At 43.7% G+C, this 142009-nt stretch overlaps 2 protein-coding genes across 2 annotated transcripts; one reads left to right on the top strand and one right to left on the bottom strand.

The window, feature by feature from the left end:
- The first annotated feature begins 59946 nt into the window (after window positions 1-59946).
- Window positions 59947-119406, top strand: LOC100456998 (core histone macro-H2A.2). Its single transcript, XM_002820864.5, has 9 exons — window positions 59947-60113; window positions 82869-83099; window positions 97225-97331; window positions 98917-99114; window positions 100862-100972; window positions 102782-102881; window positions 107361-107450; window positions 116155-116329; window positions 118647-119406. Exons 2-9 carry the CDS (start codon window positions 82928-82930, stop codon window positions 118810-118812), a joined length of 1119 nt encoding a protein of 372 aa, XP_002820910.1. The 5' UTR covers window positions 59947-60113; window positions 82869-82927; the 3' UTR covers window positions 118813-119406.
- Window positions 119400-139987, bottom strand: AIFM2 (apoptosis inducing factor mitochondria associated 2). Its single transcript, NM_001133471.1, is given in 10 exon segments — window positions 119400-121464; window positions 122059-122259; window positions 123761-123913; window positions 124951-125059; window positions 127627-127719; window positions 128212-128331; window positions 128562-128708; window positions 130504-130619; window positions 131006-131196; window positions 139911-139987. Coding segments are annotated over 3 exon segments (330 nt in total). The 5' UTR covers window positions 131184-131196; window positions 139911-139987; the 3' UTR covers window positions 119400-121464; window positions 122059-122259; window positions 123761-123913; window positions 124951-125059; window positions 127627-127719; window positions 128212-128331; window positions 128562-128672.
- Window positions 139988-142009: the final 2022 nt, after the last annotated feature.

Genomic DNA, 142009 nt, shown 5'->3' with positions numbered 1-142009 from the left:
TAAATGGAGAGACATTATGTTTCTGAATGAATTGAATCAATACTGTAAAGCTGTCAATACTGTAAAGCTCCCACAAATTGTTATAAATTTAATGTAATTCAAAGCAAAATTTCTATAGAACTTGTTATGAAATTTGACAGAGTGATTGGAAATAATTTTCTGGCACAGAAAATAATATGCAAGAAGAGCAATGAAATGTTTTTAAAAGAATAATGCAAGGGAGACTTGCCCTGCAAGGTATAAAAGCATCATATGTTGATACAGAAATATTTAAAATAGTATGTTATACCAGAGAAATCTGAACATATGTAGGAACTTCAATAACATTAAGGAGTTACTCTTAATTTTTCAGAGATGATAATGGTATTACAGTTATATAGGAAAATGTCATAATTTTTTATTTCAGAGCTGTATATGGAAGTATTCAGGGGTCAAATGGTATGATGTCTGAGATGTGCTTTAAAACAGTACAGCAACTAGAGAGAAAAGGGATAGAGTAAGCAATTGTAAGGAAATGTTGATAATTTCTGAAACTGAGATAGTGATATGTTGTATTTATGATACTATTTTCTCTATTTTATGTATGCTTGAAATTTGTCATAAGTAATAATATCTAAGTAACAGACTATTGATTGCTCAACCTAAGATAAATAAGTAATGGACTAGAAGAGATATCCAGAAACAGATCCATGTGTAAACGTGAGTGGTTACTATATAAAATGTTTGCATTTCGAATCAGTGAAGGATGAACTATTCAATGTCTAGTGCTACAATAAATATCCGTTTGTAAAAGTAAAATAAAATTAGCCCTTATTTCATCTTTTCCAAAATGAACTCCAAAGGGATTAAGACAATTTTTTGAAAAAAACTACTAGGGGAAAGAAAAAGATTATAATTCTAGAGTAGAATAGTTTTTTCTAAGAACATATAAAATGTAGATGTCATAAAGTATAAGATTTACAGAGTTGGCTTCATTAAAATTTAAAATTTCACTTTCCACAGACCTCCAAGGGCATTTTTTAACTATGAATGCATAGTAAAACATATATTCATGTTGTTGGAACATGTCATGAAGATCAAACAGTCATTGTGGTTGACCAATAACTTGCAGTTTTGGTAAGTTAATTACACTAAGTATTATAGTTAAGAAGCACCAGTTTTTCTTCTAGTACTATATTTGGAAAAATGGGGAAACAAAAATAGTACCAGATAGAGATGCTCAATCTGTAGCTTGTGAGGAAAAGATTCACAAATATACAGTAAGTAATCAGAGATGGAGGTAACCTATCAACCAGAATGTGACAATGTAAGGAACTTTGGAACAGGCAGAAAAGAGGACTTGGTGTCTCTAATAAAAAGCTACGCATTTTTAGTGCACATTCTTACAGGTAATCTAAATCTAACTCTATCATTGCCTTTGAGCTACTTTACAGCTCTGTAAGTTGTCGATAACTGATATTAATGCAAAATAATTCTTGTATAAACATGAAAATAAATTACATTCAGTGAAGGTTCCATTGATTTTCCTCTTCCATTGTGCAGGAAGCCAGTTATTTTTCCATTTGCACTTTCAATATTTCTGATATATAAATATGTCTGTTGGATTATCCTTTCAACTGCTTATAATATCTTTCATTTCCTTCATTTAAAAAATTAATCCACTGTAAGATTTAACACATGCTCATTTAAAAAAAAAAAATTTTTAACTGTTCTCTCTGGAAAGACACCATAAAGTTGAAGACAAAGAGAAAAAAAAAATTATAACATTTTAACAGTGGAGAAATTTACAAAATATTTGAAGAATACCCATTAAAATATGTAAAAAGCAAAACCTAACTGGAAAACAAGCAATTGGTTTGAACAAGCAAGTCATGGAAGAAAAAGTGTAAATATCCAATACATTTGAAAAAATGCATGTATAATTTAGTACAGAATGTAAGCTGCTACAAGAAAATGATCTCACATAAGGACTCAATAAAAATAGACGTTTATAGAGCTGGGCATGGTGGCACACACCTGTAGTCCCAGCTACTTGGAAGACTGAGGTGGGAGGATTGCTTTAGGCCAGGAGTTCAAGGCCAGCCTGGGCAACATGGTAAGACTCCATTCTCTTAGAAAAAAAACAAAGATATTTATTGCTCTCTCATGTAATAGATGGGCTCTGCGCCACAAAACAGTCAGTTGAGCTGGTAAGGAAGCTTTGCCATTCTTAAGATATGGCCTTCAACAATGCTCTGGTCAGCACTTTTCCAGCTGCTGGAAAGAGGAAAAGGGGAAGACCAAGGCAAGCCCATACATCACTTTGCTTTCATCCCATTGGCCTGAACTAAGTCACATGACCATAGCAAGCTGCAAAGGCAGCTGGGAAATGTAGTCTTTAACCACTAAAAGGAAGAAGGTCGATAGTAGAGGACAGTTATAGATATCTACCATAATGCAAAGAAAAGTAAATTAAAACAATAAAAAGCCATTTCCAGTCAGATTGTCAAACATGTTTAAGTTTTATAGTATGAAAACTGACAAGAATAAAAGGAAACAAATATCCCAATATACTATTACAGAGGGTATAAGTTCAAGACAGTTTGGCAACATCGCTCAAACTTAACACATCTGCCACGTGAACCTGAAATTCTCTTTAAACAGACTTACCACATAGGAATCCCTACACTTGTTCTAAAAAAGAATGCACAGGTGTATTCATCGCAGCATTGTCTGTTATAGGAAAAAAAAGGAAAGAAACTTGAATGTCCATCAATAGAGGAAATAATCTTAAATTCTCACATAATTCCTTCTATAGATTACTAAATGGCTGTAAAAAAGAATAATGTAGTACTAACAGGAAACTACCTGTAGGATATACAGCAAACTGGAAGAGCAAGATACACAATAATATACAAATGATCCTATTCATAGGACAATATATAATTGTCCTACGAATATACTAGTATATATGAAACCGCATGGAAATAAAATAGGAATTATGCTCACCAAACAGCAGTAACTTATCCCTAGAGCAGGGAGAAGAGTGTGCTAGAAAGAAGGCAAACTTTATTGTTTTCTATCCACTTAATAACTATTTTAATATTTTACAGTAAGAATGTTTTCATGTATTCCACTTTTTTAAAAAACAAAAGACAGGGAATGAAAAGAAACCAAATTGGGGAAGGAGGGTGTACTAATAAAAAAAAAAGTGAAGAGATATAATACAATGGTAGTATCAATGGTGAAATTAAAACTGATTTTTCTCTCCAAATTTTCTGCAATAGTTTATTTGTTTTTGGAATAAAATTTTTTTTTAACTTGTCTCTGAGCTGGACAGTAAACTGACTGAGCGCCTGGTATTTCTCCAACTCACTTCCTGAAAAGTAGTCTTGCTCTTCTGAATAGAAACCAACAGACCTATGTACCTTTGGGAAAAAGGATGAGGACCTTTCTACTGCATTTTAGGATGGTTTCCACAAAGTGGTTAAGTAAATTTGCTCTTTCGTCTTTTCAGATTATCATTTAATCTTAAAACCATGTGGTGATGATAAAGATGACAATGACAGACTTTGTAGCTACAGGAGGAAATGTTCTTGACGGTTTTAAGTAGAATAAAAAAAGCAAGAAACAAAACTGTAGACTTTAATTACACATGGACAAAGTTAACAAATATAACTCAAAAAAAATGTAGCTCCCTGAATGTTTCTGAGGTAGAGTGATGGGATTATGCATTTTTTTTGGTCAATATATCCTTTAAGATTGCTCTAAGAATAGATAAAAATCAATGATGGAGCAGGGGAAACAGGCAGAAAATAAGTGGGAAACAATTTCTCTGGAATACAATAAAACAGACAAATTCTGATTAATGGTTCAGAATTTTTGTTTGTTTTTGGTTTGAGACGGAGTCTGTCACCCAGGCTGGAGTTAGGTGGCACGCTCATGGCTCACTGCAGCCTCAAATTCCTGGGCTCAAGCAATTCTCCTGTCTCAGCCCCACAAATAGCTGGTACTTCAGGTGCGTAGTCACTACACGTAGCTATGTTTGTATTTTTTGTAGAAACAGGGTTTCACCATATTGCTCAGGCTGGTCTCAAACTCCTGGCCTCAAGTGATCCACCCACTTCAGCTTCCCAAAGTGCTGGGATTACAGGTGTGAGCCATTGCACCTGGCCTGAAATTGTATTGTTTTTAATCATGGAAAATAACATCAATACAACACGCAAACAATAATACCAAAAGTTATTCAAGAAAATAAATGGAACAATTTACACAAAGTAACCCACAAGGATTTGGAACACAGTCAACTCTATTTTATAGGAAAACCTTTCTAAATCCCTACAACACACAGAGTATGAAGCCATCAGCCACCACAAAGAGAATTAATTGCTACAGAGCATCTCTTAGGACCAGGCTGGTTGCCACAGCTGAACATAAAATGTCCGTTTTCATAAAGCACTGTCCACTCCTACCACTTTGTTAAGAAGTCACCTCTCAGCACTTTGAGATTCCCCAGAGGACAGAAATTATTTTGTCTTCTTACAAATATACTGCTTAGAAACTCCTGAAATTCCAAGACATTTTTCTTAAGAATTAGAGATGCTAGTGATAATTTTCAGACTCTACAACCTCTGTTAAGGTTCTCAGCCAACTACTAAACAATACCATTTGCAATTTGCAGTCTTTTAAGCAGATTGCAAACCATGTGACTGTTTCTAATTCCAAGCCATCTTAAATTTCACTAGTAAAATTTCCAAACACTGTTTGAAATGTGTTGCTAACATTTACGCATATAACATCTACTGCATTTCCTCTAATTTAAAAACTATCAAAATAAGCTGCAAAATGTTGCCCAATATAACTTTTTTTTCTGCTAAACACTCTGTGCTTGAAACTCACAGCTTCATTATCTTACTGGTCATCAGCCAGTTCTCTCCATTCCCTTACCATTCATTCAAAAACATCAATGTTAATTTCACATATGAATATTCTCAAGATAACACTCATCTTTATAATGTATCTTCTCCTTAACTTCCTGTGCTATCTTCCGTGATAGCAAATGAAACACAGGTTTCAACAGGTAAGGGGTAGGCTAAGCCCCAATTTTAGAGCTCACCTGCCCTGCATCATCTAGATGGCTATTCTCCTCCAACCCCAGCTCATCACAAGTGGGCCAGGAATAGAACTTAGGGGTGGCCAACATAGTGTAATCAAGGGTCACAGCCCAATAGAGTAAAAAACTGGGAGAGAAGAACTAGGTCAACATTCTGAAAGGGGAAAGTCTTGAGCCTAAGCCAGCAAGAATAGTTACCAAAGTCAATCCCTTTGAGAATAAGAATTGAGAGGTGGATTCAAAGAGTAAGGCCAAAATTGAATTAACTGAATTAAAGCTCCAACAATGTCAAAACAATTAAACAGTTACTAGAATCACCTTAATGGGGGCCTTGGAATTATCTTTGTGAACCAATTGACACCTGGTGCATGACTTAAAAGCATACGCTTTAAAAGATGAATAGATCCAAACTTTAGTATGAAGTAGATCTTCCACAACTGATGACACCTGCTTCACAAACTATAAATTTTCTCTTTCCCTTTTCAAAATTAATTATACAGAGAACCACTTGCCCAATTAGAAGTAGTCCAACATATCCCTCTTGAGGTATTCTCTCTCTACCTCCTCCACCTCCACTACCTACGGACCTCTTGGAAGCTTACCCAGGTTAAAGTGCTGCAGGCTCTTTCTCATGCCAAGCTGAGAGAAGGCTACAACAGCTCCCATGGCACTGGCAAGGACTCAGGGAAATGGGCATTCTCATACATAGCTAAGGAAAGTTTGACATTCTACAGCATTTTAAAAAAGTTATCGGGCAATAGCTCTTGACTTTCAAAATGCACATACATTTCACACAACAGTCCAACTTATAGGACTCCACCTTATAAGAACTAAAAGAATTAGCCCATAAGAACATATGTACAAGAATGTGGCCGGGCACAGTGGCTCACACCTGAATCCCAGCATTTCAGGAGGCCAAGGCGGGTGGATCACTTGAGGTCAGGAGTTCGAGACCGGCCTGACCAACATGGTGAAACCCATCTCTACTAAAAATACAAAAATTAGCTGGGCATGGTGGCAGGCACCTGTAAGCCCAGCTACTTGGGAGGCTGAGGCACAAGAATTGCTTGAACCCGGGAGGCGGAGGTGGCAGTGAGCGAAGATTGCACCACTGCGCTCTAGCCTGGGGAACAGAGCAAAACTCTGTCTCAAAAAAAAAAAAAAAAAAAAAAAAAAAAAACAGAATATTTAAGGAGATTTTTTTCTTGCCGGGCACAGTGGCTCATGCCTGAATCCCAGCACTTTGGGAGACTGAGGCGGGTGGATCACTTGAGGTCAGGAGTTCAAGACTGGCCTGACCAACGTGGTGAAACCCATCTTTACTAAAAATACAAAAATTAGGTCAGGAGCAGTGGCTCACATCTGTAATCCCAGCACTCTGGGAGGCCGAGGCGGGTGGATAACGAGGTCAGGAAATCGAGACCATCCTGGCTAACATGGTGAAACTCCGTCTCTACTAAAAATACAAAAAATTAGCCGGGCATGATGGCGGGCGCCTGTAGTCCCAGCTACTCGGAAGGCTGAGGCAGGAGAATGGCGTGAACCTGGGAGGCGGAGGTTGCAGTGAACCGAGATTGCGCCACTGCACTCCAGCCTGGGCGACAGAGCAAGACTCTGTCTCAAAAAAAAAAAAAAAAAAAAAAATACAAAAATTAGCCGGGCATGGTGGCAGGCACCTGTAGTCCCAGCTACTTGGGAGGTTGAGGCAGGAGAATCGCTTGAACCCAGGAGGTGGAGGTTGCAGTAAGTCGAGATCAAGCCACTGCACTCCAACCTGGGTGACAGAACGAGACCCTGTCTCAAAAAATAAAAAAATTTAAAAAATAAAGAGAGAGGTTTTTTTTACTGTAGAAACTATACAAAGTGGACAAGACACTATGAAAAATAAAAGATTGGGCAATTTTTTTTAAGGAAACAATTTTAAACCTGGCAAAAGAAAAAGCTAGGTGTAGTGGTGTGCCTATAGTTCTGGCTACTCAGGACACTGAGATGGGAAGATTGCTTGAGCTTAGGAGGTCAGGGGTGCAGTAAGCTGTGATTGCACCAGTGCATTCCAGCCTGGGGAACAGAGCAAAATTCTGTCTAAAAAAGAAAGAAAGAAAAAAGAAAAAATTCTGGAAAGTATTTAAATATTCATTAAAATTAAAACTCAGAGATGAAATAAGTGGGTTGGCTGGTTTTGTTCTACTGAGAACAGCTATAAAAGCTAGACTAAATATTATTAACCTGTTTGAAGGCATTGGAGAGCTATCAAAATAGTTAGGATTTATAGAACAAAAGACCCAAAATAAAGGAAATCCCAGAAAGGGGACTATAACATAACTTCCTCCCTTAAAGTATTTGCCAATTTGAAAACAATAGCTGAGGAGCTGAACAATCTTTCAGTTGACTTACTCGCTTCAAGTTGACTAGGAGCCTAAAATTCAGAGTTAGGCCCACCAAGGAGGTAAGACATTTCAAATGAGACCCTGAAGGGTTATACCCTAAAAGAAAGAGTGAGCCAAAATAGACCAGCCCTTCTAAGGATTGAAGCCTACTGTATTAATGTTCTCCAGAGAAGCAGAACTAAGGCTGGGCATGGTGGCTTACACCTATAATCTTAGCAATTTGCGAGGCCGAGGTGGGAGGGTTACTTGAGGCCAGGAGTTCAAGACGAGCCTGGGCAACATGATGAGACCCTGTCTCTACAAAAAAAAACTTTTTAAATTAGTGAGGCTTGAGGGTGTGTATCTGTGGTCCCAGCTACTAGGGAGGCTGAGGCAGGCAGATCACTTGAGCCCAGGAAGTCAAGGCTGCAGTGAGCTGTGTTTACACCACTATACTCCAGCCTGAGTATAAGATCAAGACCCTGTCTCAAAAAAATAAAATAAAACAAAATAACCACAGAAGTAATAGGAGATAAGATAGATACACAGACAGACAGATAGATGGAGATTTATTATAGGAATTGACTCACACAATTATAGAGGCTGATTCCCATAATCTGTCATCCGCAAGACAAAGAACTAGGAGATCTAATGGTGTAATTCAGGGCAAGTCCAAAGGCCTGAGAAACGGGAGGTCAATGGTGCAAGTTGCAATTTGAGTCTGGAAACACCCTCACAAACATACCTAGAAATAATGTTTTGCCAGCTATGTGGTCATCTCTTAGCCCAGTCAAGTTAACATATGCAATTAATCATCACAACTACCTTTATATCACATCAATCTCTAATTTTTTTAATTTTTTTAAAATTTATTTATTTATTTATTTACTTATTTTGAGGCAGAGTCTTACTCTGTTGCCCATGCTGGAGTGCTGTGGTGTGATCTCCACTCACTACAACTTCTGTCTCCCAGGTTCAAGCGATTCTCCTGCCTCAGCCTCCCCAGTAGGTGGGATTACAGGTACCTACCACCACACCTGGCTAATTTTTGTATTTTAAGTAGAGACAGAGTTTCACCATGTTGGCCAGGCTGGTCTTGAACACCTGACCTCAAATGATCCACCCACCTCAGCCTCCCAAAACGCTAGGATTACAGGCGTGAGCCACCATGTCTGGCCTTCAATTTCTAATTGAACTAAGGTTATCTGCCCCTAGTCTGCTTGCCAGAAGCAAAAGTAAATTCTCTTTGGAAGGAAATTAAATCATCTAGAGACACAATTTATCTCTAAAATTTTTGTGTGTGATCTTTGGCATTTCTCCAAAGATAACCAAGCAGATAAAAGTATAAATATTGATTAAAAATCAAGACAAAAGCAAAAACAACAGAAACAAACAAACAGGAAATTCAAATATTTTAGTTGTTAGACACCAACTTTAACTCAAACTAGTGATTCCACTTCTAAATGAAAATGGTATTGTGAGGAGCTTCGCAGACCTGCCCCACAGTGAAACCACCACATAATTTATTATGATTGGTGAAAATTATAAGGAAAAAAACAATCATTTAAATTATCTGGAAATGTTCTTCATGGAATATATCAAGTAGAGATCTTTATTCAAGAAATTCTACTAAATCATAGCAGAAATAGCAAGTCTGTGGCACTTCAGCCATGACCCACACTCTATCCACCCTTCCCCCACAGGTCAGGGTAATAGAAGCTCCACTATGAGTGGGTGTGGCCTAGAAGACAGGCTCCCCCTTCCCTCAGCTCCCACTCAAGGGCCACAGTATATACCTAGGGAAGGCAAGTGGACAACACTTCCCATCCCCGCAGCTCCATGTTGCAAAGGCTAAATTCTGGGCAAGTACAGCTGACAAGCTGGAGGCTCCCTTCCTTCATCCAGACCCTAAATGTAAAGCAGAGGTTCGACATCAGGAACAGCAGGCTGAGAACACCAGGCTCCAGATCATTCAAAGGGTCCATGCCAGGAAAGCCATCATTCAGAGGGTCCATGCCAGGAAAGGGAAGCCAAGAAGACCAGAGGCTACCATTGCCCTGGCCCAGTGCCCTACTCTTCAACCAAACTGTGACTGCAAGAGAAGTGGGCTACTATCACTGCTTCCAGCTCCAGAATAGTGGCTCAGAGATTCTGCCCAGCAGACAAGGCAGATTACAAGAACAGAGAGCTCCAAAGCACTTTCCAAAGGAACTGACCTTTTGGAAAAGAATATAGGGAAGTTCAACCTAACGGCTCTCTCAAAAACAGTGGAAGTTTTGGTGGGAAGCAATTAAGGAAAGGTTGGCAGCTCCATGAGAGCAGCAAGCTAAACTATAGTCCAGCTAATTTACCAGAAAGTGTCATGAATGGAGACAGCTAAGAGTCCTCCTGAGATCAAAGCAAACCTCAGAGATTGGCCTCAAAAACTACTCCTGCAAAGAAGTTTAATTTTTTTTTTTTTTTTGGAGGCAGAGTCTCACTCTGTCGCCCAGGCTGGAGTCCAGTGGCACCATCTTGGCTCACTGCAACCTCCACCTCATAGGTTCAACCAATTCTCCTGTCTCAACTTCCAAATAGCTGGGATTACAGGCCCACGCCACCATGCCCAGCTAATTTTTGTATTTTTAGTAGAGACAGGGTTTCACCATGTTGGTCGGGCTGGTCTGAAACTATTGACCTCAAGTGATCCACATGCCTTGGCCTCCCAAAGTGTTGGGATTACAGGCATGAGGTACCGTGCCTGGCCAAGGAGTTTAAATTTAATTGAATAAAACTGTGGAGCAATTTATGCCCTAGGACATTGTCAAAAACTAAATAGAGGAATTAGCTAACAGTGGAGCCCAACATCTGGGTGTGATACCAACAGAGGCAGACAGCATAACAAAGAAATGAGGAAAAGAGACAGAGATAGTCCTGCTAAAACTACTTATTCCAGGGCCAGGTGCGGTGGCTCACGCCTATAATCCCAGCACTTTGGGAGGCCGAGGCGGGTGGATCACGAGGTCAGGAGATGAGACCATCCTGGCTAACGTGGTGAAACCCCGTCTCTACTAAAAATACAAAAAAAAAATTAACTGGGCGTGGTGGTGGGTGCCTGTAGTCCCAGCTACTGGGGAGGCTGAGGCAGGAGAATGGTGTGAACCCAGGAGGCGGAGCTTGCAGTGAGCGAGATCGTGCCACTGCACTCCAGCTTGGGCAACTGAGCAAGACTCTGTCTCAAAAAAAAAACTACTTATTCCAAGGTGACCATGAGCATGGCTAAGCCTGCAGCCTCTGAGGAAAGACACCAAAGGCTTCAGCTGTGGGAAAAGAGACTTTACTAAAATAGTCCAGCCAAATGAGTAACAAATAATAAGAAAAATACAACAACAAACTCAAGAAGAAGGATCTGTATGCAGAATTACTGCAAAATAAAATATAAAATGCCCAGCTTTTAACAAGAAATTATGAGACAGGCAAAGAAACTGGAAGTTGTGACCCATACCTGAGGGGAAAAATCAAGCAACAGAAACTGCCTGTGGGAGGGCCCTGAGGCTACACTTAACACACAAAGACTGAAATGCAGCCATTATAAATATGTTCAGAGAACTAAAGAAAGCACGCTAAAGAAGTAAAGTATGATGACAATGTCTCATCAAATAGAAAATACCAATGAAGAGATACAAAGTACAAAAAAGAACCAAAGGGAAATTTGTGAGTTGAAAAGTACAATCACTGAAATTTAAAATTCACAGAAAAGGCATAACAGTAGATTTAACCTAGCAGAATAAAGAATCAGAGAACTTTAAGTAGATGAATAGAGCTTGTGCAATCTCAAGAACAGAGAAAACTTATGAAGAAAAATGAACAAAGCCTCAAAGAATTTGGAACTCCTTTAATTACATCAACATATGATAAATAAGAGTACCAAGAGAAGAAAGAGAAAAATGGTATAAAAAAATTCTTTAAAAAACGGCAAAAACTTCCCAAATTTGATGAAAGCCAGTATTACTCTATATTTCCAAGAAGTTCAAAGAACTCCAAATAGTACAAATGCAGAGATCCACACCCAGACATCTCATAGCACAATTGGCTACCATAAAATAATGCTGCTATGGAAACTTGTACACAAATTTTTCTGTGGATTCTATTTCATTTCTCTTAGGTATACCTAGTAGTGGAGTTACTAGGTATATGGTAACTTTATGTTTATCCTCTTGAGAAATTATCAGATTGTTTTCTAAAGTGGTTGTACCACTTTACATTCCAATCAGCGGTGTGCGAAGGTACCAATTTTTCCTTATCTCATGAGCTCTTGTATTAATAATTATCCATCTTTTAAATTACAGCCATTCTAGTGGTATGAAACAGAGTTTCATTGTGATTTTCATTTGCATTTCCCTGATGGCTAATGATGTTGAGCATCTTGTCATGCACTTACTGGCATTTGTATGTGTTTTTTGAAAAAATGTGTATTGAGATCCTTTGACCTCCTTTTAATAGTTTATGTGTCTTTTTTTTAATCATTGAGTTGTAAGAGTTCTTCATATATTCTAGATAAAAGTCTCTGATTAGACATACAATTTGCAAATATTTTCTTTCACTCACTGGTTTGTCTTTTTCACTTTCTTGATGGTATCCTTTGAGGCATAAAAGTATTTAAATTTACAAAAAGGACAGCAAATTCAAATTCATATGCAAATTCAAAGAATCTAGAATAGCCAAAATTATCTTTAAAAAGAAAAACAAAGTTGGAAGACTCACACTTCCCAATTTCAAAACTTACTACAGTAATTAAGGTACTTTGGTACTAGCACAAGGATATGCCTATAGATCAGTGGAATAGAATTGAGAGTCCAAAAATAAAACCTCACGCCAACTTGATTTTAGACAAGGGTGCAAAGACAGTTCAAGGGGGAAAGAATGGTCTTCAAAAACGGGTGCTCCAACAACCGCATATCCACATGCAAAAGAATAAATGTGGACCCCTCCCACATAAAATACACATACAAAAAACATGCAAAATGGACCATAAAACAAAATGTGCGAACTAAAGCTATAAAATCTTAGAAGAAAATATAGGGAAAAATATTCATGACCTTCATTTAAGCAAAGCCTTCTTAGATATAACATTAAAAGCACAAGCAACAAAAGAAGAATAAATTGAATTTTATCACAATTTAAAACTTTTATCCTTCAAAGGATATCAAACTTTGTGCTTCAAAAGATACCATCAAGAAAGTGAAAAAGACAGCTGGGCATGGTGGCTCACGCCTGTAATCTCAGCACTTGGGAAGCCAAGGAAGGCAGATCACTTGAGGTCAGGAGTTCGAGACCAGCCTGGCCAACATGGTGAAACCCTGTCTCTACTAAAAATACAAAAATTAGCTGGGTATGGTCTGGGATTACATGTCTGTAATCCCAGCTACCTGGGAGGCTGAGGCAGGAGAATTCCTTGAACCCAGGAGGTGGAGGTTGCAGTGAGCCAAGATGGTACCACTATACTTCAGCCTGGGCAACAGAGTGAGACAAGAAAGGAAAGGAAAGGAAAGGAAAGGGAAAGGGAGAAAGAGAGACAGAAACAAAAGAGAGAGAGACAGAGACAGAGAGAGGAAGGAAAGGAAGAAAGGGAGGGAGGGAGGAAGAAGGGAGGGAGGGAGGAAGGGAGGGAGAAAGGGAGGGAGGGAAGGGGGAAGGAGGGAAGGAAGGAAGTAAGGAAGGGAGGGAGGGAGAGGAAGGGAGGGAGGGAGGCAGGAAGGAAGGAAGGAAGGAAAAAAGACAAACCAGAGAGTGAAAGAAAATATTTGCAAATTGTATGTCTAATCAGAGACTTTTATCTAGTATATATGAAGAACTCTTACAACTCAATGATTAAAAAAAGACATGTAAACCAAATAGAAGGTAGCGAAAGGATCTCAATACACATTTTTCCAAAAAAGGCATACAAATGCCAGTAAGCACATGGCAAGATGCCCAACATCATTAGCCATCAGGGAAATGCAAATTAAAGCCACAATGATATTCTGTTTCATACCACTAGAATGGCTCTAATTTAAAAGATCAATAATTACAAGGGTTGGCATGATGAGGAGAAACTGGAACCTTCATATCCTGCTGATTGGAATGTAAAGTAGTGCCACCAGTTTAGAAAACAGTCTGATAGTTTCTCAAGAGGATATAGTTACCATATACCTAGTAATTCCACTCCTAGGTATATACCCAAGAGAGATGAAATATACATTCCCACAAAAATGTGTACACAAATGTTCATAGTAGCATTATTTATAACAGCCCAAAAGTGAGGGGGCGGGGGCACAAATGTCCATCAACTGATGAATGGATAAATAAAATGTGGTATATGTTTACAATGGAATATTATTCAACCAAGTAAAGGAATGTAGTGCTGATACATGCCACAACATGGATGAGTTTTTAAAACATTATGCTAAGTGAAAGAAGCCAGACACAGAAGGCCACATATTGTGTGATTCCATTTACATGAAATGTCCTCATTAGGCAAATCCATAGAGACAGAAAGCAGATTAGTGGTTGCCAGGGGCTGGGGGGCAATAGGGAGTATGGGTTTTCTCTTTGGGATGATAGAAATGCTCTGGATTTAAATAGTTGTAATGATTGCACACATTTGTGAATATACTAATAACCACAGAATTATACACTTTTAAATGGTTAACATGGTGAATTTTGCTATGTGAATTTTATCTCTATTTAAAAAAAAAAACTGTGAACAATATTTATCTCAAAATCAGGTGACAAGGTGAGTGCACACATTGCCAAAACTCACTCAACATAACACCTAAGATTTGTGCATTTTGTTGTTTGTAGATTATACCTCAATTGGAAAAAAACATTGGGTGTTAAGCTAGCCCCACAATATCAACATACATACACTTGGGGACAAAACTTTAGTAGCCACAAGACCTGCACTAGCATTGGTGCAGAGGAGAGCAGAGAAAAACAATGGGACACATAATAAACCTGAAAACAGGAGACCCCCAAAATATCCAGTAGGCATTGGTTGGAAAGTATATGAGTCAGTTTTAATTTAGCAGCTGAAAGAGAGTGCTTTACGCGATCCAATGGCTAGTGAGTGCAAGGGGTCCCCAGTAAGATATGAAGGACCAGAGGCAGTCAACTCTTCATGAATTCTCAAAATTGACCTGCCTCCCTCTAAGGACAGGGCCCCCCCTTGCAGGACAATGGAGGTGAAGAAAAGAGAAGATCCACATGAAAATAGAGGAGATGAACAGAGCCACAAAATCTCAGCAAGGACATCACTATATTTTTTAACACTTCACAAAACAACAGAAGAGGGAGCTCTAGCAAGTTAGCAAAGCCACTCTGCATCACACCTTCTTCCAAAAGTTTAGGAAATTAATTTTGCATGAAATCGAATAACAGAAAAGCATGCACATCAAAGTCCATATAAAGTTATTATAAGAAAAAAGATCAGGAACAAAATAACATTCCTACAGATCATGAAAATATGCCACTAAAATAGGCCCCAGAATTAATCAAAATGTAATCTTCCATTTCAAAATGAGCTAAGTGGCATTTTTAAATGATATAACACATGCAATAACATAAGTAAGAACTAGAGCAACTCAGAAATGCAGCGACAGCTCATCATTAAAAACCACATACTGGTGACAGGTGTTTCAACAACTGTTCGGCTGAGTCTGCTGCAAAGCCGTGTGGTCCGTAAGGCTGCTGGGAGTTTTTCTTTGTTCTCCTGTTCTTTGTTCCCAACAGCAGACCCAGGTTGTTGGACAGAGGGACCTGAGCTGAGCAGCAGGTATTATCTCACTCACCTTTACAGACAGCAGCGGCAGGGTCCAAGGTGAGGGTGGGTTGCAGGGCTGACTGTAGTTCCAAAGCAAGCTGGGATCTTCTGAAAAATGACAGTGTCTTAAGTCTACAGAGCTGCCTCTAGCAAAAGGTTTGTGTGAGTCAGTGTATGCTGGGCTTTTTGTTGTTTTTCAGATAAGAAACAGAAGAAAACCATCCCAGATTCTGTCATTCCCTGGAAAGAGAAGAGGAATTCCAAGTTTCTCAGAGGCTCTTTGGGGTCACTAGCCAACCACTCACATGTAGGAGTTAACATCTGCCATCACTGGCAGTTTCAAAGACCTGGCTTGGAGAACATGCAGTGAGGAGGGCCGGGATGTGCCCATGCAGAGTCCCCTTGGTGTCACCATGGGCGCATCACAGCCAGTCAGGCTCTGGATTCTACACCGTGTCTAGCATAGAGAAGTAACTTCTTGTTGTCATTCATTAGTACCTTAAAGAACTGGAGGAATCATCTCCTAGGAAACAGTGCCATGTTTGTGCCCAGCAAACAGTGCCCAGGTGCCATCTGGGAAGGGGCAGTTTTATTGAAAGATGTCTTACTGTTTATTCTAGAGTTTTCAGCAACTCCCCTTCTTGCCTCCACCCCCCAGACCTTACTTTTTACCAGCTTGTCTTTTTTTCTTCTTCTTTATCCCAAAGGTTTTAACCTCCAGTCCCTTCTTGATGCCCACTTGATGGAATTCTCCAGCACCATCTGCCCCTGTTCACTCATCTGCTTTTCCTTCTCTTCTCCCTGCAAGCACCTGATCACCATCCTATGATGACTTCTCTCCACTCCCACCCTGCCTCCATGGTCGTTATCCCTGGATGAGTGTGGGTCTGCTAAAGCCACGCACATTCATCTCTACCTGTACACTTTGGACATACAGTCAGACCCCCACTCACACTTAATTTGGGTGCACGTTATCTGTCAATAGACGAAAAAGAGTTTTCTCATTTTGAAATTTAACAGAACAGTCCTGGATACTATTACAAAGTCAAGGTGTACCCTTTGGGTGAACCTGCTGTCAGAATGACAGTAATTCCTATTTGAGAAAAAAGAAAAACAAAAAGATTTAAAAAAATGAAGTGACACAATTCAGCAAAGAATTCAAATTTTAAAATACATTATTCAAGAATAAATATTATACTATAAGGAACACAAGAGCAAGTAATCACAATGTATAATGCCTTGAGAGAAAATTAGAAAAGCCTTTGAAATAAAAAGAAGTTTGCCCCATCTAGCACATAAGGACCTTAGGAGTCATCACTCTGTCCTAACAAGTTAAAACTTGACAAAACAAAAATCAGTAACTCTTCTTAGATTTGTTAGAAAATTAAATTTGCAGAGCAAACCAGTAGTCCTAGACAGGAGGATACAGAGAATCAATTTACAGGAGCAGAAACTCATAAAAAGAAATCTGTACAGGAACAAACACCAGGCTAGAAAAACCTGAACTGTAGTTGATGAATTGCTGGAGGCTCCGTGTGGACAAGTCTGGGAGTTAAAGCTCCAGGAGGGCCCACTTGCAAGGGGGATGCCTACACTTTACCTCCAGGAGTTCCTCCGAGTTCTCACAGTGAACATCAGAGAAAAATCTCCTTGGGCTTCCAGCAGGAAGAGGGAAAAGTAATGGTAAGAGGGAGAGGAATAGTAAAGTAAAGGTGTAATTTTGAAATACTCCAGAACATTCTGTTCTTCTTAACAAGGCCTGTCCTCAAGAGAAACTATTTTACCAAAGCCTAACCCTACTAGGATTTTATCAGAGCCTAACAAACCTGGGGGAAGGCAAATACCCAAATCCAGGCCCCTGTAGCCATCCTGTCCCACCTAAAGGGGTAAAAAAAAAAAAACCTGAGACTTGGCTGGGCACGGTGGCTCACGCCTGTAATCCCAGCACTTTGGGAGGCCGAGGTGGGTGGATCACAAGGTCAGGAGATCGAGACCATCCTGGCTAACACAGTGAAACCCCGTCTCTACTAAAAATACAAAAATAAAATTAGCCGGGCATAGTGGTGGGCGCCTGTAGTCCCAGCTACTTGGGAGGCTGAAGTGGGAGAATGGTGTGAACCCAGGAGGTGGAGCTTGCAGTGAGCCAAGATCATGCCACTGTACTCCAGCCTGGGCAACAGAGCAAGACTCCATCTCAAAAAACCAAAAAAAAAAAAAGAAACTGAGACTTAATCACAGGACTATACAACACTTCCCCTCCCCAACACCTTACCACCACATCACTGAAGGCCTGTTTACCTCAGTTCCTTTTACCCAACACATTATGTCTGACTTTCAACAAAAAATTACAAGGCATACTAAAAGAATAACTACACAGTTTGAAGAAACAAAGTAAACACCAGAATCAAACCCCCCAGGAGTGTCAAGAATGTTGGAATTATCGGACAATTAATTAAAATAGTTATGATTAATATGTTAAAGGAACAAATGGCAAAAGTAGACAACATGCAAGAACAGATGGGTAATGTAAGCAGAGATATAGAACTTCTGAGAAACAGCAAAAAAGAAATGCTAGCAATCAAAAAGAGAAATGAAGAGTGCCTTTGATGGGTTCATTAGTAGACTGGAAAAGAAATTCTCTGCACCTGAGAATATATCAATAGAAGCTTTCGAAACTGAAAAGCAAAGAGATAAAAGACTGGGAGAAAAATGGAACAGAGTTTACAAGAACTGTGGGACAACTGCAAAAGGTATAACATGCAGAATAGGAATTCCAGAAGGAGAAGAAAATGAGAAAGGAACAGAAAAATTATTTAAAACAATAATTTTTGAGGATTTCCCTCAAATTAATTTCAGACACCAAACCACAAATCCAGGAAGTTCAGAAAACACCAAGCAGAATAAAAGCCTCCAAAAATGACATGTAGGTATATTATATTCAAACTGCAAGAAGAAGTTGGGAGGGTTGCAGGGAGAACATTTTATCTATAAAGAAGCAAAGATAAGAATTGTATTCAACTTTGCGAAAGAATGCAGCCAAAAAGACAGTAGAGTAGTAGAGTGAAATATTTAAAGAGTTGAGGAAATGAAAGCCAACAGCCTAGAATTCTGTCTTCTACAAAATTATCTTTAAAAAGTGAAGGAGAAATACTTTCTCAGACAAACAAAATTGAAGGAATTTGTTAGCAGTAGAGCTGCCTTGTGAGAAATGTTAAAAGAAGTACTTCAAAGAAAAGAAAAATTATGTAGGTGAGAAACTCAGATGTTTCTCACAGAAAGGAAGAGCATTAGAGAATAGATAAGTGTGAAGATAAAATTAAAAACTTTTTTATTAATTTATTTAACATGAAACAGTTTGTTCAATATAGTAATAGTAACAATGCATTTGATGATTATAGCTTATGTATAAGTGAAATGAATGACAGCAATAATACAGGAGGAGAAAATAAGAATACTCAGTTATTATAAAATACTTGTAGTATCCATGAAATGGTATAGAGTTATTTAAAAGTGAACTTGGCTTGGTTGTAAATGTATATGACAAACTCTAGGGCAACCACTGAAAAAGTTTTAAAAAAGGTATAATTGATCTGCTGAGAAAGAAAAACATGGAATCATATAAAATGCTCTATTAAAAACACAAAAGGCAGGAACAGAGTGGAAAACAAAAATAAGGACAAAGAACAAAGGCAACAAATAGCACACAGTAACAAATATGGTAGATATGAGCCCGACTATATCAATAATCACATTAAATTTTAATGGTCTAAATACACCAATTAAAAGACAAAGATTGTCAGAGTGGATCAAAAACCAAGACACAACTATATGCTGTCTACAAGAAACCTGCTTTAAATGTAAAGATACATATCAATTAAAAGTAAAGGCATATAAGGGTTTGGCAAGGATTTCTTTGATATGACACCCAGAGCACATTCAACAAAGGCAAAAATAGATAAATGGTGCTACATCCAGCTTGAAAATATCATATTTCAAAGGACACAATCTAGAGAATGGTAGAAAATATCTGCAAATTACATATGGATAAGAGGTTGATACCTACAGTGTATAAAGAGCTACTACTCAACAACAACAACAAGAAGAACTGATCTTAAAATGGTCAAATGATGTGAATAGACATTGCTCCAAAAATGATATTCAAATGTCCAAGAAGCATATAAAAAAGATCATATTTTTATATGGTATTCAAATGTTCATATTTTTATATGCTTCTTGGACATTTGAATATCATCTTTGTAAATTATTACAGTAATGAAAATCACAGCCACAATGAGATACCACCTCATATTCATTAGGATGGCTACTTTTAAAAAAGAAACAGAAAATAATCAATGTTCATGAGGATGTGGAAAAACTAGAACCCTTGTGCACTGTTGGTGGGAATGTAAATGGCACAGCCACTATTGAAAACAGTGTGATGGGTCTTCAAAAAATTAGAAATAGAATTACCATATGATCCACTTCTGGGATTGCCCAAATCCAAAAGAATTAAAAGCAAGATTCTGAAGAGATATTTATGCATCCATGTTCATAGCAGCATTATTTATAGCAGCCAAGAGGTGGAAGCAATTAAAATGTCCATCAATGGGTGAATGGATAAATAAATAAACTGTAAACTTAAAAGTGGTTAAGGTGGTAAATTTTATGTTGTGTGGATAATTTAATACATTTATTTATTTATTTATTTATTTACTTATTTATTTAAAGACAGGGTCTCACTATGTTGCCCAGGCTGGTCTCAAACTCCTGAGCTCAAGCTTCCACTTAGCTGAGATTATAGGTACACACAACCATGCTGGGCAATGTGTATTCTTTATCAAATTTAACAACATTTTTTTAAAGTAAAGGAATGGAGAGAGATATACAATGCTAACATTAACAGAAGAAAGCTGAAGTAGTTATATTTTCAGACAGAGGAGACTTCAGAGCAAGAAAAATGGTCAGGGATAAAGAGGGGCATGATAAAGGGGTCAATTCTCCAAGAATACATAACAATTCTTAATGCATAAGAGCCTAACTACACAATATCAAAGTACATAAAACAAAAACTGATAGAACTGCAAGGAGAAATAGATGGATCCACTATTACAGTTAGAGAATTTAACACTCCTCTACCAGTAATGAACAGATCCAGCAGGCAGAAAATCATAAGGACATAGTTGAACTCAACAACACCATTGATAAACTGGACATAATTGACATCTATAGAATACTTTATCCAACAATACCAGAATATGCACTATTCTCAAGTTCACATGGAACATCCACTTAGACCCACATTCTGAACCATAAAATATACCTTAACAGATTTAAAGGAATAAAAATCATACAGTGTATACTCCCAATTAACTTGAACTAGAAATCAATAACAGAAATATTTGTACATTAAACAACACACTTTTTTTTTTTTTTTTTTTTTGGCCAGGGTCTCACTCTGTTACCCAGGCTGGAGTGCAGTGGTGCAATCACAACTCACTGCAACCTCAACCTCCTGGGCTCAAGCAATCCTCCCACCTCACCCTCCTAAGTAGCTGGGACCACAGGTGTGTGCCACCACACGCAGCTAATTTTTTTTTTTTTTTTAGAAATGTAGTCTCCACATGTTGCCCAAGCTGGTCTTGAACTTCTGGGCTCAAGTGGTCCTCACCCCTTGGCCTTCCAAAGTGCTGGGATTACAGGTGTGAGCTACTGTGCCCAGCAAACAACACATTTCTAAATAAATACATGGGTCAAAGAAGAAATGTCAAGAGAAATTTAAAAATATTTTGAACTAAATGAAAATACAACTTATCAAAATTTGTGTTATGCAGCAAAAGTAGTGTATAAAGAGAAATTTATAGCATTTGATGCATATATTAGAAAAAAGAGATAACTAAAATCAATAATCTAAGCTTACATCTTAGGAAACTAGAAAAATAAGAGCAAATTAAATCCATTGTAGGCAGAAGAAAAGAAATAATAAAAATTAGAGCAAAAATAAATGAAATTGAAAATAAGAAATCAATAGAGAAAAATTAATAAAACCTGGTTCTCTGAAATGGCCAATAAAATTGATAAACCTCTAACTAAGAAAAATAGAGATAAGACATAAATTACCAATAAAAGCTAGTTCTCTGAAATGGTCAATAAAATTAATAAACCTCTAAGAAAAATAGAGATAAGACATAAATTACTAATATCAGAAATGAAGGATGGGAAATCACTACAGAGCCCATAGACATTAAAAGACAATAAAGGAATACTATGAAAAAAAAAATCTATGCCTACAAATGCTAACCTAGATGAAACAGACCAATAATTCCCTGAAAGACATAATCTGCCAAAACTCACACAAAAAGAAATAGACAATTTGAATAGGGCTATATCTATTAAAGAAATTGAAAGCTAAGCAGGGTGGCTCATGCCTGTAATCCCAGCACATTGGGAGGCTTAGATGGGAGCATTGTTTGAGCCCATGAGTTTGAGACCAGCTTGGGCAACATGGCAAAATCTTATCTTTACAAAAAAAAAATTATTTTAATTAGCTGGGTATATTGGTATGCATCTGTGGTCCCAGCTACTCAGGAGGCTGAGGCAAGAGAGTCAGTTGAGCCTGAGAGGTGATGCTGCAGTCAGCCATGCTCATGCCACTGCACTCCAGGCAATAAGACAAGAAAAGGAAATAAAAGATATAAAGATTGGGAAGGAATAAATAAAAGCTTCTTTGTTAACAAATGGCATGGTTGTCTATGTAGAAAATCCAAAAGAATTGACCAAAAAAAACTCTTAGAACTAATAAGTGGTTAGAGAGAGAATGCAGGATACAAGGCTAAATTTTAAAAGTCAATTGTTTTCTTACATATCATCAACGCATAAGTAGAATTTGAAATTAAAAACACAATACCATTTACACTAGCAACACCCTGAAAGAAATACTTACGTATAACTCTTATAAAGTAAGTATAAGATCAATATGAGAAAAACTACAAAACTGTGATGAGAGAAATCAAAGAACTAAATAAATTAAGATATATTCCATGTTCATGGATAGAAAGACTCAATATTGTCAAGATGTCAGTTCTTCCAAATTTGATCTTTAGGTTCAACGAATCTTAATCAAAATCCCAGCAAGTTATTTTGTGGTTTTGACAAACTGATTCTAAAGTTTACATGGAGAAGCAAAAGACTCAGAATGTTGAAAGCAAATAGAGTTGAAGAACTGACACTACCAAAGTTCAAGACTTATTATAAATCCACAGTAATCAGGACAGTGTGATATTGGCAAAAGAACAGATACATAGATGAATGGAATGGAATGGAATATAGAGCCCAGAAATTGACCCACACAAGTATAGTCAACTGATCCTTGACAAAGAAACAAAGGCAATACACTGGAGAAAAGATTGTCTTCTTAACAAATGGTGCTGGAACAACTGAACATCCAAGTGCAAAAAAAAAAAAAAAGGAATCTAGACACAGACTTTACATTCTTCAAAAAAGTTAACTCAAAATGGATCATAGACCTAAATGTAAAATGCAAAACAATAAAATGCTTACAAGATAAACTGGAAAAATCTAGATGACCTTGAGTTTCATAATTTTTAGATACAATACGAAAGCCCCAATCTGTGAAAGAAATAACTGATAATCTGTACTTTATTAAAATTAAAATCTTCTGCTTTGCAAGACACTGTTGAGAGAATGAGAAGACAAGCCACAGACTGGGGAGAAAACATTTGCAAAAGACATGTCTGATAAAGAACTGTTATCCAAAATTTACAAAAACCTTTTAAAACACAACAATAATTTATAATAGCATCAAAAAGAAAAAAATACTTAGGCATTAACTTATCCAAAGACGTGAAAGACTTGTACAATAAAAACTATAAAACATCGCTGAAAAAAAATTTTTTTTTTTTGAGACAGAGTCTCGCTCTTTTGCCCAGGCTGTAGTGCCTCCTAGGTTCATGCTATTCTCCTGCCTCAGCCTCCCGAGTAGCTGGGACTACAGGTGCCTGCCACCACGCCCAGCTAATTTTTTGTATTTTTAGTAGAGATGGGGTTTCACTGTGTTAGCCAGGATGGTCTTAATCTCCTGACCTCGTGATCCACCCGCCTCGGCCTCCGAAAGTGCTGGGATTACAGGCATGAGCCACCACGCCCAGCCTGAAAAAATTTTTAAAACATAAATAAATGGAAATGCATTCTATATTCTTGGGTTGGAAGACTCGATATTGTTAAGATGTCAGTGCTGCCCAAAGTGATCTATAGATTCAATGTAATCAAAATTCCAGGCCGGATGCGGTGGCTCATGCCTGTAATCCCAGCACTTTGGGAGGCCAAGACGGGCGGATCACTTGAAGTCTGGAATTCAAGACCAGCCTGGCCAACATGGCAAAACCCTGTCTCTACTAAAAATACAAAAATTAGCCAGGCATGGTGGCACAAGCCTGTAATCCCAGCTACTCAGAAGACTGAGGCAGAAAAATCACTTGAACCCAGGAGGCAGAGGTTGAAGTGAGCTGAGATTGTGCCACTGCACTCCAGCCTGGGTGACAGAGCAAGACTCCATCTCAAAAAAAAAAAAAAAAAAATTGGTGATTTGGTTTTTGTGGAAATAGAAATCTCACCCTAAAATGTGTATGGAATATTAATGGCCCCCAAATAGCCAAAACAATCTTGAAAAAGAAGAACAAAGTTAAAAAACTCACACTTCCTGATTTCAAAACTTACTATCAAGCTACAATAATCAAAATCATGTGGTATTAACATAAAAACATATATATATATATATATATATAAAATAGAATAGAGAACCCAGAAATAAACCCTCATATATATGGTCAAATGATTTTTGACAAGGATGTCAAGATCTTTCAATTGGGAAGGCAACAATCTTTTCAACAAATAGTTCTGGGAAAACTGGCTATCCACTTGCAAAAGAATGAAGTTTAACATTTACTTAACACCATTTAAAAGATTAACTCAAGATGAATCTAAGATCTAAACATAACATATAAAACTATAAAACTTTTAGAAAAAAACATAGGGCAAAACCTTCATGACATCAGATTTGGCAGTGATTTCTTGGATATGACACCAAAGGCACAGGAAACAAAAGAAAAAAATAGACAAATTAGACTTTATCGAAATGTTTTAATGTTATGTATCTAAACACATTATCAAAAAAGTAAGAAGGCACCCCACAAAGTGGGAGACAATATTTGCAAACCATATATCTGATAAAGGATTAATATCCAGAATACCTAGAGAACTCCTAAAACTTAACAACAAAAAAACAAACATCCCAATTCACAAATGGACAAAGGAGTTGAATAGACATTTCTCCAAAGAAAGTATAGAATGGCTAATAACCACATGGAAAGATATTCAACATCATGAATCATTAAGGAAAGGCAAATCAAAACTAAAACGAGATACCACCTCATACCCATTAGGATGGCTACTATTTAGAAAACCTGAAAATAATAAGTGTTAGTGAAATTGGAACGCTTGTGGACTATTGGTGGAAATGTAAATGTAAATGTATATGGTACAGCCACCATAGAAAATGGTATGGCAGTTCCTCAAAAAATTAAAAATAGAATTACCATATGATCCCGCAATTCCACTCCTGGGTATATACCTAAAAGAACTAACGTCACAAAAAGACTAATATTCTATGATTCCACTTATATAAGATATCTAGAGTAGCCAAATTCATAGAGACAGAAAGTAGAACAGTGGTTTTCAGAAACTGAGGAGTGGGGGGAATAGGGAGTTATTGTTTAATGGATATAGAGTTTTCGTTTTGCAAGATGGAAAAGCTCTAGAATGGATGGTGCTGGTGGTTGCACAACAATATGAATATATTTAATACCACTGAACTATGCACTTAAAATGGCTCAGATGGCAAATTTTATCTTCTGTGTATTTTAACACAATTTTGAAATTGAGAAAAACTCAACAATAAGAAAATTAACAATTGGGCAAGACATGGTGGTTCATGCCTGTAATTCCAGCTCTTTGGGAAGCTGAGGTGAAAGGATTGCTTGAGCCCAAGAATTCAAAACGAGTCTGGGCAACATAGCAAGACCTCATCTCAGAAAGGAAAGGAAAGGAAAGAAAAGGAAAGGAAAGGAAAGGAGAGGGGAGGGGAGGAGAGGGGAGGGGAGGGGAGAGGAGGGCGAGGGGGAGGAAGAAAGGAAAGAAAGAGAGAAAGGAAGGAAAGAAGGAAGGAAGGGAGGGAGGAAGGAAGGAAGGAACTCAATTTAAAAATTGGCAAAAGACCTGAAGATGCCTCACCAAAGAAGATATACAGATGGCAAATAAGCATATGAAAAGATACTCCATATCATATGTCACTAGAGAATTGCAAATTAAAACAACAAAGAGATACCACTACACATCTACTGGAATGGCAAAAAAACAAGACACAACACCAAATGCTGGCGAGGATATGGAGCAACAGGAAAATTCATTGCTGTTTGGAACACAAAATGGTACAGCTATTTTGGAAGACAGTGTGGCAGTTTTTTACAAAACTAAACGTACTCTTACCATACAATCCAGCAATCACACTCCTTGGTTACTTACTCAAATGAGTTTAAAACATATGTCTACACAAAAACCTACACACCAATGTTTAGAGCAGCTTTGTGCATAATTGTCAAAACTGGGAAGCAACCAAGATGTCTTTCAGTAGACGAATAGATAAATAAACTGTGGCACATCCTTACAAGGGAATATTATTCAGCAATAAAAATAAATGAACTATCAAGCCACGGAAAGACATGAAAGAATCTTAAATGTATCTTATTAACTGAATGAAGCCAATCTGAAATGGCTACATAGTATATGATTCCAACTATAGGACATTCTGGAAAAGACAGCACTATGAATACAGTAAAATGATCAGTGGTCACCAGGAGTTAGAGGGGAGGGAGGAAGGGAAGGATGAATAGGCATAGTACAGATTTTGGGGACAGTGAAATGTTCTGCATGATGCTATAATAGTGGATATATGTAATTATACATTTGTTAGGACCCATAAATGGACAACATCAAAAGTGAACCCTACTATAGACTACAGGTGATGACAAAGTGTCGGTGTAGCTTCATCAAGTCTAACAAATGTACCACTCTGGTGCTGATATTCCTAGTGAGGAAGGATACCTGGGGTAAGAAGGGGCATATGTGAGAACTCTCTACTTTCCTCTCCATTTTTCTGTGACCCTAAAATTGCTCTAAAAAAAAAAAGTTTGAAAATGGCAGATAAGAGGCAGGACTAACTTGCCGCTCCCACTCGGACAGACAAAGCAGCATACGGAGACCAACATCATGAACTTTTGCTCCAAGAACTACTGCAGGAATGTACCAGGAAAGCTGAGAGAATCCACAGACCCTTTGAAGGAAGCAGCTTGCCACTGCAGGCTCCATGAGACAGCCAATAAACTGTGAGTGCCAAAGTGTGAGAGGGTGAATGTCTGCCCCCAAACACACCCCTTCACTGGGAAACCTGAAGGCCCAGATCATAAGAGAAGGATTTGACCTTACCTGGAGCTGAGACAAATACTGAGAGCCACACAAAATATAGGGGTAGAGAAAGCAGCAGCAAGAGCCCTGTGGGCACTGTCAGTCCTCAGGGAAGCCTTTTCTGTCTTTATCTTGCAGGAGTCCTTGGGGAGGGCTGCCAGTGGAATTGAGGAAAAACCAGAGAGAGAAGAAAACTTCTGGTTGAATTTTGTAACAATTTCTACTGAACATGAAGTTTCCTGGACAGAATCTGGGGAAAGGGTCAAACAAGGAGTGCAGATACAAGCACAGAAGCTGTGGCAGGCAGGGAGGCATAAAACCTGAAAGCCCTGCTTGTGTTCTCAGCAGGGAGGCTTGTAGCCGGGGACAAGTTCTCAGCCCTGCTCGCCTGCTGCCTGGAAATAAACTTGATGCTGTTTGGGGAGCATGCTGACAGTGAGACCAGCCTTTCCAGCTGCGTGGGAGCTAGGTAACACCTGTCACTGTTGGCTTTCCCCCACTTCCCTGGTGACCTGTATGACACAGCAGAGGCAGCCATAATCCCCCTGGGAACATAACTCCATTGGCCTGAGAACCACACCCTTATCCCCCACAGCAGTCACAGCAAGCCCCACCCAACAAGAGTCTGAGCTCTGATACAACTAACCCTGCCCCCACCTGATGGTCTTTCTCTACCTGCCCTGGTAGCAGAAGACAAAGGACATAATCTCTTGGGAGCTCTATGGCCCTGCCCATCACCTGAGAAACCCGAGTACCTATCCAGGCAACCCTAGGGCAAACTTGTATCCTCTCTATAGTACCACAGCTGATGCTCTCTTGAAAGCACCACCTCCTGGCTAGAGGTCAACCAACACAAAACCAGCACACCAAACAAAAACGCAACCAAGGACCCTCACACAGTCCACTTCACTCCCCTGCTACCTCCACCAGAGCAGGTGCTGGTATCCACAGCTGAGAGACCTGAAGACACATCACAGGACTCTTTGCAGACACTCCCCAGTACCAGCCTGGAGCCAAGCAGCTCCGCTGGATGGCTAGACCCAGAAGAGAAATAACGATCACCACAGTTCAGCTCTCAGAAAGCCCCATGCCTTCCCTAGGGGAAGGGGGAGAGTACCACATCAAGGGAGCACCCTGTGGGACAAAAGAACCTGAACAGCAGCCCCTGAGCCCCAAGTCTTCCCTATGACATAGTCTCCCCAAATGAGAAGAAACCATAAAACAATTCTGGTAGTATGACAAAACAAGGTTCCTTAACACCCCCAAAAGATCACACTAAGCTCACCAACAATGGATCCAAAAGAAAAAGAAATATTTAAATTGCCAGAAAAAGAATTCAGAAGGTCAATTATTAAGCTACTCAAGGAGGCACCAGAGAAAGGTGAATACCAACTTAAAGAAATTTTTAAAATGTTAAATCATATGGACAGAAAAATCTCCAGGGAAATAGATGGCATAAATAAAAAACAATCACAACTTCTGGAAATGAAGGACATACTTAGAGAAATGCAAAATACACTGGAAAGTCTCAAACAATAGATTCAAACAAATAGCAGAAAGAATTTCAGAGCTCAAAGATAAGGCTTTCAAATTAACCCAATCTGACAAACACAAAGAAAAAAGAATTTTAACAATGAACAAAGCCTCCAAGAAGTTTGGGATTATGTTAAATGACCAAACCTAAGAACAAGTGGTGTTTCCAAGGAAGAAGAGAAATCTAAAAGTTTGGAAGACATAGTTCAGGGAATAATCAAGGAAAACTTCCCTGGCCTTGCTAGAGATCTAGACATCCAAATACAAGAAGCTCAAAGAACACCAGGGAAATTCATCGCAAAAAGATGATCATCTAGGCACATAGTCATCAGGTTATCTAAAGCCAAGACAAACAAAAGAATCTTAAGAGCTGTGAGGCAAAAGCATCAGGTAACCTATAAAGGAAAACCTATCAGATTAACAGCAGATTTTTCAGCAGAAATGCTACAAGCTAGAAGGGATTGGGGTCCTATCTTTAGCCTCCTTAAACAAAATAATTATCGGCCAAGAATTTTGTATTCAGCAAAACTAAGCTTCATAAATGAAGGAAAGATACAGTCTTTTTCAGACAAACAAATGCTGAGAGAATTCGTCACTACCAAGCCAGCACTACAAGAACTGCTAAAAGGAACTCTAAATCTTGAAACAAATCCTTGAAATACACCAAAATAGAAACTCTTTAAAGCATGAATTTCACAGAACCTATAAGAAAATAACACGATGAAAAAAAAAACACACAAGGTATTCAGGTAACAAACAGTACAATGAATAGACTAAAATAGTACCTCATATCTCAATACTACTTTTGAATATAAATGGCCTAAATGGTCACTTAAAAGACACAGAATGGCAGAATGGATAAGAATTCACCAACCAAGTATCTGCTGTCTTCAAGAGACTCACCTAACACATAAGGCCTCACATAAACTTAAGCTGAAGGGGTGGAAAAAGATATTCCATGCAAATGGACACCAAAAGCAAGCAAGAGTAGCTATTTTTATATTAGACGAAACAGACTTTAAAACAACAATGGTTAAAAAAGATAAAGAGTGACATTATATAATGATAAAAGGACTAGTCCAAAAGGAAAATTCCACTATCCTAAATATATATGCACCTAACACTGGAGCTCCCAAACTTATAAAACAATTACTACTAGACCTAAGAAATGAGATAGACAGCAACATAATAATAGGGGGGACTTCAACACTCCACAGACAGCACTAGACAGGTCATCAAGACAAAAAGTCAACAAAGAGGCCAGGCTCAGTGGCTCACACCTGTAATCCCAGCACTATGGGAGGCGGAGGTGGGTGGATCACCTGAGGTCAGGAGTTCGAGACCAGCCTGACCAAACCCCGTCTCTACTAAAAAAAAAAATACAAAATTAGCTGGGCGTGGTGGCTCATGCCTGTAATCCCAGATACTCAGGAAGCTGAGGCAGGAGAATCACTTGAACCCAGGAGGCAGAGGTTGGTTGCAGTGAGCCAAGATTATGCCATGGCACTCCAGCCTGGGCAACAAGAGTGAAACTCCGTCTCAAAAAAAAAAAAGTCAACAAAGAAAAAATGGACTTAAATTATACCCTAAAACAAATGTACTTAACAGTTATTTACAGAACATTCTACCCAACAACTGCAGAATATACATACTATTCACCAGCACATGAAACAGTCTCCAAGATAGACCATATGATGGGCCACAAAACAAGTCTCAATAAATTTAAGAAAATCAAAATTATATCAAGTATTCTCTTAAACCACAGTGGAAAAAAATTGGAAATCAACTCCAAAAGGAACCGTCAAAATCATGCAAATACATGAAAATTAAATAACCTGCTCCTGAATGATCATTGGGTCAACAATGAAATCAGGATGGAAATTTAAAAATTCTTTGGACTGAACAATAATAGTGACACAACCTATCAAAACCTCTGAAATACAGCAAAAGCAGTGCTAAAAGGAAAGTTCATAGCATTGCACGCCTACATCAAAAAGTCTGAAAGAGCACAAATAGATAATCTAAGGTCACACCTCAAGGAACTAGAGAAACAAGAACAAACCAAACCCAAACCCAGCAGAAGAAAAGAAATAGCAAAGATCAGAGCAGAACCAAATGAAATTGAAACAAAATAAACAATACAAAAGATAAATAAAACAAAAAGTTGGTTATTTGAAAAGATAAATAAAATTGATAGACCATTAGCGAGATTAGCCAAGAAAAGAAGAAAGAAGAATCAAATAACTTCAACTAGAAATTAAACAGGAGACCAGACGCGGTGGCTCATGCCTGTAATCCCAGCACTTTGGGAGGCCGAGGCAGGTGGATCACGAGGTCAGGAGATTGAGACCATCCTGGCTAACATGGTGAAACCCCATCTCTCTAAAAATACAAAACATTAGCCAGGTATGGTGGCAGGCACCTGTAGTCCCAGCTACTTGGGAGGCTGAGGCAGGAGAATGAGGTGAACCCAGGAGGCGGAACTTGCAGTGAGCCGAGATTGCGCCACTGCACTCCAGCCTGGGCAACAGAGCAAGACTCTGTCTCAAAAAAAAAGAAAAAGAAAAAGAAATGAAACAGGAAATATTACAACCCATACCACAGAAATACAAAAGATCATTCAAGGCTACTATGAAAACCTTTACACACACAAACTAGAAAATCTAGACGAGACTGATAAATTCCTGGAGATGTACAATCATCCTAAATTAAACCAGGAGAGAATAGAAACGGAACAGACCAATAATAAGCTGCAAGATTGAAGTGGTAATTTCAAAAATTGCCAACAAAAAAGTCCAGGATCAGATAGATTCACAGATGAATTCTATCAGATATTCAAAGAAGAATTGGTACCAATCTTATTGACACTGTTCCAAAAGACAGAGAAAGAGGGAATCCTCCCTAAATCATTCTATGAAGCCAGTATCACCCTAATATGAAAACCAGGAAAGGACATAACAACAACAACAAAAAACTACAGACCAATATCCCTGATGAACACAGATGCAAAAATCCTCAACAAAATACTAGCTAACCAACATATCATATCAAACATATCAACAGCATATCAAAAAGATTATCCACCATGATCCAGTGGGTTTAATACCAGGGATGCAGGGATGGTTTAACATATGCAAGTTGATAAATGTAATACACCATATAAACAGAATTAAAAACAAAAATCACATGATCATCTCCATAGACACAGAAAAAGCTTTTGACAAAATCTAGCATATCCTTTATGACTAAAATCCTCAGCAAAATGGACACAGAAGGGATGTACTTTAAGGTAATAAAAGCCATCTATGACAAACCCACAGCCAACATTATACTGAATGGGGAAAAGTTAAAAGCATTCCCCCTGAGAACTGGAACAAGACAAGGATGCCAACTTTCACCACTTCTGTTCAACATAGTACTGGAAGTCCTAGCCAGAGCAATCAGAAAGAGAAAGAAATAAAGGGCAACCAAATCAGTAAAGAGGAAGTCAAACTGTTGCTGTTCATCGATGATATGATTACATATCTAGAAAACCCTAAAGACTCATTCAAAAAGCTCCTGGAATGGATAAATGAATTTAGTAAAGTGTCAGGATACAAAATTAATGTACGCAAATCAATAGCACAGCTATACACCAACAGCGATCAAGGTGAGAATCAAATCAAGGACTCAAAAAGATAAAATACTTAGGAATATACCTAACCAAGGAGGTGAAAGACATCTACAAAGAAAACTACAAAACACTACTGAAAGAAATTGTAGATAACACAAATGGAAACACATCCCATGCTCATGCATGGGTAGAATCAATATTGTGAAAATGACCATACTGCCTACTGAATCTACAAATTCAATGCAATCGTTATCGAAATACCACCATCATTCTTCACAGAACCAGAAAAAATGATCCTAAAATTCATATGGAACCAAAAAAGAGCCCCCACAGTCAAAGAAAGACTTGGCAAAAAGAACAAATCAGGAGGCATCACAATACCCAACTTCAAACTATATTATGAGGCCATAGTCACCAAAACAGCATGGTACTGGTATAAAAATAGGCACAGAGACCAGCGGAACATCATAGAGAACCCAGGAATAAAGCCAAATACTTACAACCAACTGATCTTTGACAAAGCAAACAATAACATAAAGTGGGTAAAGGACACCCTATTCAACAAACAGTGCTGGGATAATTGGCAAGACACATTTAGAAGAATAAAACTGGATCTCATCTCTCACCTTTACACAAAATCATCAAGATGGAGCAAAGACTTAAATCTAAGATATGAAACCATAAAAAGTCTAGAAGATAACATCGAAAAAACCCTTCTAGACGCTGGCTTAGGCAACGATTTCATGACCAAGAACCCAAAAGCAAACACAACAAAAAGAAAGGTAAATAGATGGAACTTAATTAAACAAAAACCTTCACACAGCAAAAGAAATAATCAGCAGGGTAAACAGACAACCCACAGAGCGGGAGAAAAATCTTCACAATCTATACATCTGACAAAGGGCTAAATTTTTACAACTGACAAAGGACAGATGTAGATTCAGAATCTACAAGGAACTCAAACAAATCAGCAAGAAAAAAAGAACCTCATCAAAAAATGGGCTAAGGATATGAATAGATAATCCTCAAAAGAAGATATACAAATGGCCAACAAACATATGAAAAAAATGTTCAGTACCACTAATGATCAGGGAAATGCAAATCAAAACCACAATGAAATACTACTTTACTCCTGCAATAATGGCCATAATCAAAAAATCAAAAAATAATAGATGTTGGCATGGATGTGGTAAAAAGGGAAGACAAGGGTGGGAATGTAAACTAGTATAACCACTGTGGAAAACAGTGTGGAGATTTCTTAAAGAACTAAAAGTAGATCTACCATTTGATCCAGCAATCCCACCCAAAGGAAAAGAAGTCATTATACGAAAAAGATACTTGCACACACATGTTTGTAGCAGCACAATTCACAATTGCAAAAATATGGAACCAGCCCAAATGTCTATCAATCAATGAGTGGATGAAGAAAATGTTGTGTGTGTGTGTGTGTGTATGTGTGTGTGTGTGTGTGTGTGTACACACAACATGGACTACTCAGCCATGAGAAGGAATGAAATAATGGCATTTGCAGCAACCTGGATGGAATTAGAGACCATTATTCTAAGTGAAGTAACTCAGGAATGGAAAACCAAGCATCATATGTTCTCACTCATAAGTGGGAGCTAAGCTATGAAGACTCAAAGGCATAAGAATGATACAATGGACTTTGGGTTCTTGTGGGGAAGGGTGGGAGGAGGGTGAGGGATAAACATAAATGACTACACACTGGGTACAGTGTACACTGCTCAGGTGATAAGTGCACCAAAATCTCAGATCAGAATCTCAGAAATCACCACTAAAGAACTTATTCATGTAACCAAATACCACTTGTCCCCGAAAAACCTATTGAAATTTAAAAATAATAGTAAAATTTTTAAATAAAGTCTATTTTAAAAAGAAATTTTCAAATGATTTAAATGATGAGAGAGAAACTAACAAATATTGAAGACAGTCAAAGAAGATTCAAAATATGGGTAATAGGAGTCTCCAAAGAAGAAAACTAAAACAAGAGAACAAAACAAATGCCAAAAAACTGTAATTTAAGAAAACTTTCTTCAAATTAAAAATAAAAGCTCTGAAACTGTATTTTAAAAGAACACACCATGTTGGATTGCAAAAATATAGTTAGATAAAATGAACAAGATCTAGCTGTTGATAGTACAACAGGGTGACTATAGTCAATAATAATTTATTGTGTATTTAAAAATAACTAAAAGAGTGGAATTGCTATGTTCCTAACACAAAGAAACAATAAATGCTAAGGTAATGGATACCCCAACTACTCTGATGTGATTACTACACAATGTATGCCTGTATCAGAATATCATGTGTGCCCCATGAACATATACACCTATTATGCACCATGATATTAAAAAAAATTTTTTTTGAGATGGAGTTTCACTCTTGTTGCCCAGGCTGGAGTACAATGGCACAATCTTGGCTCACCGCAATCCCCACCTCCTAGGTTCAAGCAATTCTCCTGCCTCAGCCTCCCGAATAGCTAGGATTACAGGCATGCGCCACCACGCCTGGCTAATTTTGTATTTTTAGTAGATATGGGGTTTCTCCATGTTGGTCAGGCTGGTCTCGAACTCCCAACCTCAAGTGATCTGCCTGCCTCGGCCTCCCAAAGTGCTGGGATTACAGGCATGAGCCACTGTGCCTGGCCTTAAAAATTAAAAAAATAATAATAACATGCCATGTAGGCCAGGCATGGTGGCTGACACCTGCAATTCCAGCACTTTGGGAGGCTGAGATGGGAGGATCACTTGAGTACAGGAGTTGAAGACCAGCCTGGGCAACATGGTGAAACCCCATCTCTACAAAAAATACAAAAATTAGCCACATATAGTGGTGCATGCCTGTGGTCCCAGCTACTCAGGAGGCTGAGGTGGAAGGATTGCTTGAGCCTGGATGCAGAGGTTGCAGAGAGCCAAGACCGTGCCACCATACTTCAGCCTGGGTGACAGAGCAAGACCCTGTCTCAAAAACAACAACAAAAATACCCAAAAAACAAAACATACAAAACATCATGTACCTGAGAATATTGACCCAGAATGACCAATATCACAAAATATTCAAATAAAATTACTAGACTTTAAAGAAAAAAAGAAAAATCCTTTGACATCTAATCAAACAGTGAATAAGTTATAAGAGAAAGAAAATTAGATTATCCTGAAGCATTTCTATACCAGTGTTTCTCCAGAAGCAAATGGAGCACATATTTAAGATACTCAAATAAAGAAAATGCAAGCCAAGGATTGTATATGCAGCAAAACTGACATTCAAGTGCAAAGGGCATAAACTGTTATCAACATATGCAAAAAAAAGTAGGGAACATTGGTCCCATGAACCCTTTTTGAGAAATATACTACAGAATGAGCTTCAGCCATGCAAAATGACTAAGGAAACATTTAACATAATGACTGGTGACAAGTAATAAACATGCAGTTACAGTATTAGTTATATAACAAATACTAAATGAGAGCTAAAAGGGGAAGATTATAGTATACAATGGCTGATGTTCAAACAATGTAGATAATTATTCTTAAATGGGTAGAATGAGCATACAATATGCAGCAATGTTTTGTTTGTTTGTTTGCTTTGGTTTTTTGGGGTTTTTTATTGTTTTGTTTTGTTTTGTTTTTTGAGACGGAGTCTCACTCTGTCACCCAGGCTGGAGTGCAATGGAGCAGTCTCAGCTCACTGCAACCTCCGCCTCCTGGGTTCAAATGATTCTCCTGCCTCAGCCTCCCGAGTAGCTGGGACTACAGGCATGCGCCACCATGCCCAGCTAATTTTTTTGTATTTTTAGTAGAGACAGGGTTTTACTATATTGGACAGGCTGGTCTCTAACTCCCGACCTCATGATCTGCCCACGTTGGCCTCCCAAAGTGCTGGGATTACAGGCGTGAGCCACCGTGCCTGGCTGCAAAAATGTATTTTAACTGCTGTCAGTAATAACATTGGTGGCAGTGGTATTACTATTATTCTGAGGGTATTTTGTGTAAACATGGGATGAAGTAAATGATTATGGCATATTCTTTTTTTTTTTTTTTTTTTGATTGTCTAAAATACTTTAATGTTTAATTCAATTGTTTTTTTTTTATTTTTTTTATTTTTTTCTTTTTTTTTCTTTTATTGTAATTATTATTATTATTATTATTATACTTTAGGTTTTATGGTACATGTGCCCAATGTGCAGGTAAGTTACATATGTATACATGTGCCATGCTGGTGCACTGCACCCACCAACTTGTCATCTAGCATTAGGTATATCGGCATATTCTAACTCTATCATGTCTTGTGTCCTTGAGAAACAAGATTCTTGGTGTAAAAGAAAGGAGGTACAAATGTGATATAGAAGAGGTTGAATTTTATAACTCTGTGGTTATGAATTAGATGTATCAATCTGAACTCAGAAGATACAGTCATGCACTACATAACAATGTTTTGGTCAACAACAGACCACGTGTATAACGATTGTCCCAGGAGATTATAATGGAGCTTTCATATCATATTTCTACTGTACTTTTTCTATGTTTGGATACACCAAAACTTACCACTCTGGTACAACTAACTACAGTACTGAGTATAGTATCATGCTGTATAGGTTTATAGCTCAGGAGTATTAGGACATATCACACAACCTAGACATGTGTCCATTTCACATAGCCTAGGTATGTGATATGTCCAAACCTAGGCTATACCATTTAGGTTTGTGTAAGTACACTCTGTGATGTTCACACAGTGATGAAATAGCCTAACAACTTATTTCTCAGAATGTATCCCCATTGTTTAAGAGATGAGTAATTGTATTTTATCTCTTTTTTGGTTTGGATTTTGTTTGTTTGTTTGTCTTTTGAGATGGAGTCTTGCTCTGTAGCCCAGGCTGGAATACAGTGGCACGATCTTGGCTCACTGAAACCTCCACCTCCCAGGTCCCAGTGATTCTCCCACCTCAGCCTCCTGAGTAGCTGGGATTACAAGTGCGCACTACCATGCCCGGCTAAGTTTTTGTATTTTTAGAAGAGACGGGGTTTCACCACGTTGCCCAGGCTGGTCTGGAACTCCTAAGCTCAGGCAATCCACCTACCTTGGCCTCCCAAATGTATTTTATCTTTTAAAAGGAGAAAAAATGTACACATACATATAATATCTTAGCTCTGTTCACTAAAGAAGCCTGAAGATGATGACCAACCTAATAGCATTGATTATCCCTAGCACCCAGATTGGTTGAAATACTATTTTCCACTAAATAAAACTAAGACTTCTTGGGGAAATTGTTGATTCCTGATCTGGGGCAGAAAATGTGGAAGATGGGCCTGGAGCATTTTCTTACACTGGAAAAGAGGGAGTTACCAAGCTACTAAGGTGTAAAAAGGATTCAGTGCCAACTTGAAGGGGCTCCCATCAGCCAGAGATAGGAAAATTTGAGCTTCTAAAGGATAATAATTGCAATTGATTAAAACCCATCGATCAGTGAGTTAATAATGATATTTAAAATGATTTTTTAAAAACTAATGGGTAACCTTGAGAGAATGATATGAAACCAATTCATTATCTTAAATGAAGCATTTATTCTGCCTTCCTGTATAAACCATACCATGGGTAATCAAATACTAATGACGATATATGTCTCTTTATAAAGGTATGCTATCTAATAAATGAAAAAATTAAAGAATTCAAATACCACCATTTTTCCATCCCTGATGAATTAATAAATGTAGGCATGTAGAATTAATGGCTGCTAGTATTACAAAAAGAAAGATAATCAGAAATTATGTGCCTCCTGATGAAAGAGCACAGCAGCCCTGTAGTCCTGTCAAAGGTATTGAACCCCAGTCTAACCAAACCTCTGGATTCAGCTGCTCATTTTCAAGAAATACAAAAGACTAGAACAATGTGTTGAACTGCACTGCAAATGTGCATCAGCAAATTCCAGACAGTGAGAAACTATAGGTCAAATGGTACAGGTCTTCAACAGATAAAATGAAAGAAAAAGAAAGGGATGGAGAAGGATTCTGTATATTAAGAGATTTAAAAGATAAATAATAATTTTTAGTAGGCGAAACTAAACTACAGTGTCTAGAAATGTACACTGATGTAATAAAACTACAAAGTAACATAAGGAAGTGATCACTGTAAAAAGTCAGGATAAGGGCTTCTGCTTCTGGTTAGGATGAAATACAGGGACCAGATTACCTTCCTGCTCAAAAGAACTAAAATACTAGACCAAATACATGGAAAGAAACAAATCTCTGTTTTCACACATTGGATATCTGGCTTCAAATAATAGTGATCCCTGAGAGAGGGGTAAAATTGCCCCAGCTTACTCCCTGGAGAGAATATTCAGACCAGAACACAGAGAAGGGGGACCCAACAGTCTCCTTGAGTTGAGAAGGCAAAGCTGGGAGTTCATGGAAGTCATGTGGCTAGGGTCCACCGAGCAAAGTACTGGTAAGGAGAGAGGTGCCCAGAGAGAGCTCCAGAGATGTGCATGCGACACTCCTTGTGTATTCATCAGCACATGTGTGTGAGGCAACTACCCAAAGCTTGGAAAAGAACCACTCAAAACAAGTAAGATAAACATCTCTGGAGCTTGCATAGAACCAGAAAAAGTCCATAGTCTCATCTATCAGAGTGGACAACCTCAAAATTCATGAGGCATTGAGTAGTGAGGCAAAATCAGCCCTAGAACAAAAGCTGCTCTGATCTCACCTAACAAAACTTAAAAACAAGCATCAAAATAATTAAACTGTTTCCATAATGAGTAGATAGAGAAATGACACAAAAAATGATAGAATTAGTAGATAAGGACATAAAACAGTTATAATTATAATCCATATATTCAATGATGCAGAAGGAAGATTGAGCATATAGAGATATGAAAGACAGATTTTTTTATAAAGATCCAAATGAATTTCTAGAGATGAAAACTACATCATAAGAGATTTTTAAAACACATTGGACCAAATGAACAGCATATTAGACACTGTAAAAGAGTAATGAACTTCAGGATATAGCAATTGAAATTATGCAAAATGAAACACACAGGAAAAAGAAACTGAAACAAATGAAGCATCACTGAGCAGTGGGATAACTTCCAGCAGCCTAAAAATGGAGTCCCTAAAGGAGAGAAAACAGGAGGAAGTAGGGCCAAAAAAATTTTTTTTAAGAAATAATGGCTGAAAATTTTTCAAGTTTGGTTAAAATTACTGAACCCACAGATCCAAGAAGCTCAATGAACCCAAAGCACAAGAACCTCTACCAAGGCATATCACAGTCACATTGCTTAACACTGGTGAAAAAGATAGTCTTATAAACAGAAGAGGAACAAAGATAAGAATACAGCTGACTTCTTGATAATAAATATATCTTGAAAATAATACATTCCAGAATACAATGAAACAACAATTTTTAAGTACTAGAGGAAGAAAAAAAGCTGTCATCCTATAGTTTTATACCCAGCAAAAATATCTTAAAAAACAAAAATGAAATAAAGACTTTTTCAGGCATAGAAAACTGAAAGAATTTACTAGCTGTAGACCTGCACTTCAGGAAATGTTAAAGTCCTTCTGGGACAAAGACAATTATAACAGACAGAAATCTGGTCAGTACAAAGAAATGAAGAGCACCAGAAGCAGTTAATATGTGGGTAAATATAAAAGTGGTTTTTAAAAAATATCTTTAAGAGATCATTGACAGTTTAAAGAAAAAAAATAACAATGTATGATGGGGCCTATAACATATATGTAGAAGTTATAAATGATAAAACATTAACCTATGATAAAAGCCAAGGCAGTGACTACTCATGTGGGAAGCCAGGTGGTTTGAGCTGGTGATAGGGCAGATTCAGGAATTCCTGGAATGGCTGACAAGGTTCTATTTCTTTATGTGGGTATTGGTTACAAATGTGTTCACCTTGTGATAACTCATGTTAAGCCATACATTTGTGTTGTTTCATAACACAAAATCTTTAAGAGCAATTGAAAGTGAATCATTTCATTTTTGTGAACTATATAGATGTGTAGAAGAAAATACAGAAAGGATATGAAATAAGATTAATAGTAGTTATTACATGGGTATCGAGATTAAGGATGAGGACTACTTTTCTATTTTTTCCAAAATGCCTATATAAATATTATTTACTTTTGTAATGAGGAAAAATAAGTAAAAACAAATATTCTCAATGGAAATACTTTCATTGTATATGTTTCCTCGGGAACAAAATTTATACCTTTGCACTTACTTCACTACCTTGGCTTCTTTGCTTTCATTTTTACATCAGTCCTGTCCATCCCTATCTGCATTGCTCTGTGGTATGTACTAGCAACCAGAATTAAGGAACTGGCAGGCATTTTTAAAATTTTGTGTACAGTCTATGCACAGTAGCTCATGCCTCTAATTCCAGCACTTTAGGAAGCCAAGGTGGGAGGATCATTTGAAGCCAGAATTTTGAGACCAGCCTGGACAACAAAGTGAGACCCTACCTCTACAAAAAATAAAATTATTGGCTGGGTATGGTGGCTCACGTCTGTAATCCTAGCACTCTGAGAGGCGTATCACTTGAAGTCAGGAGTTCAACACCAGCCTGGCCAACATGGTAAAACCCCGTCTCCACTAAAAAATAACAACAACAACAAATTAGCTGGGCGTGGTGGCGTGCGTCTGTAATCCCAGCTACTTGGGAGGCTGAGGCAGAAGAATTGCTTGAACCCAGGAGATGGAGATTGCAGTGAGCCAAGATTGCGCCACTGCACTCCAACATGGGTGACAGAGCGAGACTCCATCTCAAAAAATAAAAATAAAAATATAAAAATATTAGCCAGACGCAGTAATGCATTCCTGTAATAGCTACTCAGGAGGCTGAGGCAGGAACATCACTGGATCCCAGGAGCTCAAGGTTGCAGTGAGCTATGATTGCACCACTGCACTCCAGCCTGGGAAACAGAGCAAGACCTTATCTCTAAAAAAATAAAAAAATTAAATAATTAAACTTTTATGTACAGAATCAAAATAAAAACAGCTACAATTACACTTTTAAAGAACTTCTTGTTCTAGCTGATAATAATGTTTGGCTGAGAGACGGGAGGTGAAGAACAGTTATCTCGAAGCCAGTTTGCAATCTGCTACCCTGGAGATTTCTTTGGGAGACTTTGCATGGTTCAGAGGATCTTGTGATTGTTTTGTAAGCAAGGAGGTGCTGCATTTACAAACGCTGTAGAAACAGCTCTGTGTTTTTAATATTCTGAACAGAAATATAGAGTGCCTCTAAATTTCATCTGACAGAAACCTTATGCCTATATTAGCTGTATCCAAAAATAAGAACAAGCCTAAATGAAGACTGCCACAAACCTTTAGCATCAGCAAAAGGCTGTATCTCAAGGGAGAGAATATCAGCACAAGGAAAATACCAGGTTTAACTAGAAATCAGAGGACCTGATAAAGACATATCCTACTGCACAGTCAGTTGCTCAGAGAGCAAGCAGGAAAGTGAAAACTATACCATTGATGTCCATTGTTTGTGAATGGCTAGGGTTGGGTCAAGTAAGGCTAGCCATATAGAATATCAGCCCTATTATAGTTCCCAAGAAAACACCACACACATTCTAAAGATTAAGGCAAAGGGACTACAGCACACTAAAAAGGGAGGTGGGGGGTGAGAATGCCTCGTTTGATTATTGATTTTCTTTTAATTTACAAATGTGAAAAGGAGTATCGTATGGTAATGGGATGTCACGTATTGTAAGTATATATAATGCAAGGTCTGTTTCATGGTAACAGAATTCAAAAATTAGGATTTTATCTAACCTTTGAGCAATATAAGAAAATTTTAGGCCTGGTGCAGTGGCTCACACCTGTAATCCCAGCACTTTGGGAGGCTGAGGCAGGAGGCTCTCTTGAAGCCAGGAGTTTGAGACTAGCCTGGGCAACAAAGCAAGACCCCATCTCTACAAATAAAGAAAGAAATGATAAATAAAAAAAATAAAATTGAAACTAGTTCCACAAGAGGCATTGGGGGCTATTAATTTAATTGAATCATTCATAGATACAACCATTTTAAGGGTATATCAGTGTGAGCTAAAGGTTATCTGGACACTCATTCTGTTTGGAAAACAGAAACATGTACACGTGAGAGTTACTCTAAGGGTTTATTCTAAAAATAAAAAATCTGATGGGTGAACATTTGCTTCCTTGGGTTATGTGTCATAATGTCCTCAACATAATTTTCCTGAAAAATGACTATATGGGTTACCAAAACAAACATATACATCACTGCAACACTTTGTAGTAACATATGCAGTGCTTTAAGCCAACTCAAAGATGTATAACGTAGAACTGGAATCATTTCCTAGACAGAGGACCACTAGCAATAACCCTTAATAGCCCAGCGTCTCCAGGGGCACATTTAAAGCAGGATTCCTAGAGGCTGCATTTCGGCAGCCACTGTGGAATGAAATAAACACTTTGGAGCAGAGCAGGAAGTCCCGCTGTTCAGCACTAGCTGGTTTCAAGCCAATGGTTCCTAATCTCAATGAGCAGCAGCTGTCATAGCCATTCTGCAGGGATGTCTTTTTGAAAGTTCTTAAAGATCTTAATTGTGACCTTCCCCTCTGGCTCTAAGTAAGGTTCTTCTTGCTCACCTGCCATATAATTGGGAGCACTCAATTTCATGATCAGCAACACAAAATGAAGTGGAGAATACTCTTATCAAATAAGCTGGAAGAAAGGGACAATCAGAGAGACAGGCAGCATGATGTACTAGAAAGAGAAGTGGGCCTCCTGACAAAACCTGACGCAAGGGACAGGCTGCTGCGACCTTGTACAGATAACTCATCCGTAAATCTACTTAACACGCCTCTTTGAAGAGTATTGTCTTAGTCCTTTTGGGCAGCTATAATAAAATGCACTCGTCCCTTGATATCCGTGGGGGACTGGTTCCAGAACCTCCTGTGGATACCAAAACTCAATGATGCTCAAGTCCCTGTTAAAAAATGGTGTAGTATTTGCATATAATCTAGGTACATCCTTTCATATAATTAAAATCATCTGTAGATTACTTATAAAACTTAAAACAATTTAAATGCTAGGTAAATGATCATCATACTGTGTTGTTTAAGGAATAATGACGAGAAAATTCTGTACATTTTTAGTACAGATGTAATAATTTTTCCAAATATTTTTGATCCATGGTTACTTGAATCCACAGATGCAGAATCCACAGATATGGGGGGATGACTGTACCTTAGACTAGGTAATTTATAAACAATAGAAATTTATTGTTCACAGTTCTGGAGGCTGAGACGCCTAAGATCAAGGTGCCAGCAACTTCAGCGTCTGGTGAGGGCTTGCTCATCAGAGATGGCACCTTCTTGCTGCATTCTCACATGGCAGAAGAGAAGACAAGCTTCCTCCAGCCTCTCAAAAGGACACTAATCCCATTCATGAGGTCTCCATCCTCAAGATCTAATCACCTCCTAAAGACCCCACCTCTTTTAGTACTATTGCATTGGAGGTGAGGTTTCAACATATGAATTCTGGGGGATACAAACATTCAGACACAGCAAGTGTCTTTTTATGAAAATAAGCATGTGTAAATAAGGCAATTGGGCTGTGTTAACTTCTCAACATAAAGCACACTTGCAAAAATTCTTAGTTGAATCACTTTGGAGTCTATTCAAGATAATTTCTCATATTAAGGCTTCAGCCTGCCATTCCAAAGATACCTTCCTGTGAACCTGCTCTCAGGCACTGAATGAACTGCTAGGCTGGCACACCAGCCACACCCCCACCTGGCCAACTTCCAGTCTCTGCCTCTAATCCTGCCTTCTCCCATCTCCACCTACTGAAATCCCATGCAGCCTTCCACATTCAGCTCGAAAGTCATCTTCTTTATGAAATTTTCTATCAAAGGGGCTGGGAGACAGAAAAGGGAGAGTGATGAGAGCCAGGGAGAGATTTGCTGCCACTTGATGGCTTTAGCTTTGCAAAGGCAGCAAGAAACACAGGCGCTTGAGTCTGAAAACCAACATTGTTGAGATTTCCCAACAGTGGCACAGGCACTAAAAAAGCAGTGGAAGCTCAGCCAGTGAGGTGTTAAAACACAGGCAGGGTGACCATCTGTCCAGGCTATCACAGACAGAATTTTCATGCTGGGTGGGGGTTACAAGGGATGACCCTACATCCCTTCCATGATTCTAAGTTGTGTCATGGCCATGGGTTCAAAACAGTAAGTTTCAAGTTAGAGGCAAATCTTATTGAAGGTTCAGTTTATGATTCTCTAATCTTACCTGCCCATTTTCTTGATAAATTTTTTATTTAAAAAGAAATACAGGCTGCAGCCTAGCTACTTGGGAGGCTGAGGTGGGAGGATTGCTTGAGCCCAGGAGTTCAAGGCTGCAGTGAGCCATGATTGCACCACTATACTCCATCATGGGGCAACAGAACAAGACTCTGTCTCTTAAAAAAAAAAAAGAGAAAGCAACATAGCAGCATAAGAGCAAAGGCTTTAAAGTCAGCCTGCACATGGATATGAATCCTTGTCTTAGACAAGTTACATAACCACTGCCGGTCTCACTTTCCTCACCTGTAAAGTGGGCTTAATAACAGAACATCATAAGGGGTTGATGTAAGCAGTACATGAGCTAATTACATAAAGCAGTTAGTGTAGTATATAGCATATAGCAAGCATGCAATAACAGTTCATTACTAACATCACTACCATTATTAAAGTGCTTTGCAGGTCCTGACACATGGTAAATGTATAATAAATAACAGCTATCAATATTTTTAAGTTTATTTTTCTTTTTTTTATAGAGATGGGGTTTCCCTATGTTGCCCAGGCTTATCTCGAACTCCTGAGTTCAAGTGATCTGTTCACCTCAGCTTCCCAAAGCCCTGGGATTACAGGCATGAGCCACTGCCCCCAGCCCATCAATAATATTATAATACATGTAAGTTTATATATTAAATACCATTCATTTTAAGTAAAATAAATAATCATTCATTTTAAAGATTAATTTTAGATTCATTGTAAATAAATGAATTTGTAAAGCAAATATTTAAAGACATCATTACAAAAGTAGAATTTGGTATACAGCCCCCCTCTGGTTAAGCGATAATAGTGGTTAGCTCTGATGATAAAACTCAGAGATTCCATTAATTGCCCAAGGTCACGCAGTGGAGAAACTAAAACTAGAACTGAGTCTTTAGTTTCTAAGTTCCTTCTTCCTTCCACGAACCATGCAAATAAAAATAAAATAAATTGGAAGTATGGTAGCATGCTAAGAGTTCATCTATTCATCCAGCTGAGAGATATGTTTCTTCCTCCACTGTTTAACATTTTTGAGGCTTTTATTTCCTTTATGTGAAAAAGACAAGAAATCTTTATTCTACATGTAATGAAGGATCTCCTCCAGTACAACTTGGCAGATTAAACACATGTAATGGATTAGTCAGGATGCAGATTCTACTGATAATGAATGAAATAAAATGGAGTTGTACTTCTCTTCCATATTATGAGAAGCATTAGAAGGCCTAGATGGCCAGGCACGGTGGTCCACACTTGTAATCCCAGCACTTTGGGAGGCCAAGGTGGGAGAATTGCTTGAGGCCAGGAGATCTAGGCCAGCCTCGACAACATAGCAATACCCTACCTCTTAAAAAAAAAAAAAAAGGCCAAGGCTAATAGGGTACCCTACAATGTTGGAAACTCATATCCTTCCCTTTTGGTGCTCAGCCTTTCCAGGATGCCACTCTCTTCTGCATGGTTGAGGCTAGCTCACCACTATAGCCATGTTCCTTCCAGGCAACAAGAAAAGACATGCCTCTTGCCTTTAAGAGCATGATTTAGGGCCAGGCGCAGTGGCTCATGCCTGTAATCACATCACTTTGGAAGGCCAAGGCAGGCAGATTGCTTGAATCCAGGAGACCAAGGTTGCAGTGAGCTGAGATCTCACCACTGCACTCCAGCCTTGGTGACAGAGTGAGACTCTGTCAAAAAAAAAAAAACACCTAATACAAACAGTATTTCACTGTAGCAAGCTAAAAAGATATGCTGCCAGGAATGAAGGAAAGAAAGATGTCAGCTGTTTGGGGTAGGGGATGAGGGTGGCTCCTCAAATTTCCAGGTCCTCACAGGAGGCATGCTCAAGGTGGTGAAGACCTTCTACTTGCCTACAGTAACATCCTGAAGGAAGCCTAAAGGGGCATTTGCAAAGTCTCTGCTGCTTCCAGTCTGGTCATCCTGAAACTTCAACATCATTACTATACATGATTGCAAAACCACCTTGCATAAGTTGCAGAATCTAACATCTAGGTCAAGGGTACCACTTCATACCATACCACAGCTCCATCTTGCTACACTGTTACCAGTTATACTGAAAATGACAGGCATCACACATGCATAGTTGTATGGCAGCATTGTAGCAATATTACTAGGCTTAGTTATCTCCAGCATTACATGGCCTGGGAGGTTGTGAACAGGATCTGCCAAAAAGCACAAAGATAGTTAAGCCAAAGTGGGTAAAAGGCAATTATTATTTTCAGGAAAAACAAATATTGGACAAGATAGGAAGTATAGTATACTATATGGCTCTGCTGTAATAACTATGTGATCACAATCATATTAATTTAACCAAAAACTATGATATAACTGCATCAAGGGGATAGGAAAAAAGGAAGTGGGAAGAAAAGAAAGAGTGTAAGAGAATTAATCCTCATTTCTCCGTAATAAATCACTAGGAATAGTGTCTTAAACTGATAAGTCAAGAAACAGTGTCACTTTCCTTTTTCTTTTCTCTTCTTTGTTTCTTCCCTTCCTTCCTTCCTTTATTTCCTTCTAGATGTATGTAGATAAATATCAGAAAAAACAGCTAAGAATTTACAGTGCTTACCTTTGGAGACGAGCAGTGGAACAGGAAAAAAGTAGAGCAGGAAAATGCTGTTTTTTGCTAAAAGCCATTTAGGATTATTTGATATTTAAAGCAAGAGGAAGAGGAGAAAACAAATGAGTATAGCATAAGTTGTGGTGAGTACTACAAAGCAAAGGTTGGCAAACGATGGCCCTGAGAACAAAGTTAGCCCACAGACTATTTTTGTGCAGTCCATAAGCTAAGAACGATTTTTACATTTTTAAATGTTTCAATAAAAATAAAACAAAGAGGCCAGGTGTGGTGGCTCCCACCTATAATCTGGGCACTTTGGGAGGCAGAGGCAGGCAGATTGCTTGAGCTCAGAAGTTCAAGGTCAGCCTGGGCAACATGGCAAAACCCTGTCTCTACAAACAATGCTAAAAAATTCACCAGGCATGGTGGTGCAAGCCTGTGGTCCCAGCTACTCGGGAGGTGGAGATGGGAGGATCACTTGAGCCCAGGAGGTTATATCTGCAGTGAGCCATGATCATGCCACTGAACTCTAGTCTGGGTGACAAAGCAAGACCCTGTCTCCAAAAACACTTAAAAATAAATAAAAAATAAAAAAATAAACAAAGAATATTTGATGACACATAAAAATTAGGTAATATTCACATTTTATTTTTAAAATTTTAATATATAAAATTCATTACTGTCCAACATTAATAGATGAACATTTATGACCAGTTTTGATTACAGCAAACACTAAATTTGACTTCCAATTAAGAGAAATATTATAACCCCTAAAACAGAACTCCATTATTCTCATTGGTAGGCCTGTACTACAAAAAAAATTGTACTCCCTTATTATTATTATTATATTTCGAATTTTATTAATAAAAATGGTGGAAATTTGTTATCTCTTGTAATGTAAGTACTTACATAATTTTGCCTCTTGCCTCACAGATCTAAAATATTCACAATCTGGCCCTTTACGTAAAAAGTCTGTCTATCTCTGCTGTAAAGGGAGGAAGGAAGTTTCTCAGAGCACATAACAAGGAACTAGGGCTCGGCTGGTAAGAATGGGAGCCTGGGAAGGTCAGGCATGATGGCTCATGCCTGTAATCCCAGCACTTTCGGAGGCCGAGGCGGGCAGATCACCTCATGTCAGGAGTTCGAGACCAGCCTGGCCAATATGGCAAAACCCCATCTCTACTAAAAATACAAAAATTAGCCAGGCATGGTGGTATGCACCTGTCGTCCCAGCTACTTGGGAGGCTGAGGCAAGAGAATCACTTGAACCCAGGAGGAAGTTGCAGTGAGCACCACTGCACTCCAGCCTGGACGACAGAGTGAGACTCTGTCTCAAAGAAAAAAAAAAAACACAGAAAGGGAGCCTAGGGAAAGGCAAGAAGATGAAATGATTAGCTACCTTAAGTAGCGGAAATCCCTTTGAGAACCTGCCGAAAAAAAGCATAAGATGGATCTTTTCAACAGAAATGCACATACATTCAACATTTCAGACCCTTAGTATCTTCCAAGAGCCCTAACACATCTCAGTGGACCTTTAAGTGTCCAAGAGCCCTAGTAAGGGGGGGGAGGGAAGGAAGGAAGGAAGGAAGGAAGGAAGGAAGGAAGGAAGGAAGGAAGGAAGGAAGGAAGGAAGGAAGGAAGGAAGGAAGGAAGGAAGGAAGGAAGGAAGGAAGGAAGGAAGGAAGGAAGGAAGGAAGGAGATGGAGGCATAAACCTATGTGATAGGAAAGAATAACTGAGCTTCCTTTGTTGTGGGAAGTCAGGGACCCCAAACAGAGGGACCGGCTGAAGCCATGGCAGAAGAACGTGGATTGTGAAGATTTTATGGACATTTATTAGTTCCCCAAATTAATACTTTTGTAATTTCTTATGCCTGTCTTTACTGCAATCTCTAAACATAAATTGTAAAGATTTCATGGACACTTATCACTTCTCCAATCAATACCCTTGTGATTTCCTATGCCTGTCTTGTCTTTAATCTCTTAATCCTGTCAGCCGAGGAGGATGTATATCGCCTCGGGACACTGTAATAATTGCATTAACTGCACAAATTGTACAGCATGTGTGTTTAAACAATATGAAATCTGGGCGCTTTGAAAAAAGAAAAGGATAACAGCAATTGTTCAGGGAATAAGACAGATAACCTTAAACTCTGACCGCCAGTAAGCCAGGCAGAACAGAGCCATATTTCTCTTCTTTCAAAAGCAAATGGGAGAAATATCGCTGAATTGTTTTTCTCAGCATGGAACATCCCTGAGAAAGAGAATGCTCACCTGGGGGTGGGTCTCTAAACTTCCCCCCCCCCAGGGGTGTGGTCGTCTCTTATGGTTGAGGCTGCAGGGGCGAAATAGACTCCAGTCTCCCATAGTGCTCCCAGGCTTATTAGGAAGAGGAAATTCCCACCTAATAAATTTTGGTCAGGCCGGTTGATCTCAAAACCCTGTCTCCTGATAAGATGTTATCAATGACAATGGTGACCGAAACTTCATTTGCAACTTTAATTTCACCTCCGTCCTGTGGTCCTGTGATCTCGCCCTGCCTCCACTTGCCTTGTGATATTCTATTACCCTGTTAAGTACTTGATGTCTGTCACCCACACCTATTCGCACACTCCCTCCCCTTTTGAAAATCTGTAATAAAAACTTGCTGGTATTTGTGGCTTGTGGGGCATCACGGATCCTACCAACGTGTGATGTTTCCCCCGGACACCCAGCTTTAAAATTTCTCTCTTTTGTACTCTGTCCCTTTATTTCTCAAGCCGGCTGACACTTAGGAAAAATAGAAAAGAACCTACGTGATTATTGGGGCAGGTCCCCCAATATCCTTTGATGTGCACTCTCTCCCCCCATCTGAGTATCTCTTCCCCAACCCAAATAAAACCAAAAGACCAATTCGGTAAGGTGGGCAGTGGTGTGTAGAGGCCCAGGAGCAGAGATAGAAATTCCTGTATAAAAGGTAGGAACAGGGTGCAGGTAGAGAAGTTACTGAGACCCATACCTGCAACAAATATGGAGAAGGCCACAGCTGAGTGGCTGCAGGAAGCCATGGGCTGCCTCCCATCCCCATTATTTCTGAAACCCATGCTCCCAGGGTGCCTTTGCCACATCAGTCTCCTATCCATGCAGCCCCCAGGACAGTGTATGCCCTGGCCCACTACTCTCAGATCCCCCCAAGGGCTGAGCTGAGGCCCAGACCCCAGATGGAAATGTTGGCAGCCCAAACTAGAGAGCAGCACTCCAGATGCAGGCGACCCTGCCTGTGGACCCCATGTTTCAGAGGTCCCAGGTAGACATGACTTTGGATGTGATCCCAGCCAGGATCCATCACATCATTTCTGATGCTTTTTGCAGCAGGGAGCCTGGGGGCCCACAGGCTTAGTCCAACTGTCCTGAGACTTGTCCATATAATGGGCATCCTGGACAGTGCCACTTCATCTCTGGCACCACTGCTAGGAGGCATTTTTGGGAAATAAAGCAGAATGGCATCTGGGCATCCACAAGGATGTATCAGGAAGAAAGGAAGGGTCCTCTTATCTTCAGAGCTATAAGCCTGAGACCTAAAACATATTTCAGTATCAGCTGTGTCCCTGGGTTGCCCCTCATATGAGCTTCGATTTATGCCATGGGTGGGGGGGAATTGGCAGGATTTCTAGATCTGGACATGGAGATTTTTCACTTTGCAGCCCCGGCAGGAGATCCCACAACCATACCTTCACCAAAGTCTCACTCTGAGCCTCTGCATCCACTCTTCTGCCTGAGACCTCACAGACAAGAAGTAAATATGCTGTCTTAAAAATCTGTCTCTTGAGGGATTCAAATCTAAGACTCCCCCAAAATCCCCCAGAGAAGAAAAATAAGACCTCTGTCCACAGGGAGAAACATGGGAGAAAAATATGCACTTAGAAGAACATAGAAGAAACTGTGAACTTTGGTCACCTTAAAAAGGACAACTCGTTGCCTGGGAGACTGATATAGTTTGGATATTTGTCCCTGCCCAAATCTCATGTTGAACTCTAATCCCCAGTGCTAGAGGTGGGACCTGGTGAGAGGCGTTTGGGCCATTGGGGCAGGTCTTTCATGGCCTGGTGTTGTCTTCAAAACAGTGAGTGAGTTCTCACGAGTTCAGGTCGTTTACAAGTGTGTGGCACCTCCCCACCCTCTCTTGTTCCTGCTTTTGCCATGTGATGCATAAGCTCCTGCTTCACCTTCTGCCAGGAGTGAAAGCTCCCTGAGGCCTCCCCAGAAGCAAAGAGATGTGGGCTCCATGCTTGCACAGCCTGCAGAACCATGAGCCAGTTAAATTATTATTTTTTTTTTTAGTTTTTATATTTTACTTTAAGTTCTGGGATACATGTGCAGAACATGCAGGTTTGTTACATAGGTATACATGTGCCATGGTGGTTTGCTGCACCTGTCAACCTGTCATCTAGGTTTTAAGCCCAACGTGCATTAGGTATGTGTCCTAATGCGCTCCCTCCCCTCGCCCCCCATCCCCCAACGGGCCCTAGTGTGTGATGTTCCCCTCCCTGGGTTATCGTTGTTCAACTCCCACTTACGAGTGAGAACATGTGGTGTTTGGTTTTCTGTTCCTGTGTTAGTTTGCCGAGAATGATGGCTTCCAGCTTCATCCATGTCACTGCAAAGGACATGAACTCATTTTTTGATGGCTGCATAGTATTCCACGGTGTATATGTGCCACATTTTCTTTATCCAGTCTCTCACTGATGGATATTTGGATTGGTTCCAAGTCGTTGCTATTGTAAATAGTGCAGTCTCTTTTCTTTATAAATTACCCAGTCTCAGATATTTCTTAATAGCAATGCAAGAATGACCTAATACAGAGACATAAGAGAAAGGGTCCCTTGGACTGTCTACCTTTGTACCATGTTCAAGTATTACTTATGTTTTTAAATATTTGAAAAGCAAAAATAAATAAAAAGCAAATAAAGTAAGACATCTGAGGAAGAAACCTGGTTTAGCTGATCTTAAGAATGGTTCAGAAAACTTAAGAAAGATATTAACTTAAGATGTTTGGAGATAACTACTGACTCTTGTTAACCACTTTTCATGGACAATTTCAAGGGGATTTGTCTACCTATCACCAAGCCCTGAGTTATCAGGTAGACTGCAAGTTTCCAGAGAGAAGAAGGCATGGGTTTTTGTACCTCTCCTGTGACCTAGCCAAGCCTCTGGAAGAGAATATGTACTTGAGAAATATTAGGTCCCATTCAAAAATAAATATTCCAAAGTAAGTAAATATTTAATACAGTAAACTGATCTTTGACAAAGGTGCCAAGAACACACAATGGGGGAAGGACAGCCTCTTCAACAAATGGCATAGGAAAAACTGGATATCCACATGCAAAAGAATGAAATTGAGCTTCCATCTTACACTACTCACAAAAAATAACTTGAAATAGATTAAAGACTTCTATGTAAGACCTGAAACTGTAAACATGTAGAATAAAACCTAGGAGAAAGCTCCTTGACATTGGTCTAGGAAATGATTTTTTTTGGATATGACCTCAAAAGCAGAGGCAACAACAACAACAAAAATAAACAAATGGGATGGCATCAAACTAAAAATTTTCACAGCAAAGAAACAATCAACAAAATGAAAAGGTAACTTATGAAATGGGGAAAATATTTGCAAACCATACGTCCCATTAGGATTTAATATCCAAAATACATCAGGAACTCCTCATACAACTCAATAGCAAAAAAAAAAAAAAAAAAAAAAACCCTCATTTAAAACGGGGCAAATGACCTGAATAGACATTGTTCCAAAGGCAGATAAATGGCCAACAGGTACATGAAGGGTGCTTAGCATCATTAGTCTTCAAGGAAATGCAGATCAAAACCACAAGGAGATATCACCTCACCTCTGTTAGGTTAAGCTGTTATCAAAAAGACAAGATTAAAAGCATTGACAAGGATGTGGAGAAAAGGGACCATTGTAAGCTACTGGTGAAAATGAAATTTGATAGGGCCAGTATAGAAAACAGTATGCAGGTTCCTCAAAATATTGAAAATAGAACTATCTTATGATCCAGCAACCCATCCTCTGGGTATATATCCTAAGGAAATAAAAACAGTAGCTTCAGATATATCTGCATTCCTATGGTCATTGCACCATTATTCACTATAGCCAGGACATGGAAACAACTTAAATGTCCATTGATGAATTAATGGATAAAGAAACTGTGTGTGTGTGTGTGTGTGTGTGTGTGTGTGTGTGTATTGGTTGGTGCAAAAGTAATTGCAGTTTTTGCCATTATATACAGTCATTAAAAAGAAGGAAAGAAGGAAATCCTACCATTGGTGACGACATGGATGGACCTTGAGAGCATCATGCTAATAAGTGAAACAAGTCAGACAAGGAAGGAGAAATGTATAAGCTCACTTATACGTGGAATCTAAAGAAGTCAAACTCGGCCAGGTGCGGTGACTCACGTCTGTAATCCCAGCACTTTGGGAGGCTGAGGCGGGAGGATCACTTGAGGTCATGTGTTTGAAACCAGCCTAGCCAGCATGGTGAAACCCCATCTCTACTAAAAATACAAAAAAAATTAGCTGGGCATGGTGGTGCATGCCTATAGTCCCAGCTACCTGGGAGGCTGAGGCAGGAGAATGGCTTGAATCTGGGAGGCAGAGGTTGAAGTGAGCCGAGATCGCACCACTGCACTCCAGCCTGGGCGACAGAGAAAGACTCTGACTCGAAAAAAAAAAAAGTCTAACTCAAAGAAACAGAGTAGAATGGCGGTTGCCAGGGGCTGGGAACTGAGGGAAATGAAAAGATGTTGGCCAAAGAGTGCAAACTTTCAGTTATAAGGAACACATTCTGGGGATCTAATGTGCAACATGGTGACTAGAGTTAATTATACTGTATTGTTTACCTGAAGTTTGCTAAGAGAGTAGGTCTTAAATGTCCTCAGTGCACACACACAAAGGTAACTACGTAAGGTGACTGATGTGTTAACGATTGTGACAATAATTTCACAATATATATGTATATGAAAGCATCACATTGTATCCCTTAAATACATACAATTGTCCCTCAGTATCCATAGAGTATTGGTTCTAGAAACTTCTGCAGATACCAAATCCGAGGATGCTCAAGTCCCTTATATAAAATGGTCCATATTTGCATGTAACCTATGCCCATTATCTCTAGATTACTTATAATACCTAACACAATGCAAATTCTATGTAAATAGTTGTAATACTGTATTGTTTAGGGAATAATGATGAGGAAAAAAGTCCCTACAAGTTCAGCACAGATGCAACTATTACAGGCCTAACTACATTTTCAAACCGTGGTTGGTTGAATCCATGGATGCAAAACCCATAGAAATAAAGGGTCAACTGCAGCCATCCCATTACTGGGCATATACCCAAAGGGTTATAAATCATGCTGCTATAAAGACACATGCACACGTATGTTTATTGCAGCACTATTCACAATAGCAAAGACTTGGAACCAACCCAAATGTCCATCAATGATAGACTGGATTAAGAAAATGTGGCACATATACACCATGGAATACTATGCAGCCATAAAAAAGGATGAGTTCATGTCCTTCACAGGGACATGGATGAAGCTAGAAACCATCATTCTGAGCAAACTATCGCAAGGACAGAAAACCAAACACCGCATGTTCTCACTCATAGGTGAGAATTGAACAATGAGAACACTTGGACCCCGGGGGCGGGGGGGGACATCACACACTGGGGCCTGTCGTGGGATTGGAGGAGGGGGGAGGGATAGCATTAGGAGATATACCTAACGTAAATGACGAGTTAACAGGTGCAGCACACCAACATGGCACATGTATACATATGTAACAAACCTGCATGTTGTACACATGTACGCTAGAACTTAAAGTATCATAATAATAATAAAAAGAAATAAAGGGTCAACTGTACAATTTTTTCTGTCAATTATACCTCAGTAAAGCTGGGGGTGGGAGTCCAGGAATAAATAGATAAACAGATAAATAGTTTGAGTATCTCTTTTCTGGCAGGGGTCAGGGGCTGGGGAGAAGTGGAGATAGGGCAGAGAGCCTTCCCTTCTTTTCCATTTCGATTTCTCCTAGCCTAGAATCTTCTTTTCTTTTAGTATTAATAGAAAGTTCTCATTTTTAATGAGGGCCATCCATGGTGCCTAGAGATAAAGTAGCCATAGTCATTCAAGAGTGATTCGTCCCCTTGTCCTCCAGAAAACAATCAAAGGCTTGAGATCAACCCCATGGGCCTATATTTACCCAATCAGAACAGTGAGTTATCACAGAGCCACAGCTCTATGAATGCTTTACTTGGATTTTTTTTTCCAGAAGGAACATGTTTCTCATGCAGCAATCTTAATAAATGCAAGTGAGCTCCATTTCTTGGCTTTGAGGTAATGAAAAATTAATTACCATACTTTACAAGTAATAGTTTCCACTCACAGCACTCCTTTAGAAGTAAATATATCATAAATAGTTACTATTATACCAATGGTTGGTGGATTGGGCAGCCTGTCGTCCATAAATCTTTTTTCAACAGACATGTTATTTCTTCTGGGGGAACAAACAGATTTGTTTTAGATCAGAGAGTCAACTGACAGATGGCCTTTGTAAAAACACACCATTTGTATAAATAAATTATAGTTTCACTATGGTATTCTGCATTTGTGGATTTGGAAAATCAATGCCCCCATTCTCCAGACTGGGCCTAAACTGTAAAGAGCAATTTTGTTTAGGTGTGAGGTTCACATTGCACAGATCTGCCAACACAGATGCTAAAGTCCAGACTCTCTGGATGCTTGCTGCCACTTCTCATCACAATTGTCACAAAGAACTCTGCCTGGAGGTAACAGGATGATCTCCCAGAGAGCTCCGTAACCGATCAGAGCAAGTTACCAACTGGCACACTCCCCTTAGCTCTGGGCTCTGTTTCCATTAAACGTAATGATACCACGTGCCTTATTTTCCTAACCACAACTTTGCATAATTGGGACTGACAGTGTATTTGTCTTAAAAACCAGAAACACTTCATTTTCTTTTACAATATAGTTCATCAGTTAAATGCTAAACATTCGGTAGATTTCTTTAAAATCCAAACCAGCCCTAACTCTGAGCACACTGGAATCTCAGTCATTACTCATCTTACAAGGTATACACATGTAACATATGCATCAAATATTTCTCGATTCATACATAAATGTACATATCTAAATATGCATCTATACACACACATACCTACTCATGCAAATCCCCTTTCCCAGAACCAAAGGGTCAAGACTTAGTATCAAAAAAGACATAGTTTGTCACTGTTTTTAAGAACCAGGACTAGTAAAATGTTTCTTTTGTTAGGAGACCAAGACATTCATTTTAGCCAGAAATTCTAAGCACAGTCTTTGTTGGCCTAATGACTGCCTGCATGTCCTTTTTTTTAAGGATATTACTCCCCCTCCACACATGATTAAGATCCTAAAGTCATCAGTCGTGATCAAGGAAATAAAAGTTTAACACCAATCATGTTCACTATTCAAAATATAACAACAGGAAAGACTTTGTAAGTTTCCAGCTTAAAAAAAATTTTGTGTCAAATTGCCTAGTATTTTCCTAGCTATAAGGTACTTTTGGACGCTGTGTTTATTCTTTCACAGGGTGGGATACTGTTAGCCTGGTGCTTTGTCTGCATTCATAACGTCAAGCTCCCACATTGCTATTTAGAGTTATACCAGTTGGTGCCTTGATAAAATTAATACAGTGTCTAGAGTTCCTAACTTACATTCAAAGAAGTGCATAAACCAATGATTTCCATCTGTTTCTATGACACTCCCAAGGAATCTCAGGTTACTTCAAAGGAGATCAGAATTTCCCAAATAAAATTAATTTAGATCCACAAATCTTACACATATACTTACATATGCCAGATATAAATATATACCTACATGCACATAGTACTTCTGGAAGATGCAAATTCAGGAAATTACTAAGGTAATTGCATACTAAGATCCTAGGAGGGTGAAATGATCACAAATTATAATATGTATCGTAAACTAGATTAGAACTAATCATGAAAAATAAAAGTCCACTCAATTTACACAAAATCACAAATTTGTATCAACAAAAAGGGTTTGAGGGGTAAATCAGTGAAGCTACTTTTGAAGTAGATGATTTTGTGGATGAATTACTAGCAACCCAATAGGATACAAATCTGGTTGGATGACTGATTCATTTGATTCTTTTTTTTTCATCTCTAAATTATGCTACATGCCTCTCTCTAAATGGAGAAGTGCTTCATCCTGCATCTCAATAAAATTATTAAAGACATCTTTGCTGTAATGGAGTCAACTCACAATCAATACCTGTATTCATAATATTATGCACACATACAGGTCAAGGGTTAAGAAAATGTTTTCAGTGCAACTGTAATCAACCAACCCTCCTGTAATTAGGCTGTTTGCTGACTCCTTAGGGACATTTATTGGGAGGGGCCCAAGGGCCCCTCTTAGACTCAGATCATGTGACTGAGTGCAAAATTCCTTTGCTTAAAAAAAATGCACTTCTCCACCTTCAGATTAAGATAGTGATTAAGAGCATGGATCTGCCACTTCCTAACTCTATAACTGTGGGAAAGTTTCTCATCCACTCCCTGCCTCAGTCTGTAAAAAGGAGAAAATAGTGCTTGCCCCATACAAGTGTTGAAAGGATTAAATAAGTTAGGATAAAGTGCTTAGTACAGTGCACATAGTAAACATTCAATAAGTGTAAGCTCTTATCATTCTTTATTATTCAACTTGTCAGAGGTTCCCTGAGCTAGAGACCACTGCAGAACTCTAGATTACTTATCCACTTATGATCATGTTGACTTTTTAAAATGTATTTTAATTTTATATAATATTATATGATACTATCTCAGTGTTAAATTTTTATGTGTTAAATGTTCGGTATTAAACATACATAATTCAACCAGATCTGCATATTAAGTGGCATATTTGTCCCCTATACATCCTGAAAAGTTTGGAATTGGCGGAAACTGCATTGACTGGGTATCTGGACATGCACTGGAGGATCTCCCACTAACGTCCTACGAGGCCATGGCTGAGTCATTTCACCCATCCAAATACCAGATTTCTTCCTATAACAAAGGTTTGGACTAGGTGAACTCTAAGAACTCTTTTATCCTAAGAATCAGAGTATTTTGAAGCTGACCTCCTCCTTGATTTTCTGAGTTGTGACAGCATCATCTGTCTGAAGAAACCAACCAGTAAGAAATGGGAGAATCCTAACCAGTAAATTTACTAGATCCAGCCTCTCTCAGGATAGCACATAACAAAATGCTAGAATGAACTCTTCTACAAAATTCACATTAAAATGACCACATATGCCACTTTTATTGGGAAATTACAAGGAGAATGTGAATCTAATATCTACTGATGAATTATTCAACTATATTTCAGTCAGCCTGGCTGACTGGATGACAGAGTATGAGTATTTTTCAAGCACTCATAGAAAACTCCTGAACTCTCTTGAATGTTGGCCTGATGGTTATTTCTGGTGAAGAATGGACACCTGAATGTATAAGAAGAGAGACCCTTTCTTTAGGAATGGGAAAGGATATTATTATGGGATGCCCCAGGGGATCATTTGAAACCCTTTAAATATACATCTTGGGGAAGGAAGACTTTATCCTGACTGGATATCTGACCTGGAAAATACCTTCCAAGACAAAGAACAGTGAGGTCATACACAGAGGGCGTGAAAGGCTTAGGAAAAGAGTAAAGGAAGCCCCAAGAAACAGAGACTGTTGAGTCCAGGGGAGTTTGAGAAGCCATAGGAGACTGAAATAGAGGTTTATGCATATGTTGATGATATATGCGTGATTTGGAGGAAGTCAGAGAGAAAGATGGCTGATTTCTTAGCAAACACACTTTAAAATGCACATGTTCTAAACCTAACCCGCTATCTATAAACGCCAGCAATAGCCATGATTAACTAGTAGAGACGCAGAGGGTGGTAGGCATGAGTTCTTCCCACTCAGGCACTGGGAGGCTTTCAGTCACTCCAAAGTCCCCACTGCCTAAGTAGTTACAAGTTTGTAGTAGCAAATATACACAATATTACCAAATGTAACAGCTTTAAAAATCATGCATTTGGCCAAGTCTGGAGAATTCTGTTTGCATCGGTTTCTCTTTTTGGAAGAGATCAAAATGTTGCCTCTCACAGTCCTTTGACTGAAGGAGAAATCAGAGGAAACCTGGATGGTCCACAGCAAGTTAGCATTTCCCACTGAAATAAACACATTCTTTTGACTCCCCTCCAGCCGTGGAGCCCTGGCCAACATCCCACAATACAAAGCCGAGACTGGCTTCCAGTAGGAACACAGCAACTGCTAATCCCCATTATCACACCCGACAGTGTCCACCACACCCCCATAAAGATGCATTTTCTAGTAACTAATAAAAACTGGTCCTGAAGACAATAGCCTCGCGCTCATCTAAATACCCGTTGGGATATTGCAAATTAACACCTTGTAAAGCAACCCAATTAAAAATTATGCCCATACACACAGTCTCACCCACCAAAACATACATCTGCCTCTCCAAATATTATGCAACGCTGGATTCTAAATCGGTCTTAATTTCTAAAAAGCCTACAGGCACGGATATAAATTCTCAGTTCTTGCGGCTGTGGCCGCCCTATGCACTCTTCCCAGTGGTGGACACAAACGTTAATGTACTTGTTATTATTTAAGGACACAAAAATATAGAAGGTGGCATTTTTCGCTTTCCCCTTCGAAGACTCTCCCCAGAGCTGCCAGATGAACGCCCACGCCACCTTCTCCCACCAAAGGTGGATCCGGCTAACAGGAGACTGGATCGCGACCATAGCGCGTTTGTGCCCAGCTCTGGGAAAAGCCTCATCTTAGCGAGTGGCCCTCGGCTCGTCTCGCAGATCGGCCAAGTACGCCGAGGCCGCGCGGTTTCACCATTAATGCTCCTGAAGGACAATAGCTCATCAAGCCCCACCGAAAGCCCCAGACCCGTCGCGGAGCCTGGGCTGGCGGGGGATGAGGCTGAGCGACTCCTCCTAGAGGTGGTTATGTGGAGAAGGAGCAATCCCTTCTCCCTCCTCCTCCTCCCCCCGCTACTATCCGCGGCCCAGAGAACTGCCGCTTGCCGCCATTGACACGCACAGATAGAACCCAAAGAAAGGCAAAGAGTCCTGCCCGGCACCGGCGCCGCGTGGGCCGAACCTGCGCCCGGGGAGGGGAGCGCAGAGGGCACCGGGCGCCCGGAGCAGGCGGCGCAGCACCAGGTGAGCCCGCCATGGCGATGGCATTATTGTTTAGGGTGCTCCGGGGTCTGGAAACAAAACGCGCCGCCGGGGCAGTGCAGGGGCCGGAGAGAACCACCTCTGCCTCTCCCCGGAGCCCCTGAGGGCGCACCCTCGATAGCCGACCCACCCCCTGCAAAAACAAATTCTTAAATCCAGCTGCCCAACTTGCTTCCTTGGGCGATAAAGGGGGGGCTGCTAAAGAAGTGGTCAAATTCCTGCGGCCAGCGAGGGGCCGGGGGCGTCGAGGGTACTGAGGGGGGAAGGAGGAGGGATGCGAGGTTCAGCAGCGGGCCCCAGGCGAGGCTGGACCCGGAGGAAGCGGAGGTCTCCTGGGAATGCGGAGTTTCAGGCGCAGGAGCGGGAGGAGGGAGGCGCCCGGCCGCCGAGGGGCACGGGGCGATGGGTGGGGGGCTGCGCAGGGCCCGAGGGAGCCCGGGGAGGGCCGCTCGGGGGCCTCGGAAGGTGCCCGGGCAGGGCGCCGGCGGCTCCAGGCTGACAATGGAGGGGGCGCGGAGCAGCCGGGCGGAGGTTAGGGACCCGAGTCCGGGGGCGGGCCGCGCCGGGGAAGGTCAGGCCGGGGACGCCGGGCGCCGGGGCCAGGGCTGGGGGTTGCTGCGCGGACACCCAGGCGCCGCGGGCGGGCGTGCGCCCCGGGGCCGGCGCGGAAGAGGGCGCGGGGCCGGGCACTCCCCTTCGGTTCCCTTTCCGGGGCGCCCGGTGCCGACGCGCGCTGCGCTTTCACCGGGAAATGGCGGCCCCGCCGTGGCTCGCCTGGGTAGTCTGGCTCCCGCTTTGCGCGGGAAAAAAGAATAATCATAAAAATATCGAAAAAGGGAATAAAAGTAAACTGGCTGCGGCGCAGGAAAGGGCTCTGCCGGGCGCCGGACGCCGTGCGTATCGCTCGCGGGGCGCGGCGGTTGGGGACCAGCCCTGCCTCCCCCGGCTCCCAGCCTGCAGCCCCAGCCCGGCCAGCCCCCCGGATCGCCCGTGGGTGTCCTCCCCCGCCTTTCCTCGGGGGGGCGCCCTCAGTTCTTGCCCTCTTTGTTCCTTACAACAATGGCCAAAGGGGCATTGGTTCCCCAAGGGCCAAAGGAGCCTCCTCCAGGAGTGTCCCGTCGCGTGCAGTGGACCACCGTGCGCCTGACTGAGGCCTGGTCCCTGCCAGGGTTTTTTGGCAACGGCCCTGGATGAGTGAAGGGATGAAAGGCGCGAGAGGAAATGGGCTGAGAAACCAAAATGCGGGGCCCTGAGTGTTTGAGGGGACGCGATGGGAACCGTGGCTCCGCTGCCCTGATTTTAAGGGCAGTTCCACTATCACATCCACGCTGGAACTGAGGTGTCCGTCCAGCCTCTGTCCACCTCAGAGGAATTCAAAACAAGGGCCCAGTTCTAAGCCCCACAGACCCCAGGATCCGCTAGGGGCCATCAGTCCACCACGGCAAATGGTTTCCTCACTTTGCTCATTTGTGTTTGTTTTGAAATCCAATTGTCACCTCACTGGGCTGCACAGTTGCTACTGAAACGGTTCAATAGGTGAGAGAAAAAGAAAACATTATTAGGAGCGAGAACGTGTCTTCGTGTGTGTTGTTTTGAACCACAAACTAAGCTACACATAATTCTCAATCCATTTTAACACACTTCTTATTTTCAGACTAAATGTTCAGAGCTCCAAGATTTGGAAACATACTGGTGATTTTTAGAATTGTTTTAGCCTAAAATTACATATAAATAAATAGAGGCACTGCCCGGCGGAAAAGTTTATCTTAAGTCGCATAATTCACATCTTCATAACCCCTCTTTCCTGTAGCCAAATTTCCTTTTAAAACATGCCCAGTTCTCTTCTCTGGTTTTTCCTACCCTACCACAGTTACACCTCACCTGGATCCATTAATTGTCAGACTTTACACATTGTTAGTGGTTTCCTCTATATCAAAACTCCGTAAAAGAATTTACCTCGTTGAATCCGGAGTGTCCTGATGATTCTGACCCTACTCCCTCACCATTCCATCTTCTGTCTGGTTCCCAGGATTTTTAAGGCGCCTCTGGTCTGCCATTTCCCAGTGGGCGGGACACCCTGCTAGCTATTGTCTAAGACAACCACATCTGTTTTCACTGCCTCCTGCCAGCAGAACAGGAGGTGAGTCCTGTCTTAGGCAACTTTAAATGAAAGGTATCTGTAACTTGTTACCAGGGAGGGATGTGCAAAAATTCAGCCAACTTTCTTAAGAATGTTTTTCAACCTTAAGAAATAACCTCCAAGTTAGATGGAGTCTTGGTAAATGGAAAGTATATTGCACAGAGATTAACAAAGAACTTGTGGTTAGAGATCATTCAACAAACACTTATTGAGCACCAATTCTTTTGTTGTTTGTTTTGTTGTTGTTTTGAGATAGGGGGTCTCGCTATATTGCTCATACTGGTCTCGAAATCCTGGATTCAAGGGGTCCTCCCGTCTCAGCCTCCTGAGTATACACCAATTCTTAAACACCTCTAGATAGGGAAAGAAATGAAATAAAATATAAGGAAGTCATTGGGCCCTTCTCTCATAAAGCTTACAACCCCAAGCCTAGGAGATAAAATATACATGCAGGTAAAACAAGGTAAAAAGTGATTTTGGCAAGCTAGTGGGAAAACAGGTACTTTCATATACTGCTGACTGGTGTGTAAATTGATATAACCAATTGGAAGAGCAGTTTGGCACTATAAAATTAATAATGTGCACATTCTGTGACTCACCATTCCATTTCTCAGTATGTCACCCAAAGAAGCAGGCATCCATGAGCTCAGCATGTATAAGGATGTTCATTGCAATTTTGGTCATTCTGAAGTAGAAAACAGCCTAACAGCCATCAACAGGGAATGGCTAAATAAACTGTGGTGCATCTGTCTTCTGGAATATTAGGCAGCAGTTCAAAAGAATGAAGCAGATCTATATATACTGAGACAGAAAAAGATCACCAAGATATACTATTAATTAAAAAAGCAAATTGCAGAACAGTACATACTATATGGTACTATTGATATTAAAACAATATAAAGTTATACATCTCTATAAGTAAAAATGCATACAAAATAGACAGAAAAAGTATAGAAGATGCCCAGTAAGAGAGACAAGAACTAGAGGGATTGTCAAGAAGGGCTTTAGCCATATCATTATTGATACCCATCCATAACCTTGTTATAATATTTGAAGTTCTGTAATTTGTTTTTTTTGTTTGTTTTGTTTTGTTTTGTTTTGTTGAGATGGAGTCTCACTCTGTTGTCCAGGCTGGAGTGCATTGGCACAATCTCAGCTCACTGCAGCCTCCATCTCCTAGGCTCAAGTGGTCCTCCTGCCTCAGCCTCCCTAGTAGCTGGGACTACAAGCTTGTACCTCCCAAAGTGCTGGGATTACAGGCATGTGCCGCTGTGCCCAGCCAAGTTCTGTAGTTTGAATTAATGTATGTCTTTTTTGGGTAACTAAATACAAGTAATAATTTTAAAGTGATGGATAATACATAATGATAATATGTAATTAATACATAACGATATACACAAAAAATTTACTACAACAGTTTGTAAAGGGAGAAGAGAGTTTTGGACTTGAAGGGAGGGTGTTGGGCTAGGCTTCGTACAGAACGTGGCAGGATTTGGATGAAGAAGGGTAAGGGAGCGAGGCAGGTAGAAGGAAGCTGGATGCAGATGCTGTGTTCCAGCTAGTCCTCGTTCTTCAACGTGATTATGAGATTCCCTTGCAAGGCTGAGAGTCCTGGCCTGGCCTACCCTGCCAAGGTTCAGGTTGAAGGGTGAACTAAAAGAACCCTCACAATTTTTTTCATTGCCATTTAAGTCTGTGACTACCTTAAATTCTATATATAGAAGAAAGAGAAAAACGAACCAGTAGAGAAGTATATGAGTTCCAATATGGTATTGGAAGATCATGTTTTTAAAAGGAATGTAGTGAAATCTTGAAGATAGAATTTTTTTCCCCAATATACACTAGGATGTATATTGGGAATTAGGTTGGAGGGAAAGATAAGTGTTTGGGAGGATAATTCATTTCCCCCAAAAAATCACAAAAGAGACCTTTTGAAACAAAATATTTAAGGCTGGTTTCATTTATTCAAACACTAGTTGAAGGAATATTTATTGAATATCAACTGTGATCTAACACTATGCTAGGTGGGATCTGCATATAGCGTGTTGGAAGAACAGCCCAATTGCAGCAGTTGAGGTAAGGGGCTGGTTCTAGTTTGGTCTCACAGGCCATGGACAAGTCATGCAATGAGCATGTTCCCTTCCAAGCCATTCCTTTCATTGTAGCTACATTTGGGTGGGGGCGGGGGTGGGAGAATGCTAAATGATTGATCACTCAAGTCCCTTTCAGTCTTAGATTATGATTTTGTGAAATCCTGTGATTTCCAACATTGCAATGACTATGAATTCATGCAGATGGAATTTGGAGACTACAGGATTAGACCGAGGGGATCTGAAAGTGCCCAGCCTTGGGAAAAACAAAACTATTTGCTGTCATGAGGGTTCTCAGCAGATGATGTGGCTCTCAGGGTTTTCCTAGAGTTAAACTTTCATTATTACCCCTTAACACACATACAACCTCAAGTACCGTAATAATTGTAGCGGTTGGTTTTGAAATAGAGTGGACAAAGAGGCAGAAATATGCCCAAGAAAATGTCAGACTGCATTTCATGAAAATAGTTCTCTATAATGATTTCTTTTGTGGAAATAAATCACAGTAGTTAATGTTTATTAAATGTCTGCTACCTGCCAGGTACTGTTCAAGCACCTTACATGTATTAGCCCATTTAATTCTGACAGCAGCCCTATAAGTAGGTACTATTACTACACCCATCACAGGAAAACGAAATGGTGGGGGGATGGTGAAGAACATGCCCCAAAGTCACCACACAAGGGACTCCAGGCCAGGCAGCCTGACCCCAGAGCCCTACATCCTTATGCCCACGTGGTAAGAGCAAGGAGCTGCTAGCTTTCCAATGATTCTCAGATGATGCTCGGCTTAATGTTTGTGTAAGCAAATTTTTATTTTCAAAACATTTGTCTCACTACTTTATCCAACTATGACAAATGAAAGAAAGAATATGAGACTGAGCCACAGAACTCTGTACTTCAAACTGTCTTGTCACAAAGTATTAAATAAGATAAATTTGGTGGTTTCTCTGAAGCCCTTACTGTTCATTTATCCATCTCACCATCCATCATACTTTGCCCAATTTATTTGACTAGCATTGCCAATTTGGACTTGGAATGGAGTAAGTAATTCAAGTCAAAATTCTCATGCTTTGATAGAAATGTGTGTGGAAATATGCATAGACCACCAGTGTACAGACATTTACTCCAACTGATTCTGAGATGTCAGAAGGGTTAGATACACTGACCACATTTATTCATTCAAAGTTACAACACATGATCTGGCCAAAGATTTAGGGGTTGTTTCTGGATATGAAAGGCAGTCCTGATGATAAGAGTTTAGATGCCCAAATTTGGGATATTTCTATGACAACAGGATAAAAGCAGCACAAGATAAAATCAAACTTACCCTGGAACCCAGGCCCCATGCTGACTGGACTGGCACTGCCAATGACATATATATATATATATATATATATATATATATATACACACACACAGACAGAATTTTGTAACTTGTGTTTTGTGCTCCTGCCTTCACTGCTCAATAAGACCATTAAAATTAAATAGTGGTGGTGGACCACAAAGAGGCAAACCTCAATAGCTTATACAATATGCAACATAAACTTTTAGGTCAGGTGGTAATTCACTGGGTTGCTCATCCGAGTGGTAAACTTCCAAATTGAGCTTTCTTGCAGAATTTCAATGAAGTGATCATTGACTTAAGTCCCCCGTCCCCCCACCACCCCGCCAACAACCCTGTCACCACTAAACTGAATTTTCACCTCAGCTGTTCCGTAGTAAACAATGTAGATTATTGTTTTGGGGTGAAGAAAAGGCAGTCCTAGATATAAAATCAAGCAGATTTTTTCAGGTCCAGTTTTTCTTTTCTGTGGTTATCCTGGGTGAAGAAATAGCAACTTCAAAGGAAAGATCCTGTGAATGTGACTTACTTATCCTGGTTGCTCCATCTCTGTGAATGTAAGTGACAGGTGGGGCTCAGAGGGAGTCTGTTTTGAGCATCTTATAGGTTGGAGAGGACCTCAGAGGTGAGCTGGTGCAATGGTTCTCAGTTGGGGCTCCACAGAACCCAGTGCTCCTTGGAGGCCCAAGGCAGGAAAGGCGGGGACCAAGCTGTTGAAGTTCCCAGGCACTTGCCCACTCCAGCCGGGACAGCTCCCCTTGCATCTGTTTTATATATTAGAGCATAATTTCATTTTTTTTTTTTTTTTTTTTTGAGACAGAGTCTTTGTCACCCAGGCTGGAGTGCAATGGCGTGGTCTTGGCTCACTGCAACCTCTGCCTCCTGGGTTCATGATTTTCCTGCTTCAGCCTCCTGAGTAGCTGAGATTACAGACGTGTGCCACCACACCTGGCTAATTTTTGTATTTTTTGTAGAGACAGAGTTTCACCATGTTGGCCAGGCTGGTCTCCAACTCATGACCTCAAGTGATCCTCCCACCTCGGCCTCCCAAAGCGCTGGGATTACAGGGGTGAGCCACTGTGCCTGGCCTCCTACAAATTTTTGTTCAAGCAAAAGGGGAGCCCTAAAAGGTCTACTGATTTGCCTACAGGCCACAGCTAGTCACAGCCAAACTGGAGGCTCCCTCCCCGTGGTCCATCGCACCTTCCGTTCTACCACCTTGATGCCCCCTTGAGCTTCAGCAGGTTTCACCCACAGAGGGGATGCTGTGGCGTGGCCAGTGGCAGGTTTCACCCACAGAGGGGATGCTGTGGCGTGGCCAGTGGCAGGTTTCACCCACAGAGGGGATGCTGTGGCGTGGCCAGTGGCAGGTTTCACCCACAGAGGAGATGCTGTGGCGTGGCCAGTGGCAGGTTTCACCCACAGAGGAGATGCTGTGGCGTGGCCAGTGGCAGGTTTCACCCATAGAGGGGATGCTGTGGCGTGGCCAGTGGCTGGTTACACCCACAGAGGGGATGCTGTGGCGTGGCCAGTGGCTGGTTACACCCACAGAGAGGATGGTGTGGTGTGGTGTGGCCAGTGGTAGCCCTTAGCTGTAGCAGCTGATACAATGTGCCAGGGCCCAGGAGCTACAGGGGACCCACACATGCACAACCAGGGAGCAACAGTGCCTGTCAACAGCACAGAACACAGAACTGCAGCAAAAGACCCAAGCCACTTTTCCCCACAGTGCAGCCACTGCCTGAGAACTGACAGCAGGGCCAGGTGCGGTGGTTCACAGCTGTAATCCCAGCAGTTTGGGAGGCTGAGGTGGGCGGATCACTTGAGGTCAGGAGTTGGAGACCAGTCTGGCCAACATGCCAAAAACCCATCTCTACTAAAAATACAAAAATTAGTGGGGCACAGTGGTGGGCGCCTGTAATCCCAGCTATTTGGGAGGCTGAGGCAGGAGAATCGCTTGAACCAGGGAGGCAGAAGTTGCAGTGAGCCAAGATCGCACCACTGCACTCCAGCCTGGGTGACAGAGCCAGACTCTCTTAAAAAAAAAGAAAAAAAAGGAAAGAAAGAAAAGAAAAAAGGACAGACAGCAAGAAAAAATGGGTAGGGAGGTGCAGGCAGAGGAAGGGATGGAGGAAGAGGGGTTCCAGAGCAGTCTGTTGTTCTAGCTTTGAGAGCAGACAACTGGCCCCACCGATGTACTCAGTTGCTCAGCAAACATGGATGTCTCTGGAAGCCCCTGGTGGATCAGGCACACCAAGGCATACAGCCCACCTGCTGTCTGGTACTGAAACATTCACCCTAGCCCTTAAGGGTGCTCCTACACACCTCTACTCCCATTTGGGAATCTCATCTTGGCTCAGACAAAGCCAGTGCCTTGCTCAGAGAAGTAAAGAAGGTGCTGCTTATAACAATAAACTGCATTACTAATTTGAATCTGTTAGATTTGCAGAAAACAAGATAGTTTACCCACTGTTATACTTGATAAATAACTTATTTAAATTAAAAGAAAATCTTGGTCAAGCTGGTCTCAGTGGCTCATGCCTATAATCTCAGCACTTTGGGAGGCTAAGGTGGGAGGACTATTTGAACTTAGGATGTCAAGGCCGCAGTGAGCTATGATTGGGCCACTGCACTCCAGCCTGGCTGACAGAGACTCTGTCTAAAAAGAAAAAAGAAAAAAGAAAAAAAAAAGAAAATATTGGTTTAAAGAAACCAGACTACTTTGTCTTTTTGTAAAGGCCATCAGCATGTTAAATAAAGTTTATCCTTTCTCCCCAAAAGCAATTCATTCAATAAGGGCACGTGCTAAGGGGTTTTTCTTTCTTTCCTCTCCTCCCTTCTGAGATCCCAGTATAATTTTAAATATCGTTTATGGAAATCCCACTGTTCCTATTTGTCAAGCCTCAAAGAACAAAAAGACAAGAAGAGACCAGGCTGGACCCAGTGAGGGTGTTTTTGTTTTGTTTTCTGTGAATGAGTAGATTCAGGAAGGCAAACTGGTTCATTTTCTGGTTGGCTTTCTTTAGGAATGCATTGCTAACTCAGATTCAAAGAAAACTAAAATAATTTTTATTCATTTCTCATCCAGGTACCACAGGTGGCCAAATGTATTTATATTAGAAAATAGCATAAGGCTAATAATAAAGAAACAAGCTACATTATAGATCAACAACTTCTGCTTTTCTCTTTTTTAAAACAACCATAGCTCAGGTTCAACAGAGACAACAAAACGTGTTAAAATGTCTTAGTATCCTGCAGTAGCAGCAGATATGCTAAATCTACCCCTTAAACGCCCCTACCCCTTGTCCCCAGCTCCTCTAGAGTGACCACACATGCTCTGCCTCTGAATGACAAAGAATGTGCCGGCAGTTGAACTTCCCGCTCCACGACGTGACTTGAAATACTTTTTAAAAAGGGAATGATTTGTTATCCAATAGTATAATTTAAATAAATTGGATTAATGCTTGGTTCTAACATTCATGGTTGGTTAATTTGGTTAATTTGATCTGCGTGTCATTTTGATGAAATTGCATTTGATATAGCCCTTTACGTTATAAATTGTTAATGTGCTTTAACATATATGACGATAAAATTATTGACTATTCTCATTCACTTAAAGGTGGCCTTGAAAGAAAATGGTTTGGAAAGTATTATACTATAATGATTTGCCCTTGGAGTTCATAAATGGAAGTGTAATAGAGCCAGTGATTTAGCTTGTATTACTGAAAATGGTTTTTACAGCTACAAAATAATGCTAACAAACTATTATCATTTTAATACAGTTCTTAGGGTAACACACCAAAATACAGTCAAACTCTATTAGATGGGAAGCTAAGATTTTTTTCATACCCTTTAAAATATATTTCAGTGTATAGTTAATATATTTATATTGAATCCCCTCATTTCCTACCTAGTTTTGTTTTATTTCATCTCAATGTATTCTCCCAAAGGATTATTCTGAACTGACAAAGATGCTTCATTGCAGTGTCTCCATCACTTTTCATAAATATTTACAATATAAAATATTCTGAAGCACAATACCACAGATTAGGGAAATATCATAGGGGATAAAAATGAATAAATTGAATAAATTTCAGCAATTTTAAAACAGTACACGAGTCCATTAGGGATGACACTGTGAATTTCATGTTCATGAAAACAATGTTTAAAGTTTTTTTAAATTTCAATTCCATCATTAAAAGCTCTAAGATCTCTTATTTCTAGATTTAAAATAATGTATGATGAAAGCATTTTGATTTGCATACTTCTGAAGAGAATGATCTCGAAAGAGTGCTTTAAAATAAGCCGTCTTGTGAGTCTAGATCCTTTGTCAAGGTGATTCATCGGTGTGACCGAACCCCACCTGTGACACCCTGGCCTATAATTATAGCTCCCAATCCTCAAATTACTGACTGCTGTCTCTTTTTCAAAGCCTCGTTGTAGAAGCTTGACTGTAGAAAAAAATGGTCATTTAAGTCAGGATGCTGTTGGTGTTCTCATCCATAAGTGGAAGCTAAACTATGAGGGTACAAAGGCATCAGAATGACATAATAGACTTTGGGTACTCAGGGGAAAGGTGGGAAGGGGGTGAGGGATAAAAGACTACAAATCAGGTTCAGTGCACCAAAATCTCACAAATCACCACTAAAGAACTTACTTATGTAACCAAATACCACCAATAAAAAATTTAACAAAAACAAAATAAATAAATAAATAAATAAATCAGGATGCTGGAGGTGTCTAATGGCCCACCTTGCTGGCTGGCAGAGGGTTCGTTGCAGCCCTCTACAGTTTACAAAAAAAAAATAAAAATGTGGAGAAGTTGAGGTGTAAAATATGGCTCACTGTATATCAGCTCCTTATACTTGATAAAGAAATTATTTGAATAAAAAGAAAATATTGGTCTAAAGAAACCAGACTATTTTGTCTTTTGATGAAGGCCATCAGGGTGTTAAATAAGGTTTCCTGTTTCTCACCAAAAGCAACTCATTCAATAAGGGCACATGCTAAGGGGTTTCCTTTCTTTCCTCTCCTCCCATCTGGGATCACAGTATAATTTTAAATATTGTTTATGGGAACCTCATATGCTGCAATTGTGCAAATACAGACACACTGAGTTGGATTCTATTCTATTAAGGAGTCTTTATCGTCTCTTGATGCAAAATTTTATATTCTTCAATTATCTCAAGACCGGTTAGTTTTCGGTGACTCACCTGGTGATGAATGTGATCTTAATTTTTTAACATGACATTATTACTCAATTATAAAACAGTTGAGCTGTTTCTCCTCAGCAGCATACTCATTTCTAGGCTGAGGTTTGTTAAATGAGGTTTGTTAAAATGTTAAAGTAAAATGACATTTTCAGTTTCCAGTTCAAAATGATGGACTGAGCCCCTGTGCTTTCCTTCAAACCCCTCCTCTCCAGAGCCACAGCAATGATGGCAAAGAAGTACAAATAAAATAAACAATAACAAAGGGGTAGGGGCTGGTGTGGTTAGTCAACAGCAGATGGGAGATTTCAAGAAATTTCCAGAAGACTGAAAGTGCATAAGAACATATGCACGTCACAGGGGAAGCCACAACTGAGAGTAAAAGCAAGAGGGAACTTCGGCGAAGGTGGGGAGGGTGATAAGTGGGGACTCATTGAAGGCCTGTTTCCAGGACAGCTTGGTGAATTGTCCTTTCTCCCTCCTTTACTACTAGAAGAGTTTCCAGCAATTTGGTGTTTAGCCCTTAAGCTAACAATCTGAGAGTTCTTCTCTAAAGCAATCGAACAACTACAAGAGGCTGGGCATGGTGGTTTATGCCTGTAATCCCAGTATTTTGGGAGGCCAAGGCAGGCAGATCACCTGAAGTCAGGAGTTCGAGACCAGCCTGTCTAACATGGTGAAACCCTGTCTCTACTCAGGCGTGGTGGCAGGCTTCTGTAATCCCAGCTACTCAGGAGGCTGAGGCAGGGAGAATTGTTTGAACCCGGGGGACAGAGGTTGCAATGAGCCAAGATTGCGTCACTGCACTCCAACCTGGGTGACAGAACAAGACTCCATCTCAAAAAGTTAAAAAACTACAAGGCACACATAGAATTTCTAGGATAAATATCACACCACAAAATAAACCTCCCCGCTCATTCTGGCATTTGGGGGTTCTCAGTTCCTAACTGGACACACTAAAGCCATGCCTGCTGATGTGGTTTGGCTGTGTCTTCATCCACATCTCAACTTGAATTATGTCTCCCAGAATTCCCACATGTTGTGGGAGGGACCCAGGGGAAAGTAATTGAATCATGGGGGCTGGACTTTGCTGTGCTATTCTCCTGATAGTGAATAAGTCTCACGAGATCTGATGGGTTTATCAGGGGTTTCTGCTTTTCCTTCTTCTTCATTTTTCTCTTGCCGCTGCCATGTAAGAAGTGCCTTTTGCCTCCCGCCCTGATTCTGAGGTCTCCCCAGCTATGTGGAACTGTAAGTCTAATGAAACCTCTTTTTGTTTCCAGTTTTGCGTGTGTCTTTATCAGCAGTGTGAAAATGAACTAATACAACTAGTTCCTAACTGGACACCTAAAGCCTTGCCTGCTAATTGGCATGCCCTGCACACACACCCAGAGATCCCAAACAGGAAGCATACCCACCAAACAATGGTTGAAGAATTGGAGAAAGCTCTTCTGTCTGCCTATAATCATCAACCTTGTCCTTCATTCTTTTTTTTCTTTTTTTTTTTTTTTTGAGACAGTCTCACTTTCTCGCCCAGGCTGGAGTGCTTGAAAAAGGATCGTTGCAGTGGCAGGACCTTGGCTCACTGCAACCTCTACCTCCCAGGTTCAAGTGATTCTCCTGCCTCAGCCTCCCGAGTAGCTGGGATTACAGGCACGCACCACCACGCTCAGCTAATTTTTGTATTTTTAGTAGAGGCAGGGTTTCGCCATGTTGGCCAGGCTGGTCTCAAACTCCTGACCTTAAGTGATCTGCCCACCTCAGCCTCCCAAAGTGCTGGGATTACAGGCGTAAGCCACCGCGCCCAGCCTTGTCCTTCATTCTTAAATACAAACGCATAGCCAAAGATCACCAGACATTTAAGAAAAGCCTACATGAAAGTAAAAGATGAAAATCAATCAATCAATCAATAGAACAACTGCCTGATAAAATAATTTAGAGGACAGAAGATAAATTTAACACATTCTAATTAGTTTCAGAGAGATTTGAAGACATGGTGCATTCATAAAAGTACAGGATGCTATAAAAAAGGAATAATCTGAGAACAAAAAGAGCTCTTGGAAATTAAAAATATGATTACCAAAATTAGATAAAGACTGAAGAAAAAATAGAAGAAAAAAGATAAGAGACTTGGACTATTAATCCAGGAGATCCAATACCTGGTTTACAGGAATCTCAGTAAGAGACAAAGAAAGGGGGTATTGGGAGAAATAAAGAAATTGGCGGTGGGTTGAGGGGGGAGAGATAATCAAAGACATAATAGAAAAAAAAATCCATGTTATAAAAGTCTAAGTTTTCAGGTTGAACCAACTTATTGCCAAATGCTGAGCAGGGTTCAATGACTTCAAAATATTGAAGCAAAATGATTTTGACACTGAAAATGATAATACTCTAATAAATGATAACCTAAAGATCATTCAAGTAAGATAGTTCTGTTTCTGTAAGAAAACAAAGTTTAGGCCAGATGTGGTGGCTTATGCCTTTAATGCCAGCACTTTGGGAGGCTGAGGTGGGAGGATCACTTGAAGCCAAAAGTTCACAGACGGGAGGATCACTTGAGGCCAGGAGTTCAAGACCAGCCTGGGCAACATAGTGAGACCCCATCTATACAAAAAAATTAGCTGGGTGTGGTGCATACCTATAGTCCTAGCTATTCAGGAGGCTGAGGTAGAGGATTGTTTGAGCCCAGGAGGTCAAAGCTGCAGTGAGCCGTGATTATACCACTGCACTCCAGCCTGGGTGACAGAGCAAGACTCTGTCTCAAAAAAAGAAAGAAAGAAAACAAAGTTTACTTCCCTGTCCTGTTTCTGAAGAGTTACATCAGGTGGATACCAACAAAACAAGGGAGAAAACCAAGAAAGAGGAAGTCATAGGACTAAGGATGAACAGAGAAGATAGGTCCCAGAAAGACCAGTCCCAGGAAGACTGCTGACTAAAACAACTCCTATTCCAAACTGGAGCTGGAGGTCAGAGGGCTTTGAGAATAACCCCTCTGCAAAGGGTTCTCTGGGAAAAACAGGGTCTCTGCAAAGAACAATGTGATTGAGAAGCTGAGTGATTTTGAGGACATGGTAAAGCAACATCTTTTGTCAACACAGAAAAATACGGTCCACATTCCTATTTGTGGATCTTATATTTGTGAATTTGCCTACATGCTAAAATGTATTTGGAGCCCCCAAATCAATACTTGCGGCACTTTCATGGTCATTCTAAGACATGCACGTACACAGAGCAGCAAAACATCTTAGTTGCCACAAGCACACCTTCCCAGCTGTGGTTGCACCAGGTGACTGCCTTCTTGTTTCAGCTCACACTGCAGTCAAGTGCCCTTTGCATGCCCTATTTAGTGCCATGTTTTTCACGTTTGTGCTTTTTGTTGGTGATTTTGCTGTTTAGAATGGACCCCAGGTGTAGTGCTGAAATGATGTCTAGCATTCCTAAGTGCAAGAAGGCCATGATGTGCAAGCTTCCTTCAGGCACGTGTTACAGTGCTGTTGGCCGGAAGCTCAATGTTAATGAGTTGTCAATATCTATTAAACAAGGTGTCTTTGAACACAAACACACATAAAACAAGGTTAAGTATTGATTAGTTGATGAAATGTTGTGACCAGAGGCTTGTAGGAGCCTAACCCTGTATTTCCCCTACGCGCAGTTTTTCAGTTTTTGCTAATTCTGTGTTTCTGACTACTTTATAGAGAACATAACTACCCCACATATTGAGAATCAACTATAGTTAATAACTTCAGGGTTAGAGAGGAGCTATACAAGAAAGACATGGTCCAAATGTGAAGCCACGGAAAATGTGGAATTCTTCTGCACATCAGGTTTTCAGAAAAAAAAAAAAAATTCATCTTGACATGAGGACTCAAGGATTCCGATGCTGGACCACAGAGAAGAAACTGTGATGCTATCATCACACTTGATTCTGCAGAAAATATTTACAAATGTGATGAGCACTATACTCAGTTCTGCAGGGAACAATGTTTAGAAAGTCTTAACCATGTAAATGGAGTTTAACTTTCAAAATAAATCTAGAGTCAAAATGTGAATGATTTTATTGTGATTATAGAATAAAATATATATGTTATGAACTAGGACAATAGCAAGTATAGAAGACAGAAGTAGAGCTTAGGGAGGTGATGTAGGGAGGAGAGGACCAGGGAAAGATTAGGGCGCTCATATCCTCATCTCATTTGATGATGACATGAGAGATAATCCCCAAAGTTGAAGTCAGAAACAGAGATTGGAGTGTACAGTATTACTTCAAGTTTCCAAGGCGATCAGTGGAGGAAATAAAACTGAAAAAATAACTGTCAACAATTGAAAAGGGAGGAGGAAGGTGGGTTAAGGTCTCATCCTTCGGCACAGATAGAGACTGTCTAAAAATGAAAATAGATCAAGAAGTGGAGGTATAAGCATGAGAGTTTTGGAGGTAGCCACCAGAACTGAAATTAACCCTTGTCACCTGTATTTGTCTCTCTCAATGAGACCAATGAGTGAGAAACTGTTGCTCTTCATTTTATACATTTTGGTTCCTTTTTGCTTTTTTTTTTTTTTTTTTTTTTTTTACTATGTGCAAATATTCCTCAGATTTAAAGATAAACTCAAAATATTTAAATAATTTCTTTAACTTTCTTATTTTCCTTGCTTTAGGGTAACCTTGAGCAAGTCAGAAGTATAGGTTTAAGCTTGTTGGTGCTGGGCCCTAGCATAGAAATTCCCTCACTTTCTCAGAGTTCTTAATGTCTCCAGCATGTTCTCGATACCACTAGGGCAGAAGAAATACCTGCCTGTTCCATTTATGAAGTGTTGAGGCCCAAACAACTTAATAAGTATTCATGTTCTAACATTGTACTAGCCATTTGGGAAAATAATACACATGAATTAAAAGGAAAAAGTATTCTTATTCTGTTCTTAAATAACCACAATGAATTACAAATAGGATGTGTACAACTGTTGGGCACTGCACAGGTACCCAGACCTTGGAGTCAGACTGGACACTGCCACCCTCATTTTCTGTTCTGTATTGACTTTCACCCAACACTTGCTTTTAATCACAGCAACAGCCAAAAACCCAGCCTTGCAAGAAAAAAATGGCATCATCTAAAGGAACATAGTGCACCCTACTGTTGAAATTGAACCATCGGGAGCTGGTAGTGGTGGGGTCCCACAGAGGCCAACTATGGCTGTATTCAAGGGAAAGCCTAAACCTTCCTGCGGTGCTTCTGTGGGTTTGTTGATTGCCCCAGTGTACCCTGGTGCACAGTTTAGGAACCATGGCTCTGACATCTATTTGAAACTTCATTTTGGTCTGTCAGGCAACTTCATTGGAAAATATTGGAGGACAAGGGTCATATAAATTTAACAACATCTAATGTAGTTTCTTGTTCAATAATAAATGCTCCATAAATACTGTCTTACATTGAATCTATGATGGTATCGATTGCAAGATGCATACCAACTTCTAGAGACAGTAAAATGTTAAAAAATAAAAGTGCATCATAAAGTCAGTGAAATACGGTAGTTATTTGAATAGTCTGGTGTGAGTTTATTGCCCGTGTCTGAGTCAATGCTGCAACTTCATATTTACCTGGTGTTATATATAAAATCTAACCTGTCGTTGTTGTTATGGGCTTAAAAGCCAAACCTAGAAATAAATCCTGAAACAATGGAGTCTGAATACGCCCTCTTCCCCAGCACACACAAGACCAACGATGTGCTTCCAGTTGCTGTGCTCCTGTGGGTTGGGGGGAACGAGCCAGGAGCCCTACATTCTCCCTGTTCTTCTCTGAGTCTGGAGTTTTACCTCCCTGTTTCTCACTGTTAACATGCTTGAAATGCTCTGATCCACTCTACGGATAATTATAAGACTGTATACCTTGGTCTTTCTGCTATGAAAGGACAGGTACATCGCAGATCCAGGGTTTGTCTGGTTTCCTCTGTATCCCACGTGCATCTGGGAAGATGGGGCCACCTGAACAGAGCTGCGTGGTCTCCAGGGATTGCCCACACGGTGTCTCTGAGGACACCAAGAGCTGTGTCCAGCCATATTCACTCTCCAAACACATAAACTTAGTGTATCATAGTCCTTAAGCTTTGCCTAATCAGAGCGAAATTGTCTTAGAGCAGAAATTGTTTCCTTCAGGAAACAAATTTTCACTTGCAATGGTTCTTTTTAGACAGTAGGCCTACACTGAGACTCCAATTACCAGGATGTGGATAAAAACCCTTCACATTTTTGACTCCTGACTTCCCAAGATGGAATAGAGTTGGAGGAAAGGGTGGCCTGGGAAAGAAGGAAGTTCAGGGTTATAATTTATCATAACTCCAGGCATAATCCAGCACAGGCTTTGGGGAGAGGTGGTCTTTAGAAAGCAGGGTCTTCTCTGGAGTGGCCCCAGAGGCTCAGCACTTCCTGCCTTCAGTGGGCTCTGATAGATGTGACATGTCAGCTCCATCAGCCCCTCCTTGCTTCCCCTAGGGATTCCTGGATGTGCTCTAATTCTTACTGTCCATGTGCGGGGACCTCACAGCCCTGAGTCCCCAGGAGGGCCTGGGAGATAGGTGCCTGGCTGCTTAAATTCCGCACAAGACCTGAAAAGATGGGTTTGGCAGGCATAGAGAACTCTCCCGTCCTGCTTAAAATACATGCGTAAGTCAATCTGTCTCACACTTAGACTTCAGATAGAGCTGCATCCCCCACCCAGGGGGATTTCCTCTAAGGCCCTCACTTAGAGGGAAGTCTGGAAGCCACAGAGAGAAAGCCTTGTTATAAAGTACCATGTTTGGGATGATTCTTACATTTAGGTACTTTTTTACAATGTGCAGGTGGTATGTTTCTTTACTTGTTCCTACTTTGATTTTCCTTACTTGGCTATTTTATCTTCATGAGTGTTGGGTTTTGTTTGTTTGTTTGTTTTTGAGACAGAGTTTCGCTGTTGTTGCCCAGGCAGAAGTGCAGTGGTACAATCTTGGCTCACTGCAACCTCCACCTCCCGGGTTCAAGTGATTCTTTTGCCTCAGCCTCCAGAGTAGCTGGGATTACAGGCACCCGCCACCACGCCCAGCTAATATTTTGTATTTTTAGTAGAGTCGGGGTTTCATCATGTTGGCCAGGCTCAAACTCCTGACCTCAGGTGATCCACTCACCTTAGCCTCCCAAAATGTAGGGATTACAGGCATGAGCCACCATGCCTGGCCTCTTCATGAGTGTTTTAGGCATCCATGCCCTAAAGTCACTTGCTTTTCTTACACTCCTAGTCCTAAGTTCCAATTTTTAGGGCAATTTGTGACTTCTCTTGGCGGCTAATAGGAGGAAAGTCCCTAAATGGCTTTATCCTGCACACCTGTCATTCTCTGGCTGTTTTTGAGGAGCGTGTGTGTGTGTGGGTGTGTCTGTGTGCACGTGCATGTGTGCATGTGTGTGTGTGTGCGCGCGTGCGTGTATGCGTGTGTGTGCACGTACGTGTGTGTGTGTGCGCGTGCGCACAGGGGGTGTCCCTGCCCTTGTGGTGTTTGTACTTCATGCAGCGTTCTCTGGTGGAAGCATGGTAGGGAGAGATTAAGACCAGCCAGCACACACCATATTCACAGAGCACGTCCACCCTGTGATGGGCTTTTCAGGTGGTTTTCTTGACAACCAGACTTACTAATCATCCTCCAATCCCACTTACCATTAACTGAGAAAAGCACATAATTGGCTTAGGAGAGTCACTAATGCACCTTTATGAGCCTGCGTAGGCTCTTAAGTCTTTAGAACCGACTGCTTAAAGAGCCTAAGCTTCTCTACCAAAATCATTGAAAAGTGCCTTTCAGAAAAATCAGGATGTTTAAGAGCAGAACAACTGTAAGGATGTTAGCCACCTGCCCTGTTTTACAGATGAGGCCACTGAGTTCCAAACAAATAACATATGAAGCTCACATAACTACAGTCATGCATCTCTTAACGAAAGGGGTACATTCTGAGAAATGCATCGTTAGGTGATTTTGTCATTGTGCAAACAGCATAGAGTGGACTTCACAAACCTAGATGGTACAGCCTCCTGCACACCTAGGCTATAATCCTATAATCTGTTGCTTCTGGGCTACAAACCTGCTCAACATGTTACCATACTGAATACTGCAGGCAATGGTAACACAATGGTAAGTTTTTGTGTCTCTAAACTTAGAAAAGGACAGTAAAATACAGTATAAAATGTAAACAGCAGTACACATGTATAGGGCACCTGCCATGAATAGAGCTTGCAGGACTAGAAGTACCCTGGGTGAGTGAGTGAGTGAGTGAGTGAGTGGTGAGTGAATGTGAAGGCCCAGGACATTATTGTACACTACTGTAGACATTCTACCGTACATGTAAGCTACACTACATTTAAAAGAGAATATTTTCCTTAATAATAAATTAACCTTATCCAATAATAAATTTTCCAATAAATTATCCAATAATAAATTAACCTTAGCTTATTGTAATTTTTTTTACTTTATAAACTTTTTAACCTTTTTAAACTTTTTGACTCTTTTGTAATAACACTTAGTTTAAAACACAAATACATTGTACAGCTACACATATTTTCCTTCTTTATAGCCTTACTCTATAAGCATTTTTCTATTAAAATTTTTTTTAACTTTTTAAACTTTTGTTAAAAAAAATAAGACACATACACATTAGCCTAGGCCTACACAGAGTCAAGGTCATCAATAACACTGTCTTCCACCTTCACATCTTGTCCACTGGAAAGTTTTTAGGGACAATAACACGCACGGAGCTGTCATCTCCTGTAATAATAATGCCTCCTTCTGGAATACCTCCTGAAGGACCCGTTTAAGGCTGGTTTACAGTTAACTTTGTTTTAATAAGTAGAAGGCATACCAGTAACATAGTCATTTGTTATCAAGTATTATATACTATACATAATTATATGTGCTAGACTTTTATATGACTGGCAGCACAGTAGGTTTGTTTACATCAGCGTCACCACGAACACATGAGTAAGGCATTGTGCTACGCCGTTAGGATGTCACTAGGTTGGCTGGGTGCAGTGGCTCACACCTGTAATCCCACCACTTTGGGAGGCTGAGGAGGATGGATCACTTGTGGTCAGGAGTTTGAGACCAGCCTGGCCAACATGGTGAAACCTCGTCTCTACTAAAAATACAAAAATTAGCCAGGCATGGTGGTGCACACCGATAGTCCCAGCTACTTGGGAGGCTGAGGCAGGAGAATCGTTTGAACCCCAGAGGCAGAAGTTGCGATGAGCCGAGATTGCACCACTGCACTCCAGCCTAGGGGACAGAGCAAGACTCCTTCCCAAACAACAACAACAACAACAAAAGATGTCACTAGGTCATAGGAATTTTTCAGCTCCGTTATGATCTTACAGGACCACCATCATATGCAGTCATTGTGGGGTGTATGACTGTAGTTATGTAGAAGCAGCGCTATGCCCAGGACTTACTGTTCCGCAGTCCTGGGCTCCTTCCACTATAGCAAGAGCCACCTCCATTTAGAGCACCACAACCCAGCTAGCAAACACGTGCTATGTGAGGACAGGGACCACTTAGCAATGCTGTCTGTTTCCCCTCTTTCCTGCGACAGGGCTGACTAACAGCAGGCCCTCCATACATTTACCTAACACATAGTTGCTTGCTTCCTCAAAGAGAAAACCCCTACAAGTGGATTTATGAGAGTGAGCAGCCACACACAGCAGCAGCACAGCAAATGTGGGAGATCTTGTTTCTTCTAGATGAAGAAACAACGTGATAAAACAACATGGCAACATTGCCTGATCTCTGGGCCTTGCGGTCAAAGAGATAATAGTCTAAGGTATTTCTCTCATCTTTGCGTGTACCTAACTGATGAATAGCTACATCCTTTGGTGGCAAAACGACATATAAAGTATAAAATAGGGGAGTAGTGAGTACCTATGAGCATTTTAAATAATGTATATGAAGTATATACTAAAATGCCCCAAACTTGAATCATTCACCTCGGGGACAGGTGAGAGTTGAGAAAGGGCTGTGTTGCTAATTTCAGAGCTTTTAATATAGTCTCCTTGGTCATAATGGAGTTATCAGATGCTTTAGAAAATTGAAATCTGTTCACTCTTTCACCTAGATTAAGTAAATCCTGGTTTTGTATCTATTTCATATTAGCCAAGCATTCATTTAGTATCTTCTTCTGTCATATATTTAGCAACTTTCTTGGACCCTCCTTTCCTTTGCCATCTTGCCTGTTGGTATGATGACCTAACCAGGATCAACGGATAGAACCAATTTCAATTTGTTCCTGACTTTCTCATTTTTCATCTCCAGAGGAAACGGCCCCTGAGAACGCCATTGACCTTGGGGAAGAGAGCTTTGATGTATTAACACATTTCCTAGAAAAAGTCATTTTCCTTTTCTTTGCTCCTGACCGTTTGTTCCTTGTAATTTGCTTTTACTTACTGAAGATTATATTCCATTTGTCGGTTACAATACTCTGTCAACCAGCAGACCAAGCCTACCCAAGATCTACTACAATTTTCTAGATTGTGGGTGGACTTACAAAGACTCTGTCCAGGAATATGTGATTATTTTATCTTCACACAAAAGATAGCTTCCTTAAGCAACAGTGAATGTTTCTCTCTTAGTTCCTGGTGCTGAATTCACCTCTTTGTGCTGACTGTGAAGTTTCTCCCCAAAATCAACCTGGATTCCTCATTCCAAGGAACAGACGCTCAGGCTGCATTATGGCTTTTCATTTGCTATGTTTGCATACCACACATATTCAGTAAAACTGCCTCTTTTGGCCTGTTTCCATTTCTAAGAGTGCTACATTATTGCAGGATTTAGAAAAGTGTCTAAAAAATACACATCAGCTCTCAGTTATGTCTGTCAAACCTAACGGATATGGTTTGGCTGTGTCCCCACCCAAATCTCATCTTGAATTGTAGCTCCCATAATTCCCACATGTTGTGGGAGGGACCCAGTGGGAGATAATTGAATCATGGGGGTGGTTTCCCCCATACCATTCTCGTGGTAGTGAATAAGTCTTACGAGATCTGATGGTTTTATAAGAGGAAACCCCTTTCGCTTGGTTCTCATTCTTTCTTGTCTACTGCCATATAAGATGTGCCTTTCACCTTCCACTATGATTGTGAGGCCTCCCCAGCCACGTGGAACTGTGAGTGCATTAAACCTCTGTTTCTTTATAAATTACCCAGTCTTGGATACATCTTTATTAGCAGTGTGAGAACAGACTAATACACTAACCATTATAATGGGCAAAGTCATATAAGCCAAGAGGAGTTGTATTAGTTTTCTTGTTGTTGCTGGAACAAATTACCCCAAACTTAGTGTTTAAAACAATACAAATTTATTCTCTTATAGTTCAGGGGTTGGAAGTTCAAAATGGCCTTACTGGGCTGAAGTCAAGATATCAGCAGGACTAATTCCTTCTGATGGCTTTGAGGGGAAAATCCTTTTCCTTCTGTTCTCACATCTCTTACTGCCCACTCTGACCCCCTGCCTCCGTCTTCTAAGGCAATTACGTTAGCCCCACCCAGATAATCCAAGATAAACCTCCCCATCTCAAGACCCTTAGCTTCATCCCATCTGCAAAGTCTCTGTCATATAAGATAACAGTCACAGGTTCTGGGGATGAGGAAATGGACATCTTTGGGGATCATTGTTCAGCTGACCACAGGACCGAGAACTCCCTATTCCGTGACAGTTTTCTGTGGCCTTTCCTCTTGAGGTCAGGCTGCCTTGGTGGGGGAGGGATGTTTGTGGGTGGGCTTGCCCATGCTCTTCAGAGACCCCATGCCTGACTCCGTGCCTCCTGCACCTGCAGTAGCAGCGAGGTTTCAGCTGCCTCCCCAGGGCAGTCAGAGGTGTCACAGTGGTGCCCAAGGGCCATGCCACTGTGCCCAAGATGTTTGCCAACTACCCTTCCTCAACTCTGTCTTCTTTCCTTTTTAGCATTGTGTTAGTGCCGGGAAGCCACTGTGTCAGCAAGCTGAGAGGGAAACTGAAGCAAGATGTCGGGCCGGAGCGGGAAGAAGAAAATGTCCAAGCTGTCCCGTTCAGCTAGGGCAGGTGTCATCTTTCCAGTGGGGAGGCTGATGCGTTATCTGAAGAAAGGGACGTTCAAGTACCGGATCAGCGTGGGCGCCCCTGTCTACATGGCGGCAGTCATTGAGTACCTGGCAGGTAATGAGGACACGCAAAGGACACTGCCTGCTCCCAGGTCCCCACCCTCCCCTGGGTCCCCCTCGCAGGCTGGGGAGGGATGCTCCAAATTGCCTTTTGGCTGGCTCAAGGCTACTGTGGGTGGTGACAGGGTTGCAATTGGCCTGCTTGGCTAAAATCAACTTCTGCAGACTTTAGGGGAGAGAAGAGGGTATAGGAAGAACAGGTGATCCGCATGGAAGGCAGAGAACCCACAATCAAGTAAGTGGCCCTCCTAGACCAGTCCTGCAAAAGATGTGTCTTGCTTTAAGTGAATGCAATATATAAATATCTAAGCTCCTGAAGAAAATAAACTGCAGGGAGAATCAGGGATTTGATATTCATTTTGTAAAAGGGAGTCTTTTTACATCAAATTGCTCATTAAACATTAGTTTTCCTGGTATATTTAAACTGGGACTCAGTGTCCATAAATAACATTTATCTGATCATTAAAAGCATCTTTCGGGTGCTGCCACGAAGCCGATGTAATGTTCTAATTTTGCTCTCCTTCACTGAGGTGATTCTCGTCTAACAGGGGTGCACAGAAAATAGTTTCCCATATTTGTTGTTAAAGTTAATTTTTTTACTGAAAGATGAGATTTTGCTGTGTGTGTTCTTTATCTTAGTAACTTTCTCTTTAGCTTTTTTTGTTGTTGTCCTCTTATGTCATAGTTAAATAGAAACCAAACTTTACAATATCAGGGGTGCTTTTCAGAAATATTTACAAATAAAATATATAAATATATATATATACAATAAGTGTGATTTAGTCCCTTGTTGGGTAATAGCCACGAGCAACAATGTCTCTGACTTTGCCCAAGGTTAACAAATTCCCTAGACACCAAGGTTAAGTTCCTTGGAAATTCTGCCAGGTTAAAAAGCAAACCTCCCCAGACGGTCTAACACTGGGGAGGCAAGCCTCACTGCATGAAATCCTCTGGGCTGTGGCAGGGCTGGTCCTCTCTTCTGTCCCCAGATTCCTCTTTTCTGCTGGTTTTTCCTCTTTAGATGCTCAGTCCTGCCCTGCCCTCTTAGTCCCCATCGCTCACCAACCAACATTTATTGGTGAAAGGTTTTCCTTCATCCGTGCATGGAAATGTCCTCCCCCCAGAGCTTCCACCAGGCAGATCTCTGCATCATGAGCCTTCCTCTTATGAAATGAAAACCTTGCTCCCGAGCTAAAAGTCCTTCCCTCCTTTAGGAGGTTGGGGAGAGCTGGAGGGCTCTGAAAAGCAGTGCTTTTCAAAGTGGGGTCCCGCAGGGATCTTGTTGACAAGGGCAGGGTGGCACCTGAGACTCCATTCCTCAAACTCCCAGGTGATACTGATGCTGCTGGTCCAGGGACCACACGTTGAATAGCAAGATTGTAGCCAGTCTTTTAACCTCAAGCCAAAAGATGTCAGGAATGGTTGTTTAAAATGCAAGTTCCCGCCAGGCACGGTGTCTCACACCTGTAATCCCAGCACTTTGGGAAGCTGAGGTGGGTGGATCACCTAAGGTCAGGAGTTCGAGACCAGCCTGGCCAATATGGTGACACCCCATCTCTACTAAAAATACAAAAATTAGCCAGGCGTGGTGGCAGCTACTGGGATTACAGGCTGGTAATCCCAGCTACTTGGGAGGCTGACGCAGGAGAATCACTTGAACCCAGGAGTTGGAGGTTGCAGTGAGCTGAGATCACACCACTGCACTCCAGCCTAGGTGACAGAGCAAGACTCCGTCTCAAAAAATAAAGGCCGGGCGCGGTGGCTCACGCCTGTAATCCCAGCACTTGGGAGGCTGAGGCGGGTGGATCACAAGGTCAGGAGATTGAGACCATCCTAGCTAACACGGTGAAACCCCGTCTCTACTAAAAAAAAAAATAATACAAAAATAAAAATAAAAAATAAAATGCAAGTTCCTGGATACACTCTCAAAGGGTCTGATTCACTGGATCTGGAGTGAGGCCAAGGAATCTGATGGGAAAACCTCCCAGCTGAGGCAGGGAGAGAACAGACTTTGAGAAGAGTTTATGAAGCTTTAAAACAACCTGTTAGGTGTGTGTCACCCACTGGGACTGGAAGACACTGAGTAACTCCAAGATCCCACAGCTTCCAGATGGGGAACTAGGACTCCCCCACGCCCTCGACCTCGAGCCACGCAGTTTTGCTGCCCTACACTGCCCCAATATTTGTGTGATGCAAATAACTAAGTACTTCCTGTGCCTCCATTTGGCAAAAGTCTAATCCAGTGCATATACAAAATTTGGCCTTTGGAATCCCTGGCATCTCTGTTAGTCTTTGGTTCAGATGTGTGAGATAAACGAAGCTTACCTCTTCCTGTTGGTTCATCCATTCAAAGAGCATTTGTTGAGCATCTCCACGTCAGCGCACACAGTAAGTCCTTAGGCAGAGTTCCTGCAATAGAATTGAGCCATTTATACAGTGGGTTGAACATGGAGAGGATGAGCACCTGCAAGGGTGCCATTGCCAAAGTCCTCCTGCCCCTGGCCAGTCCCAGTGTCCAGGCCATCCTGGGCCACGTGGAGGAGGAGAAGGTGACATTTGTCTCCTGAGGCCCAGGCCTGTCCTCTGTGTCCTTTCCCTCCCTTCTTTGTGCCCTTTCTCTCCCCCAAAGGCAGGCAGGCAGGCACTGAGAGAGTGCAGGCTCAGATGTCGGTTCCAATCGAGATGACTCATTGACCAGCTCTGTTACCCTAACCTCTCTGAGCTCCAGGTGTTTCCAGAACTAGCTCTTTTAACCTCATTCAATGAGCTAATATGTGTAAAACACCTGGCGTATAGGATGCACTCAGTAAATGGTAATTCGTCTCCTCCCTCCTCTATTAAGAGCTGACAAAATCATTCAGGACAAAGTATAAATGACTAATTCCATTAAGGTGGTGTATTTTCAGGCTGAATTTGCATTTTAATGAGACAAGGTGTTTTAATCCAAAGGAATGAATCATATTAGTGGAATTGCAAGCTATTGTTGAGTAAGTGACATGGGGGATTTTAGTCTGTTTTTTGGTTGGTTTGTTTTTTAAAGAGGCATCCATTGATTCTGTTTAGGAAAGGGGGGTCAAAGTGTGGAAGCCTCCTGTCACCCTTGAAATGACTTCCACATTCATGAAACAAATCTAGACTGAGTGCCTCATTTGAATCAGGTCTTGAAGATACAGCAGAAAACCAGCTAACTTGGTCCTTCCCATTGCTGGACTTAGAGCCTAGTGAGGAGCACAAGAAGGAAACGCCTCAATAAGATCAGGTGCTGTCGGGCAGGGAATGAGAGGAACTTCGGGAAATGCGGGTTGGGGGAAGGGCTGCCTAATCTAACATAAGTGTTGTTAAGACCTAAACCAGGTTGTCAACCCTGCATTTTCTCGTATCGATTGATTTCAAATCCTGGTGCCTGGGTCCCACCCCCGAGATTCTGGGGTATTCTCTGTGCATCAGGATTCTTAAAAGCTCCCCCAAATGATTCTGATGGGCAGCCAGGTGGGGAAGGCAGTCAGCCAGATTCAGATGGGGGGGCGGGTGAACTAGGGGAAGATAGTAAGGGAGGTGGGGAGTAAGGGAGAAGACTCCAAGTTTAAAAGAGTGTGTGGCCCTTTCTAATGTGCCGAGAGCAGAGCTTGGAAATGGGAGGAGTGAGAGATGAAATGGGGGCAGGGCAGCAGGCGCTAGACTGTGACGGCCCTTGGAGGCCACGTTGAGGGTTCGCATGCACACACACACACAAACACACACACACACACACACATATGGCAGAGGAGGCATCAAAGAGAGGTGGCAGCATCTGCGAGGCATCACTCTGGCTTTAGATAGAGATCAGTTGTCAAGGAGCAAGATCAGATTCCAGGAGACCAGTGGAGTTGTTTTAGTGTCACTTTGTAAAGAACTGACAGTGGCCAGGACCAAGGGTGCACAGTGGGGATGGTGAGAAGAAATGGAAAATCTGGGAGCTTTCTGGAGGGTGGAGTCAGCTCCACTCCATAATGGATTGGATCCGCAGGGAGGGGCATCAAGGATGACATGAATCTTGTAGGTGTGGACTAGCTACTTTCTCTCAGGCCACACTGCCATGGGGTGAGAAGTAGATTGAGGTGTGGACTTGGAGACAAAAGGAGTAGGGAATGGGTAAAAGAAGTCTGACCAGCTGGACATGGTGGCTCACGCCTGTAATCCCAGCACTTTGGGACACGGAGGCGGGCAGATCACCTGAGGTCAGGAGTTCGAGACCAGCCTGACCAACATGGAGAAACCCCATCTCTAATAAAAATACAAAATTAGCCAGACGTGGTGGTGCATGCCTGTTATCCCAGCTACTCGTGAGGCTGAGGCAGGAGAATCACTTGAACCCAGGAGGCGGAGGTTGCGGTGAGCCGAGATCGCGCCATTGCACTCCAGCCTGGGCATCAAGAGCAAAACTCCATCTCAAAAAAAAAAAAAAAAAAAAAAAAAAAGAGTCTGGCCGAGAGGAAGGAGAAGAGAGAGCAAAGCAGCTCTCTGGAGAATGGTGCCTGTAACTGAAGTAGGGAGCAATGGATGAGATCCAGGCTGCAGCAGGAGGGGCTCAGTTTGGGACCTGTTGAGCTTTGGTGTCTATAAGATGTCCAAGAGGGCTGGGCAGAGTGGCTCATGCTTGTAATCCCAACGCTTTGGGAGGCCAAAGTAGGAGGACTACTTGAGTCCAGGAATTCCAGACCAGCTTGGGCAAGATGGTGAGACCTCGTCTCTACAAGAAATTAAAAAATTAACCAGGTATGTGCTGGACACGGTGGCTCACACCTGTAATCCCAGCACTTTGGGAGATCGAGGCGAGTGGATCACCTGAAGTCAGGAGTTCAAGACTAGCCTGACCAACATGATGAAACCCCATCTCTACTAAAAATACAAAAATAAGCCGGGCATGGTGGTGCCTGCCTGTAATCATCCCAGCTACTTGGGAAGCTGAGGCAGAAGAATCACTTTAACCTGGGAGGCAGAGGTTGCAGTGAGCCAAGATCACACCATTACACTCCAGCCTGGGCAACAACAGTGAAACTCCATCTCAAAAAAACAAAAAAAAAACCTAACTGGGTGTGGTGGCATGTTCTGAATAGTCCCAGTTGCTAGGGAGGCTGAGGTGGGAGGATTCCTTGAGCCCAGGAATTTGAGGCAGCAGTGAGCTATGATTCCACCACTGCACCACTGCACTCCTCAGCCTGGGTGACCAAGCAAGGCCCTGTCTCTCAAAAAAAAAAAGATGTCCAGAAGATCAGAGTCGATAGAAACGCTGGATCCAGCCAGGCCTGAACCTAGATTCTGGTTCTGCCACATATCAGCTATGAACCCTCAGGCTCATTGCTTTACCACTCATGATGTTACTGTGAGGATTACATAAAATAATGCATGAAAAGTGCTTAGCACCGCTCAGCACACATGCGCAACTCCATCCATGTGGCTATTGTTCTTATTGAGTGAAGACCCCCTAGGTGTGTCGGGAGCTCAGGAGGGAGCTGTGAGCAGGAGGTTCATATCAGTGTGTTAAGGCAGTGGAAGTGAAGGAGGTCACCCAGAGAGAGCACAGGACCCAGCATGAGCGACACCAGTTTGCCCAGTGGGCCAGGGAGAGGGGGAAAGGATGGCAAAGGAGGCTGAGGAAAGCCAGAGTGTAAGGAGGAAAGATGTGAGCATGTGACGCGTCAGAGGCCAAGGGAAGGGAGGGAAGGCCAGGAGCCCCTAAGGGTCATGCTGATAAAAACCAGACAAGGACAACAGATCTAGCCACCTCAGGGTCATGGTGACCTTGGCAGGGACGGCGTGGGAGGTCAGAACCAAACCACAGTGAGTTGAGAAGTGGGAGGTGTGGACTGGGAGACAAAGGGGGTGGGGACTCTTCACACTCAAAGTAGTTATTAGAGCTGCCACCAGATCTTATGAATGAATGAAATGTAAAATGGTGCAGCCTATAGTAAAAATAATTTAATTGTACATTTCTAAATAGCTAAAAGAGTATAACTGGATGGTTTGTAACATCAAGGATAAATGCTTGAGAAGGAAACCCCATTTTCCATGATGTAATTATTACACATTTAATGCCTGTATCAAAATATCTATGTACCCCATACATATATACACCTACTATGTACTCACAAAGATTAAAAATAAAAATGTATTTTTAAAAAAGAGTGCAGCCACTGTGGATAACAGTCTGATGGTTCCTAAAAAAGTTAAACATAGAATTACCAATACAACCAAGCAATTCCACTCCTAGCTATATACCCAAGAGAACTGAAAGTAGGGACTCGGCCGGGCGCAGTGGCTCACGCCTGTAATCCCAGCACTTTGGGGGGCCGAGGCGGGCGGATCACCTGAGATCGGGAGTTTGAGACCAGCCTGACCAACATGGAGAACCGCTGTCTCTACTAAAAATACAAAATTAGCCGGCTGTGGTGGTGCATGCCTGTAATCCAGCTGCTGGGGAGGCTGAGGCAGAGGAATCACTTGAACCTGGGAGGCGGAGGTTGCAGTGAGCCGAGATTGCGCCATTGCACTCCAGCCTGGGCAACAAGAGTGAAACTCCATCAAAAAAAAAAAAAAAAAGAAAAGAAAAGAAAGAGAGAAAGGACGCAAACAGATATTTGTGCAACCATGTTCTTAGCAGCATTTTTCACAGCAGCCGAAAAGTGGAAGCAACCAAGTGTTGATCAACAGACGAACGGATAAGCAGAATGTGGTATATTCATACAATGGGCTATTATTCAGCCACAATATTTCAAAAAGGAATAAAATTCTGATACATGCTACAACCTGAATGAATCTTGAAAACATTATGCATATGAAGGATGGCAGACACAATAGGGCAATATTGTATGGTTCCATTTATATGAGATACCCAGAGTAGGTGATACCTAGAAGTGGTGAATTCATAGAGACAGAAAGTAGAATAGAGGTTACCAGGGGCTGGGGAGAGGGAGGGAGAAATGATGAGTTATTGTTTAATGGGTACAGAGTTTCCCTTTGGGATGATGAAAAAGTTCTAGAAATGGATAGTTATGGTTGTGCAACATTGTGAATATACTTAATGCCATTGAATTGTATCCTTTAAAATGGTTAAATGGTAGATGTATGTTATGTATGTTTTCCTTTTTTTTTTTTTAATCAAGCACCTTGTTCTGAGAAGAGTTGTTGGGCCTCACCAGACTACCAAAGGGATTCCCAGCACCAACAGGGTGTAGCCCCCCTGCAGGAGGGGGAGAGCTGGAAACACAGAGACAAGGAGCCCGGTGGGAAAGCTGGGCCCCCGGGGTCTCCAGAGCTGGCTGGAGGCCTTGGTCCCAGGTGGAGAGGCACCTCCTCCAGCTCCCAGAAGAAGGGCTGCTGGGGACTGATGCAGACACTGCAGTATGCCCCTAGAGACAAGCACCCCCCAGATACCTTCTTCCCACACACAGGCACAGCCTCTCTTAAGTGACCCTCATTACACAACTCTTAAGTGGCAGTATTCCACTCCTCTCCCACCCAAATCTCTGTGGCAAGCAGTGCTCTTCACCCCCACATGAACTGGATTCTCCTGCTGATGTCCTGGGGGTCAACGAGCCACCATCAGTGGGCTTCCCCTGGCCAGTCTACCGCTCCTGTCAGATTTATGTCTGTGGTTTCTGAAGGCCCTCTCTCCCACACACTGCGTCTGGAAGGCAACCTGCGGCCACAGGCATGGCCAGGAAGAGAAGGCTGGGGACAACACAGTCAAAAAAGGAGGGCACAAATTCTCAGCAACACTGGGTGAGAGACAGCAGCCTGCCTCGCCTGATTCTATGGACTGACTGTCTGGCTAGCCCCAGGTTCACATGTGATTATGATGCTAGAGCCACAGTGTCTCTAGCCCCAACCTGGTGAAGGAGGGTGCACAGTCCTGCAAAGAGTGCATGCTCAGCTGCTCATCTAGAATGCCCCATTGACCTGAACATGCTTGCCTCCCAGAACAGTTATCACGTTCCTACTTCAGTTTCTTGATCTGTGGAATTGTGATAATGTTGGCCCAGTTCACATCTCCAATGTAAGTGAGGAAAAATGGACTGAAAAAACAAGCCCCAAATTCTGCAGTAGTGTTTTGTATGTGCTGACAATAGATATTGATAGTAGATATTGAGAAGGAATTGTTTATAATCATTTTGATGATGAGAAAATGTTCTGTCATATAATACATTTTCAACTGACCAAAACAAGTAGGTCTTAAAATAGGGCTGAATTTCAGGACATCCCATGAAATCATTGTGTAACATAGACACTTGTCATTTACATGTCATTTCCAGATAATTGGGTTTCACCACTTAATACCAAAACATTTCTTATCTAATGATTCTCATTTATTACATTTGTGTTTTTAAAAGATTACTTTGACCACCAGCACATGTGGCCGTGCAGGTTGTACACGGCACAAGAACACACATTTAAGGGAATATCATTCAAATCCTAGACTACAAAGATTTGTGTATTTATTATGAGAATTTCCAGCAGATGGTAGTAAAGAGTTTTGTTCTAACAAAATCCAGAAAGTAAAGCATCTTGCTGGGCATGGTGGCTCACCTTTGTAATCCCAGCTACTCGAGAGGCTCAAGCAGGAGAATCACTTGAGCCCAGAAGGTTGAAGCTGCAGTGAGCCTTGATAGCACCACTGCACTCCAGCCTTGGCAACAGAGCAAGACTCCGTCTCTAAATATAAAAAGTGTCTTGAGGCAGGATTGTCTTTTCTTTCTTTTTTTTAGAGGCAGGGTAAGTTTTTGTTGCTCAGGCTGGAGTGCAGTGGTGTGATCATGGCTCACTGCAGCCTAGACCTCCTGAGCTCAAGCAATCCTCCTGCCTTAGCCCCCTAAGTAGCTGGAACTACAGGCACATACCACCAAGCCTGCCTAATTTTTGTATTTTTTGTAAAGACGGGGTTTCGCCGTGTTGCCCAGGCTGGTCTTGAACTCCTGAGCTCAAGCGATCTGCCTGCCTCTGCCTCCCAAAGTGCTGGGACCACACCCAGCTAGGAGCATCTTTTTCTAATTTGCACAAAGGTACCTATTGGGTCACCAGTGGCCTTGCTGGCATGGATCTGGAGAACAACAAAACTAGGGATGGGGAAACCATCTAGACACCCAGTACAATTATCTGGGCTGGAAGAGAAGAGAGCTTTAACTCAGGCGATGGCAACAAGAAGGCCAAAAGTATGTGAGACTGATGAGGCTGGATGGACCCCATGTGGTGACTGGAAGGAGATGGGGAGTGGGAGAGGGAAGGATAGGGAATCACTCCCAGGTCTCTGGTAGGAGCCATGTGTGGATGGAGCTACCAGTTCTAAGGGCGACGAGAAACGCAGGTTTGGGGAAATGATTTTGATTTGGGGACTGTGATTTTGCTTTACCTGTGAAGCCCCCAGGTGAGGCTGTCTGGGTGATATCATGAGAGGGCTGGAGGTGCAGATTCAGTAGTACGATGGGTGGGTAGAAGCTGGAGCCATGAGTCCGATGGGGTTTTCCCCAGAAGATTGCATGGCCCTAGCAGAGCAGAAGGCACAGACAGAACCCCAGGGACACCGCCAAGCAGTGGGCAAGTGGACAAGGAAGAAAGGGCCTGGGAAGGAGACAGAGTCTTGCTCACTCCACCTCACCTGTCCCAACCCTATAATTAATGTGCTATTTCCCATCTTCTGTGGGCTGGAATATCCACTGTTGGTTTAAATTGTATACAAAATGAAAGGACACAGACTCTTCCAAAATAATGCGTATGAGCTTTACAGCATCGCTTTTGGCTAAAGAAATTCTTTTTACTGCTAGATACTCAGCTGTATTCCAGATTGTTACTATTGCTAGAAGTGTGACTTGTGAGAAGTGAGGGGTTTGCCATAGAAGTCCCCACCACTTAACAGAATTATGATCTTCCCACAACATTTGCAGTAGAGTAAATTTAGTGCTGTATAAATCCAATTTTCCTATTGATTGCCAATATAAGGATTTGGCAGGATTAATAAAATCCCCAAGATCAATAAAGTCACTCAAGAATGTAGCAAACTTTTATAGTTCATGGGACTATATTTGCCATAATAACATTTGAAACTATTAATGATGATTAATGTTTTTCTTGTTTCATTTGCTTTGAATTTTGTTTTTTTAGAGGCAGGGTCTCCTCTGTCACCCAGGCTGGAGTGCAGTGGCACTATCATAGCTCACTGCAGCCTTGAACTCCTGAGCTCAAACGATCCTCCCACCCCAGCCTCCCAAAGTGCTGGGGTTATAGGCATGAGCCCTGTGCCTGGCTAATGATTAATGTTATTACAAACATTTAAATGGTGAAGTCCATGTCTCAAGGATGTCCAGACTAAACATCCGAAAGAGATAGGAACTATTTGATGTAGATTTTCTGTGATGTATTATCTTTTTCTCTCTAAGGAAAAAAAAAAAAGTCCTACCACTGCTTTTGCACTAGAACACATAATCAAGGTTTTCTTTCTTATAAATTATTTCAAAAGAGTTTGTTTAAGAGCCCAGTTGCATGATCCCCAAGCATCGTCTGCATTCCCTGAATTGTGCTGCATGCTGAGTCTCTGCCTTCAGTCTCCTCCTATGCTACGTTTGATGCCGGCAGATTTTTTTGTCTATGAATGTCTGTGCATCTGTCAAGCTGAAAATAACCTGACCTTCATGGGCTTCCTGAAGACTCCAAATATGTAGTGCTTCCCATGAGCCCTGCCTCTTATGCTGACAGTTAATTTGATGAACTTGGGGAGGGCGCTTAATTTCTCCCTCTAAATGCAGGTAACAGGAGGCAGGAAAGCAATGATCCAGGATGCTGAATTCAATTCAGTTGCTCAGAAGCTTAAAATTGGGAGACTCATTAACCCCCAAACCCATCTAGAAAAAGGGATGAGTGGAGTGCTTCTTCCTCCCATGTGTACCCCAGAAATGAGAGTCCCTTGAGATGAGCAGGGGCAGCACACTTCCCTTCACTGTGCACAATGGAGAGCTGCACATTTTAACCCAGAGCCATAAAGCAAGCCTGCCAGGAACAGCGGCTCACGCCTGGAAATCCCAACACTTTGGGAAGCTGAGGTGGGAGGACCACTTAAGCCCAGAAGTTTGAGACCAGCCTGGACAACAAAGTAAAACCCTGTCTCTACAAAAAAATTAAAAATTAGCCTGGCGTGGTGGCACAAGCCTGTAGTCCCAGCTACTGAGGAGGCTGATAGGGGAGGATCACTTGAGTCCAGGAGGTTAAGGCTGCAGTGAGCCATCACTGCACTCCAGCCTGGGTGACAGAGGTGAGATCCTGTCTCCAAAAATAACGTCTATTTGAAAGCTTTATAATTCCATTTTCTTTTCTTTCTTTCTTTTTTTTTTTTAAACAGAATCTCACTATGTCACCCAGGCTGGAGTGTGGTGGCCCAGTCTCGGCTCACTGCAGCCTCCACTCCCAGGTTCAAGTGATTCTTCTGCCTCAGCCTCCCAAGTAGCTGGGATAATAGGTGCATGCCACCAAGCCTGGCTAATTTTTGTATTTTTAGTAGAGACGGGGTTTCACCATGTTGGCCAGTCTGGTCTCGAACTCCTGACCTCAAGGGATCCACCCGTCTCTGCCTCCCAAATTGCAGGGATTACAGGCATCAGCCACCATGTCTGGCCACTCCATTTCCTTTTAATGGGCATCCTTTTGAAGAGAAAGCAAGGATTGGGCAACAGCCTGAAAGCAGCAAGCCTGCTTATCTAATACAGCATTGATTTCATTTTTCCAATATAATCCATGGGTTCACAGACACCATTAATTTCAAATACCCTATCCCACTGTCCCAGCAAGCATGCTCACACTTCTCAAATTTTAGTGCCCCAATCTTTGATTCAGAAAACATGGTCACTGCATAAATGAATTGTTGGCAAACACAATATTCATTGCTTAATAATCTGGAAAAGATGTGAGAATGAATTTACGGTGATTTAGCACTTTTCTTTATGGAAATGCCTATGAATATTTAACTGTAATGTTTATTTTATTCTAATTTTTTTGTTAATCACATGTGCTTAGTTAATACGGCATACTTATGTCAAGTTTTTGTGACTGCCATAGATTTTATGAATGATGGCGATTTCATATGCTCTTTTATTTGAAATTAGATTGATTGCAAAGACTCATACAAAGTCATCTGTTAATTTTAGGGCTTAGTATTTGTGCCATTGTATCAGCATATCCTCCTAGCACATACCCACATGCACATGCACACATATGCCTGCCTGCACACTCACACACACAATACATTCATGCACACGCACACACACACACACATATGCCTGCCTGCACACTCACACAATACATTCATGCACACGCAAACACGCACACATGCACATTTTCCCCCCCTCATTATCAGTGAGACAACACGTTGGCACATTCCCTCTAGCTTTCTAAGGGAAGGAATTTTTCCTTAAAGGCTCATTCATACTTTTGAAGGCAAATTTGATTTAGCAGAACATCCTTCTAAAATTGAGGAAGAAAGAAAAATAACAAAATAAAACAGAAGAGGAAGGGGGAAAGCATATAGATAGTAGAAACCAATTCTACAGATTTCTTTTTTTACCCCAAGGTTTTAATAGCATGTGAAATAGCTTTAGGAAAATTTCTTCTTATCAATTGTTTCATATTGGCCAAGTGGCGTGTTTGTTACAGTCAGCCATGCTAAAGTTTTGGGAAGTATGTGGAAGACCCCCAGGCTCTACATGCTTTCCTACGCAGGTCTCCTGGCATTCCCTTTAGGAATTCACTTTTTGGGTTAACCATTTCCTCATCCCAGAGTATAAGTCAGTCCTTCCATCCACTTTTCTTTTAGGACAGGAAGGACCTAGGGCATTGAGCAAAGAGGAAAAGGAGAGTCAACCAGGCGCAGTGGCTCAGGCCTGTAATCCCAGCACTTTGGGAGGCCAAGGCAGGTGGATCACCTGAGGTCAGGAGTTCGAGCCCAGGCGGGCCAACATGGTGAAACCTCGTCTCTACTAAAAATACAAAAATTAGCCAGGTGTGGTGGTGTGCGCCTGTAATCCCAGCTACTCAGGAGGCTGAGGCAGGAGAATTGCTTGAACCCAGGAGGCGGAGGTTGCAGTGAGCCAAGATCATGCCACTGTACTCCAGCCTGGGCAACAGAACGAGCAAGACTCCATCTCAACAAAAAAGAAAAAAAAAAGGAGAGTCTAAGAGAAGTCCAAGTGGGCACCCAGAACAGACTTTACCTACATCACTATTCTCCTCAGAGATGGCCCTGCTCCCCACAGACTGGGAGGAATTTAGGTTCCATAGCAGGATTCTGTATTGGTCAGGATTCACTTCTGTAGACAGTGGCTTCAACAAGAGAGTTTATTTCACTCTCATACAAAAGAAGTCTAGAAAAGACAGTCTAGATTGGTAGAGACTCAGTTTCCTTCTGTGCTCTTGCTCTAGCGTGCACAACATCGTCTTCTTGGTCAAAGATGGCTGCCCAAATTCCAGCCATCGTGTCCTCAGCCCACCATTAGAAAGGAAAGAAGGGCACAGCCCCTTCATTGATGGACACTTCCCAGAAGGACCAGACAACACAACGGCTTGCCTTCGTTGGCGAAATATTGGTCACAGAACCACACTTATCAAGGGAAAAATAATTTTCCTGCAGTTATGGGCTTGGCAAAAAAAATCAGAAGTCCTGTACCAAGGAAGAAGAGGAAGAGGGAGAACTGATGCTGAGGGACAACCAGGAGGCTTTGCCACAGGATCGGATGACATCTTGCTAAAATAGCTTACTTCTCTGTGACCTGACTTATTTTTTCTTTTTTTAAATTTTTTAATTTTTTTAAATTTTTTTTTAGAGACAGGGTCTCACTCTGTTGCCCATGCTGGGGTGCAGTGGCACAATCATAGCTCACTGCAGCCTTGAACTCCTGGCTGGGCTCAAGCGATCCTCCTGCCTCGGCCTCCTGAGTAGCTGGGACTAACTTGAGTTCTCTTATGCTTCCTGGATTTCTTTCCAGGCCGAGACATAGAAATCACAAATGAATGAATGTGATCAAACTTGAAGGCCATTTCTAAAGAAAAGCTTTAGCTCAGACCCCATTCTGTGATTGCCTGTTAATGCCTCCTTGTAATTTCAGCGGAAATTCTAGAATTGGCCGGGAATGCCGCGAGGGACAACAAGAAGGCCCGGATAGCCCCGAGACACATCTTGCTGGCAGTTGCCAATGACGAGGAGCTCAACCAGGTACGTCTGAAGCATTGAGGGAAGCCATAGAATGGGTTTGCCAAACATGCTAATGTGTGGGCCTGGCTGGCCATGAGTCACTCCCGCTACAGTTCCCAATTACATTTATACAAAAAAAACTCAGGCCATATAAAAGAACAAATTCTGCTAGCTCTATCATTCAGATTCAAAATAAAATTGCCTCTGGCATAGATCTCATTATATATTCTAGGTCTTATCAGACCTTTCTTTTCTCTTTGAAGACAAGTTCTGTGTGTTGCTGAGGAAGGTGTGGCACAAATGTTATTCTCTTCACTTTCTTCACCCAAACTTAGTTGACAGTTTTTTCTGATGAAGGCAGAAGACTCTTTATATTTTAGAACTGACCCTTTATATTCTGAAACTGACTCCAAAGTCAAGCGAATACTCCCTCTTCACCTACAGTATATGTAAGGTGGTAGGTAAATAGTATAAGAATTTTTATTTCTGTTTCTTTTCATTTATCTTTATTCTCTAATCTCATTCTTCTCAAACTGTAGTGAAGAAGCCGTTTTTATGGCCAATCCATCATGGACTGATAATTTCCAAAAATGTAATAAAAATTACTAGAAAAATTAAAAAGCAAACTACAAGCCATAATTTTTTGTTATCAGATTCAACAGATATACAATAACTGTCAGTTTGCTGTGAAAGTTTCTAGATGCTTATTATACTTCTCTTGTCACTGATGAGTAACTACCAGTTCATGGGTGAGCCGTGGTTGCAGACCACGCTTGGGGTCGTGTTGGTTTCGAATCTGCAGAATATATTAGTGGAGTAGTACGTGTCTCTTCTTTACGGATAAATTAACTTATATTGATTGGGAGGAGCATGGCCAGACATACTTTACTGATGGAATGTATGTGCAAGCTTGTGGAGACCACTGGTTCGTCATTAACTGGGTCTAGTCTTTGCAATGACTTTGAACCTCATTTTCTCAAGCTGCGCTCCCCAAATGGGAAGCTCTTTATCCTGTGTTGTGTCTGGAATTCCAGAGCCCTGGGCAACATCCCTGGTTTCAACTTCTATGTCCCTTCTATTTTGCTTTGCTTTATTTTGCTTTCTGTACAACATCACAGGATGCCTTGTTAACCTACGGAGAAATGCTCTACAACTGAAAGTGGGAAAAGCCAATTAAATGGTGTATTATGCAGTTTCTTTAGGAAAGCGGAGGCCACATTTAACAGTTAGAACTGTATTAAATCCAGGCCAGGCGCAGTGGCCCACGCCTGTAATCCCAGCACTTTGGGAGGCCAAGGCAGGTGGATCACCTAAGGTCAGGAGTTCGAGACCAGCCTGGCCAACATGGTGAAACCCCATCTCTACTAAAAATACAAAAATTAGCCGGGGATGGGGGCAGGTGCCTGTAATCCCAGCTGCTCAGGAGGCTGTGGCAGGAGAATCGCTTGAACCTGGAGGCAGAGGCTGCAGTGAGCCAAGATTGTGCCACTGCACTCCAGCCTGGGTGACAGAGTAAGATTCTGTCTCAAAAAAAAAAAAAAGAACTGTATGAAATTGGGAACTAGCAAGCTGTTTGCTACATGAGTGCATGCATTTCTCTCTTCAGCTGCTAAAAGGAGTGACCATCGCCAGTGGAGGCGTCCTGCCCAGAATTCACCCCGAACTGCTGGCCAAAAAGCGAGGGACCAAAGGCAAGTCGGAAACGATCCTCTCCCCGCCCCCAGAGAAAAGAGGCAGGAAGGCCACGTCAGGCAAGAAGGGGGGGAAGAAATCCAAGGCTGCCAAACCACGGACGTCCAAAAAGGTAAGCCGAGGCTGCGTGTCCTGAGCCAGGCACTCCCAGTGCAATGGTCTGAATGTCTATGTTCCCCCACAATTCATATGTTGAAACCTAACCCCAGAGGCACAGGATTACAAGGTGAGGCCTTTGAGAGGTAACTAGATCATGAGGGCGGAGTCCTCACGAATGGGAACAGTCCCCTTATAAAAGAGGCCTGAGGGAGGCAGAGGGACCCTTCTGCCATGTGAGGACACAGCTAGAAAGTGTCATCTACCAGGAAGCGAGCCCTTGCCAGACACAGAACCTGCCTGCGCCAAGGACTTCCTGCCTCCAGAACTATGGGAAACAAGTTTCTGGGCCAGGCACAGTGGCTCATGCCTGTAATCCCAACACTTTGGGAGGCCAAGGCAGGAAGATGGCTTGAGCCCAGCAGTTCGAGGCTGCAGTGAGCCATGATGGCGCCACTGCACTCGAGCCTGGGTGACAGCGCAAGACCCTGTCTCGAAAAAAAAAAAAAAAAGAAAGTGGTTTCTGTTGTTTGTGAGCCAGCCAGTCTATGGCATTTTGTTAGAGCAGCCCAGACAGACACTAAGACACTCACAGAACAGGAGGGAAGTTTAAAGATGAAACAATGACTTCGTAGCAGACACCTCTGAAGGACCGAGGACTCTTGCAGCTTGGCGCCAGAAGAAAATGACAAGAATGTACAGGTAAAAAAATAAAGGGCCTTTGAGGTTAGAGCTGAAATGGGTCTTCTCTAGGTTTCCAAATCCTAAGCAGGGATAGTTTTCAGATCCCTTTTACTACCCCCAGCAAAATCTGAAGTGAGCGATGATAGCCGGGAACCTGCGTTTTATTTCTCTGCAGAGCTCTGTGTTGCCTTCCAAGCAGGCATTCCCTGAGTTCCGCCAGTGGAATTTCAGGTGTTTGGGATAGCTTGATATACTAGGTAGCTTAGCTCAGAGATGCCACTGATAGAATAATGTTTTCTTATGTTGCCCAGTACAGTAACCACTGGTTACATGTGGCTTTTTTTTTTTTTTTTTTTTTTTTAAGAGACAGGGGTCTCACTCTGTCACCCAGGCTGGAGTGCAGAAATGCAGTGGCGAGATCGTAGCTCACTGTAGCCTCAAACTCCTGGGCTCAAGCGACCCTCCTGCCTCAGCCTCCCAAAGCATTGGAATTATAAGTGTGAGCTAAGGCACCCAGCCAAGGCTGTTTGGATTTGAATTAAAACTAAATCAAATTTAAAATTCAGCTCCTTGATTGTACCAGCCACATTTCAAGCACTCAGCAACATTATTGAGGATCAAGACAGAGTATTTCCATGATCACAGAAAGTTCTATTGGACAACCCTACTGTAGAAGTTGTGGATGTTTCATTCCACACTGCCTCTGTGCCCCGAGAAATCCTGGGGAGAAAGAAGGCTAAGCAATGGGCTATCAACAGCCCCACCCAGCTCCGATGCTTGTCGTCGTGAGCTGCAGGCATTGAAATGAGCAAGGACAATGTGCTGGTGTACAGGGGTAGGTGAGGACTGCAGGTACGTGTGAGCCCTTTAACACACTTTCTATTTTGCTATTTTGTGGTACCCTTTTCTTTCCTTATATTGCTGACTTTTGCTTCCCTCCTTCAAGAAACAGCAGAACATGTCACCTAACCACTTCCTTTCATATTCAACTTGGTGGCAGCCGTGAGAAGAGCTTAATAAAGGCACCTCAGGCTTTTTCTGGATTGGTTCTCATCTTGCCTTTTGATTTTTACCGACAGTCCAAACCAAAGGACAGCGATAAAGAAGGAACTTCAAATTCCACCTCTGAAGACGGGCCAGGGGATGGATTCACCATTCTGTCTTCTAAGAGCCTTGTTCTGGGACAGAAGGTAACAGAATTGCATTGTGCTATATTAAAACACTACTGTATTTTTATAACCTACTGTTTACAAGCAATGATGCCTCCCTTGCTCCCCTAATAATGATTTTCACTGCAGTCTTGAATTATTCATTTTTAAACTAAAGAGCTGTGGCAGTGTCAGCATTGTGAGAGTGAGAATTATTCTTTTTTGCTGAGAATTGTTAATGCTAATGTTGGTCAGACAAGGGTAAGCATGGAAGCTCTTTCTGGTCAGTAGATAAGATGGCATTACTGGTTTTGCTGGGAATTCCCCACACCCCAGTTATTTCTACATCTGCCAAAAAAAAAAAATCCATAGCTAACTTTCTCAGACAGCTTCTGAGAGGCCCATCTTACATGGTTCAATGTAATTTATCAAAGAAAGAAAATAGAAATATATGTTTCCCAAATATCCTTGGTATTAGAAATGAATTATTTGCCAATAATTCAGTCTGCCTGCCTTCCTAGGCTTTAGAAAGAAAACAAACAGGGCTATACATTGAACAGTCTTCAGCAACACAACAGCATCCCAGCCAGACATGCAAATAATTCATTCCTACAAGTGTAAAGTTTACTGAGCAGACAATTTATCTACCAAGTCAACTGAGGCTGAAATAAGACACCCAAGGAAAGAGTCAGTTAATCATATCTCTGGTAGCTGAATGTTTCCATCCTGACAACACAGTAAGCCTCCATTCAAAGAATCGGAAAGAACATGTTCTAAGAAGAGCATCGGTGTGGCTGGTTGCTAATTCATCACTGATGAAAGCAGGGAAACAAAGAGGTGGAATTTATGTCCCCTCTCCGGCCTGTTCACTGTTACATGATGATTAGCTGTCTCTCACTTAGCTAAGGGAACATAAAGGTCTTGCTCACATGGGCCAACAATAGAGAATGCCCTCCATTCCACTCTACTATGAACACATAGGGTAGCAACTCCCAATGGTAGCCCCAAGACTGTGGTCTCCAAAGGGCAAGGGAGCCAGACACCCCCAGGTCAGAATCCCAGAGCCCATTACTGCTCTCCAGCAAGGTTATTGGCTTCAGAGCCCTGCCCCACAAATTTTGTGCTCTTCTAGGGAGAATGCAGGATGCTGAGGGGAGAAGAGAGAGCAAGCCCTAGGCTTCCTTGCAGGAGCTGCTCAGAAGATGTATCACTGAAAACTAAGACCACCAGGGTTGGAAACCAAAGGCATGAGCTGTAAGGGAAAGAAAGAAAGGAGAGGGGGCCGGGCGCGGTGGCTCACGCCTGTAATCCCAGCACTTTGGGAGGCCGAGGCGGGCAGATCACGAGGTCGGGAGATCAAGATCATCCTGGCTAACACGGTGAAACTCCGTCTCTACTAAAAATACAAAAAATTAGCCAGGCATGGTGGCGGGCGCCTGTAGTCCCAGCTACTCAGGAGGCTGAGGCAGGAGAATGGCGTGAACCCGGGAGGCAGAGCTTGCAGTGAGCCGAGATCACACCACTGCACTCCAGCCTGGGAGACAGAGCGAGACTCCGTCTCAAACAAAAAAAAAAAAGAAAGAAGAGGGGAGGTCCTGTTCCTGTTCCAGGGAAGAGGAAATGGATTTGTTGCATGCTGCCAGCCCCAGAGTGGAAAGCAAATCCACTGAGCTCAAAGAGCTTATTGCAAGCCAAACACCTGGGAAACTGGAGGTTGTCACTCTCTTTGCAGCCCCTGTGTTGACATTGGGTATGAATAATTAAAGAGAATTAATGAATGCAAGTAAAATATGAGATTTTTCAACAGAATTTTATCTTTTCCACATTCTCCACCTTTTCTTCCTAATGCAGCTGTCCTTAACCCAGAGTGACATCAGCCATATTGGCTCCATGAGAGTGGAGGGCATTGTCCACCCAACCACAGCCGAAATTGACCTCAAAGAAGATATAGGTAAGGTCCTGAGACTTCAGTAGAAGTGCCATAGAATAGGCCACTGTTCAGGCAAGTTCTTGTGAAGCTGATCATTGTCAACTGGCTATCCCATCGCTGGGGTCCCATGTCAAACTCTGTCTTTATGTGTAGTTGAACAGTTTCACTAGAGAGAAGCTAACTTTGTTTTAATTCTGCATATATTTTTGAAATTTTTATTGGGATATTGTGTAAAAGCAAATCATTAGCGTAGAGCTTGATGAATTTTTCTCAAAGTGAACCCCACTTTGCAACCAGCACCAAGATCCTGAAGTAGACCCTTACCAGCACCCCAGAAGTCTCCCTCAGCCCCACTCCTAGTCAGTATGTCCTCCAAGGGTAACCACTGTCCTTTCTTATCAAAGCAGAGATGGGTTTCATCTGTCTTGAATTTTGTAAAAATGAAATCTTGTCCTCTTCTGGGTCTGACTCCTTTTGCTCAACTTAGTATTGTGAAATCTATCCATGTTGTTGAGTATGCTTGTATTCATTCATTTTCCTTGCTCTGTAGTATTACGATCTATAAATATATGACAGTTTATTGATCTGTTCTACCACTGATGACATTTGGGGTAGTTTCCAGTTTGGGCTATAGTGAATAGTGCTACTATAAATATTGTTGTACATGTTTACATATATCGTAAGCTTAAATATTGAGAGTGCTATTGATAAAAGGGAAATGGATATCTAGAAAAAAATTAGGTTGTCCATTAAGCTATGAGCACTGAGTTATTTTTGCCTGTGGTTTGCCATCTGTCCCACGAGTGGCAAAGGGAGCTGTTACTAGCCAGGGTGGAGGAGCTTGGGAGGGTAAGCTGTTAGGGGCGCTGGAAATAACAGCATGCTAACAGTCCCCATCCCGTCCATTTTTACCAAGCAGAACTGCCTTAAACTCTCCACGGAAAGGGTAAAGTGAGCAAAGAAGGGGCTTTGTCTCTAGGGTACAGGGCTTGCCTGTGAGGGAGGCAATTTGAGGTAAATGCTAGTAGTTCAGCCCTGGGTGGTAGCACCAGGGGCCCCAGGCAGCTGGACTCACTCACGGCTTCCTCCTGGCATCAGAGGCCACTTGCTGTGCTGAAAAGGAGATAGGACAGCCCTGGGAAAAGTCAGCATTACAGAGAAACAGGTCTCCTTCCACTCTCCATGGAAGGACGCCCTCTAGTAGCCTTCATCTGGAGCTCTTTTAATAGGTGTCCTGCCTCTCACTGACACATTGCAGTGTTCATACTTTACACATTTCTATAGTAATGAAATTTTTATGTAAGAAAAACAATATGCTTCCTTTTTTTAGTTGGCATGGTGGCAGAGTAGAAAGAGCACTGGTCTGGGAGCAAAAATTCACACTCAGATCCCAGCAGTGGATTCTAAGGCCAACCTCTTCAGGGTCTTGGGAGGAGAAATGGGCTAAAGGCAGTCAGGTGGTTAAGAGGACAGGTTCCAGGTCGGCCTGCCTGGACTGTCCCGGCTTTTCTGAATTGCTTCCCAGCTGTGTCACCTTTGGCAGGTTTCTAAACCTCCCTGAACCTCCATTTCCTCCTCTGTAAGGGAGGATAGCAATAGTACCTGTCCCATAGGGGTGCTGTGATGGGGCCTAGCACAGTGCTGGGCTCCTAGGCAGTTAGTAATTGACAGTTGTTTTATTGCTGCTGTGTTAGGAGGAGTCCCTCCCATTATGATTCCATTCTCCACCACCATCACCCAAACTAATCATCCCAGCATCCAAGGCCTTGCCTTACTCTTTTCAAAACATTATGTTATTATGGGAAAAGTCAAGCATACACAAAAAATAACAGAAAAGTATAATGAAACCCTATGCAATCAGATGCAATAATCACCACCCATGGCCACCTTTGTTTCAGCTCTTACCCCCTCCACATACTTCCAGCATCATTTTATCTATGAATATTTCACAATGACTTCTAACAGATAAGGGCTGTTTACTAACAACACAGCCACAATACCATTATTGTACCTTTAAAAAGATAGCAATATCAACAAATTACCAGTGTTCCAATTCCAGTTACATCATAAATGTCAAGTTTCTTAAACATTTGTTTAAACCAGGCACAGTGGCACACTCCTGTAGTCCCAGCTACTTGGGAAGCTGAGGCAGGAGGATCGTTTGAGCCCAGGAGTTTGAGACCAGCCTGGACAATATAGTGGGACCCCCATCTCTTATAAAAAAAGGGGGCCCAAGTACGGTGGCTCACACCTGTAATCCCAGCACTTTGGGAGGCTGAGGTGGGCGGACCACTTGAGCTCAGAAGTTCCAGACCAACCTGGGCACATGGTGAAACCCCATCTCTACAAAAAATACAAAAATTTGTCAGGCGTGGTAGCACATGCCTGTGCTCCCAGCTAAGGTGGGAGGCTGGGGTGGGAGGATCGCTGAAGCCCAGGAGTTCTAGGCTGCAGTGAACTGTGATCACGCCACTACACTCCAGCCTGGCCACAGAGTGCACACAGTGAGACCCTGTCAAGAAATTAAGACAGGAAAGAAAGAAAAAGAGAGAGAGAAAGAGAGAAAAAGAGAGAAAGAGAAAGAGGAAGAGAGGGAGGGAAAGAAAAAGAAAGAGAGAGACAGAGGGAGAGAGTCAGAAAGAGAAAGAAAGGAAGGGAAGGTAGAGAAGGAAGGAGGGAGGGAAGGAGGGGGAGAGGGAGAGAGAAAGGAAGAAAGGAAAGAAAGAAAACTTGTTTATTTGATTTCGGATCCAAATCAGTCCACACACTGCAGTTGGTTGATGAGTCTCTTATACCATAGGTTCCTCCTTCATCTCTTTCTTTCTTATTTCTTTGCAATTCATTTGTTGAGGAAGCTGGGCCATTTGTCCTACAGGGTTTCATGCAGTCCGGATTTTGTTGATTACATTCCCCTGGCATCATGAAACATGTTTCTTTGCTTTTTTATAACTTGGTGGTTGGATCTAGAGGTTTCATGAGGCGTAGGTTCGAAAACTTTGCCAAGACTCCTTGGTCAGGCGAGCGCTCGTGCCTGAGGAGGCGCGTCATGCCTGGTTGTCTGTCTTGGTGTGATGCTGGCAGCCATTGATGCCTCTTCTCTAGATTCCGCCACTCGTTAGGAGTTGCAAAGCTGTGGTATTCTCATTCTAGCATTGCTCCTTTCCTTCTTGGGAATGCTTCTGTAGAGAGAAACTACCTCTCTCCAGGATGCTTTTTTCTTAAAAGCCTTCAGTGAGGAGGGTGGATTCCCCTTGCCTTCTGCACATTCCCATTTGGCCCTTGACCTGAATGCAGAGGGCACCAGTGTAGACCTAGTCCTCTGCTTCTCAACGTGAACTGGCTACCAGCTTCGGTTACCCGGCCTTCTCCAGGCTTCTGGACCCAATAGATCAACAGTGTCCAGGAATCTGGGGGCCAAAAAGGAACCTCAGAGGTACTGGGTATAATGCACAATCACCATTTCTCTGTTGCATCATGGAAACCCAAGCACATTAACAAAGAAAACCCCTCTGAACGCCCTCCCCCAGTGGACAGTGACCACTGGAATAGACACTTGTCCTAAACCAGCTGCACAGTGTACTGTGGCTGTCCACATATACTTGAGGCTCGAGTGTGGAGTGGGGAAGCATCAGCACCCAGGCCCTGGGGAAGACCATGAACTGAACCATAATAATAATGATTCATAAAGAGAGAGCTGAGACTTGCCACAGACATCCAGATCACCAAGTTTATTCGAAGATGAAAACATCTGAAAAAAGCCTCCTCTGCTGCCCCAAAGCCGCCGTCATCCCAGTCTGGACAAAACACCCATGTCATCTCAGAGACATGAGAGCTGGATGCGCTGGTGCACACTGACAGGGTTCCTGTGGGGTCAGAGGTGGCGTCCTGTCATCTCCCAGGGGTTCCACTTGGCCTGTGTAGAAGTAAGAGCTGAGGTAGGAAAAAAAAGAAAGAGTGGGGCATTCCCCTAACATCAAAAGCTCAGGGCATCTCCCGGCAGGAAAGTCCTTAGAGATTAGCCTCTCTGCATTTCTCCATTGCAAACTGAGCACCGGGTTGGGAGAAAAACATGCCAGGCTGCCCTAGGCCTCTGTCTGTCCTTTGACTCAAGCACGTACAGTATGTGGATGGCACTGTGATGGGACCAGGACTTCAGAGCTCTCCACATGAGTACTAAACCTGTGGGACGCAACACTAGAATCTCCATTTTTGTTGTTTTGTTTTTAAATCATCTACATGACTCAAGCCATGAGACCGCTTTATGACCAAATCACCCCTTAAAAGATCCTTGATAAAAGCTTGCCAATCTAAGTCTGCTAGACTGAGGCCCAGAGACCCCTGCCTCCCCTGACCACTGGCAAACCAGGATAACAATTGGGAAGTTCAATTCCTAGTTTCTAACAGTGCTTTTGTTTTTTCCTGGCTTACTACAAATATGTCAAACAGTGTAATTAGATTGAAAGAACAACCACAGTGGCTTCCCATTGCTCTCATTTGCAGGTAAAGCCTTGGAAAAGGCTGGGGGAAAAGAGTTCTTGGAAACGGTAAAGGAGCTTCGCAAATCCCAAGGCCCTTTGGAAGTCGCCGAAGGTAAGTGTGGAACTAGGCTCCTGTCACCAGCATGGCCTCACCCTCCTCTGTGGAGTCTCCAGCCTCACATGCCTCATGCCTATTCAGCTTATGAGACAAAGTATGCCATAACTAATCAGAAAGCTGTTTTAGCATCTCAGGTAATTTGGGCAGGCCCATAGAGATCCTTTTAGATGTCCTGGGGACTCCAATATGTCTGAATAATTCAAGTCAGTTTGCATCAGATCCCCCAAAATGGTCTAGAGCCATTGGGTGAACTTCGCATGTGTGTGATAAAATACATATACCATAGGACTTACCACTGGAACTATGTTTTTTTCTTTTTGAGAAAGAGTCTCACTCTGTCGCCCAGGCTGGAGTATAGTGGCGTGATCTCAGCTCACTGCAACCTCTGCCTCCCAAGTTCAAACGATTCTTGTGCCTTAGCCTCCCGAGTTGCTGGAATTACAGGCGCATGCCACCATGCCTGGCTAGTGTTTGTATTTTTAGTAGAGATGGGGTTTCGCCATGTTGGCCAGGCTGGTCTCAAAGTCCTAACCTCAAGTGATCCACCCGCCTTGGCCTCCCAAAGTGCTGGGATTACAGACATGAGCCACTGCACCCGGCCACTGGAACTATTTTAAAGCATATAATTCAGTGGCATTAAGTACTTTTACAGTGTTGTGCAGCCAACCATCACCACTACCTAGTCCAGAGCTTTGATATCACCTCACACAGAAACCCTGTTGGGTTGATTGGACTCAACACCAGGTCATGAGGGTGACAAAGTCCAGCAGAGTCAAATGAATGAGAAAAGATAGTTTGAGAGAGAAAGTGGGTCCAGGGGGCTGTCGCTAGTGTGTGGAGGCTGTGAAGGCCCCGAGCTCTGGAAGCCCAGGCTATTTATTGGTGATCAAACAAAGAAACAGGTGGTGAGGATGTTGGGGTCGAAAGGGCAAGCGCATGATCTACAGCTGTGACAGTTTAGCATTTCCTTTGAAGCATTTGGAACATATTCTGCTACTTGAGATAATGGAGAGCAGGTTCTTTTAACTCAAGATACAATCAATCCTGGGAGAGCAAGGAGCAAGAAGCCAGCAAGTCTAGACACATTCCAGAGCCACGAGCCCTGGATTCTATCCAAGCCACGAGGGGTTTTATGCCCTGGGCTTAGATTATAGTGCGTCAGGGTAGACTTCCACCCTTTGGCACAGAGCTTGGTGTTCCAAAGGCCACAAGGGGTTTTAGAATCTGGACCCCGGACATGTTCCAAGACTCTTTTACATGATGTCAGACATGCAAGCCCTGCCTCAGCTTCTCTCAACACTTAGCTTTTCTCCCAACAAACCCCCTAACCATTAAGCAGTCATGCCCAGTGCCCCCTCAGGCCCTGGCAAGCACTAATCTACTTTCTGTCTCTATGGATTTGCCTATTCTGGACATTTCATATAAATGGGATCATGCAATATATGACTTTTCTGTCTGGCTTCTCTCACTTAACATTTTTTTCAAAGTTCATCCATACTGTAGCATGGGTCAGTACTTATTCCTTTTCATGGCTGAATAATATTCCATTTTGTTTAACCATTCATTTACTGATGGACATTTGGGCTGTTTCCACCTTTGGTGATTGTGAATAGAGCTGCAGTAGTGAACATCTGTGTACAAGTTTTTGTTTGAACATCTGTTGTCCAGGATATTGGGCAACTTTTTGACAGGTGGATTCAACCTCAGATCCGTGTTCCCACCCACACGATTCCCAGTCAGTTCACTCCTTGTGCCCTCAGTCAGTGCCAAGGGCTGCAGGGCTTCAGAGGAAAATAAAACCCACTGCTGCCCTCAGATGCATAATTGGGGCACAGAGCAGGAGCCACGACCTCAGCGTAGGGGAGCGTGGGAGGACTGCAGGGAGGCTGTGAGACTCCTTGGGGGTGGGACACAGAGGGCAATAGGAGCACTGCATGCAAGAAGACGCGCGTCTTGCGTGAGCAGGGAGTCTTGGGTCAGCACGTGGGAGGAGAGAAACGGCAGCCAAGATGAGTCTGGGCCTGTGGGCTGTGCGAAGGGGTCTGGATCTGACCCTACGTGGACATGAGGGCACTTGGAAGTTTAAGCAGGGGGCTGTCCAGATTAGACTTGATTGTTATAAAAGTAGGGCCCAGGCACGGTGGCTCATGCCTGTAATCCCAGCACTTTGGGAGGCTGAGGCAGGCGGTTCACAAGGACAGGAGTTCAAGACCAGCTTGACCAACATGGTGAAACCCCATCTCTACTAAAAATATAAAAATTAGCCAGGCGTGGTGGCACATGCCTGTAATCGCAGCTACTCAGAGGCTGAAGCAGGAGAATCACTTGAACCTGGGAAGTGGAGTTTGCAGTGAGCCAAGATCGTGCCACTATACTCCAGCCTGGGCAACAGAGAAAGATTCTGTCTCAAAAAAAAAAAAAAAGAAAAAGAAAATAGAAAAAAGTAATGGGGGCTTCTGGTCCAGAAAGAACAAGAGCCCACACTTTAAATCTCCACCCACCACTCCCCACAGGCATAGCAGTAATAGATAGTGTCTCTTTAAAAACTGTAAGAGCCACACTCAAATATAAGATAAGCCTCCACGTAGACAGAGACAGGAGGGCAGCAGCACCTCCAGGAGGCCGCCGCCCCAGGCCTGGGCTCCAGGTCTGTAAGATGCAGAGTCGCTTCACGTATAAAGAGGGCCAGAGCCAGGCCCACTGCTCAAAGCAAGGGGCTGCATGAGACTCTCGCGGCCTTTACAAGAAGCCAAAGCTCTAGCCACCACCCAGGGCAACAACTTGTATAAAAATCTGTCTTTCTAGGGTAGCAGAAGGGAGAAGAGAGCCCCTCACCCAAGCCCAGGGCCACATTGCCCACCGACTCAATTTTTGGCTCCACCACATCCCCGATATAACCATGAGACCAAGCCCCAACACAGTCATCTAAGACAGCATCTGGACTGGGGGCCTGGGTGTGGGGAAGGTTCCCCAGAAACTGCCTGATAGGGTGCAAAGGAGAGGAAAAATAGCTGCTCTACACAGAATGAGAGGCTCCAACACACTTCTTTTTTAAATTATTTTTTAAATAGAGATGGGTCTTGCTATGTTGCCTGGGCTGATCTCGAACTGCTGGGCTCAAGTGATCCTCCTGCCTCAGCCTCCCAAAATGCTAGGATTACAGGTGGGAGCCACTGTGCCCAGCACCAACACACTTCTAAACGGAATTCCAAAGGCAGAAATAGAAAGTAGAGAAGCATTATTTAAGGAGATCATAGCTGAGAATTTTCTAGGATGAAGCATGAACCCTTAAGCTGAAAATATCAAGCAAAATACATGAAAATAAATCCAAAACCTGGAGTGTTGTGGTAAAGCCTTAGAAATTGAAAAATCAAAAGAAACCTTCAAAGTAACCCGAGAGGACAGGCAGATCATTTGTAAAGAAATGATGGCTCTTCTAGTGACAGCAGACTTCTCATCAGCAAAAAAAAAAAAAAAAGATGTGTGGAAACAGGAAAGAAATACCTTCAAAGCACTGAAGGGAAAAAAAACTGTCAACCAAGAATTCCACATTTTGCTACGTTGTCATTCAAGAATGAAGACAAAAGATGTACAATTTCAGACGTGCAGAAGTTGAGAGGCAGCAATCCAGACACTAGCTGGAAAGAATACAAAAGTCTGCACCGAGGAAATAGACATGAACCTGGAAGGAAGGAGAGGGCTGCAGGACACAATTTTGAGCTGAGACATTGGTGCAAATATGTTAGGTGTAAGAAGCCATGGCCTGGGGCCAGTGAGTGTTAGCACCCTGGGAAAAATGGAGAAGGGGAGATGGTTCGCCACTGTCTAACACCACATTGCATTTCATTTAAAAACACCATCAGTTGTAAGATATACTCTTATTGTATGTAACACTAAGAAAAATTAAATTTCCAAAATAAGGTGTCTAATAGGAGGCCCCACATAAAGCTGGGGCACATTAGTATAACAGCAAGCAAGACATGAACCCACCACGCAGAAAGGAGCAGCAAATATCTTGACCTTGGCATCCAGTGGACAGAGGGGGAAAAAAAAAGCCTCACTAAAGAATTTGGCCAGGCATGGTGGCTCACACCTATAATCGAAGCACTTTGAGAGGCAGAGGCGGGTGGCTCACCTGAGGTCGGGAGTTTGAGACCAGCCTGACCAACATGGAGAAACCCTGTCTAGTAAAAATACAAAAATTAGCTGGGCGTGGTGGTGGGTGCCTGTAATCCCAGCTACTTGGGAGGCTGAGGCAGGAGAATCAGTTGAACCCGGAAGGCAGAGGTTGCAGTGAGCCGAGATCACACTATTTCACTCCAGCCTGGGTGGCAAGAGTGAAACTCTGTGTCTAAAAAAAAGAAAAAGAATTTGAACCGCAAGCCAGTGGTCCTGAAGATTTGCAGCCAGATCCAGTGCAGCTCAAAACCTCAGGCAGAGAAGAGAGTGAGACATAGCCTTAGTTTGGTAGTGTCCCCAGGTGACATAGAAGGAAATGTAATTTCTTTCTGGAAGAACTCAGCTCCAGGCTGACAGCAATTCTAAGCTGCTTCCTGATTTCAACAATATTGAAATGTTTAAACAAAAAAAAAGGGCATCTTAACATGGTTAAAAAAGACCAACTGCAGTGCAGGCCCACCCTGTGGCAGGGGGTGGGGGAGGGTGGATCAAGAAAATATTTCAGGTGCAGAGTCAGTGAGAGGCAGCGATGCTGCATGTTCAGGGAGGCAGAAGCTGGCGCTAAGGGTAGGTCCAGGGTTTCCAGGCCGAGCAAACTGATGAAAAGTCAGGCCTTTCATTCATTTGTTGAATATTGGAGCACCTGCCTGCCAGTGACTGTGGTAGGAGCCAGGCAGCAGCAAGGAATACAAAAGTGCTTCAGTGAAGATGTCATCTGGGGCAGAACCAGTTCACGTTAGGCATCTATGGTGTGTGCTGTTGGGCGCAGGCATCGGGATGTGGATGTGATTGTAGGCCCTGAACACTCCTGAACTTTACAACCAGGCGGGGACCCCAGGGTAACACAGTACATCACTTAGCACAGCTGGCTGCTGAATTGCATGGCAGAGGCCCAGAGAGAATGGGCGAGGGAGTCAGGGACAAAGGAGGATAGCCAAGTGTGGAGACAGAGGTGCAGCCAGACCCATGTGTGCAGGGGACTGAGCCCACTGGCTGGAGGACGACTGGGCATCCAGAAAGAGCAAGAAATGGATAGACTCCAAGGGGAGAGGGGCTGACCATGGAGGGAGCCTGGGAGGACTGCAGTAAGGCCAGGTGGCAATCAGGAGCAGTTGCAGATTCTGAGTTTAAATGTGGAGTTTAAGGACCTTGGCTCCAGCAACCGTATGGAGGATGGTTTGGCAGACGGAGGGCTGGGGCCCGAAGACCATCGAGAAAGCTGTATTGGATGAGGGTGGGGGCGGAGTGGGGGTGAAAATGAAGCACATGGGCCTGGAATGAGACAAGGCAGAGGAAACCGATGGTGTCTGCAGTGACAGGGAGGGAAAAAGGGGAATCGGGTTTCAGGAGTGAATGGCCATTTTACTGGGCACGTGTTAGCCCTGGGGCCCCAGAAAGGTCATGAGGTGCAGGTCCCTGTTGAAAGCTAAGGAGGAAAATGGCTTGCACATGGCTGCTTAGGAGCTGGGGCTGCAGCAGAGAGAAGAGCACTGGGCCCAGACACGCAGGAAGAGGAGAGGCCATTATGGGAAACTGAGGTGCTGTTAAAAGAAAACCCACAGTGTCACGGAAACCAGGCATCAGCAGTAGCAGCCTCTCAGCAGGACAAGGGGCCAACCTAGAGTCCCCTTTTGCTGTGGTGACTCCAAGAAGTGTGATGGCTCACCTGGGGGAAGGTTCTAGAAGCTCCCAGCAGCAGCACTGCCACCCTCAGAATGCAGGTCTTCACCAGGCAACATCACATTAGGTAAGAGAATGCCCCTAGTCATTATGTGGATAGGTGCTTATACCAAATACCAGGGTCACAACCCTTGCAATAACTTGACCCTCATCCTTGACACCTCTGGCGAACATTACAAAGCATTACGGCTACAAGCTGTGTTATTCATTTCCAGTTGCCATGAACATACTTTGTTTTGGACTGAAATGTCATGCACTACCCTGAAAGTCATTTTTTACTTGATTGGATGTTTGACATTGCCAATAGGAACATATTCCTTTTATTTAAAAATGACTTTTGGCTGGGTGCAGTATAATCCTAGCACTTTGGGAGGCCGAGGCGGGTGGATCACTTGAGGTCAGGAGTTCAAGACCAACCTGGCCAACATGGTGAAACCCCATCTCTACTAAAAATACAAAAAAATTAGCCGGGCGTGGTGGCGGGTGCCTGTAATCCCAGCCACTGGGGAAGCTGAGGCAAGAGAATCGAATCGCTTGAACCCAAGAGGCAGAGGTTGCAGTGAGCTGTGATCAAGCCACTGCACTCCAGCCTGGGCAACAGAGGGAGACCCTGTCTCAAAAAAAAAAAAAAAAGAAAAAAGACTTTACATTAGAGGAATACCATTCTGCTAGTAACATGATTATACTTTTAAAATAGATGAAATAAATCAGCCATGACTATAACAAGCCAAACTCCGTCCGGCATACAATAGCGGCCAGGTTCTCGGGAAGATCACACCATGCGGGCAAGGCCCATCCCCAGGGTCCTTGGTTCTCAGCAGAGCAGCCTCCAGTTTTAGGGGCATCATTGTTCAGGCCGAAGAGGGACACTCTGCTTCTGGTGCACAAATATACGTGGTCTCAGAGTCAGCACGCATGGCGGGCCCCTACCCAGGGCCTCGGTGTATTGTGTGGCCTGGGTCCTGCGCTCAGGCGTTCACATGTGATGACACTGAGCCCCCTCTAGGCACTGGAAGGCAAGGAGCCTACAGCTTCCCCTGATGGACGAAGGGGTCCCTTGGATTTGGCTTCCACCCATGTGAGGAAGTGCAGTCAGCACTTCCCTGACACTGTGGACATTGCCAGGAAATACTTATCATAAACTAGGTGGGCTTCATAGATTTCCAGTCAGTCTTTCACCTCAACCCCACACACAGCTCTGGAATACGGCGGACACACGTTTCTGTTACAAGTGCTGCCCCTAGTGGCCACGGACCCTTGCTACGCCGATTCCTGGGTTCCTGGAGGGGCACAGGGCGCCGATGGGCGGCGTGGGGACACGCATGGCTCATGGCTGAAGCTGCAGCTGCCTCAGGCAGATCCGAGGGAACTTGCTCCCCTGGGGAGTCCCACAGGGACTTCCCTCCAGCTTAGCAGCCACGGGGCTTTATCAACTCTGTCACCATTGGGAATCACGTTTAGGGGAGTAAACAGTAAAACAAAGGAGTATGACAGAAATTGTGAGACAAGGCTGGCCTAATTCAATTTCACAGCCCGCTTTTGAAACCCCACTCACTGTCTGCAGGGCATGTGGATATCATCAAATGGCAGTCCCTGTCAAGGAACTATACAATCAAGTTCAGTGGTTCTCAACTCATAGGGAGTCCTAAAATCACATAAGCATAATAAGCCCCTGCACCAGACCTACTGAGTCAGGACCTCTGGGGGTGGGGCCCAGGCACAGCTATTTTTTAAAAGCCACAGTAGGCCAGGTGTGATGGCTCACGCCTGTAATCCCAGCACTTTGGGTGCCTGAGGCAGGAGGATCACTTGAGCCCTGGAGTTCAAGACCAGTCTGGGCAACATAGCAAAACCTCATCTCTACAAAAAAATTTTAAAAATTAGCACATGCCTGTAATCCCAGCTACTCGAGAGGCTGAAGCACTAGAATCACTTGAACCCAGGAGGTGGAGGTTGCAGTGAGCTGAGGTCGCACCACTGCACTCCAGCCTGGGCGACAGAAAAAGACTGTCTCAAAAAAAACTAAAAATAAAAAAATAAAATAAAAGCCACTGTATTCATTTCCTGTGGCTACTGTAACAAATTACCACAAAGTTCGTGGCTTCAGACAACACAAATTTATCTTCCTGCAGTTCTGGAGGCCAGAAGTCCACAATGAGTTTTAAGAAAGGCTAAGATCCAGGCGTTGGCAGGGCTGGTTCCTTCTGGAGGCTCAGGGAAGGATCCCTTCCTTGCCTTTTCCAGCTTCTAAGCTGCAACATTCCTTGGCTCCTGGCTGCATTGCTCCAGTCTGTGTCTCCTTCATCCCACGGCCTTCTCCTGCCTTTGAGCTTCTTGCCTCCCTCTTATCAGGCCCCAGGCTCACCCAGACAGTCCAGGATCATCTCCCCATCTCAAGAGCCTTAACTTAATCACATCTGCAAAGTCCTTTTTGCCATATACGGGAATACCCACAAGTTCCAGGGAGGAGGACATGCATGTTTTGGGATGCCATTACTTTACCTACCACAGCCACCAGAGAGGATCTGACGTGTCCCTTTAACTAGGAACCATTGTGAGGAGGTAGCCCAACCCAGGGACTACTTGGCAGACCATATGAAAATGACGTGTCAGAGCAGCATTAAACGCTTCTACCCAAACCTTGTGCTAACTGTGCAAAGCGATCCAACCCAGCTCTTGCTCTCTGTTAAACATAGTCACATCAGGAGCACAGGATGCTGCCCAGCCAACGTCTCTCTCACTGCCTTATCTCCAGATCTAACAGGTACCTGATGAGGTTAGGCTATAACCTAGGAAACCTTAGGAAATAACCCGCGGCATTTTCTCGCCTATGTCCCAGCCGCCGTCAGCCAATCCAGTGGACTCGCAGCCAAATTTGTCATCCACTGTCACATCCCTCAGTGGGGCTCCGACAAATGTGAAGAACAGCTTGAAGAGACCATCAAAAACTGCCTGTCAGCGGCGGAGGACAAGAAGCTAAAGTCCGTCGCGTTCCCGCCTTTCCCCAGCGGCAGGTAAGATGCAGTTCCCCTGAGCTGATTCCTCCAGCTTTTTCCCTGGAAATCAGCTGCTCCCCACTTACATCTGATCTAGGTGTTACCAAGGGCTGCCAGCACAGCCAAGTATGCTGACCAGATGACGGGGCAGGAAACCCGGTCTTCATCCTTCAGAACCCACGGGGAAGCGAGCCCACTGGCTCTTAGGCAGCGGGTCTTCCCCGGCTGGGGCCAGCCCCACTGCCTCCTTGATGTTAAAGCCCCAGAAGGAAGGCAGCCCAGGGGAGGAGCGGGAGGCAGAGGCCAGCTGGTGTGTTATTTTTTGAGAGCCTTCCAGGTTCAAAGTCCATATTTCCACCAGCTGTCCATGTCCAGGACACATGATCAGAAAACGCCAGGCTCGAAGGCCTTGCTACTCAAAGTGTGGTCCATAGGCAGCAGTGACCAATGTCAGAATGCAGAATCTCAGGCCCCCCCATCTCCGACCCCTGGCTCCAGAATCCCCAGGGAATTCCGTTGCTGCTCTGGGAGACTGCAGAGCCAGGAGTTCCAGGCTTTGATGAATACACCCAGAGAAGTGAAAATCTGTCCCCAAGTGATTGCTGAAAAGGAGGCTGGGCGATGACTGGATTGTCACAGATCCCAGCTGGGCATTGTTTCAGATACGTAATGAGGATATCTCCTGTCACATAAAACATATCCTTTCCCTTCATGCCCCTAGCCAATCTATTGCTTTAATTTTGAACACCCTCTCATCTTGAGAGCTGCCCTTTATAATATAGCTATGGTTTATAGCCGTGTCCTGGGAAGCCCAAGAGGAAAATAATGAGGCCTAGGTTCCTGCCGTAATCGTACGTCAACCTAGGCAAACAGCACTGAGTCTCAGCAGTCCAGGCCCAGAGATGCTGTGAGATGCATTCTTTCATCGGTGGAACCACGGCAGTGCTGTTCTGTGCTGGAATACATGCGAGTGGGAAGAATCCCTATTAACAGGCCCCTCCTGGACCTGCTCCGGGGTCTCTGTGGCTGACCCCTAAAGACCACTCTGGCTGTGTCCCTGGAAGCTGGTGCTGTGGCCCAGCCTGGTGGATGGCACTATCAGTAGCTCCCTGGAACCTGGGGCCTTTAACAAACTTTCATCAACCCTGCCATGCCCGGAGTCACGATGCTGAAATTACATGGGCCTGTGCCTATGAAATATTAAGTGCATAAAAAAGGACTTATGAAGACAGGTTTGGAGCATACATTTTTGCCCTTTACTAAGCAATCGGGTTAGTACATAAACCAGTTTGGAGGGAGCTAATAAAACTTCTGTTTGCTTTTTTGAAGACCAGGTATTTTTAATACTGAATGGCTAGCATTTTTAAAGCCAAGCTTGACTTGGTCAGGTGACACAGATTCAAATACAGGGAGCTGGCGCAGTGGCTCATGCCTGTAAATCCAAAAGCTTTGGGAGGCTGAGGCAGGAGGATCACTTGAGGCCAGGAGTTCGAGACCAGCCTGGGCAACATAACAAGACCCATCTCTACAAAAAATTAAAAAAAAAAAAAAAAATTTTTTTTTATAGGCACATGCCTATAGTCCCAGCTACTTAGGAGGCTGAGAGGCAGGAGACAGATAGCTTGAGCCCAGAGGTTTGAAGCTGCAGTGAGCTATGATCACACCACTGCACTCTAGCCTGAGTGACGGAGCAAGACTTTGCCTCTAAAAAAAAAAACTAATTAAAAAAATTAAAATAAAAAATAAAATACAGGGCACTCTTCACTTCGCCAGCCCTATGACCTTGACTAAAATCATTGTGCTTGGCAGGGCACGGTGGCTCACACCTGTAATCCCAGCACTTTGGGAGGCCGAGACAGGCGGATCACCTGAAGTCAGGCGTTCAAGACCAGCTTAGCCAACATGGTGAAACCCCGTCTCTACTAAAAATACAAAAATTATCCAGGCGTGGTGGTGCGCACTTGTAGTCCCAGCTGCTTGGGATGCTGAGGCAAGAGAATCGCTTGAACCCGGGAGGTGGAGGTTGCAGTGAGCCGAGATCGCGCCACTGCACTCCAGCCTGGGCGACAGAGAGAGATTCCATCTCAAAGCAAATAAATTAATTAAATTAAATTAAATCATTGTGCCTCTCCGAGTCAGTGTCACACCTATAAAGTGGGGGCAACATGCCCCACCTGCCACCCCCAGGCTGTCCCTTTGGCTAGGGTCAAAGGATATCATGCACGGACTAGCCCTGCACAGAGCGAGGCCCCACCCAGTAAAAACAAAGGCACTTCATGCTCCCATGGGTCCCAGGGACCAAAATGACATCAGCTCTTCCTTTGCTTTGGCACAGAAACTGCTTTCCCAAACAGACCGCGGCCCAGGTGACCCTCAAAGCCATCTCAGCCCACTTTGATGACTCGAGCGCGTCCTCGCTGAAGAACGTGTACTTCCTGCTCTTCGACAGCGAGAGCATCGGCATCTACGTGCAGGAGATGGCCAAGCTCGACGCCAAGTAGCCGCCGCACTTTCCAGCAGGGATCGGAGGACGACCCAAGTCCCAAGAGTGGGGTTTTGCTTTTTAAAAGGAGAGAGGAGGGGTGATGGCGGGGGAGTGGAGGGCAGCCGGGCAGGTCCTGCCGGCGCAGGGGGGGCCTCTGCCCTTCACACTCTCCTCCAAAAGAGCCTCCATCTGTAAGGAAGCAGGTCTCCGTGAGGGGTTTCTTTCCATATGTTTTCCTCCTGTTGTTTTAGAACTTTTTTAAAAAAACAGACCTCGTTTTAGATTTATAGCATTGACTTTTACACACATTCACACAAGAAAAAGTCCTTTCAAAATTATTAAATCTTCTGTTCCTCCTTTTTCCAAGGGAAGAGGGCAAAAAGTGGCCTGGGCTCTGTTGGTGTGCGTGTTCCGTGGCGGAGAGAAGAAAATGGGAAAGACATCTCACTGGTGCTTTTCTCTTTGTTTTAGTGCCCCCCGCCCCCACCCCTATAATATCTGTAACTACTCCTAAAAAGGTTTTGCTTCAGGCTTTTTTTTTGGTTTCATTTTGTTTTTTTAAGAAAAAGAAAATGAAAGGAAAAAAATAAAAGATCCAGTGTCTTTCTTACAACATATTCTTTTATTGCAACATTTCCTCAGTTTGGAAAACTGTGTCCCCACACGTAGGTCCTTCTAGAATATTGTAAGTCAATAGAATAAGGCCTGTCGCTCACACACTGGGATTCCCACCTCACTGGACCCCAGGTCAGATAGCACCAGGGCCTGTGTTTCTCAGGCCGAAGGTCCTGCCTCCGGAAAGGTGGGCTTCCCTTCGTGGTCCATAAAGACAGATCCTTGGATGCAACCACCAGGGGAACAGCCATCCTCCAATAGAGGCACACGACTCACTTAGGCCTGGGCGACAGCCCCAGTGGGATGGCCTGAGAACCCCAGAGTGGCTGGTGTCCCAAGGACTCTGCCCGAGTACCCAGAGGCCACCATCAAAAGGGAGCAGGGAGGGGCAGGGTGGGGAGGTGGGGCCTGAATTTCTTCAGAGGAACTCATCAACCACTTCTGCTATGCAGATTTAACCCAGGCGGTCCAAGAGGGGCTCCTCTGGATTGGAAGATCTCTCCCAAATAAAGGAGTCATTTATACACCGTAACATAGTCGGTGGCCGACATTAGTGCCCAGCTGGGCCTCCAGACAAGTGACCCTGGGGTTGGCCAGGAAACCAGAAGCACGAAACCACAAAGTCCCTTGAGGGCCCCCTCCCCATTCCCAGCATTAGCTGGAGTTTTGTCACTTACAAATCTGCCCATAAGTAACCTAGAAATATGCTGGGGGTCACCCGCAGAAACCCCGTCTGCTCACTAATGGGTAAGCAGATGGCACCCCGCAAAGAGTCACATTATCTGCCCTTCCTTAAACACCTCCAGTGGCTGGCAGGCCAGGCTGCAGTCTCAACCCCTGCTGCCCGTGTAAAAACGCACTCTGTCAGGGTGGGGTAAGCAGAAGGGAACATTTATCTAGCTCTTTCTTCTTAAATGAAATCTATGGTATGGAGTTAGGATCTAAAAGTGGAAATGTGCTGGCCGCAGTGGCTCACGCCTGGAATCCCAGCACTTCGAGAGGCTGAGATGAATGGATCACCTGAGGTCAGGTGTTCGAGACCAGCCTGGCCAACACGGTGAAACCCCGTCTCTACTGAAAAAAATACAAAAATTAGCCAGGCATGGTGGCACGCGCCTGTAGTCCCAGCTACTTGGGAGGCTAAGGCAAGAGAATGATGTGAACCCAGGAGGCGTAGGTTGCAGTGAGCTGAGATCGTGCCACTGCACTCCAGCCTGAGTGACAGGGCGAGACTCTGTCTCAAAAATAAATAAATGAACAAAAAAACAAATAAAGTGGAAATGTAGGAAGGCCATGAGGCTTAAGGAGTACAGGGATTATGCACCTGTTAGCAAATTGAAAACAAGGCTCCTGTGAAGTCCCTGGTTCTTGCAGAATGTATGGGCTCCCCGACCATGTGATGGCAGAGATTTGGGGTACAGGGCATCTCTCCACCTCAGGTCCCTCCTTTGTTCTCAACGTGCAGCTCTCCTTCCTGCCCTCACAGACAGACACTGGCCACCAAAGCCCAGCTCTCTGCCCTGCTCTGAGAGCTCTAAATGGCACACGTCATGACCACAAGCACGTGCACACGCATACACATCGCAGAGGAGGCAGGTGCAGAGGGAGGGCTGGCTGTGGCCTCCCCAGCACCATGCAGCCAGCACGCATGAGCCGCTCAGCCAGTACCACGGCAAGCACACCTTCCAAACCCAGAAAGCATCCTCTAAGGGGGGTATTTGTTTAATGCCTCTCTCTCTCCCATTTTTGTTTTATACAAGTTGCATTTCTAGCCACCACATCATTGGCATCTTATTCCAGAAGAATAGCATTAGTTCTAGCACTTGCCAGGCGGGTGCCATGCGCCAACCTGTCTGTATGCCCACCTGCTGCGGTAGCTTGTCTCCCGCCTGGCCTCTCCATCAGGGTGGAGACTGCCTCATGGTTTTCCAGCTCGTAGAGACGAACAGGTCCCGGCTCTTGGTCAGCCGAACCATGAGCCGGCCCACATAGAAGCCACTGATTTGGCCCACGCCGTCATTTCTCCCCATGGACAGGAGGAACGTCAGTGCACCTGCAAGCAGAGACACAGAAACAACCAGAACCTCACTGAACCCCCTGGGGCTGCACCTCCCAGAGTGCCGATCCTTCCCGGGGCCTTCGGACTCAGGGCTGGAAATGTGAAATCGCTTTAGGAAGGTGGGTGAGGCCCTGATTTTTTTTTTTTTTTTTTTTTTTTTGAGACAGAGTTTTGCTCTTGTTGCCCAGGCTGGAGTGCAACGGTGTGATCTTGGCTCACTGCAACCTCCACCTCCCGGGTTCAAGCGATTCTCCTGCCTCAGCCTCCCAAGTAGCTGGGATTACAGGCATGCACGACCACGCCTGGCTAATTTTGTATTTTTAGTAGAGACGGGGTTTCTCCATGTTGGTCAGGCTGGTCTCGAACTCCCGACCTCAGGTGATCTGCCCGCCTCAGCCTCGAAAAGTGCTGGGGTTACAGGTGTGAGCCACCGCGCCCGGCCTATTTTTAAAGAGCTCTAAGGGGATGTTTCCATCACCAGCTTGGAGAGTTTGTTCTAGTGGCCAGGTATGGCATAGCCCAAAAAGGCTTCCCCATGTTTAACCCCAAACTCTCTTAAAACTGCAAAGCACATAGGGCCTCTCTTACCTGGCTTGTAGGCCTGGAGAGGTCGCTGCTTCACGGAGTTAACGATATTGGCCACGGCGATGTTGGCGTGGAGGCCGGCAAGATAGGCCATCTTGGGCGTCCTCACATCGGCACAGTCACCAATGGCGTAGACATTGCTGTGGCCCTCCACCTGGAGGTGCTCGTTCACTCTCAGAGCACCACTGCTGGCCAGTCTGCTCTCTGCCAGAAGAAATGACACCGAAACCAAGACACTGAGCTGCTGTGTTAAGTGGCCACCAGGAGGAGGAGAGGGCGAGCTCTAGACGCTGGTCAATAGGTGCTGGTCAGGTCGCCCTCCTGAGGCATGACCACCCCCTGGAGGTGCCTGCTCTAGAGGCCACCCTCCCACCTAATTTATTCCCCCCTGAAGTCTCTACCTCACAACTCTTCCTGCAGAGGCAAGGTTGCTGATGCCAGAGTGGAAATGGGTCAAAATACCAACAGGCCTCCTTTTAGAAATGTATATAACTCTCAACAAGTTACAATGATTAGCTGAGTCTTGAATTGACTTTTGAATATAAGTGAGATTTTAAAAATAAATGCAGGCCAGGTGTGGTGGCTCATGCCTGTAATCCCAACTCTTTGGGAGGCCGAGGCGGCCAGATCACTTGAGGCCAGGAGCTCAAGACCAGTCTGGCCAACATGGTGAAACCCGTCTCTACTAAAAATAGAAAAATTAGCCGGGCTTAGTGGCATACAGCCGTAATCCCAGATATTCGGGAGGCTGAGGCACAAGAGTCACTTGAACCCAGGAGGTGGAGGTTGCAGTGAGCCAAGATCACGCCACTGCACTCCAAGCCTGGATGACAGAGCAAGATTCTGTCTCAAAAAATAAAAATAAAAAACAAAACTGAAGCATTAAAAATAAATGCAGAGCTTTAATAAATGGCAAACTGCTTTTTTAAAGGGACTTTTAAAAACTTGTATTTGAAAATACAACATTAGGACAATTTGGTAAATTCTGGGATCTCTGTCCATTATAAGCCCTCAATCCTACTGCTACACACAGCCTGGACTGGCTTCCTTTTCCTGGGATTGGATCATTACTTCCTGCTGGACACAAGGCAGGAGCTCCTTGTCAGGGAAGGGCATTCGGGAGTAAATGACAGGGACTTGAGAACACAAAGCAACCACCAGGCCTGGCCACTGAGTCTCCTGCTCACAAATGGAGGCTTAAACACACATCAGTCCACCTCTGCCACCTCCAGCCAGCTAAATACGCAAATACCGAGCTTTAAGAAACGAGGCCATGTTACCAACCCCACTCCCCAGTCAATCCAAGCTCAAGAGACCAAATGTTTTGATCTGGGTTTGGGGGCAGCAGCACGCCTGCCAAGAGAGAGGAAGGCCTGACCCTGAATTTCCTCTGTCCCCAGGTGAGGGGGAAAGAAACCCCACCAATCTTTGTCATCTCTCTGACGCCTGTTCCCATCTCTTACCACTAGGGGGCGGCCCTAATCTCACAAGATTCTGGTCACCTTGGCCACCTGGGGCCAAGCCATCATCACAGCTGAGGAGAGCTCAGCAACGGTGAACCCTCACTGAATTTAAAGTCTGAGCTGTTGGGAAGAAAGGGGGAAGACAGCAAGGTGTGGACTCCTGGAGGCAAGCACTGCAGGACATTCAGAGGGTGCTGGAAAGCAAGGAGGCACGGGGGAAGCCCGGCTGGGCACCTGCTCACCAAACGTGTTGCGGTAGGCGGAGCTGTTGATCTTGATGCCGGTGCAGAGAATCACCAGGTTGGTGGCCACCTCTGTGCCTTTGTCCGTCTGCACTTTGATGTACTCTCGATACTCGTTGAGAGGCAGCTCCTCCAGATTGCTCACCCGCTCACCTAGAAGGGGGTTCATGACCAGGAGGCTGGTGGGGACAGGGACCCCATCAAGCCTGGACCCCAAGCCAAGGCTGACCCTGGGGAGGGCCTGGACCTCTGGGGCCCAACTGGGCAATGGCTACACCCTGTCTTCCCACCATGCCCCTCCCTCAGTCCACTCTATGCCCCACAAAGCTGACCTGGACATCTGGCCCCGAGGGGCCCAGCTGGAGAAAAGTTCCAAGAAGCCCCTAGAGGGAAGCGAGGCTGTTTCCCAAGAAGTTCTCAGAAAAGCTGTTTAATGGAAGACCTCAGACGCGCCTCTTATGAGTGCCAGCCGTGCCATCCTAACTAGGCAGGACGAGCGCTCCAAGTGCACCACGACAAAGGGGAAAGCCAGAGAAAGAGAAGCCAGCTCGCTACACTCACTGCCTAAAGTGACAGTGACGGCAGCACTCCACAGCCAGTTACCAAAAGGAGGCTGAGGCAGCCATGTGGGCCCTTCACAGGACAGGTGCCTTACCCTCCCGCAAACAGTGAGGAGGCTGGGGCCCCGTGCAGTGAAGTGTAGGGGCCACAGAGCTGGAAGAGAACCTCACCCTCCAGCGTTTGCTGGGTGGGTCTCGTCCCCTGCTCTACAAGAAGGCCACACTCCTCACCACTCTCAAAACATAAACCAATAAACCTATTCCCTCGACCACAGAGACATCCTATTTGGGGCAAATCCTTCAGATGCACTCAAGAAAAATCATTCAGCAGACAGGCATCCCACCATCTGCACTGCATCCAAAGCAATAACCAGGACATGGAAATCCTGTAAGTACCAGGCCCTCTTCCCTGCCCGGGGACGGGCACAACTTCCAGCTGGACAAGGCTCAGATGGGCTTTGATGCTCACAGCCACTTCTGAGTGCTTCATGCTCCACCCCAGGACACAGTGGAAAAGAGGGAGCCTGGGGTGGACCATAGCCACCCTCCTGCTGGAAGCAGTGACCAAGCCTCCAAGCCATATCTCACCAGGCCAGGGCAGGGCAGGGAGGGAGGTAAGGGTGCACGTACTCAGCAGCAGCTGCACGCCCTTCCGGAGGAGGATCTCCTTCACTTCCTGCCGGACGGAGGGAAGGAGCTCCTTGTCAGCCAGGGCCACTTGGGAGTGAATGAGAGTGACCTGAGGACAAAATGACCACAGGGCCTGAGAAGGAGCCCCCAAGTCTTCAAACACAAACATTGCACAAACGTCCACCTCCACTCGTACCTCCAGGTTACAGATGAGGAAACTGAAGCTCCAGAGAAGTAATCTGTCCAATGCCAGGACCAATTAGTGGTGAGCTGGGCTTAAGCCCACATGTTCTAGACTAGGACTCTTTCAGTACCCTCCTGCCACACCCAGGCCAGAGGACTACCAATATGCCAACATGTCACAACCTACACCTCACCTAGGGCCACCTGGAAAATTATCTTCAAGCATCCTTGGGCACTTATAATTATACAAGCCATGGACATTCCAACAGTCAATCAGGCTGATGTCAACATTAAAGCTCGTTTAAAATTAGTGCTTCCAGGCGTGTCTACTTGCTGTCTGGGACAACACAGGGAAGCGTCCTGGGCACCTCATGTTGCAATCATGTTCAAAGCCTGGGCTTTGATATCAAATTGCCTGGGTTGAAATCCCATCTCTGATACTCACTTGGACACCTCCCAAAGGCTCACTAACATGGGCACAATAGCCCCACTCATAGGAATTTTGTAATGATGGGCAAAAAAAAAAAAAATGTATAAAGCATGTAACTCAGCACATATTAAGTCCTTAATAAAGGGTGGCTGCCACTACCCTTATTGTCTACAAATCCTAAACATGTGGATATTTTACTGAGTTACTTGAACTTTTTTACTACCTCAAACTGGTCTGACCCCTGTGAAATAAGAAGAAATGTATATATTGGTCTCTGCCCCCAGTTCCTGATGCAGAGCTCTTAAAACCCTTGTAAATTACTAAGAGAGAATCATTTGTTCTAATATTTGGTCCTCATTGCCGGTTCTTGATACAGAGCTCCTGAGATCTTTGTAATGTCCTGAGTGATGGGAGGGTGTGACACAGAGCTCCTAACTCATTGGATGTTCCCTGGTGATGGGAGCATCTTTTGTTCTAATGAAGCTACTCCTGATGGGCTCCTGGATGATCGCTGGTCACCAGAGAGACCAAGCCAGCTTAGAAGTCTGGAACTTTCAGCTCCAGGGACGAGAGAGGGGCTGGAGATTGAGGTCATAATCAACCTTGCCTACCTGATGAAGCCTCCATAAAAATCCCTAAAGTACAGGGTTCAGAGAGCTTCCAGGTTGGTGAACATGTCCACATGCCAGGACAGTGGTGCACCCCAACTCCATGGGGACAGAAGCCCCTGTGCTCAGGACCCTTCTAGACCACGCCCTATGTGCCCCTTCATCTGAATGTTCATTTTTGTCCTTTAAAACATCCTTCGTCATAAATCAGCAACAGCAAGTAAACTGTCTCCCTGGCTTCCATCAGCTGCTCTAGCAAATTATTTAACCCAAGGAGAGAGTCATGAGAATCTCTATCTTGTAGCCAAGTGGGACAGAAGCGTGGGTAAGCTGGGGACCTATGGACTTGCAACTGGTGTTTGAAGTCGGGGCAGGATCGTGGGACTGAGCCCTTGACCCGTGGGGTCTGCACTAACACCAGGTAGTGTCAGAATTGAATTTAACTGTAGGACACCCAGCTGGTGTCAGAGAATTGGTCAGTGGGGGAAAAACCCACACATCTCATCCCAGAAGTGTGGAGTGAATTGGGAGAAAAACAGTTTGGTTTTTCCCTATAGAACCCTCATAAATCAAAATGAATGAATTGTAACTTTATCAATCACTCATCATAATTTCCAACAATTTGTCAGAGAACAGCCATATAATTAAATTATCCTCTATTGATTTTTCTTTTCAAAACCAACCTGCCTTTCCCTGAAGAAAAAAGATCCATTCACAGGCCCCACGTGGCTCTCAGAAGCCGATCTGGCTTCAACCGCAAGCAAGCTCTCGCCTAGAGGACCTGTAATGACGTTTATCACTCAGCCCTTGCCAAGCCTGGACAGGGTGCCAGGATTTTCTCTTTCTTGCTAGGTTGCCTGGTAGGATCTCTGTCTTTTGAGCATGAGAAAGCAACAGGGCAGGCTGATGTCCCCTCCCCGTTCCCACCCATGGGAAACAGAAGGCAGTGCTGTTCAGTCATTCCCCAGCGTGGGCAGAAAGGGCTGTGCTGCAGGCTCCCCACCACCATGGGGCTGCTCAGAGCAGGGGCTACCATATCAGGCAGAGACCAAAGCAACAACCGAAGGTGTCTTTGTCCAAGCTGGTTGCCAGCAAGAGGTAATCAAATATACATTTGTATCACAAAGGCCTGAATTCTGAAGGCGACACAGAAGTTCCGCTTTTGCAAGGTATCGCCCCTGGGCTTGATCCTCCAGGTTGGAGCAGAGGGCAGGACCTTTCCTTGAGAAAGGACACACCCTAAGCAGCTCTGTAAGGTCAGGTGCAGCAGGATCCCAGCTCTGCAGGAAAAATCCCCTATAGAATCGCACCTTGGCACAAAACAGAAATACACACTCCCAGTTTATGTGAATAGAGCTCCAGACTTCTCTGCCCTGAGCGAATTCCTGATGTTCCTAAGATAATGCAGAAAAAAGCCAACCACTTAGAGCTCCAAGGCAAGGCAGCCTGGCCCACCTCTTTCTCAGGATATTCTGTTTTAATCTCTGCTGCCATCTCCACTCCAGCCGAGCCTCCTCCCACCACCACGATGAACTGGGAGCGCTGGACCTGGAGAAGAGGACATGCGGAACAGGGACATATGAAACACACCTACACATCCACCTCTGTCTGCTGGTTCAGCCTGTGGTGTGGCTCCCTGGGCCAAAGGAGGGCAGAGAACCCTTTCCACGTTTTGAGTCCAAATGTGCTTCCTCCCACCCACCTCGCAGAATTGCTGTGGAAGACCGTGGATCTAAGCCTGCTCTACAAAACAGAGCCTTATGAAAACAGGAGTGGAAGGGACCCGTGAAAAGCCCCAGGAGAGGCAAGTCAGAGACATACCAAGGGCAACATGAGCAGGTCTGAGGTGCTCACATCCTGGCTCCAGCAGCAAGTTCAAGGTCTCTTCCCAGGAAAGTCTCTTCCTAGTGACTCTCCAACTCTATGGCTACAGCCAGCAGCTCTGAGTACCCCCGTGGCCTCCCAGCTGCGGGCCTAGGCAATCCCACGGCTGTCCTTCCGTCTGCCCACACTGCCCCGTGCCTTCAGTGCACAGCTCACCTGCCTCACCATGTCCTCATAGGCCTGGATAGCGGCCTGCTGGCTGGAAATCTCATTAAACTTGCCCGGGAAGGGCCCAGTGCTGCCCGTGGCCAGGATAAGATGAGAGAAGGGCAGGGCCTGAGAGAGACCAAAAAAAAAATAAAAAAAAAAAAGATGAGGGTAGAGCAGGGCAGGGCAGGCCTAGGCCTCTGCATCCTACTCCCGGCCTGCCAGCCGGGACAAACCAGACAAAGAGGCCCCTCTAGGCACCCGAGGCAGCCCTCGTGGGAGGGGGTGAAACCACCACACTGGTTAGCCCAAAGGATGGCACTAGAACCCGGGGAAAGACCTAAGGAAGTAGAGTTTACCTCCGCGTGGAGAATGCGGGGGCAACTGGAGCCACCCAGCATGGCAGTGGGAGGGGCACCTGGAAGCAGGAGGCAGGGCTGCAGGATCGGACACTGCCCACGGGAGTTAGCTCAGAACCTCCCGGGTGTTTTAGAAGAACCCTCCTCCTGCCTCCGCCAGGAAGAAAAGAAAGGGAAAGAAAGAAAGACTGATCAGTAGTGGCATCACACCTGTGAACAGCCACTGCACTGAAAACATAGCAAGACTCCGTATTAATTTAATTTTTAAATTAAAAATAAATAATAAAATAAAAAATAAATAATTTAACTTTTTTTAATTAAAAATAAAAAAAATTTTAGGCCGGGCGCGGTGGCTCACACCTGTAATCCCAGAACTTTGGGAGACCAAGGCGGGCGGATCACCTGAGGTCAGGAGTTTGAAACCAACCTGATCAACATGGCAAAATCCCATCTCTACTAAAAATACAAAAATTAGCTGGGCGTGGTGCCATGTGCCTGTAATCCCAACTACTTAGGAGGCTGGGGCAGGAGGATCGCTTGAACCTGGGAGGCAGAGGTTGTGGTAACCCGAGACCATGCCATTGCACTCCAGCCTGGGCAACAAGAGCGAAACTCCGTCTCAAAAACAATAAAAAAAAAATGTTTTTTAATTAAAAAAATTTTAAACAAAGAAAAGGAAATCTTGTTTGGAGCCTAAATATATAAAGTTGACAAAAACAGAGCTGCTCCAATGGGAGGGGCTGGAGGGCCTGGACTCCACTCAGCCCCTACTTTCCCCTGAACCTCCAAGATGCTCTCATGGAATCTTCCAGGGCTCTGAAACACATGGCCGGAGACTGCAGGACTAGGGGACACTCAGTAATCTTTCCAACCAGGAAACTATCTGGCCCCATTAATTCAAGAAGGGCTGGGTCACACTAAATCACATACTCATCAAGGAAAGGAATTGTGTTTCCTTTTCTCAATGCCCCCTTAGCTTCAAACACCAAGTGGGGCTGGGCTGGACGTGATACTCATCCAGAGCTGGTGGCAGCTTGTCGATGGAGCTCAAGTCATGGCAGGTGTGTTCCAGGCTCCATGATGCACATGTGAGGTGGGGGAACACACAGATGAGTGAAGGGAAACCTCTGCCCCAGTGACGTCCCGATCCAGGGGATGTGGGACCTTGTGTGTGACTTTTTGTTCTAGACAGAGCCGAGGGCTGGCCAGGCCTGGGAGTTGTCTGGGACGCCAGCTTTTAGAGCATGGGCTCTGGGCTAAAATTGCATGGGTTCAAATCCTGATTCAGCCTTTTACCAGCTGTGGGATCTTAAGCAAGCCATTTAACCCTTTAGCTTCTCTGTAAAATGAAGTTATACCACCTTCCCCATAGAGGCACGGTAAACATTCATGAGATTTACGTAAAGGCTACAAACAGGGCCTGGCATGCAGGAATTACACAAGAAATATCTGCCACCATATTCTTGTGGTTGCTGTGGTCAAGCCTTTGTTCATGGGGAATCCGCTATCTGCCCAGCACCAGGCACAGCTTGGGGTTCACAGACAGCATTCTCTTTTTATTTATTTATTTTTTTGAGATGGAGTCTCTGTCTGTCACCCAGACTGGAGTGCAGTGGTGCAATCTCAGCTTACTGCAACTTCCACAGCCCGAATTCAAGCAATTCTCCTGCCTCAGCCTCCTAAGTAGCTGAGATTACATGCGCCCACCACCACGCCCAGCTAATTTTTGTATGTTCAGTAGAGACAGGGTTTTGCCATGTTGGGCAGGCTGGTCTCAAACTCCTGACCTCAGGTGATCCACCCGCCTTGGCCTCCCAAAGTGCTGAGATTACAGGTGTGAGCCACTGCCCCCAGCCTAGCTCTCTCTTGACCCTGGAGGATCCCGCTCAGGCCCTGCAGAGGGCCCTTGAGCCAGCTGGCAGCCGGGCTGGCCCTCACTTACCTCGCCGCCCTGCAGCAGCACCGTCTGGTTCTTCAGGTCTATCCCCACCACTAGCCCCTGCCGGAAGTTGTCCTTGAAAGTCACTGAGTAAGAAATGAATGTCTTTTTGGCGAACCCTGGGGAAGGGACACAGAAGAGGTCATAGGGCAGAGCTAGGCTGCCCACGGGAAGCCAGAGTGACTCAGAACCTTTCACGAGCTGCACACCAACAGGGGCGCCCTTGACCAAAGAGTCGGGCCATTAGGTATGCCTGGGGTACCCCTACTTCCTAAAACACCAATCTGGGCCTCAGACCCTCAGAAAAGCTCAAGCTTTTACTTCTAGGGTCTCATTATGGTGGCTACTTAAGACCAAAGACCTTGAGCTTCTCCAGAGCTTGTCTGACAGTGGAATGCAGGCACTTTGCCCTAAATGGGCAAACCCACCCCCAGTCCTAAAATCAAGCCCCAGAGCAGAGACAAGACCCCCCTCACGGTGACAGCCCCAGACGGGAGCACATTACCTGTCTCCACGGAGGCTCGGAGGGCAGCCACATTGTGGTGGAAGCAGTCCTTCATGTCCACCAGCATGAAGGGGACGTTCAGGGCCTGCAGCTGGCTGGCTGCTGCGATCCCACCAAAACCCCCACCCACAATCACCACGTGCAGAGCTCCCGATTCCACCGAGACCTGGGACCCCATCTCGAACCAGGCACTGCTGGGAAGAAAGAGGAGAGCACATCAGAGTTAGGGTGGCTGGGAGGGCTGGGAGGACCCACAGTGAGAGAGGCTTCGATCATGAATTGACCTTTTTAGATGAGGTAAATCTTTGATTAACGAAACTCCAATTTTATAAAATTTGAATTAAATTCAGAAGGAACAAGGGGGTATCCCACTTCCAGCCCATCCCCCAAACACCAAGTTCCCTTCTCCAGAGGCATCCACTGTTACGTAACAAGTTTGGATGACTCCTTCCAGAGACAGTTTATGCACCTATAATCACAATTATTTTTTGCACCTATTAAACAAAGTGTTCTGCACGTTTGTTTTTTACTTGATATATTTCATCAAAGACTTTTGGGAGAGATTGTAGTGGTGCAGGAGGAAAAAAAAAGACTTTTGAAGAGGGGAATAATGTTCACTCAACAACATATATGAATTGAACTCCTGCTTTTTGACACGCTCTGTATTGTGTATCCTGTGGTCAGACAGGCAGATATGGTCCCTGCCGTTATAAGGTCAGAGCTTACAAAGTCCAAGAACCAGGTAGGCAATGTTAATGATGTGGGAAGCTGGGAAAAGGTGCAATAACAAGAAACAGTGGGCACACCTGTGGGGAACTGGCAAGCACAGGCCACATCTAAAGGAACAACAAAAAACATTCTTTAAGCACTGCACTAAACAAACACCGCAACCAGATTCAGCCCAGCTCACAGGTCACCAGCTTAAGGTCCAGGTCTAAGGAGGTCAATTAGCAGGTTACGACAAGAATCCTGCAAAATTCTGCTGCTAGGGTTTGAATATGTCTCCGAAAAAGGAACAGTGTTGAGAGATGGGGCCTAATCAGAGGTGTTTGGGTCATAAGGTCTCCACCCTCATGAATGGATTAATATCAATTATAAAAGGGCCTCTGAGGCTGCAAGTTTAAGCTCTTCCTCTCTCTCACTCTCTCTTTTGCCTTCCACCATGGGATGACTCAGCATGAAGGCCCTCACCAGACACAGGGCCCTTGATCTTGGACTTCCCAGCCTCCAGAACCATGAGCCAATACATTTCTGTTCATTATAATTACCTAGTCTGTGGTATTCTGCTGTAGCAGCAGAAAACAGACTAAAACAAATGTGGTGTGAACTAAGACTGTGATCACGGAGTAGGAAGGAGGGGCCACAGCCGTATGCTACAATGCCTGGCTAATTTTTTAATTACTTGTAGAGATGGGGCTGGGTGTAGCAGCTCATGCCTATAATCCCAGCACTTTGGGAGGCTGAGGCAGGAGGATCTTTTGAGCCCAGGAGTTCCAGACCAGCCTGGGTAACATAGAGAGACTCTGTCTCTACAAAAAAAAAAAAAAAAAAAAAAAAAAAAAAAGCCAGACGTGGTGATGTGCACCTATAGTCTCAGCTAACTGGGAGGCTGAGGTGGGAGGATCACTTGAGCCAGGGAAGTCAAGGCTGCAGTGAGCCGTAACTATGCCACCACCGCACTCCAGCCTGGGCCACAGAGTGAGACCCTATCTCAAAAAAATAAAACAATAAAAATAATAAATATTGGTAGAGATGGGGGTCTCCTTTTGTTGCCCAGGCTGGTCTCAAACTCCTGGGATCAAGTGATCTTCCCACCTCAACCTCCCAAAGTGCTGGGATTACAGGCATGAACCACTGCACCCAGTCCCCATTTCTTTTTATGACCTCAAGATGGTATATAAGCTTCTGTACCTCTTTTGGGGGTCGGGTCTTCCTTCTGAAGGCTCCTGTGTATACATACATTAAATAAATTTCTATTTTTATATTTGTATAAAGTTGTCTTTTATCCAACTCAACAGCCTTGGGCCCTACAGCAGCAAAGTTGCCTGGACTCCCCAAGCCAGCCTGGAAGGCTGGTAAACAGAGTTACCTGTGCATCCCAGAGTCTGCCCCAGACAGGGGAGGGCCCAGGGGCTGGCCTGGGGCTGCACCAGAGGCCTTGCCTCCAGCCAAGCAGAACCCCAAATTAGGATGCTTGCAGTGTGGGCCTCAGGCAGGCAGAGGGCTGCTGGTGTGGGAGGAGCCACGCAGCCCATTGAGGGGCACTCTTGACTACAGCTGAGACCCTGAGAGGTGACAGGCAATCAACCCTCCTCCTGGCCTGTGCTGAGCCCTAAAGAGAGGCAGAAATAAGCCAGGCTGCTGGGGTGAGATGCTGAGAAAAAGAAACAAAGCTCACACTATACAGAAAGCAGCCCCAGAGGCTCAACAGCTGCTGTGGGCTTCAGGAAGAGGGACTGGAGGGGGTGTCAGCAAAGGAGGAAGTAGACTCTGAGGTCAACCTTGAAGGACAGACATCAAGCCACTGAACAGCCTCATAAGGAAGTGTGTTCCAGCTCATCTGGGACACTCAGGCCGCTGGAAGGCCACTGCACTGCCCTGATCATCTTTGTGGGTCTGGGGCACAACCCCTTCCCTCTCTGGGCCTCAATTTACCCCCTATAATGGGAGGGGACTATAAGGCCCAACCGGCTATAATATCCTGAGATGTCCTCGTACACACTGGTTTCGAAGACGTGGTGGTTCCCCAAGACGGTCCCCAAATCATCCCACACTTATGGGGCAGCTTTTGGTTAGAACTCCAGGCACTGTTCCCATTGGTGTTCAAATGCCCACTGCCTAACTTCTCCCCTGGGGGAGGACAGTATAGCGGAGGGAGGGCACTGACACAATGGATTGGAGAGGATTTAAAGTTGTTTCTCATGGGTCAAATGGTCCCCAAAGCATTGAGGCTTGAACATACCCATTTTACAGATGAGGACGCTGAGCCCTGGTGGTGATTAGGACCCAAGACAAGCCCCCCAGCAGGCAGGACCACCCTGGCTCCTCTAAGCCCTCAGAAGGGTTGTCTAGAGCTAATCCCAAGTGTACCTCAGGCTGAATCTGCCAACTGGGCCAGAAGGGAATGTCTCTTAGGGACCAGGACCCAGGAGGGCCCACAGGCCCAGCCAGAGGTAGCAGTGAACACCAGGAGCTGCGCAGGGCCTGAGAATGTAGGCAGTGATGAGGCCGGCCGTGGGTGGCGTGTGTTTCACCAGCCCCTGGCAGCGTGGAACCCTCTGTGCTGGGTGTTACCCTTGGGGCTGTCAGCCAGGGATGAGGTCAAGAAAACACCCAGAAAGCCCCACTTCCAAGTTAGCTGGGCATGGCCCCTGAGAGGGGCTATGCAGCTGGCCGGGGATAGGGATAGGGGAGTCCACTGTGCGTCAGGTCACACTGGAGCACCCAGGGACACTCAAAAAGGACAACCTAGATCCCTGAAAAAGAGCTGAGATCAGGGGGCCTTCCTAGCAGAGGAAATAACTTGGGCCAGAGGCCCAGTGGCAGGAAGGGAGGACGCGGGTAGAGTTCAGGGCACCTGTGGCAGAAGGTAGAGAGGCTTAGAGGACAGGTGACAGGGGCCGACAGACAGACAGCCTGCCATGCCAGGGCAGCTTTGACAACCAGGTGGACATACAAGCCTGCCCCGGGCCCTTCACGGGGTTTCTTTCAGGGAAAGAAAGTCTAGTGACCCCAGAGTGGACCTCAGGGGCAATGAGTTGACCAAAGGAGCCGAGCCTTTGACCCCCAGGCCCCTAGGATCATCAACCTCCTTCCCCAAAAGGGCAAACTCTTGCCTCACCAAGGAAGGCAAATTGCTTATCTGGGGTTCCCTGTGAAGGGCCTGGGGCCTGAGGGGACACCCAGGCCAGAGCAGGGCCAGGGAGGGGAGGCACTTTTCCTCTTCATGCTGCCAGAGGCCTCTCCTGCAATCTGCTCTTTCTCTCTTCTCTCTCCTCTACTGACCCCTGCCTCCCTTACTTGTGGAACAGGGAGGCCAGTGACTCTCCAGCAGATTTCACCCTGCCTCTTTGGCAGCCCCTTGCCCAATACTCCTGGACATGCCGACTCTCCTTGGCTCTGCCAGTGACAGTTCTTGCCTGGCCCCAGAGAACAGTGAACTCCCCTCTGCTTGGCCATGATCTACTTGGCCAGACACCTAAAGCAAGGGCTTAAGCCATGGAGCTGCATTTCCAGCCACACACCCTGTAGGAGATGAAAATGCACGTATGGAATTAGTGGATGTCCAGCTATATGTTCTAACATAGCAGTAGTGCTGTGCAAACCTCCACCTGTGTGACACTCCATCAATCAATGGAAACTGCCACCAATGAGAGGCTACAGGATAAAATATTATAAACCCATACAATGCAGTACTGTGTAGCCAGTCGTTTTTAAAGGGTGAGTGATGTTTTGTTTTGTTTTGTTTTTGAGACAGAGTCTCACTCTATCGCCCAGGCTGGAGTGCAGTGGCTCAATTTCAGCTCACTGACTGCAACGTCTGCCTCCTGAGTTCAAGCATTTCTCCTGCCTCAGCCTCCCAGGTAGCTGGAACTACAGGCATGTGCCATCATGCCCGGCTAATTGTTTTTTGTATTTTTAGTAGAGTCAGGGTTTCGCCATGTCGGCCAGGCTGGTCTCCAACTCCTGACCTCAAGTGATCGGCCTGCCTCGACCTCCCAAAGTGCTGGGATTATAGGTGCGAGCCACTGTGCCCAGCCTGTGAATGATGTTTTTATACAAAAAGTCTGTCCATGAAAAAGTCAGGCAAGGGCTGGGTGTGGTGGCTCCTGCCTATAATCCTAGCACTTTGGGAGGCAAAGGCAGGAGGACTGCTTGAGCCCAGGAGTTTGAGGCTGCAGTGAGTAACTTTACCTTTGCTCCCTCCTACAACACACATACCAGGAGTTTGAGGCTGCAGTGAGTAACTTTACCTTTGCTCCCTCCTACAACCCACATACACAAAGACACACATACATAATCTGATTTACATAAAACATGTTTTCAAGGTTCATCCAAGTTGTAGCATGTATCAGTGCTTCATACCATTGCACTCCAGCCTGGGCAACAATGTGAGACCCTGTCTCAAAAGTAAAAAAAAGAAAAGAAAAAGTCAGGCAATATTTATTTTATTTATTTATTTACTTATTTTTAATTTTCTTAGGAACAGGGTCTTGTCCTATCACCCAGGCCAGAATGTAGTGGCACGATCGTAACTCATTATAACCTTGAACTCCTGAGCTGGCTAATTTTTTTTTTTTTTTTTTTTTTGTAGAGATGAGGGTCTCACTATGTCGCCTAGGCTGATCTTGAACTCCTAGCCCCTCAAGGGATCCTCCTGCCTTAGCCTCCTGCCTTAGCCTCCCGAAGCACTGGAATTACAGGTGTAAGCCACTGTGATTTCGAGCTGTAGAAAAGATTCAATGAGATCATTTATGTAAAGCATTTTAGCATGGTGCCTGGCACACAGTAGCAATGAATACACAGCAGCCACTTATTATATATACATATATAAAATATATATTGCAGATTAGTTTGCCCAGTCCCAAAAAGTCAGGCCACAGAACCACATGAAAGATCTAATCCCATTTATGGCCAATAAGACACATCCACCTCGGTATGAATACATATATACAGGTAATGATTACAGCAGTTAGCATCTGCTGCACTTTTGCCCATATCTTCAATTTAAGGTATGAGTTTTTTCTCCTTATTTTAGAAAAAAGTTCAACAACTTGCCCCAGTTCAATTCTCAACACATCAAACCTGCTCTCTGAACCAATGTGCTAATAGTGGTCATAGACGATGTTTTTGTTTTCTTCCTTAAGCTTTTGTATTGTTTGAATTTTTTTCAAACAAGCATATGTCATTTTTGCAGAAATAATGTCTTTAATAATAGGACAGACCGCTCACCATCTAATTTTTTAATCAAAATAGAATTCACATATACAATTTTCCACTTAAGATGTAAGTTCACAGTGAGCTATGATTGCACCACTGCACTCCAGCCTAGACGAGACCCCATCTTTAAAAAAAAAAAAATGAGATGTAGGCTGACTCACACCTATAATCCCAATACTTTGGGAGGCCAATGCAGGCAGATTGCTTGAGCTCCGGAGTTCCAGACCAGCCTGGGCAACATGGTGAAACCCCATCTCTACAAAAAATTAGCTAGGCATGGTGGCGCATGCCTGTGGTCCCTGATATCAGGAGGCTGAGGTGGGAGGATCGCTTGAGCCTAGGAGGTCGAGGTTGCAATGAGCCATGATCATGCCACTGCACTCCAGCCTGGGCGCCAGAGCAAGACTCTGTCTCAAAAAAAAATTTTTTTTAATTTAAATTTCCAAAAAGGAGATGTAAGTTCAGTGGGTTTTAGTGTATTCACCAGGTTGTGCAACCATCACAACTATCTAATTCCAGAACACTTCCATCACCCCCAAAATAAATCCTGTACCCCACCTACCCTAGCCCTGGGCAGCTACTAATGTTCTTTCTGTCTCTATAGATTTGTCTATTCTAGACAATTCATGTAGATGGAATTATACACTATGTGGCTTTTCATTTGTGACGTCTTCCACTGATCATAATGTTTTCAAGGTTCATCCGAGTTGTAGCATGTTATCAGTGCTTCATTCCTTTTCCTGGCTGAATAACAGTCCATTACTGGTGTATGAATAGACCACATTTTGTTTATCCAGTCATCAGCTGACGGGCACTTGGGTTGTTTCCACCTTTTGACTATGTGAATAACATCACTATGAACATTTGTGTACAGGTTTTTGTGTGAACCGGTCTTCAGTCCTCTTTAGTATATATTTAGGTGTGGAATTGCCGGGTCATATGGTAACTTGAAGTTTAACTGTTTGAGGAACTGCTAAATCCACCACCTGATTTTGAACTGAACACCAAAGCCCCAGTGGGAATCACAGACAATCTTAACTATGTCTGTCTAGGTTCAGGAATGTTAGCTTAAAAGAAGGCCTAAGAGAATGGAACAAACCCTGATTGTCCAGGAACTCCTCAGTAACTTTACCTTTGCTCCCTCCCACAACACACATACACACAGACACACACACACACAATCTGATTTACACAAAAGTTTGCTCAGTCAATCCTGTTTTCTCTGCCAAGAGCATCCACCCTGATCTCAAGGGTATTCTTCCACAATAAGCAGCCCATAGGACTACTGAAAAACCAGGAAGTTACATTTATGCCAAAGCTGTTCAGAGGTTGTGCCTCAGAAGACACACAGCAGGAACCGTGTGGGCTCTGATCAAAGCAAGAATGTCATCCCAGAGATGCTGCAGTATTGCTTCACAAATATTACAAATAAAACACAATGCTTTTTGAGTCGTCACGGCTCACGCAAAGGGGAGGTTTCAACATCAGCCTCTGGAGAGCCACATTCCCAGAGTGGCCATCCCGGATAAGAAGGCCACTACAGCACAACTCACAGCGCCATGGAGGTTTCCTCCACCTGGGGGACCCAGCAGGATGGAGAGGGTTGAGCGGCCTCCCTCCCTGAGACACTCCATGGCCAGCCCCTCAGGGACTACTTGAAGAACAGAACCCCCAAAAGACCAGCTTCTGAAAAGGGACTCAAAGTCTGAAGGGAGGCAGCCTCCTTTTATCCCCAGGAGCGGGCAGCTCTGGGGCAGACAGGTTCATCTGGATGTCATATTCACTCCCGCACAGAAAACCTAAGCCAAGCAATTTGTCCCTCCTCCTCAGAGCCAGTTACTTTGTGGTCCCCATGGTCTGCCCACCACCTGTACCTGGACGCTGGCTTCATTTCGCCACCAGACAAAGGTCAGGCTGGCCCTGGAGTCCACCGGCCTGCCCAGCCCATCATTTCTGGGCTGGGTAGTGCTAAGCCTGCCCAGCCCACCCTGGCTGGGGCTCAGTGCCCTCTTCTTGGTGACACACTGTGCTCCTTGGAGAACTCCTCTCTAGGTGCTGGGGTGAGGGCAGGTGTGATATGAGATCCCAGGGCTCTCTGGCAGGTGCATGCACGCACACTGGAACCTGATACAGGCTTTTGAACACAGGTGCACAGTCCAGAAACCTGCAAGTCCCATCCCAAACTATATCTGACTCTCTGCCCTATGCCTGTCCTCCTACAGGATCATCAGCCCCCCAAGAGACCTCACCCCTCCCCATCCTCACCTTAAATTCCAGGGTCAAAAAGACTCTCGTTGTAGGGAAAGGCAGGGTGTGTTGATCAGGTGGTGTTGGAAGGAGAGCCCCAATATCGGCCACTAATTCAGTTCCCGGTGGACTGCACGCGTCCCATCAGAGTTAGTTTACTCACCGCTGGTCTTTGTCCCTGCAGCACCCAGGGCTTCGGGAAGGGAAAAGCAGACCTCCTAGGGCTGCACCCCCCATCCCCCAGAGCCTATGGGCACTGGGGTAACTCCTGTTTCTTTCCTCTTAGAGACTGAGGTTTCTCCCTTTCCCCCCACACCTGCTTCTGTCCGGACCGGCAGCTTCTACCCAGCGGACCCTCGGACGGTCCTCGCAAGATCCGGGTTACACCCACCCCATCTTCCCTCTTCCCCGGTTCGCCCTCCCCGGCCTAAGCCCATCTCCCTTAGGAAAACTTAGCAGGGATTTAGGGGCCAAACCAGGAGGGTGGAGTTTTCTTTGCCCTCGGCCAGGAGCAAATTTCCCTGTTGCGTTTTTTGGGGGAGAGGGGCGGGCCTGAACCCAGTATCCGTCTCCTCGCAGCGCCACAACTGCGCGCACCAACCTCCCCACGCCAGACGCGGCGTGAGCCAGGCCTCTGATCCGCTCGCCCCTCTTCCGGGTCCCCGTCCCGCCCGGGGCGCCCGGGGTCTCGAGAGCCCGCCCGGCGGCGCGATCTCACCTGTCGGCCGCGCCCGCGCGCTCTCGCTCCGGCTCCCGCTCCCGCTTGGTCGTCTTCCCAAGTTACCGACCCGAGGCGCTCCCGGGCAGGGCGTGACTCAGCACTCGTGCTGGTCCCCGACCCCGCGGCAACGCCCCGGCCAGGCCCCGGAAACGGTCCTGGCACGCTGGGGCTGGTCTCCGAACGGCCCGCCGGACTGACCTTGACCCTGAGCGAACGGCCTTGAACTTTGAAACAAACGCTTCCATGGCCAGATGTCGCCTCTCCGGCTCCTGCCAGCACCCGCGCCCCAGTCCTGCCTGAGCCATTCAGACTTGGCTTAAAGTGTCCTTTCAGCATACTTTAAAGCAAAAAGAAAGAGAAAGAGAGAGAAAGGTAGGGAAGGAAGGAAGGAAAACAAGCGTCCCCCTGTCCCTCTGACTTTCTCGAGGACACCTTTAAAGCCACTGGAACCTTGGAGAGTGGGGTTCCCCTCACACGTTGGGCGCACTGCCAACATCCTTCCTTCAGACATACACATAATAATTCCGCAAACTCTGTTGAGCTCCTACATATGCCAGGCACTGTGCTAGGCGTTGGAGGGATAACTTGGAGGAGAAAACAGACAAGGTTCCTGCTTTCATGGAGGCGACAGTCTGGGAAAAGACAGATATTAAACACACCACCAAAAAATACATGTATAGAGAAAACAAAAACCATGTATCACCAACTGCAGTAAGAAAGATTGGGCATGGCCAGGCACGGTGGCTCGTGCCTATAGTCCCAGCACTTTGGGAGGCCAAGGCGGGAGGATCGCTTGAGCCCAGGAGTTGGAGACCAGCCTGGGCAACATAGCGAGACCTACAAAAATTAGCCAGGCTTGTTGGTGCACACCTGTAGTCCCAGCTTCTCGGGAAGCTGAGGTGGGAGGATTGCTTGAGCCCAGGAGTTTGAGGCTACAGTGAACCATGATCATTCCACTGCACTCCAGCCTGGGTGACTGTGAGATTCTGTCTCAAAAAATAATAATAATAATAATAAATCAAATGAAATGAAAAAATAAAAAAGAAAGACTGGGGGCAAAGGAAGGGTGCAAATACTTCTCTCCAAGGATGAGAAAGAGGCAGATTTAGGTAAAGAGGAAAGAAGTGTGGTCTGGATGTGCAAAGACCCAGAGGCGGGACAATGACCTGGAAGGCAGTGTATTGCCAGCTCAAATCAGATCAAGCTAACTCAGCGAAAGATAAGCCATCTCCACCTACTTACTGCAAATATTAGCACCTACTTTAAGAGTTATGGATAAGGGCCAGGCACGGTGGCTCACGTCTGTAATCTGAGCACTTTGGGAGGCCGAGGTGGGTGGATTACCTGAGGTCAGGAGTCCGAGACCAGCCTGGCAAACATGGTAAAACACTGTCTCTACAAAAAATTAGCCTGGCATGGTGGCACATGCCTGTAGTCCCAGCTACTCAGGAGGCTGAGGCAGGAGATTCACTTGAACCGGGGAGGCAGAGGTTGCAGTGAGCAGAGGTCATGCCATTGCACTCCAGCCTGGGCAACAAGAGTGCAACTCCATCTCAAAAAAAAAAAAAAAAAGAGTTGTGGAAACGTCTCAATGAGATCATTTTTATAAAGTGTTTTAACATGGTGCCTGGCACACAGTAGCAATGAATACACAGCAGCCATTTATTATAGATATTTTATATTGCAGATTAGTTTGCCCAAGGCAACCAGAATGATTTATTTCTGATGAAAAATCCTACTCATCGTCTTAGAAAAACAATAAGCTAATATTTATTGATCATGAACTAAGTGCTTTGAATGCCTTCTCAAGTTTTTTTTTTTTTTTTTCACAAAGGTCCTGCAAGGTAAGTTTTATTAATCTCCATTTTGCAGATAAGGAAATTTAGGCTCCTGGAGGCTAAAGAATTTAGGCAAGGTCCCTCAGCTAGTAAAGCAAGGGGGTGGGCCTACAATGGAGGTCTGAACCATGACTCCTTTTTTGGGGGTAGGGGGACGAATCTGGCTCTGTCGCTCAGGCTGGAGTGCACTGGCATGCTCTCGGCTCACTGCAGCCTCCACCTTCCAGGCTCAAGCAATTCTCATGCCTCAGCCTCCCA

This window comes from Pongo abelii, chromosome 8 (assembly GCF_028885655.2).
Source record: "Pongo abelii isolate AG06213 chromosome 8, NHGRI_mPonAbe1-v2.0_pri, whole genome shotgun sequence".
Taxonomy (NCBI): Eukaryota; Metazoa; Chordata; class Mammalia; order Primates; family Hominidae; genus Pongo; species Pongo abelii.
Note: the sequence above shows the minus strand (reverse complement) of the source record. Positions and strands in the feature narration are given on the sequence as shown.

Coding starts and splice junctions, on each gene's coding strand:
- LOC100456998 (XM_002820864.5), top strand. CDS start 82,928: ATGTCGGGCCGGAGCGGGAAGAAGAAAATGTCCAAGCTGTCCCGTTCA. Junction 97,332..98,916: donor ATGACGAGGAGCTCAACCAG/GTACGTCTGAAG, acceptor TTCTCTCTTCAG/CTGCTAAAAGGAGTGACCAT. Junction 107,451..116,154: donor CCCTTTGGAAGTCGCCGAAG/GTAAGTGTGGAA, acceptor CCTATGTCCCAG/CCGCCGTCAGCCAATCCAGT.